General features: G+C 36.4%; 4 protein-coding genes across 6 annotated transcripts; 3 read left to right on the top strand and 1 right to left on the bottom strand.

Moving 5' to 3' along the window:
• The first annotated feature begins 17,540 nt into the window (after positions 1–17,540).
• On the top strand, positions 17,541–33,143 carry LOC125248819. The gene is made up of 7 exons (XM_048160948.1): positions 17,541–18,478; positions 18,556–18,695; positions 18,826–19,036; positions 21,721–21,877; positions 21,964–22,024; positions 28,796–28,873; positions 32,486–33,143. The coding sequence occupies exons 1-7, from the start codon at positions 18,445–18,447 to the stop codon at positions 32,594–32,596; spliced, it is 792 nt and encodes a 263-aa protein (XP_048016905.1). The 5' UTR covers positions 17,541–18,444; the 3' UTR covers positions 32,597–33,143.
• A 627-nt stretch (positions 33,144–33,770) lies between these two features.
• Positions 33,771–49,173, top strand: scn2b (sodium channel, voltage-gated, type II, beta). 2 transcript variants are annotated; one of them, XR_007180390.1, is made up of 6 exons: positions 33,771–34,004; positions 43,135–43,301; positions 43,428–43,638; positions 44,378–44,573; positions 44,659–44,726; positions 46,826–49,173. XR_007180390.1 is itself a non-coding variant. In XM_048160949.1 (5 exons), exons 1-5 carry the CDS (start codon positions 33,923–33,925, stop codon positions 46,854–46,856), a joined length of 687 nt encoding a protein of 228 aa, XP_048016906.1. In that variant the 5' UTR covers positions 33,771–33,922; the 3' UTR covers positions 46,857–49,173. The 2 variants fall into 2 exon arrangements, 1 of the variants encoding a protein (XP_048016906.1); XM_048160949.1 differs by lacking the exon at positions 44,659–44,726.
• An 11,634-nt stretch (positions 49,174–60,807) lies between these two features.
• scn4ba (sodium channel, voltage-gated, type IV, beta a) lies at positions 60,808–94,971 on the top strand. Its single transcript, XM_048160908.1, has 6 exons — positions 60,808–61,099; positions 61,244–61,417; positions 83,632–83,795; positions 86,429–86,648; positions 90,346–90,475; positions 93,779–94,971. Exons 2-6 carry the CDS (start codon positions 61,327–61,329, stop codon positions 93,870–93,872), a joined length of 699 nt encoding a protein of 232 aa, XP_048016865.1. The 5' UTR covers positions 60,808–61,099; positions 61,244–61,326; the 3' UTR covers positions 93,873–94,971.
• Positions 94,972–101,933: 6,962 nt separating this feature from the next.
• Positions 101,934–117,756, bottom strand: tmprss4a (transmembrane serine protease 4a). Of its 2 annotated transcripts, none has more exons than XM_048161365.1 (13): positions 117,664–117,756; positions 111,256–111,310; positions 110,971–111,108; positions 110,304–110,456; positions 109,802–109,931; positions 108,216–108,329; positions 108,074–108,117; positions 107,019–107,184; positions 105,303–105,472; positions 103,685–103,780; positions 103,425–103,567; positions 103,185–103,334; positions 101,934–103,102 (listed from the first exon to the last, which is right to left on the bottom strand). In XM_048161365.1, the coding sequence occupies exons 3-13, from the start codon at positions 111,077–111,079 to the stop codon at positions 103,091–103,093; spliced, it is 1,287 nt and encodes a 428-aa protein (XP_048017322.1). In that variant the 5' UTR covers positions 111,080–111,108; positions 111,256–111,310; positions 117,664–117,756; the 3' UTR covers positions 101,934–103,090. The 2 variants fall into 2 exon arrangements, with proteins under 2 accessions (XP_048017322.1, XP_048017321.1); XM_048161364.1 differs by lacking the exon at positions 117,664–117,756 and adding an exon at positions 117,301–117,642.
• Positions 117,757–126,761: the final 9,005 nt, after the last annotated feature.

The following is a 126,761-nucleotide window of genomic DNA, read 5'->3' on the forward strand; positions in this document are numbered from 1 at the left end:
GTGCAAGAAGGGCTGCTGTGAGTTTGACATATTCAAAACTGCTGAAAGCAATAAAGAGCTTTAGGTGAATTTAAGGTGACTTGTGTAATTTAGATGCTGAAATACTTTCTTATATCCCATGTGCGTTTAATGTGTAGAGACAACTAAGGAAGTTATTCATAGGTTGACTTCCAAAACAGAGTAAACACTGTCAGTCCTGTGACACTTCAAAATCTCTGTTTTTGTTTAAACATTTCGACGTGCCAATTTCTCACCAGTGGTGCGGGTTTCGGGTGGGACATCCTTTTTTAAAGCTTTAAGAACATCATCATTCACTGTCATTATATGGACGAGCAAGATATTATTGTTCTTTTTGTGTTCCAAAAAGAAAAGAGAAATTCATACAGTTTACAAAAAAACACCAAGGTAAGTAAACCCTTATGAAGAAGAAGTACACTTAGCATACTTCTAAAATTAATACATTTTACAGAGATAATATATTTTAAAATAATATGCTTAAAGGGTTAGTTCACCCAAAAATGAAAATTCTGTCATTTATTACTCACCCTCATGCCGTTCCACACCCGCAAGACCTTCGTTAATCTTTGGAACGCAAATTGAGATATTTTAGTTGAAATCCGATAGCTCAGTGAGGCTTCCATAGCCAGCAATGACATTTTCTCTCTCAAGATCCATTAATGTACTAAAAACATATCTAAATCAGTTCATGTGAGTACAGTGGTTCAATATTTATATTATAAAGTGACGAGAATATTTTTGGTGCGCCAAAAAAACCCCAAAATAACGACTTATTTAGTGATGGCCGATTTCAAAACACTGCTTTAGGAAGCATCGGAGCATAATGAATCAGCGTATCGAATCATGATTCGGATCACGTATCAAACTGGCAAACTGCTGAAATCATGTTCAATATTGAACCACTGTACTTACATGAACTGATTTAGATGTGTTTTTAGTACCTTTATGGATCTTGAGGCCTCAGGCCTCACTTGAGCCATCGGATTTCAACTAAAATATCTTAATTTGTGTTCCGAAGATGAACGAAGGTCTTACGGGTGTGGAACGGCATGAGGGTAAGTAATAAATGACAGAATTTTAATTTCTGGGTGAACTAACCCTTTAAGTGCAAACTGAATGTAATGTTTTCAAACACTTTCATTTAATCTTATTTGCAAATTATATAAGACCAGTATTTTTTTTTAAAAACTATGGTTTATAAGTACATGACAAGTGACCATTTAAACCAACTAAGCACATTTCTTTTATACAAGGGAATAATTACTGAAGGTTTTTTTTTTTTTTTCTAACTTAAGCAACGTGGACCTCAAGCAACGTGGATTGTGTGCCTCTCCTCTCTTCCTCCAGACTCTGGGACCCTGATTTCCAAAGGAAAAGCTGGTTATGATTCTCAAACAGAGCTATGTTTAGTGTCACAGTGTATTTGCATTCTGTGATGTATAGAAAAAAAAATGACAATTGAGTTTATAAGAAACATTGAAGGCAACTGTTATTAACTGCTGTTTCCCCTACATTTTAACTGACAAGGTCAACCTCAAATTTAGTTGATTATTCCATCAAGTCATTCAAATCTTCAGCCAAAAAATTATTTCTCCAGATGGTCAGGCTTCTCAAGTGCTCACTCACAATTCAACAACCTCTTTGAGCTGTATCAATATTAATTCATTCTGCTTCCTGACCTTACCAGGGGCTCATTACTGGACAAGCGGGGTCAGTCTGCGTTTGGCAAGTCGTGTCACGGAGTGGTCGGCTTCTAATGAACTGGACACGGCTCAAGCCCTTCTGTGCCACACCACCTCATTATCACTCTGCCAATGGCATTAACAGAAGAGTTTGTCGCATACAGAGCTGTTCTCTTCTGATTGGAATAGCATAAATGTCACTTGATATAAAATGCTATTGATCACTCACATGTTGTGAGATAAAAAAACTGAGCTGCATCAAAGACAGTTAAAGTACAATGACAAACTGTGAATCTGCTAGAAGAAAATATACACGCATGAGTGGCATGCATGAGTGGCATACAGTAGTCTTACTGACATGACCTAAATACCACTTAATTTAAATTGGCTGCCACGAGCAACTGCATTATTGGATGCTTTTCAGATTTTAATGGAAGTGTCCTCAAAGAAGTAACAGAATTTTTAAGCAATCTAGTCCTGAAAATGAGGGTGCGGTTTTTTGTGTTGCTCAACTTAATATGGGCTCTCATCTGAAATCTCTGGGCAAATTCATGATCAGAGACTTCTGATATGGCTTTATCCACACGACCATAGTACTGAATTTGGAGCCTTGGAGTCTCTGATACTTAAAGGTCGAATTTGTTTTTCCTGATGACCTTTGTAATTTTATTTTTAGCCCTTTGCCTATTTTATTTATTAGAACAGACATCTTCAACCATTTTTAGGCGAAGGACCGTTTGGTGAATGGAAACATAGGCCAAATATGGGACAGACAATGAAACATTTAGCTGAACTTTAGTGTTTCACAACTAACCTTTATTTTTGAAATGTATTTTTTGTCTTGGTTTCTATTTCTGTCACGTCACAGCTAGGAACAAGAACTTACAAATTTTATGTTCAATGAAAGTGATAATCTACTGATTATTACTGACTTTAATAGCCATAATGAAAGCGACAATAGATAAATTTACTTAAATACTGAAAGGAAACATAAACTTTGAAACAGGCAACTCAGTTTGTGACAAACAAGTGTATTCCAGGAGAAAGACTGCATCAGTCATTGAGTATGTACTTAATTTTTATTCATTTGATGGACTTCTCTTTTGGAAAAAACAGCATATGCTAGTTAGGTATGTTTTGAAGCATGGCAGCTGGTTAGAGCTGGTCCTTAGTTTGCCATGAGTTGGTTTAAGCTGATCCTGAGCTGGTTATAAGCTAGTCCTGAGCTGGAGCTAGTTGCTTAGCACCAGCACTTGAACAGCTTAAACCAGCACATGACCAGCTAAGAACCAACTTAAACCAGCACAAACCAGCTGTCATGCTATAAAACATACCTAACCAGCATATGTTTGTTTTTTCAACAGGGTTGTCCCTTTTGTTGGCAAGTGCAGTGAATTTACAGAACCCATCCACATGCTATTCTGACTGGCTGAGATTTGTAATCAATTTTTTCCTGTCTTGTAGTCGTGTCGTGTCTGGTGTGGACAGATTGCTGAAATCGTATTGCGTTGCATTTATTTAGGACATGCCTTAAGGCAGAAATGGACATAAATTAACATTTTAATAAACCAAGCAAAATTCCAAGTGAGTTGATGATAGAATTTTCAGGTGAAAGTTGAAAAAAAAAATACATGGTAACCCTTTATATTTTTTCAAGGACCTTAAAGAATGGCTCTTGTTCATTAGCCCAACAGGCTGGTAATGAGAATCACAGGCCAAAATCGAGTAGATCGCGTTCTTTTTAAAGGTCATCCATGCCCTAAAATGCTGGGCTGGATGTGAACATGTTCTGCTTCAAATCTATTCGCTCTCTTCCTTCCTCCCTCTTTACAGCACTGTACTCTCCAGTGGATGTCAGATGTCTTTCAAATAGCCAATTTCTGACACAAGGCCAGCATGCCGCAGGAAGCAGCTTTCAAAGTGATGGGCCCCGGGCGCCACTGGCCTGATTCAGCCCTACAAAGACAGGCAGACAGGGAGGAGAGATGAGAGCTAATCCTCAAATTAATGTTTGCTTTGTTTCAAAAGAGAGACCTCACATGACTCATATTTCCTCACATAAGATTGTATTTGCCAAATGAATCTGTGAGAGTTAGAAGCATTGGTTTTGAGTTTTGTAAAGTCTGTGGAGTAGATGCCAGTTGGAAGCGGGAAAAAAGAAAATCACAAATGGGATCTCCATGTTTTTTTTTCTCCTAGACAGAGAAATGCAGAGCAAGCCTTAACTAGGCATCTCAGATCCCAGTAATCTCATATGTGTTTCCTTTTAGAACAGACTTCAACAATGTCACACTCTAAACTCAAATTCTTCCAAGACTTTGATTCTCCATTATTTGTAATCTGCTATTCACATTTATTTTATAGCTGTACTCTCTAACTATGGGCTAACAATTGTCTCATATTTTCCTATTTTTATATTTCCTAAGAATTTTTAGAAGAAACAGAACTGATACTGGAAATGAAATGAAAACTGAGCTGGTCATCACATCCACAAAGTCTAATGATGGCGGTGTCGGTAATGATGATAGTAGTAGTGAAGATGATGGTGGTGGTGATTATGACAGTGATGATTATGATGACAATGGTGGTGTTGATTATAGTATTGATGATAATGACGATAGTGATGATGAAAATTATGGTAATGATAATGGTGGTGGTGATTATGATAATGTTGTGGTGATAACAAAACTGATGGTAATGATAACAGTGGTGGTGATGATGAGATGACGATAGTGATGATGAAAATTATGGTAATGATGGTAATGATAATGGTGGTGATGATTATGATAATGTTGTGGTGATAACAAAAATGATGGTAATGATAACAGTGGTGTTGATGATGAGATGAAGATGGTGCAAAGGATGAAAATTATGGTAATGATACTAATGACAACAGTGACAACAGTGATGATTTATGAAGATGATGGAAATGATGAAATTTATGGTAATGATGATGATGATGACAATAGTGATAATGAAAATTATGGTAATGATGGTAATGATAATGGTGGTGATGATTATAATAATGTTGTGGTGATAACAAAATCAGTGGTGATGATGATGAGATGAAGATGGTGGAAAGGATGAAAATTATGGTAATGATACTAATGACAACAGAGAGAGTGGTGATGATTTATGACGAGATGAAGATGATGGTAATGATGTAATTTATGGTAATGATGATGAAAATTACGGTAATGATGGTAATGATAATGGTGGTGATGATTATGATAATGTGGTGATAACAAAAATGATGGTAATGATAACAGTGGTGTTAATGAGATGAAGATGGTGGAAAGGATGAAAATTATGGTAATGATACTAATGACAACAGTGACTGGTGATGATTTATGAAGATGATGGTAATGATGAAATTTATGGTAATGATGATGATGATGATGACAATAGTGATAATGAAAATTATGGTAATGATGGTAATGATAATGGTGGTGATGATTATAATAACAATGTTGTGGTGATAACAAAATCAGTGGTGATGATGATGAGATGAAGATGGTGGAAAGGATGAAAATTATGGTAATGATATAGTAATGACAACAGTGGAGGTGATGATGATGTTTATGATGATGGTGGTGGAATGATGAAATATGGTATCAATGTTAATGATAAAAGTGAGGTGATAATGACAATGATAATGGTGTTAATGAAAAAAAATATGAGAATGATGGTAATGATAACAGCAGTGGTGATGATGATTGTGATGATAGTAATGACGATAATAATCCCGATATAATAATTATTTTTCTTTGCCATCTATTGCCATTTTTCTTACTATTCCTTTGCAATCCCCGTTTTTTTTAGGTTTTCAGCAAAGCTATAACATGTTTTTAACTTGTTCATGTAGCACCACAAACTTAACTGGTTAACTTCTATCGACTTTTGGCTGGTGCTTTCAAGTGGTATATTGACAGCAGCTTTACTGTGAGAGAGAGAGAGTTCAGAGAGGACAGCTGATACATCATCTGTCTACAGACCGCCATTTGTGCCTTTGCATAATTGATCAGCCCTGCATTTACATATCTCGAATGAGGCATATTCTCTACTCCCAATGTTGACCGGTGGTTTTCTCCTCCTGATCCCAGACCTGCACTTACTGACAAAACAAAGATTTTGTGGATCCGCTGTGGGGTTAAAGATATCATTAACTCTGCGGGGTTCATACAAAAATTCCTACCATAAGGGATGATAGGCACCTCTCAAAACATGCTCTATTGCTGGAGATGAGTCAGTTTGAGAATATTGCTTTATTTTACGGCTTGTGCTTGGCTGCATTGATGCACTTCCACAAAAGATGTATTTTTCTTTGAAAATGAATGAGTAGTGGTTCGGTATGTGTAGTCCAGGAAATGAAGCGAAGACAATCAAAGACATGGGAAAACACACACACATGGTAAACAAAGACAAGCACACTCACACACTGGAACGCACTTACACACTGAAACATAGGCTTTGTTCCAAAGCCTAGTGAGCTGCCTCCTGTCTACATAGACAGCTACTAGAAACTGAATCTCATGAGTAACTAATCTGGATCTACATAAACTTTCTAGTGTCAAATGCATGTGTATGCACACTCTATCAAATGGAGTATACATAAAGAGATTGCAATTCTGGATGTATGCACATGCTAAGCATTTGCGTATTATTATTATTATTATTATTATTATTATACTTTAAATGTTCAGGGGCTTAAGTAGACAGTTAGGTTTTAGAAGCAAAAGAAATATCTATAAAAACAGCACGTTTTGAAAGAAATTCTGCAAACACCATCAGCTATGACAAAATAACAAACATGAATCACATTTGTTCTTGTTTTTCCCAGAATCATTTCATTCTTGCCAAACTTCAGATCAATACAGCACTAAAACCTTCTTTCAGAGATATCAAAAGCATAGCCCTTGTATGCCACAGTCTTTCAGTGAAAAACAATTGCTATAGACAATTGCAGAAAAGCGTGACCATCTCAACAGCCTCCTCAAAACATCTTAATGCCGTTCACAGATGATTGTTTGGTCTGACTGGCAAAAAGCAAGTAGCAAAGCATTGTTTTGGCTGTGATATGCAAGATCCTATCCCACCGCACAATCCCATCTCCATTCCACAATGTCTGGTCAAAAACATTAGTGCGTCATCATAATATAATTTTCTATATAATCAAACAAGCTTTTCTTAAGCAGTTAGCGCTATGCTACGCTAATGGCTAAGCTTTCAGCTTGCAAAACAAAGGCTAACAGAAAATAAATAAAAGGATTTGATGATTTAATCTTAATATAATGTGATATGCAATTTCATAGACACTAATTATCATATGTTCATGATTTAGAATAAATAAGACATAAACCAGTTTTCTATCATTACTAATCAGGCACAGAATAGATAAAAAACAAAAATTCTCAACCAACGGAAAGGCTATGCTGCTGGAGTATTCAATAGGAAGTTTCAATAGGAAATATCATTAGGAACTATCTTCGTTATGTGTTAGATATCAAAATGAAATGCAGTGATTGGTGAAAGGGAGTATGTTGTCATTACCTACCCTTTATTAACCTTTATTGATGAAGACTAAATATAGTTTACCTGAGTAGTGCCTAACAGGTTATACTCAAAAAACAAACAAAACAAAACAAAACAAAACAAAACAAAACAAAAAAACACAGATGTTATTTTCATTAAAGATGATGCTTAAACAACTGTGAAGAGAGTGTCCATGTTATACAAATATTTGACTGATAATCTGTTTGTTTGCTGTCAACAATCCCTTAATCCCATCCTCTCTATATGTGTGTGAAAGCTGGATACATTAACAGAGAAAAAGAGTATGAGAGCAGAGAGAGTTCAAAAGCATCGACAGGATGCCAGATTGTCAGAGATAAACTTGGGATGAGAAAATGAAGAATAAGAGTAAGCAACTGTGGATTGTTTCCCATTTTAGAGATTAGCCACAATACCAACACAAGCCGATCTGCCACATTGCATGAATAATTTTTTAGCTGTGTCAAGTAGGGACTAAATAAATTAGATTGTTATTCAGTGTTATTTGCTTGTTGTTTTCTTTTCTCTTTTTAATTTCCGTTTTTATTTATTTCCATCCACTACATGGTTTATTTTAAGAATTAGTTTGTGTGTATATGTATATATGTAGGCTGTGTGTGTGTGTGTGTGTGTGTGTGTATATATATATATATATATATATATATATATATATATATATATATACACACACATACAACAGTTCGTTCTGGTTCTCGAATCTGATTGGATGAGAGGTCTTTCCAGCCATGCGATATTCTACCAGTATGGCCACGGGAACCGGTTTGAATCACTCCGCTTTCAGCATTCTCACAGCGAGTGTCATGGCAGATGAGCAAACCCCCCGTATTTTTATACTACTGTTATTTTGTAACAGAACATAGTTTTAAGAGTTTTTTTAGGCAAGAATAGTTGTTTAGACCTCAGATATGCAATTAATATGTAAACATATAGCGCCTATTTGAAAATTTGTTTAGACGTTTTGGAGATGCGAGCTCCAGGCCGTCAGCTACTGTTCAGCACTCATGTACCCGCCAAGAACAGCTTTATCTTGGCCAGTCCTTAGGGAATTTGCCGCTGGCTCTTATGTAGATAGTGTTTAAACATGAGGTATAATTTGTTTTGGATATAACAAACGGGAAATCTTTGGTCTAATTATTATTACTTGTTCCAGAGCTAATAGATTTGGCTTAATGGCTATATTAAGTTTCATAACTTTATATTTACATTGAAATTAAATCCTGTACTAACTAGAGCGCTGCTTTTGAACGTTTGACTGCACTATTTGCTTGTGTTTATTTCCTATTTTACTTCTTATACTGTTATAATGGCTATTGTAGTTAACTTAAATATTACTGTTCAATAAATAATATTTTATATAAATAACATGCTGTATTTTTTGGTATTGAGAAAGAGTCTGGTGTCAATTTCATTGAAAGTTACGCAATTAGATGGCAGCAAAGACTGTCTTTATGAGTGAGTCAGTCAGTCGCAAAGACTTTTATATTGAAATGGACTGAAACAAGGAAACAAGGACGTTGTTTTTACTTTAAACAACATCTTACAAGACGCAGCTGACAAATGCAATGACTAGCGCTGTCATGGGAATGTCGTAAATGTTAAAAGGACAAAGACAAAGATAACGCTCTCCTCAGCGGACATTCAAACTGATTTTGTGATTATGAATATAAAATTGACCTGAAGAATATAAGCTAAAAATTAATGCACTCGCTTAGTTGATCTCTCTCATAATACCCTACTACATATTATAATGAGCTTCAATGACGTGACTCAACGTTCCTTCGTTACTAGTTCTAAAGTGATGTTGTAGAATTAAAAAGGTTGAGATTTGAATCCATGGTGGAAGGAAGTAGTTCCTCACAAAAGAGGGTTTTTGAAGACAATCTGTGGTTGTTTATTTTTTTTTTATATATATATATATAATTTTTTTCAGACATTTAAACATTTAAGACACCACATTTTTATATAAATGTTTGTTTATATTTTTGTTATTAATTAATCAGCATATCATCTGATTATTTCACTTGGCCACAGGCCACCTCACCATTTTTCTGTCTACAGCACAATACCCTATTTCCTATTGATAAAGTAATAATTTTCTATACTAAAAAATCTCCACTTCATCTCCAGTTTATTTACTGGCTGTGGTTTACGATCTCTCACACTAATCTCCCGGTGAGATAATCACAGGCCCCTCATTTGATCTGGCCCTCCCGGGTGAGGTCTGGCCAAAGTCTCCCATCAGCAATTTCCTGTTGTCATTGATTTTGCTGTTGTTCACCAGTACACAAGAGACCTGATGCTCGTTTCAGCTGGCCCACGACCAGTTTACCTGGCCTCATGCGCTGCACATACTAATGCAGCTGAGCTCCAAAGCGCTGACTGGACTTGAGCATCCAGGACATTGCAGAAAAAAGGTCTCCTGATCTTGTACACAGGGACGTGTGCTATTGCTAAACCCATTTAAAACTCTTCAACACTGTGAACGGCCGGGTGGAATATTCATGAGGTAATTAGAGGAATACTAATTAATTCCTCATAAATTATTAACAAATTGCCATCACAGATGCTAACATCTGTTTGGTTTGGGGTTTACAGGAAGGCTTGTGTGTTGAGTGGTACCACACTGCATTCTAGTGGTTGGTGAAGGTATTACATCACATCCATTAATTGAATAATCCAGGTTAAATGCAAATTAAGCTCTCATCTAAGACATGCTATTGATTACTTATATTATTAATCATATCTCAGTCTGTAAACAAAATGACAAAACAAACTGTAGGTAAATTATATAACACCCCCCCCCCCCCCCCCATACTTAGCAAAGCAGCAAAAGCATAACAATAGTGGTTATTGATACAAAATCTAGTCTATGTAGTCATCTATATAGAAGATCATATTGTATGTATGGAGAAGCTTTGAGATCAGAAGGGGGTAAGTGTTCATCACAGAGGAACTATTGAGATGCCGGCTTGATGAATGGTGTTTAGGTTAAACTGGGGAACAAATCAATGGAGGGCAATCGATGGGGGGTCAGCTTAGATGGACTTTGCATTACACACAAAGATGTAGCTCTTGAGTGCATGTACACTAGGGGATAGACTAGACAATGGCTATTGACAGCAAGGTTACCATATAGCAAAACAAGGTTCTGTAAACAAAAAAGATATTTCAGCAGTTGTTAGATATTAGCTACTGTATTTGTATGTTATTAGAGGCTTTTATCCTGTGATGTACATATACAGGTGTTTCTTCAACTATGTGTTTTGGGGGTTTTTTGGCCCTGAGTGCAGACTAAAAATACAGAGAAATAGATAGGAAAACAAATAGTTTGCCTAAAATGTACTCAACGACATGTTGCTCAAAAGCCGTGTGACTTTTTCAACCATGAAACTCAAGGGTGTGAGAGAGGGAGGTGATTGCAAGCTCCAAAAAGCACATAAAGTATCATAACAGTATATATCCTTCTTGTGCATTATACCATTTAATTTGATTGTTTTATGTTGAAAAATGCCGAAATTTAAATCACCAATCACTCAAAATTATTCCAGCCTGTGTTCGAATATGGTGTGTATACTCAAAACAGTTTGTTTACATAAGCACAACACTTTGAGGTAGCTCAACACCATATATGGAAAAGAAGGCGGAGCAGAAGTTCATTGGTTCTGGCATATTGTCATTTGCATCTTTTTTTTTTTTCAAGAGAGAGAGAGGGTTCAGCGAAAAATCAGCAAAATATTTACCCTCTTTTCTAATGTACAGTATTTAATGTGTTTTGTTATTGTATTACCATGGAAATAAAAAAAAAAAAAATCAAAAACCACGGTGGTATCGCCGGCGATACCTTCAGACCTCAGAGTGTTAAAATTAATTAAAGTAAAAAAAAAAGAAGGATATTTGAGAACTAAGGAAGTCTCCCTCTACATTACCTCTGCTTCCCCACTAGGGTGCTTGCCCCAAGTGTTAATCTAAGGTTACGTTCACACGACAACAATATAGTTAAACCAGAGAAGTTTTTCCTTTGAGTTTTCCACGTACAGACGACACCATTGTCAAAACTATCCCCATTCATACGAATCTGTGAAAATGACTAAAAACGCTGTATTCTGCTGGCAGGCCATTAAATGGCAATGAAAAACTAAAGACTGAACATGTAATGCGCATGTGCATGACGTCATCGTTTTCACAGATTTGCATTTTTGTTGTTTACACAGAGACCGTTTTCAAAAACTTGCACTTTTAAACCTGTTTTCAAAAGTTTGCATTTTCAGGCCACCAAAACGCCATAGTCGTGTAAATGAATGGCCAAAACGCATACAAAGTTTTCCGTTTTTAGTTGAAAACGGTGTCATGTAAATGGCCCCTAAGTGTGCCTCACACTAAATGAAAATTGATGCCAAAACATTTTGATCGCCCCCTGGTGGCTGGCTGCAGTATGCAGTATAAGTCATAAACCCAGCCTTTTCCATTTAATCGAATGGGACGCCAGCCAAACAAACATAACGTCTTTTTTTTTTTTCTTTCAAAGATGGTTTTTGTCATTTTAGGTAGCCTATTTCTTACCACGCAGACGTAGCCTATGTTTGTTTTTCCAGTAAGTTTGTTGTCAGTTAGTTATTTGATGCTAAAAATGGGGAGTAACATCATTGACAGCTACTCCACTCGAGCTCCAAATGACTTAATCAGCAATGAGTGTTTCTGGGATATTTTGGCCTCATTTTACAACAGCAGAAGGAAGTGGAGGTTTTTTACAGTCAAGTTACTCCAGTGCACTCAACAAAGTCAGTGAAACATTTCTTCTAAAATGAACTTTCTCAAAGAAAATGTATCTTTCAATCTTTCTATGCATATCTATGGGATTATACAGACACTTCCTCTACGATTAGCTATAAATCCTCAGTAGAACATCTCACAAGTGTTGTTCCTGTGCGAGAGCCAGTTGCTGAGCAACAGCCTTCCCCAGTATCTTGGAGATAAAAGACATATGTGATATAGACTGATAATTAAACCAATCACAAGGATCTGTTTTCTTAATGAAGTGTTTAATGTCAGCTGTTTTAATGAATTCTTGCATGTGACTTAGCAAAAGCATCAGGTTATTTTTACTTAGTCACATGCCACATGTTGTTTTCAACCACTGTATGGAAAAGGAACCTATTTATATTCTTAAAGGTGCCCTAGATTATGTTTTTAAAAGATGTAATATAAGTCTAAGGTGTCCCCTGAATGTGTCAGTGAAGTTTCAGCTCAAAATACCCCATAGATTTTTTTTTATTAATTTTTTTAACTGCCTATTTTGGGGCATCATTATAAACGCACCGATTTATGCTGTGGCCCCTTTAAATCCCGTGCTCTCCACCCTCAGAGCTCGCGCTTGCCTTAAATAGTGCCGTAACAAAGTTCACACAGCTAATATAACCCTCAAAATGGATCTTTACAAAGTGTTCGTCATGCATGCGGCATGCATGCGTCGGATTATGTGAGTATTGTATACTGTTATATTGTTTACATTGATTCTGAATGAGTTTGAGGCTATGCTGCGTGGCTAAAGCTAACATTACACACTGTTGGAGAGATTTATAAAGAATGAAGTTGTGTTTATGCATTATACAGACTGCAAGTGTTTAAAAATGAAAATAGCGACGGCTCTTGTCTCCGTGAATACAATAAGAAACGATGGTAACTTTAACCACATTTAACAGTACATTAGCAACATGCTAACGAAACATTTAGAAAGACAATTTACAAATATCACTAAAAATATCATGTTATCATGGATCATGTCAGTTATTATTGCTCCATCTGCCATTTTTCGCTGTTGTTCTTGCTTGCTTACCTAGTCTGTTGATTCGGCTATGCACATCCAGACGTTTTGCCCTTGTCTAATGCCTTTCATAATGATAATGTTGGAACTGTTGGCTGGCATATGCAAATATTGGGGCGTACATATTAATGATCCCGACTGTTACGTAACAGTCGGTGTTATGTTGAGATTCGCCTGTTCTTCGGAGGTCTTTTAAACTAATGAGATTTATATAAGAAGGAGGAAACAATGGAGTTTGAGACTCACTGTATGTCATTTCCATGTACTGAACTCTTGTTATTTAACTATGGCAAGATAAATTCAATTTTTCATTCGAGGGCACCTTTAAAGGACTCATATAATTGATTTGTGTTTATTTTTCTTTGACTTTTTGAATTTAAAGAGCTTGATGTAGTATAAAGACACTGTAACTCTCAGAACTCAATAGTTCCTCCAATGCGCAAAAAGATGCTTTTTTTTTTTTTAAATTACATTGTAAAAAAGTTATCTCTGGTGTAAGACAGATGAAGATATTAACATATGACCACCAGCATTTACGTGTCAGAAATATTCTGTGTTCATTAACTAGGCATCTAACAATTATAACATAAACTTGGCAACAGTCAAAGACAAGAACTATTCTAACTGGTACAGCAACTAACAGTAACGGTATAACTAACCAATGGATTTGGAAAAAGAGGCTGTAAATGAGTTTATTTTTAACCCGTTTTGGGGAACGTTACTTTTAAACAACATTGCGTTACTCCCTAAAAAAGTAACTAATTGCGTTACATAGTTATGTATTACTTTTATGATACTTGACATTGTTTAAATTTTCATTTTGTATAAACTATCCCATTCAATGTTCAATAAAGAGTTGTTTAATTTTCTCAGAGAGAAGTTGAAAGTTTTTTTTTTTTTTTTTTTTTTTTTTTTTTTTTTTATACATGTACAGGTGTAACATGTCCTAGCAATTATGCAGGAGAGTCTTGTTAATCTTAATTATGAATCATGAGTTAGATATTCTTATTGTCACATTCTTACTTTATCATCACACAGTTCATTAACCACTGAGAAGAGTCACACTGCATATAAATGTTATTCTGAATCTTCAGTCTTTGCAATTTGCATTTATGACAGCCGCTAGATGCTGCAGCTGGCTCACATTTGCAAACTGATATATAAATCCGATGAATACTGCAACTGTTGTATCTTGAACCATATAAATGGTCTGATTAGAAAATGCATATAAAAGTTAGCTTGTTCAGTTGAGTTCAAACATCTGGCAATTGCATGTGTTCAGTAACAAATAAGTGATTATACTCTTATTGTGAATAGGCTCATTGATCTAATGAATAATTCAATGCTTCAGTCACAACCCTGCTAGGAATTTTACTTTCCCAGAACATTCTCAAAACGTCCCCACTGGTGTTAAGGACATTGCTTAGTAATGTTCCCAGTACGTTCAGAGACGGTCACAATGTGGAGTTCTATTAAGGGTTGGGGTACGTTATTTGGCAGACCTTCAGGGAACATTCAGTACATTCTCTGAATGTCACCATTGTTGAGGTTCATATGCCGATTCATAACAAGCGTGTTGTGGAAACAAAGTCAAAACAGACAGAGAAAATCTAATTTTAAAATGTCAAGAATCAAGATAACAGTGACTTAAAGCTTTATTATTTTCTATAAAACACCCACGTGGAAGGTGACGTTCTCATGACCTTGCGCAACATTCCCTAAAATTTCTCTAAAGGTGATGAAAATCTTTACAGAACATTCAAGACTTTCCTAAAACGCCCTCTTTTGGTAATGAAAGTGCTGCAGTTCAAGGTTCCTTATATGACTTTAGGGTGACATTCCATTTTGGTTATTCTATGGTCACATAAGAATGTAACAAAGATGATATTTGGGACATTAATAGAACAGAAAAGAAAAGGAAAAAAAGAGAAAAGAAACGAATCCCCATCAGAGAGATCAGCATCTGATTAAGTTGGGCTCTTGACCCTTGACTTTGTATGTTAGTATTTATTTGCAACAATGCATATGTTGTTGTAAACACAGTGAAGTCAGTGCTTTACAGTGAGCAGGTATCAGCTGTTGTTATATGATTATATAGTCATTGTGAGCTTGCCTGGTTGCATCCAAAGCAACTGATCATATGTTTTGTCATTTATACATTTTGGTTTTGCATTACCAACCTGTGAATCTACAGCATAAGAAGAAAGTGTTGCAGCAAACAGATATAATCATTTTTAAACCATGTGCATAAAAATGTTGAACTACTGCATCACTTTGACACACACAGACATCAAGAATCAGCATATGAATCTCAAACAATGGTGATTAAAAAAAAAAAAAACGCTGCAATGCATGCTGGGTATCACCATAGGACAAAACTCCCATCATGCACTGCAGTATTAATAATTATTGACACCACTGTTGAGGATTGTATGCTAGTTATTAATTTTTAACACTGAAGTATTACAGTGGCATTTGTTTAATGGATTTTTTTTTTTTTTTTTTTTTTTTGCAATTGCCAAATCTCAGTCAGAAAACCAAAAAGATAGAGCCTTTTTTGTGATGTTCATTTGAAAGGAATTTTAAGCAGTAAATTCAAACAGATATGCTCATTCAGTCTTTTGATTCTGCAATGTACAAGTGTTTGTTGTGAAACACTCTTGCAATTGTTCAAGCACAAACTATTTTATAGACTTAAAAGGGTCAAGAGCCCAACTAAAAGAAACCCTGAACACCATGATGGTGGCATAATTTTTTGACCAATAAAACACCAACATCTAAACCACAGTTAATTCTCAATAAGAACTTATTTAGACATCTGACAGAAATAAAGTCAATCTAGTTAGTAATAAGTGAATCAGATCTTTATAGATTTATCGTCTTTTATCTTTAGTTGATTTCATCTAAGGCTGTGGCTGAAGTCAGTTGTAGTTCTTATGTTTCTCGTTTCTTCAGTGATTCTGCTTGTTAACAGCAGGTGTTCATCATTAATGTTCAATCATCACTTAAGCAGAGGTGGGAAGTCCAGGGGTCAGAGAGTAAAAGTCCTGCCATATTTTTATTTCACCCACTGAAGCATTAATGAAAAAAATAAGTGTTTAATTGAGTGATGATTGACCAATATTGAAGACACCTGATGATAACAAGCAGAATCACAGAAGGAGAAAATCACTATTTTTAAGTTACCATCATCGAGGTCAGGGTTTGTTTTAGTTGAGCTCTTGACCCTTGACTTTTTAATATTAGATTTTGTTTAGGCAGTTTTAACTGCATTAAAACCAACCAAACAAAGCAATGTTAAAAGATGATCAGGTCATTATTTGATCTGAATCACTTAAAGCCCAATCTTAGTTAGATTTACATTATTGATTGCAGCAGCACTGTGATTCTACAGTAGAAGATCAGCTTTATCAATACAAAGGTTTTTTTTTTTTTTTAAAGTTGTCCTTATCACAAAAAAAGACTTATTTTAGGCACACACAGACATCAAGAATCAGCGTATGAATCTCAACAACGGTGACAAAACATATTCTGATAAACAGATCAACTCTGAACATTAGAAAACAAGCTACTAAAAAGCCACAGAAAAACAGCAAAATTTAAATAGTAAGAATAAAGAAAATTACTAAGACAATTCAGCTCATAATTTATTCATGCAGCAATGCATGATGGGAGGCATGGATGAATTTTGATTGGTGACACCCAGAATGCACTGTAACATCCTTTATTACTCTCACCACTGTTGAAATTCACAGACTAATGAAACTTTTTTTTTAATCAGAACTTTAAAAAATATATATTTTTGTATTGTAAAAGTTGATCTTCTGCTGTAGAATCACAGTGCTGCTGTAATCAACAATGTAAATCTAAGATTGGGCTCTAAATGAGTTCAGTGATTCAGATCAAATAACGATTATGTGTAAACATAACCAACACCATCTAATCATCTTTTTAACTTTGTTTTAATGCAGTTAAAACTGCCCAAACAAAATCTAATATTAAAAAGTCAAGGGTCAAGAGCTCAACTAAAACAAACCCTGACCTCGATGATGGTAACTTAAAAATAGTGATTTTCTCCTTTGGTGATTCTGCTTGTTATCATCAGGTGTCTTCAATAATGGTCAATCATCACTCAATTAAACACTTATTTATCTCATTAATGCTTCAGTGGGTGGAATAAAAATATGGCAGGACTTTTACTCTCTGACCCCTGGACTTCCTACCTCTGTCTGCTGTAACATTTCTAGCATGAGGCATAAGGAACCTTGAACTGCACTTTCATTACCAAAAGAGGACATTCTAGGAACATCCCTAATGTTCTATAAAGGTTCGGAATTTTCGTCACCTATACAGAACTTTTAGGGAACATTGCGCAAGGTCCTGAGAACGTCGCCTTCTATGTGGAGAGAGATTCAGACTGCTGGTAGGTCTATAAGCATTATTTAAACCTGATAACAACAACATAAAAATTTCTGTATTGCAGCATAATGCTAATGTTTTATTCATGAATAATACATTTTACAATTCTAATGACATTTCTGACCCATGCAATGATTCTATTCTTCTCAAAAATCATGTCCCGTTTGCATTTCATCAAATGGCAAAGTGTTTTGTGAAAGCTACAGGTGCTGAATCGAAAAGAATGAATCAATCAATTTGATAAATGTCTTTGGTTATTGCCTCAGGTGATGTACCTATACCCGAAAACTTCATTTAACTCATTGATGTCTCTTTTCTCTTGAGGAAAATACCTTCAATCTAATAAAGCTAACATCAAATGGCACACTAGAGGGCAAAAGAGATCCTTTTTATGTTGACCTCCGTTCCTTAAAGGGATGATTCACCAAATAATAATAATGTCGTTCCAAACCTGTATGACTTTCTTTCTTCTGTGGAACACAAAATTAGACATTTACTTTAAACATTGTGAATAATGTCCTTGTCACTATTTTAAGGATTAGATGGACATGAATCTACTGAACTGATCAAAGGAAACCCAGTGTTGTCTTAACGCTGCTTTGCAGTGTTGATAAACTCTAATCTTTAGGCACAAGAACTATGCTAATTTTTGTTCCTGATGTATACAAGAGAGAAACATCTGCCGCAGTTTTTTATCATGTGTTCAGGCCACAGAGGATGTGGTAAATGAACGTTTCAGATGCTGATAACCACCACAGAAAGTGTCAGGAAACAGCACAGCGCTTCCCTGGAAGCAAAGAGCTTCTGAGTTGTAAGAGTTCCAGAGAGAGTCCATAGTAGATTCTTCTTGATCTTGTAATTTCTACCTTTCTTGTACAGTATATATATATATATTTATGTGTATAGCTTTGCAGTGTCTTTGTATGCTCAGTGATGTGGTATTTGGTCATAGTTCTTATCTTCACAGGTAAGCAGAAAGTCATTATTTATTTAAGCATATGAAGCATTTTATGTGCTTTTTAAATATAATATGTATTATTTTAGTATATGGAACCTATGGCTGTGTGATAACAAGTCCAGACCAGAAGGTTAATGATGGTACAGATGTGTATTTGTCGTGTAATTTCTTCCAATGTCCTGGACATCTGGATGTCATGTCTCTCAGTGTGGAGTGGGAATTTCAGGTAGGCTTATTTTAAAAAATACAGACCAGCGCAAATATACTTAACACATTTATGCAATGAATACTTTTTTATTTGTAACTTTAAAACCTAAACTCATGCTTTAGTACTTATTCTGTTTTCTTTTAAACAGAATATCTCTCAGACAGAAATAATCCTGTACTACATCAGCAATAAAACTGTATCAACATTTCCCGGTGTAATGTTTTGCGGAGATGTCAAAATGGGGAGTTTTGATATACACCTCCCATCCGTGACCCGTGAGAACAATGGAACTTACTTGTGTAGATTGCGTCTCAGTGGCAGGTTCTTCAAGAATTATACACACCTTATTGTCCAATCAGGTAACAGATCTTTGTTTGTTTGTTTGTTTGTTTTTCAGAATTGAATTATTGTTTGTTTGGCTCACTATTGTTCACTCATTGTGGAGCAATTATGTTCATGTAACAGAAAAAAAAAAAATTAAACAGGACAAAGCGAACATAGTTTCTTATTTCTCTAATATGCTGTTTACATGAACACATACTGTTAAAAAGTTTGGAGTGAGTATGATTTAAAAAAATAAACGTTTATTCAGCAAGGACATTAAATTGATCAAAAGTGGCAGTTAAGAAATGCATAAAGTTATAAAATAATTCTATTTTAATTTAAATAAATGCTGTTCTTTTGAACTTTCTGTTCATCAAAGAATCCTGACTAAAATTCAACATAATTTCCACAAAAATATTAAACAGCACAACTGTTTTCAACATATTAATACTAATAAGTTTTTTTTGGAATAATGACTGCTGAATATGTAGCTTTGCCATCACAGGAATAAATTATATTTTAAAATATGTGACCCGATCTGGCGAAATGAGTCGGAAGTCGCAACGTTCTATTTTAAGATATGGGCCGATAATGTGGAAAAACAATGAAAAAAATCGATTTTTTTTAAGCTAATTTCAAAGAACAGACTTTCAAAAATAATCTCCCAAAGTTTCGTAGTCCAGATAATTGAGTAAAGGTATTTAAATGGCTATTAAATTTGACATGGTTTTACTAAATTCGCTGGAAATGAACTTCTCAACTCCTGTCACTTATGAGCATTTCCCAGTATCCCCTGAAACGTCATTATCTCTGCTCTACAAATATGGTGTTACACGTTGTATAGAACCAATCAAAAAGCTTAGAAATGTAAACACAGTGACCTAAACGCTGATTTTTAACAATGGGAAGCCCCGTTTCGACTGACAGGCACGCGATCGGTCCAGCCATCCTCCTGTCAGACTAGCGCGCCTTATAAAATAAAACTCCCATTTGCGTGTCTCTCTTTAAAAGCCAATAAAAATTGAATCCATATAGGTAGCACAAAAATTCTTTTTGCATACAAAACCAAAGACTTTAAACTTTCATATCAAGCCTCCAACATGCTTCTGTTGCGTTGTTTTCACCCTCTAATGAGTCTGAGAAATATGCGTTTACAACAAAAATAGCACAGCAGCTAACTGAATACAAGTATGTATTTCACGTGCTCATAACTTCATGAAAAATGCACATATCATAAAAATCGCACATCAATATTTAAAGCAGATTATCAAGATTAAAATGAATCCAAAATCAATATAATATATTGCGTTGATCACAAGATATTACTCACGAAATGATTTAACATACTTGGCTAAAAACATGTCTCTCATCTCTCCGGGATGCAGTGTGTATCCAATGTTCCCGGACCCATCCATGTTCGTTTTCCAACGTGGAATAACACAAAATAGATATCATTTTAAAGCTTAGAATCTCATCTTTTTAACCATTTTGAAAAACTCCTAACGAGTGCTGAGAAGCACCTCTAACCCGGAGTTTACCGTCCGTTGGCGCCACCTGGCTACGGAAAAAATGAACAACAATTTTTCAAACTATTCTTTATAATATCACCACGAAATTTGAACCAGATGCAGCTATAGGAGAGCATCACCAAAAAAGGATTTTTTAGCGATCATATTGTGTTCCTGAGTTATTCCATGTCAAATAAAAAAAGAAAAATTATTTAAAAATTATATATATTTTTTGTCTTTTATCAGCTGTTTCTTGGCAAGAAAATGTCCAAATGTAATGTAATTTGTATTTTTTTTAAAATTTAAAATGTTTTGTATCAAATGATACCTACCTTTTGACTCTCCTTGCTAGAGTTTTGGAGTTATGAGTCTTTACTTTTGTGAGTGTCGCTCAGAGAAAAAAAAAAAAAAAAAAAAAAAGAACTCTAAAAAAGCCTTCAGGTCTTAAAGGGTTAATTCAAATAAATACTTTAAAATAATTTGAGCTTCAGCCTGGTTTAATAGCATATATATATATATATATATATATATATATATATATATATATATATATATATATATATATATATATATAAATAAAAAATGTCTTTGGTCAAATTAAGCTGTAAAATATAGTTTATCCCTTTAAATGCAATAGATTTTGAAAGATATCAACAAAAAAATGGGCAAAAAACTTTAAAAGCGATTTTCTCAGGTTTTCAATTGGAAAAAGAGGGCAGACGACCATAATTCAAATGGGTATATCTTTAAAACCATTCAAGGTATGACTTTGACTAGGATATCATTTTAAAGCTTATTGTCTCATCTTTCCATTGATACCAAAATCTCAATTTTGAAATTTGGGTCACTGTGACTCATTTTGCTGGATCAGGTCATATATTCAAATAGAAAATAGTTATTTGAAATTGTAATAATAATAAATGTTTTTTATTGCACTTTTTATCAAATAAATGCCTTTCTTTTTCAAAAACATTAAAAAATCTTACCAACTGCATACTTGTGTTCAATATGCCAGACCAAATGCAGCAAAATTAAAATGTAATTAAAATGTTATAAGTTTTAAATCTTTGTGATCTGTGATATAGCATATGGTTGTAAACACCTGTCATAACACCGATTCATAACATATGAACATATTTAAAAGTTTCTTTAAGTGGATTAGTTTGTATAAAAGCTCCGAACTCAGTTCTTCTCCTCTTTATTTTCTTCAGCACAGAGCAGGAGAAACAGTCCAGGTGTGATTCATCCACAGGCTCATCCTCTCTGGTGGCTGACCCTGGTGTCAGTGGCTGCGTTTGTGTTACTAATTGGTAGTGTGTTTTTTGGAAGGAGGGCTTGCAGATCAATCCAGAAAGGTGATGATTCAAAGTAAGTCGATGTCAGTCAACAGAGAGATATAGCAGTTTGTAGGACATTTTTCTGCTTGACTTCATGTTGTGCTTTATATTCTATAGGCAAAATATGGAAGAGGTTAAAACCAGAACTGCCTCTGAAGACATGGGAATCACATACAAGGTAACACACTATCTTTGTAACTTCTGTGTTTCTAATCTCATTTCCTCTCTTTGCTTTCTGCATTCAGTAAAGTAAATTAATAAACCAAATTTTCATAGATTCCATGCTTTTTGTATTCTGTTTAAATCAACACAACAGTGTTTGAGGTTGAATTTTCTTGGGTTATTGCATGGGTTTTGAAGATGATTTTAAAGGTGCCCTAGAATTAAAAATTGAATTTACCTTGGCATAGTTGAATAACAAGAGTTCAGTACATGGAAATGACATACAGTGAGTCTCAAACTCCATTGTTTCCTCCTTCTTATATAAATCTCATTTGTTTAAAAGACCTCCGAAGAACTGGCGAATCTCAACATAACACCGACTGTTACGTAACAGTCGGGATCATTAATATGTATGACCCCAATATTTGCATATGCCAGCTCATGTTCAAGGCATTAGACAAGGGCAGCCAGTATTAACGTCTGGATCTGTGCACAGCTGAATCATCAGACTAGGTAAGCAAGCAAGAACAATAGCGAAAAATGGCAGATGGAGCAAAAATAACTGACATGATCCATGATAACATGATATTTTTAGTGATATTTGTAAACTGTCTTTCTAAATGTTTCGTTAGCATGTTGCTAATGTACTGTTAAATGTGGTTAAAGTTACCATCGTTTATTACTGTATTCACGGAGACAAGAGCCGTCGCTATTTTCATTATTAAACACTTGCAGTCTGTATAATTCATAAACACAACTTCATTCTTTATAAATCTCTCCAACAGTGTAGCATTAGCCGTTAGCCACCGAGCATAGCCAAACTCATTCAGAATCAAATGTAAACATCCAAATAAATACAATACTCAGATAATCCGATGTATGCATGCAGCATGCATGACGAACACTTTGTAAAGATCCATTTTGAGGGTTATATTAGCTGTGTGAACTTTGTTTATGCAATGATAGAGTCGAGAGCTCAGGAGGGGGCGGAGAGTGCGAGCAATTAAAGGGGCCGCAGCCTGAATTGGCGCATTTCTAATTATGCCCCAAAATAGGCAGTTAAAAAAATTAATTAAAAAAAATCTGTGGGGTATTTTAAGCTGAAACTTCACAGACACATTCAGGGGACACCTTAGACTTATATTACATCTTGTAAAAAAACGTTTGATGGCACCTTTAAGCCACTGTCTCTTTAAAGAGGACATAGCATGAAAATCTGACTTCTTCCGTGTTTATAATCGTGCTATAATCGTGTCTCCGGTGCATCTACCAACCCAGATTAACATGACGGCACATGCTAGTCGATGAGTTGAATCAACTCCACAGCAACTACATAAATTTATCCACTAACCATTCAGAAACATCCAGTTGCATTCTAAAAGTTGTAACTTCTTCCCGAGTCTCTCCATCAGTGTCGACTCCAGTTTGAACAATGTAAGGCTGAACACCTTTACTGACAATCCTCATTTTGGCTGCGTGAGATTCTCCAGTTTTGTTGTTGTTGAGCAACCGAAGCGTGAGCTGTTAAAGCTCCGCCCTCTTCTGGAAAGCAGGCCAGGAGCAGCAGCTCATTTGCATTTAAAGGGACACACACAAAAACGCCATATTTTTGTTCACACCCAAATGGGGGCAAATTTGACAAGCTATAATAAATTATCTGTGGGGTATTTTTAGGGGAAACTTCACAGACACATTCTGGGGACATCAGAGACTTGTATTACATCTTGTGAAAAGGGGCATAATAGGTCCCCTTTAAATGGATAGTTCACTCTAAAATGAAAATTATAATAAATTACTCAGCCTGGTGTTGCTCTAATGCCATATGCCCTTCTTTCTTTTATGGACCACAAAAGGAGAATATTTAAATTGCGCTCGTCCATATAATGGCAGTGAATAAGGGCCCAGCATCAAGCTTTTTAAAAAGATGGAAAAGTATCAAGATTAACAAAACTACGACACAAAATACAATCCATGTACCTTCTGTTACGGTAGCTGGTGTAGAGATGAGGCAGATACGGATTTCCACAATAATATACGGTACTTTAATAAACCAAGGCAGGGAACACCAAACATACACATAACACAACAGAGAACGGACGAGGAGTGAAGGGAGTGAGTGCAATATATGGGAGTGCAGACAATAGAGTCCAGGTGCAGGTGATGAGTGCTGATGAGGAACTGACGAGGGAAGTGAGTGCAGGTGTGGAGAACAGGAGGAACATGGGAATTGAAGTCCAGGGAAACAAGGGTTCTGTGACATTACCCCCCCTCCGGTAGGCGCGTCCTCGCGCCGTAGATGAAACAACCGGGAGGGGGGCGGGCGCCCTGGAGACCTCAAGCTGGTGCAGGGGGAGGAGCAAACTGGAGTGGAGGTCTCCAGGGCAGGTTCAAAAGCCATGGCAGGTCAGGGGCTGAAGGCAGCCATGGCGGGTCAGGGGCTGAAGGCAGCCATGGCGGGTCAGGGGCTGAAGGCAGCCATGGCGGGTCAGGGGCTGAAGGCAGCCATGGCGGGTCAGGTGCAGCGGGCAGCCATGGCGGGTCAGGTGCAGCGGGCAGCCATGCAGCGGGCATACATGGCGGGTCAGGTGCAGCGGGCAGCCATGGCGGGTCAGGTGCAGCGGGCAGCCGTGGCGGGTCAGGAGCCGAAGCCTTCGAGGCGTTGAGCCCAGGCGTCGCTGAAGGACTGGCGGGTGATGGCGGAACCGAAGGCTCCGCCGACCGAAGCGCAGCCGGGGCTCCAGAAGGCCGCAGTAGAACAAGGATGACAGACAACAAAGTGAACACCGGGGGAGTGAGGAGGCCAACTGGAACTGAGGGACGGAGGGACGGAGCGGAGACGGAGGAGTGCAGTCCAGAGGGGAAGGCAGGCAGACGAGGGACCAAGGTGTGAGCGGAGGCAGGATGGAGACTGGTGAGACTAGTGGCCTGATGGACAACGGTGGAGCAGAGGGAGGTTGGAGCCGGGGTGACGGTAATCGCCCAGAGGTCCGAGGTGGAGATCTGGGCGAGGGGGCTAGAGGTGAAGGTTCAGTGTATACATAAATGGGAGGAGGCGGGAGAGGGAGGCAGGGAGGGAAAACAGTCTTTACAAAGTTCATAATGAAGGGCTCGGCGGCGGAGACTGGCGCTGCTTGCTCGGCGGCGAAGACTGGCGCTGCTTGCTCGGCGGCGGAGACTGGCGCTGCTTGCTCGGCGGCGGAGACTGGCGCTGCTTGCTCGGCGGCGGAGACTGGCGCTGCTTGCTCGGCGGCGGAGACTGGCGCTGCTTGCCCGGCGGCGGAGACTGGCGCGGCTTGCTCGGCGGCGGAGACTGGCGCAGCTTGCTCGGCGGCGGCTGGAGCGGCTTGCTCGGCGGAGACTGGAGCGGCTTGCTCGGCGGAGACTGGAGCGGCTTGCTCGGCGGAGACTGGAGCGGCTTGCTCGGCGGAGACTGGAGCGGCTTGCTCGGCGGAGACTGGAGCGGCTTGCTCGGCGGAGACTGGAGCGGCTTGCTCGGCGGAGACTGGAGCGGCTTGCTCGGCGGAGACTGGAGCGGCTTGCTCGGCGGAGACTGGAGCGGCTTGCTCGGCGGAGACTGGAGCGGCTTGCTCGGCGGAGACTGGAGCGGCTTGCTCGGCGGAGACTGGAGCGGCTTGCTCGGCGGAGACTGGAGAGCTTGGCTCGGCGGAGACTGGAGAACTTGGCTCGGCGGAGACTGGAGAACTTGGCTCGGCGGAGACTGGAGAACTTGGCTCGGCGGAGACTGGAGAACTTGGCTCGGCGGAGACTGGAGAACTTGGCTCTGTCCAAAAGTCTATAAGCCAGGCCACCTCACTTGGTGGCTCGCACAGGGTTGGAGCTGCAGGCTCGGAAAGGGCTGGAGCGGGCTCGTTCATCCCCTCAAATACAATTAAAATCCCCACAGGCACTGGAGCTGGCTCTGTGGGGACTGGAGCGGGCTCTGGAGAGACTGGAGCGGGCTCTGGAGAGACTGGAGCGGGCTCTGGAGAGACTGGAGCGGGCTCTGGAGAGACTGGAGCGGGCTCTGGAGAGACTGGAGCGGGCTGTTTCCTCCTCCTCCGCTTTCGGGACCCAGTGGAGGAGTGTGGGTTCCGTGTGGGGCAGGTAGGGAGTTCGCTGGAGGGGTATGCGGAGGAAGACGGAGGTTGACTGACTGGCCCGGCCAGCCGTGTTTCTGGATGGACTGGAGACATACACTTATCCTGAACCTCATCCACGAAGAATTTGGAGCCATTTAACCACAAAATAAATTGATTGTTTCGCTTAAGGAGAAACGATAATCAGGTTCATCAAAACGGATAGTGTTGTCGTCCAGTCCATCCAGAAACAGGGAGATTAAACATGCTTCAGGCCAGTCAGACAAGAAAGCAAGCTCAACGAACTCCTCCACATACCTTTCCAGCGAACGACCCACCTGAAGAAGCCCGATGAGCCGATCGCCAGTTGCCAGATGGGAGAGAGGCCTTGGAGGAGCAGGAGCCAGGGAGCTGGTGGAAGTCTCCATTTTTTTTTTTTTTTTTTTTTGTGGAAAATCCAAACTGTATTGGTCCGTTCTTCTGTTACGGTAGCTGGTGTAGAGATGAGGCAGATACGGATTTCCACAATAATATACGGTACTTTAATAAACCAAGGCAGGGAACACCAAACATACACATAACACAACAGAGAACGGACGAGGAGTGAAGGGAGTGAGTGCAATATATGGGAGTGCAGACAATAGAGTCCAGGTGCAGGTGATGAGTGCTGATGAGGAACTGACGAGGGAAGTGAGTGCAGGTGTGGAGAACAGGAGGAACATGGGAATTGAAGTCCAGGGAAACAAGGGTTCTGTGACACCTTCTTCTTTGAGGTGAATATATCCATTGTGTTCTTCATAAGAATCTATCATGTTCACATTTGTCAACTCTCATTCGGACTGTCATCAGACAAACAGAGTTCCAGTCTGGAGATATTTAACTCAGTGAAGAAAGTACACGGATACTTTTTTGGGATCTCTAGGTGTTGTGTTTCGTGTCATGCTTTTGTTAATATTGATTTCACACTTGTGTGCTTTTTCTGGGTGAGACGGTGTAAACTGCAGCACTAGCAGAGTTGGAATATACAACACATGTTGCATGGGATCATTCTGAGATACTTTTGCATCTTTTTAAAAAACCTTAATGCTGGTCACTATTCACTGCCATTATATGGACGAGTGTGAGCAGGGGACTTTTTTTTTTTTTTCCTCCTTTTGTGGTCCATAATAGGCAGTTAAAAAAATTAATTAAAAAAAATCTGTGGGGTATTTTGAGCTGAAACTTCACAGACACATTCAGGGGACACCTTAGACTTATATTACATCTTGTAAAAAAAATTTTGATGGCACCTTTAAGCCACTGTCTCTTTAAAGGGGACATAGCATGAAAATCGGACTTCTTCCGTGTTTGAGTGCTATAATCGTGTCTCCTGTGCATCTACCAACCCAGATTAACCGAGACGGTGTAAACTGCAGCGCTAGCAGAGTTGGAATATACAACACATGTTGCATGGGATCATTCTGAGATACTTTTGCGTCTTTTTAAAAAAGCTTAATGCTGGTCACTATTCACTGCCATTATATGGACGAGTGCGAGCGGGGGACTTTTTTTTTTCTCCTTTTGTGGTCCATAAAAGTAAGAAGCGCATTAGACATTAGAACATCACCGGGGTGAGTAAATGACTTTATTTTCATTTTAGGGTGAACTATCCTTTTAAGGTAAGTCAGTTAATTTGGTGGGCATCTTTGAAATGCATCTGTCATGAAAGTGCAGTCAAATAGCATTAAAGGGCTAGTTCACCCAAAAATGAAAATTATGTAATTTATTACTCACCCTCATTTTGTTCTACACCGGTAAGACCTTTGTTCATCTTCGGAACACAAATTAAGATATTTTTGATGAAATCTGATTGCTCAATGTGACCTCTTTTGCCAGCAAGATAATTTACACTTTCAGATGCCCAGAAAGCTACTAAAAACTTATTTAAAACAGTTAATGTAAGTACAGTGGTTCAACATTAATGTTATGAAGCGACGAGAATACTTTTTGTGCGCCAAAAAAACTAAATAACAACTTTTCAACAATATCTAGTGATGGGCGATTTCAAAACACTGCTTCATGAAGCGTTACAAATCTTTTGTTTCGAATCGGTGGTTCGGAGCGCCAAAGTCACGTGATTTCAGTAAACAAGGCTTCGTTACTTCATAAGTGTTTCGAAATTTCAATAGTTCACGTGACTTTGGCAGTTTGATATGTGATCCAAACCACTGATTCGAAACAAAAGATTCGTAAAGCTTCGAAGCTTCATGAAGCAGTGTTTTGAAATCGGCCATCACTAGATATTGTTGAAAATTCATTATTTAGTTATTTTGGTGCACAAAAAGTATTCTTGTCGCTTCATAACATTAAGGTTGAAACATTCTAGTCACATGAACTGTTTTAAATATGTTTTCAGTACCTTTCTGGGCATTGAAAGTGTTAATTGTCTTGCTGGCAATGGAGGCCTCACTGAGCCATCGGATTTTATCAGAAATATGTGTATTCTGAAGACGAACAAAGGTCTTACAGGTGTAGAATGACATGATAACTTGATAACAGGATGCAGCAAAACTGCCGGAGCTTCTAACGGCAGCTGCAGTGACACAATGACTTATTCCGCCATATTGCACATTACACTTTCTCCAGTTCATAAGTAATATGAATGCACCGCCTTTGTATATCTAAAATCTTTGTTTAATCTTTGTTTAATCTTTGTTGGTTTTGTGCCTCAGGTGGGATTCAGCTCTATGCCTGTTCTGGCAGATGTGAGCAGTCCTCCCAACAGTCCAGACAACATCTATATTACCATGGTAAGCAAGAAATGAAATCAAGATAGTAAATAAATGAAATCATATGTGAATATATGAGTTAAAAAATTACTTGTTATACTGTTTATACATTATTACAATATTACTATACTGTAAACACTAAGATATTTTTTAAACAACTTGTTATGCCTATTTTACATGTGGTAGATACTTTATGTCTCGTTAACAAATCTTGTCAAACATGAAAAATCTAATTATGAATGCTAAGTTAGAGTGTATATATAAGTATATATTTAAAAAAAAAAAAAAAAAACTATACTTTAATAGTATTAATGAAATAAAAGGCCACTTAAATTTACTTAAACTTTCATGAGTTTTACACACTTAAGTACGCTTTTAAAAAAGTGCACTTTGTAATGTTAAATTAAGTTTTATTTAAAAGTAAATTTTAAATCAATATGTTTTAATAACTATTTTTAATAACTAAGTACACTTATTTTAAAGGGTTAGTTCACCCAAAAATGAAAATTATGTCATTAATGACTCACCCTCATGTCGTTCCAAACCCGTAAGACCTCCGTTCATCTTCGGAACGCAGTTTAAGATATTTTAGATTTAGTCCAAGAGCTTTCTGTCCCTCCATTGAAAATGTATGTACGGTATACTGTCCATGTCCAGAAAGGTAATAAAAACATCATCAAAGTAGTCCATGTGACATCAGTGGGTTAGTTAGAAGTTTTTGAAGCATCAAAAATACATTTTGGTCCAAAAATAACAAAAACTACGACTTTATTCAGCATTGTCTTCTCTTCCGGGTCTGTTGTATATCCAGAGGTGGAAAGTCCAGGGGTCAGAAAGTAAAAGTCCTGCCATATTTTTATTCCACCCACTGAAGCATTAATGAGATAAATAAGTGATTAATTGAGTGATGATACACCTGATGATACACCTGATGATAACAAGCAGAATCACCAAAGGAGAAAATCACAATTTTTAAGTTACCATCGTCGAGGTCAGGGTTTGTTTTAGTTGAGCTCTTGACCCTTGACTTTTTAATATAAGATTTTGTTTGGATAGTTTTAGCTGCATTAAAACCAACCAAACAAGTAAAGTTAAAAGATGATCAGGTGGTGTTGGTGATGTTTTAACGTAATCATTATTTGATCTGAATTGCTGAATTCATTTAGAGCCCAATCTCTAAGTTAGATTTACATTATTGATTACAGCAGCACTGTGATTCTACAGCACAAGATCCAGTTTTTCACAACAATCCAAAGGTTTTATCAAAAGTTGTTCTAAAGCAAAAATGGCCCTCACTTAGACACAAGAATCAGTCTGTGAATCTCAACAGTAGTGACTGTGAAAAAGAATGTTGCAATGCATTCTGGTAGCCACCAATCAAAATTCATCCACGGCTCCCATCATGCATTGCTGCATGAATAAATTATGAGCTGAATTGTCTTAGTAATTTTCTTTATTCTCACTATTTTATTTTTTTTCTGTTTTTATGTGACTTTTTAGTAGCTTGTTTTCTAATGTTCAGTTGATCTGTTGATCAGAATATGTTGCTTGTCACCGTCGTTGAGATTCACAGGCTGATTCTTGATGTCTATGTGTGCCTAAAAGAATGACTTTTTTCTTTTGATCAGAACAACTTTTGATAAAACCTTTGGATTGTTGTGAAAAACTGGATCTTGTGCTGTAGAATCACAGTGCTGCTGTAATCAATAATGTAAATCTAACTCAGAGATTGGGCTCTAAATGAATTCAGTGATTCAGATCAAATAATGATTATGTTAAAACATCACCAACACCACCTGATCATCTTTTAACTTTGCTTGTTTGGTTGGTTTTAATGCAGCTAAAACTATCCAAACAAAATCTTATATTAAAATATCAAGGGTCAAGAGCTCAACTAAAACAAACCCTGACCTTGACGATGGTAACTTAAAAATTGTGATTTTCTCCTTTGGTGATTCTGCTTGTTATCATCAGGTGTCTTCAATAATGATCAATCATCACTCAATTAAACACTTATTTATCTCATTAATGCTTCAGTGGGTGGAATAAAAATATGGCAGGACTTTTACTTTCTGACCCCTGGACTTTCCACCTCTGCTAACCCACTGATGTCACATGGACTACTTTGATGATGTTTTTATTACCTTTCTGGACATGGACAGTATACCGTACATACATTTTCAATGGAGGGACAGAAAGCTCTTGGACTAAATCTAAAATATCTTAAACTGTGTTCCGAAGATGAACGGAGGTCTTATGGGTGTGGAACGACATGAGGGTGAGTCATTAATGACATAATTTTCATTTTTGGGTGAACTAACCCTTTAATGTGCTGACTTACACACTGCCAGAGGGCCGTTGTTGTTGTTGTTTTTCATCATTACAAATATATTTAAATACATGACATGTTTCAATAGAAATTACTATTAAAGTATATTTTAGTTAAGCTTAAAGTGTTAGTTCACCCAAAAATGAAAATTCTGACATTAATCACCCTCATATCATTCCAAACCCATAAGCCCTTTTTCATCTTCGGAACACAAATGAAGATCTTTTTGATCAAATTTGAGAGCTTTCTGTCCCTCCATAGGCAGCTATGCAACTGATACTTTGACAATTAAAAAAGTTCATAAAGAGATTGTAAAACTAATCCATATGAATCGAGTGGTTTTGTGCAAATTTTCTGAAGAGACACAATCGCTTAATGACTTTATATGATGAATTTGGCTTTTATTCACATTTTATCATTCATCAACTCACACATCAGTTGTGGTAAATTGAAGCTCAAGCATTTTTGCTTGACATGCGAGAACCAATGAGGTTCATTCTCGTGTGTTATGCAGCACATTTGAGTTTCCGCAAGAGGTTTGTTCTCGAGTATCAAGCGGTTGAGCTTCTGTTTATGTTCACTGATGTTTATATGAATAAAAGCCTAATTGAAATAGTTCATTATATAAAGTGATCAAGTCTCTTCACGAAATATGGACTAAACCACTCAATTCATATGGATTAGATTTACGATCTCTTTGTGAACTTTTTGAAGTGTCAAAGTGTCAGTTGTGTAGCTGTCTAAGGAGGGACAGGAAGCTCTCAAATTTCATCAAAAAGATCTTCATTTGTTTTCTGAAGATGAACAAAAGACTTACAGGTTTGAAACTACATGAGGATGAGTAATTAATGAATTAATTTTCATTGTTAGGTAAACCATCTCTTTAAATGCTTGTCAGTACATTGTACACTTTAACCAAGGACAATGGAATTATGAAATTACATATAAAGATAAGTCCTAAAACTCTCTTTAAATATTTATTAAAATATTAATGCACAATCAAATAAAACATTTTAATAGAAAAAGTATATATTTAATTTTCATTTGATTTATTTAATCTTGCAAAATAATAACAGCAGATTTAATACACCATCAAATGTTATGTTGACACTAATTATACACATATGAATTAATTTCTTAATGACTTGCATATTCATTACTGTAAATGAAATAATGTGTAAATGTAAATGCATACATCCCTTCATATGTAATTTGGATATTACAAACAATTTACTACAGAGAGAATGTATTCACCGGATGTAATATGGTTTTTGTTTGTGTGTATTCTCAATTGCTGGAAGCAGCACAGTTTCCCATTCACACCAGACGCTCCTGTCACAGCGGGACACAACAGACGTCTTCCCTCTGATTGGCAGCCGGAGAATGAAGAACCTGTATATGCCCAATGCCACTAAGATACATGAAGTTAGATCATGCCGCTTGGTGCAAAACGCATAAAAGATGAGTCACAAACAGAATAATTAATTTTAATTCATTTAAATGGATGAGCGTAAAAGTAATTTGTATTGTCACATAGTAAAATGTGCTTGAGGCGTTAGTCCCCGTCATTCTATTTTAGGTAAAGGTACACTATGTTGTGTTTAAAAAAACTGCATGCATTTTTTGGGAGAACATTGTTTTCGTTGTGCTTTGGCTCTGCATCTAAAATATAAATATAAAATATGCATGTCAATAATTGGTTTATTTTGTAATACTGCCCAGCTGACTGTACATTATCCCTCATAATAAATCTGTATTCATCTGTCTGAAATATGCGTGCGATTCATTCAATGCCATTTTCATTATTTAGCTTTCCTTTTGTCCTCATGCACCTCTTCCATCATCTGCAGGTGTCAACAGTGTGCAATATAGTTGCACTTCATTGTCTGAGCTTCAGTCACTTGACTTTTCCTCTTTATATTCTCAATGACTTCTCATCAGCATGAAATTGCCACTTCTTATAACAGACCCACTGTCTCTGTCTCTGAAGAGGCAGCCAAACAAAATTTACCAAGTAGAGTCTGTAGCCAATAAGTATTGCAGACTCAAATATTCATGCTCACTCTGTCCTTTGAGAGTTGAGGAACCACAGACCAGGAGTGTTATTAACACAATGAAACTAGTGGCTAAAACCATTATCGGCATCAAGGCACTCCTTTGGTTTTTTGCTGCCTTAGTGGATGCCTATGTAGAAAATAAATCTTGAATAAGCAGCAGCATCATTGTATTTTTTTCAGCACCATTCTCACCCCACATGTGTATTTCCACCTCCAGCTCATATTCTGTGCACTTTGATCTACATTAGTGAGGAGATGAGGAGAGGTGGTTCTACTGCAAGCTAGTGCGTCATTTTTTGGTTTGGCGTCAACGGCCGCGTGGATTTTCTTCGACTGATTTCTGATATTGCACTGACTCGAGGACGGACATGTAGGCTAATATATAGATGCATCCTGATTTTTATCATCTTATAAAATTAGTTATATACCATTTTACGCATGGCTAATATCGTATTTTAATATTAGCTACAACGTTGCAACGTGGTTCGTTTAAAACCTGAATTAAGACAAATGGCAAACCACAACCATAATATCAACCAGTGCTCCTGCTACAGACACTGCCAGCCATATCATAGCACAAAATAAAAACATTCCCGTGTTTTTTATATGATTGAAACGGAGAAATAGATCTCAAACGCATTTTTAATACCTATTTTCCGTTAAGTTATATTGTCAGCGACCAAAATGTCCATTTTATTGCATTCTGGGAAAACGCAGTGGGCGTCCGCTTTGAAATTATCCTGTGTTGCATTGGTGATATTTTTGGGTAAGTAAAAAAAGCTTCTGCTATGGAAATAATAAAGCCCATTGTTAAAATGATCATTTAGCAATTAAATGATTTCAATGTAGCAGCCAAACAGATGTGATTACAGTCAGGTTTCCCTGCCTATATTATTAATAGGCTAATATGCGTTATAAGAAAGAATGCAAATAAAATCAGGTGTATATGTTATTACATCATAGCGTTTGACGGTGATTATTATTGCAGATCATCTGTCAATCACACTGAGGTATTCAAATTCCCATTATCGTGATGCCATTGTGAGCGCATTTAGATCAGATTAAGTATGAAACGCAAAGCAGGTCATAAATTATGGCTAAATTATTATTTGTTTCCCCCCATTCATGTTTAACAATGGGAAACAGCACTTCTGGGTTTTTCAGACGCAGCTTTGATGACATTGAGCATTTCTGCGTTTTAAATGACCTATTAAGCATTATATAGCCTACTATTAGTTCGGTTCATTGATGATATACAGTCCAATACTATTTGTATCACTCCGTTTGTTTATTTTTTCAGCAACTCAGGTTACCTATTTGAACCAGTAGGTGGCGACAAGTGAATGTGTTTATGAGTGAGTCATGGAATCTTTAACTCATGCTTCAATAAACGCTGACTCGAAGACAAAACTAGTTCCGCTTTGGCTTCATTCGGCACCATTTTCGTTGACGGAGCAAAAAATAACCTGCAATATTGTGTCTAAAATGTAAGTTAATGAACTTCATTGTGCTTCCCATTGGCTGTTGAATGCAGATGCAGGCTATATAAAGGAGAAAACAGAAAAAAAGGGAAAAAATACAGTAATTTGAGAGCGGGAAAGAAAGTGTGACACATTTGATTTTGTCCTTAACATTAACATTTGAAGACATACAGAGGAGCAGCTCTTTTACATAATAATAACAATAATAGGCTAATGACAGTTAAATAGGGAAAATATTGAGACAATACTGCTGGTTGAGGAAAGGGGGGCTTAACGGAGTTAATCAATATTTCATGTTTACATGTTATACAAAGTGCTTCAGAGCAAACCAATTCAGTAATGAAATGAAAAAAAAAAAAAAAAAAAAAATGAAAATCATAAATAATCATAAACAACCATGTTCTGGTTATTTTGTGAATAGGTTTACTGCTACAGCTGTGGCCTCATGAGACTGCTGCAGTTGAAAGTTACATGAGGATTATTTATTTCAACAGCAGGCAGATGGCCTACTTTTTTGTGCTTAATCCATGTGGTATAGTCCACAAATTTTAATTAATTAAAAGATTTTTACTGAACTACGGTTCATTGTACTGGCTTAACATAAAGAAAAAGGAGCTGCACACACCAAAAGAATTTTCTTAAAACATATGACTGAGGAAGTTGCATTGAAGTTCATGTGAATACCATTCAGTTCTTCTAGAAAGCCACTAGAGTGCGTAAAACGCAGCATTTCAGTGACAGTAGATGAACATGAGCTAGAATTATAATAAAACATAGTTTAGTGGAACTGTCTCCAAAATGATCCTACTTCCAGTCTTTCAATGATTTAATGTGGTTAAAAATTATTAGACATTTTCTAAATATACACTACAAATCTCCATAAAAAGACAATTTAAATATTAGTTTAAAATATCAGTTGGTTTGATGTTTTGTTATTTATTGCAATAGCATTCATAAATGTGGCTTAAGTGTCCAGATATATTTTGGGCTATTGTATGTATGAATTTTAATGCAGGATATTCTCAGCTTTCATCCTCTAATCTAGAGAACTTTGCCTCACTGACTTCCCTTGGCAAAATTATTTGCACATCAATACCACATTCAGGTATACAGATGAATGCTATGAATTGTAGGAATATTTGTGCGGTATCCTATTCTTCAGGAGATTGAAGTTAATAATGCATTTCAGTCAGCTTTCTGAAAAAAACACTGAATTATTCCACTTGTCCCAAAAGCTATTGAACTCAATTTCACTATTGAAACCTCTTCTTTTTCTTTTATATAAAGGTACACTACAGTTCAAAAGTAGAATTTTTTTAAGGTATTAATTAGGGGTGTGACGAGACCAGTATCTCACGAGACGAGATGAGACTCGAGATTGAGTTCACGAGACGAGACAAGATGGCGAAATACATGACTAGAAAAAATATTCTGGTGTATTTGAAATGTTTTAACTAATCATTTTGTAATGAATGTCATTTCAGTTCTACTTTCTGAGACTGAATTATCATATGCAGTAAAAGACAACAATACTCAAGTAATGTAAAAGGTTTTGCCACTAACTCAACTGACTGACTTCTCTTCTGTATGATTTCAGTCTCTTCAGATCTTACTGTACATGATTTATGAGCTTCTACAGCTTTAGACCTCCTAACTGAACTCCTCTCCACAATCTGATCACAGAAATAAAAACAGTATAAATAAAAATGGTAACACTTTACAATAAGGTCTCATTTATTAACATTAATGTATTAACCAACATCAACTAACAACGAGCAATATATTTGCTACAGTATTTATTAATCTTTGTTAGTTGATAAAAATAGTCATTCATTGTTAGTTCATGATAGTTCACAGTGCATTAACTAATGTTAACAAATGAAACCTTATTGTTTGTACTAGTAAATAATAAGAAGAGAAAACTGTTATTCATTTTTATGGTAACACTTTACAATAAGTGCAACCATAATCGCACTCTCTCAATATTCAAAGATCAAATAAGACCAAATTTTTCTTTGATACAGAGCTGAGAGATGGTTACAACTACACTGCCCAGCCTAAAATAGCTTTCATATTGAGAAATATCTGTATTCATCAGTGAGCCGCTTTCAAAATGCGTCGTATTGAAATCACGTTTGAATGCGCGCGCGCGTTTACTTTCACTTTCAACGGTCGCGCGTACTCTGTAAATATGGAGCGGCGGCGACCGTTATCCAACTGAATTAAATGTTTTTTTTATTTAAATACAAAGCAAAACGACAGTGGAGGCATAATGTAAACGTAGCGGTGGCATATTCTTTCCTAATCATCCTAACACTCTGTCATGGCAACATCACGAGACTACTTTTCGCCTCGACGAGAAATCTCGTCACAGTTTAGTCTCGCGAGATCTCGTGCCACGAGATCTCGTCACACCCCTAGTATTAATATTTTTATGCATTAAATTGATATAAATTGCATAAAATTACAAATGTTACAAAAAAAAAAGCTATTTCAAATAAACATTCTATTCATCAAAGAATAGAAAAAAAAAAAGTATCACGGTTCCCAAAAAATAAGAAGCAGCACAACTTTTTTCAACATAGATAATAATAATAAATGTTTCTGGAGCAGCAAATCAGCATATTAGAATCATTTCTGAAGGATCATGTGACACTGAAGACTGGAGTAATGATGCTTTGCATCACTGCAATAAATTACATTTTAAAATATATTCAGATAGAAAAGTGTTGATTTAAACTGTATTAAATAAATATTACTTGTTACTGTATTTTGGTCAAATTACAAAATCCTTGTTGAGCATAAGATACTTATTTCAAAAACATAAAAATGTACAAATCCCAACCTTTTACACGGTGTCAGTGTATACAAACTTAAAAAAAAGATAAACTATAGCAAATATAAAACGTCTTCACAACTGATGGAGTTAATCTACCTATAAGAATAATATTAGTTACTCATTACATCATTTTAGATTGCATAAATGTTGATGTTTCTATGTTTTATTTACTACAGTGTTGTTAGCCTTAATTTAAAGGCACAATTCACCCAAAAATAAAAAAGCATTTACTCAAACTCATTTCATTTCAAAACTATAGGATGTTCTTTCTTCCATGAAATATTGTATGGACTCCCTTCATGCAATGAAAGTAAATGGTACCAAGAGCTGTCAAGCTCCAAAAAGAAAAAAAAAAAAGCAACATAAAAGGTTTTTTGTGAGGAACAGACTAAAATTTAAGATGTTATTCACTGATGATTTTGCTTGAGAGTTATGGTCACCATTCACTTTCTTTGTATGGAAAATAGCCCTTTTACTAAATGCCTCCCTTTTGTGGTCTATGAAATAAAAAAGCTAATTATACGGTTTTATAAAGACATGAGGGTGAGTAAATTATGACCGAATATTCATTTTTGGGTGAAAAGTCCCTGAAAATAAAAGTAACAGTTGTCTGTAAGCCGAGTATGACATATGGTAGATTATGTGAAAACAATTGCGGTTAACAGCTTTGTGAAGATCTGCTTCTCACTGAAATACAGATGTCTTCTCATTTAGTGTGCAGACATACCTTGTTTAAAGTTTTGCCCACAACATTTCAGTCATTAGACAGAAACAAAAATGTGGTGCATTCAAACTGTCTGAACAGATTTGTTGCCATAATATTGCTTTTAACAACCCTATACTGTTTACATGTGAAATAAAAGAGAGGCTTTCTGTGACTGTAAGAAATATCATGAGTGAGTGCAGAGAGATACAAATAATGAAATGTCCCAGTGCTGTTAGACTGTATATCAGCACACTTAAAACGTATATATGTTACAGAAATATCTGTTATATGAGTCAAAATCTGCTAAGGGGTAATTAAATGTATCAAATCATGTAATAACTTATAATCTTTTATTGGAAAATTAAACAACATTTTATCAAACTTTGATAATTGCCTTTATTTTTTAAACAACCGAGAAGATAACTACATTTTCTAAAAACCACCTGTCAATTTTTAATATAAATTTCATCAGCATATGAGAGTCAAATTGGACGATTACAGGGACTCATCTCAAGATCACACATTTAACAGTTCATCTATTGCCAAAATGATGATTAAAAAAAAAAAAATCAGTCAAGAATAGAAAATTATTTCACTAAGCCGGTGATTGTATTGGTGTTTATTTTCTTTAGCATGCAGTGAGAAGTATCAGTTCCCTGATCATTCTGATTAAGTTTTAGCAAATGAAGAACAAATTTATACTCACGTGCGTTATGTATTATGTACGTTATGATCTCTGACAGACAGCATGTAGAAGCCTCTTAGGCCGCCATTTTTTCCCTTTTCTCGGAAAGTAATAACGTAGTCAAAACATCCGGTAGTGTGGGTTTTCTAGGAAATGCGTGACTCGCTGAACCTCTGCTTCTCTACCGTGTATTGTGCACGTTATTTTTTGACAGACACCAATGTTGTGATATTCAAATTATGTGAATTTGAAAACAGATGGATCGTAAGGTAATAGAGTTGTCAAAAGTACGGACTTCGGTACCAAGTTGGTACTGAAATTTAAAAAATGTGACGCTGTTGAGCGGATTCGTAAAAACTTCTGATTGTGTTTACGAATTCGAATCCATTGTGTTTACACGTTCATCGGATATGTCTGTGATTGGCTAGAATGATCAACGCACGGGAGCGTTTTAAAGCACGTAGAAGTCCAACTTGGTAACGAAGTCAGTACTTTTGACAACTCTATAAGGTAATATTTATTTGTGTCTTAGCCGGCAAGTATTCAGTGAAGTGATTGAGGCCCATGAGTGTGTTATGTCCATGTTTTTACTTCTAATATTCCAACCGACAGACAGTTTTTGACGGACATGATAACGTGCGTAAGGGGTGAACTGTGTTTGATTTTTGGGTAATTATAAAGCATGCTGGAGACCTTCAAAATGCTTTTCGTGAAGTTCATTATACTTATGGAGTGAAATTTATTTTGAGGCTTAAACAAATGTGTCCTTGTATTTTTTGGTCATTTGTTTTTTGATTTAATATTGAAATCGGAAAATTAATAAATGGCACCTTTTTCATTTTTCATTCAGGGGTAGAAAATGAATAAACAACTTGAATATTTGATCAATACATGTGGGCGGGAATGAAACACCCCTTTCCGGTGATTGGTCAACCAAACATTACTGTGCCGTCATCAGTTCTTCCGCAGTTCAGCGCAGCAGAATAATAGTCCTTCGCTGCAATGGATTTAACACGTTTATTGCAACTACATTTAATCTCTTTCTCATCAAACAGCCAGACTAACGAATGGCTTGACACAAACCACCGAGGCAGAGCCTAGACAAGGCTTTCTTCTGTGTGTCCATAAATTCGGCAACCTACGCATGTTTATAAACAACTTGAATATTTGATCTCAACATGTGGGGGGGGAATGAAACACCCCTTTCCTATGATTGGTCAACCAAACACTAAAAGGTGCCGTCATCAGTTTTTCCGCAGTTCAGCTCAGCAGAATCAAAAAACGAATGACCAAAAGATACACAGACCCAAATGGCATGTTACTCAGAGACTGACATGTTTGGCTTGTCAGAAATGTTACATTCAGCTCTCGCAAATTTGTTGACTTGAAAATCAAGTTCATTTTTTTGGTTTTGATGCACAAAGTTGTTTTTATTGTCTCTTATAACAAAAATCTTTTATGAAAATCCAAATCATTTGTAAATAATAGTGAAAAAAATCACTTTTTAAAACTGATGTTCCATTATTGTTCCAATTTTATATATATATATATATATATATATATATATATATATATATATATATATATATATATATATATATATATATATATATATATATATATATACAGTGTACAGTACACACACATATATATATATATATTGTTATCATTATTATTGTTTGTTTGTTTGTTTGTTTGTTTGTGCATTCATATACAGCTCCAAAATGTACCTTGTCCACATTTCTCCTTTAACCATAACCTTGAGAGCAGGAAAAAGAGGACACAGACAGCACAGGGAGGGTGTAGTGATGGGGTTTGTCAGGGACTGTGAGAGAGAGAGAGCTACACTGCAGTATTTTATGCCTACAGCACTCTGAACCAGTGAATATTGATACATAAGCATCAAATCAGTTCCCCAAGAGTGGGCTGAAGACATCAGCAGTAGTCAGATCCCTTATTTTCATGCTCATATAAACCCAAACAGTCATGCAAGAGAGTTTACAGATACTCAGGATTCATTGTAGCTTTCTAACTATACAAAAATTAGACTATTATTCAGTGATTTGTCAAGAAAGTGCATGAATTCAGTGATTAAATTTGCATGGGGTATGCGAAGGAGTTTTAAAGCGTCTCTGCTGTAGCACAGAGCGCAGAGAGAAACCGACTAAATATACATGAAAGTAAAAGGGTGGGTGGGGACGACATTGACGTAGTGCCGGTATTGAGTAACACGGCCGGCCGAGTGCTGACTCTGCGTGTGTGTGTGTGTGTATTTATGCTGAACATGCGTGTGTCTCTGTGTGTGCATATTACTGCCCGCGCTGAAGGCATAAATAGGATACTGTGACATGATGCAGTGCTGCATCATTTGTAGCAGAAAAACGCTATGTATATAATGAATCCTTGTATAGTTCAAATGTTGCCTTGTAGGCACTCTTAAATTAACGCATTATAAATCATAATAGTTACTGAAGCTAGTATAGATGAGGTTTGTGTGTGTATGTGTTCTTCCGAACACAGCTGCTGTAGTTCTTGCTCTCTATCCGTGAGGACACCTGATTTTTCTAGAGGGAGGGGGGCGGACTAAACTGCAGCACTTTGAGGGGGGTGGGGATAGGATGGGATGGGATGGGATGGGAGGGTGTGACGAAGTTGCTGCTACTACTGCAGAGAGCCGGGCCGATAAAGCATAACTGCTGCAGCAGTGGGAACTTGTCCAGAAACACAAAACTCCTGACTGCAGAGGGATGAAATGGTGCAGAGGTGGAGAAAATTAACCTTCCTGATAGACATTATGCGATACAATACAAATAATATCACTTAAAGAGGAAGCTTAATACAGATGGAAATAAAGAAGTAAAAACCACATCAATTTGCCACGTTTTCTACACGTGTAATCACATGTGCCGCTTTTCCATCTTTGGGCCAAAACATTCTCATTGCTTAACCGTTCCATTCCGTGCCATGGTTCAATTTTCCACTCTGGGACTGATTATAGCTCTTTGGAATGTAATACAAATGGGTCAGTCATTGCTTTGGTTTTTTTTTTATTTCATTGTTACTTGTGTTAACTTCGCTCAAATTATGTGCTTGGCCAGCTACAAAGAAACCGGCAGCCAGGCAACAGACGAGAGACCAATCCTGAATGCCGACGTCACTACACGCATTCTGCCAGTTCAGTTCCACACAGTTAGCTGAGAATTCTGGTCCGAGAACGGTTTGTAATCATGCCGTGCCAAACCAAGCTCAAGTGGATACTGTAACAGTTCCTTACATTCTTAGAACCATTCTGCCCAACGATGGAAAGGCGTCTATGAATTTCGCATGGGAACTGTTCCAAAACCACGTTTCCATTGTGCAAAGTGTTTCACATGTGACCACAAGTGGTTTTGCACATGTGAAATTCATGTGGTTTTATCTGACATTTAACTTGCCAACATTAGAAAAATATTCTTTTAAAGATTTGTAAACAGATATTTCCCAGAGTGGAATAACGTGGATATTAATATAAATATTAAAACATTTTACATTTACCGGGCTTCAAAAGTATGAGACAAGTCCAAATTTTAAAATTGAATACATTTTTCTGTGTGAAAATATCAATTTCTGAATATCTTTTTCAATTATTTTTTAATGTGGCTTCGGGTTCTTGGACTCCACTGTAATATTTAAAACATTTACATAAAATAAAAAAATAAAAAACTTTTTGCAGTTATATAGTTTTTGTTTTTGAAAGATATTTTATTCATCAAGGATACATTAAATGAAACATTTCAATTTAACTTTAAAAATTACATTGTTACAAAAATATATTTCAATTAAAAACTGTTCTTTTGAACTATCTATTCATCCTGAAAAATCATTCTGTTTTTACTGTAGTTTTGATTCGTTGGTGAGCCACCCACTTACCGTTTTGAGTCAAAAATAGACATTTTATGAAATGTGTTAGAAAAACATTTTTCCGTGAACAGGAGTTATATAAGACTACTATGCAAATCATTTTGTAAGTTTAAAAAACAGCTTTTTCATTGGTTGGCAATAACATTTTAACTTATACTTAAATGAATTACTAATTCTAATTTTTATGTTTTTTATGACTTTATGTTTTAAAAAAAATGCACCAATCAGATGGCAGGAAAATCAGATGGCTAGAATTATACATGTGTGTATTTACATGTCTCGTAGCTTGTCCAGTGACTTCCATGGATGTGCTGGTGCCACAACAGATCAACGCTCTCAATGGCACTAATGTCAGAATCCCTTGTGCGTTCACCTCATGCTACAAGCTGGACCCCAGCAAGTTTGCCATGAACTGGACCTATCAGGAGACACTCAACAGCACAGAGGAGATGGTGAGAGAACTTAAAATGTTAAATATCATCAAAATATTGTAATTTCAATGCCTTACATGTAACACAATTCTTTAGTTTCATCACTTTTCTCAATGTACCTTCATCCAAAATTTCTTCTTTTCCAAGTTCATGACTTATAAGAACAGGATAACTCCCCTGAAGTCAACCCGATTTGGAGATCGGGTCGTGTTTTCTGGAAACCTGGAAAAGAACGACCTCAGCATCACTATCTCAGATGTGCAGTTGACAGATGATGGAATCTACAATTGCTATGTGCGCAACCCTCCAGATCGCATTCAGGGTCACGGCACCATCCAGTTCAACGTCCTGACTGAATGTAAGACTTCAGCTTGAGCTAAGAAGCTGTACGACAGAAGTTTTGGGTCTTCAACCAGGGTTACTTCAGGACAGGCAATGATGAATTAGGTTTCCTTATTGCAGGTGTTGTTAAGTCTAGAATAGAGTACTGCAGTGATGATGTATTTTTGTAGACCAGCCCAGAAGTTTGCATTTTTCCTTTGGCTTTTGGATTATTGCAGAAAATAAGCTCCTTGACCAACAAAAGTTTGTGATTCTTACACATTATGTACATCATGATAATTTTCACAAATGAACACAACTTTATAATAATTTTGAAGCCTAAATACAAAAATCTTGAGCTTGTGTTTACCACAGACCTTATTTCAGGCATTTAACTAAAAACCCATTGACTTTATTGACAAAAAATATGTCATCCCTGCAGCACTCAGAAAGATTTAAACTCTTGCTCCACTAAGACAGTAGTCAACCTGAAAGAGAAAACTATAGAATACGTTAATAACTGCTGTCTGCTCTAGCACCCCTAATGGCAACATTGAGAATGCAACCTGTACTAAGATTTTGGCTGATTGGCATAGGCCAGTTAGCCACTGGAGGTAGAAGCTGTAACTACTCAATTTTGGCCCAGAAAGCAACATATTACAATATATTTTACACACATTTTTTTCAGAATACACTTTTTCATTGAAGAAATATGCTGCTACTTGGTGAAGTTTGTTGTTAGAATCTCTAATTTTTTTTTGTCTTCCTCTGCCCAGTGCCACCACCAAGGGATTCGACCATTGCTGTCGCCATCGGGGCATCTGTGGGGGGCATTCTTGCTTTGCTCATTCTGTCCATGGTAGTGGTGAAGTGTATTCGTAGACATAAGAACCAGGAGCTGATCTCAGACGAGCAGAAGATGGAGGAAGAGGGCAAAGTCGATGGAGAAGGAGGAACAGAAGAAGCAACAAAGTAAGAATTTAGTTCTTTTTTTCTTTCCCAGTATTTGAGTGTTTCTTCTCAGTAAACAAACTGCTTACTTTGAATCCTGAAACAGACAGCCCTAACACGCCATCTTAGCCCTGGAGGCCTAACCGATGGTGGAGCTCAATCCTTCATGTTCTGGTAAAACTGATTGCTAGCTAGTGTGTCTTGGTGGTCATGTGACTGTGGTTGACAGTGGCCCTTTCAAGTTCTCTTTCCATCTTTGTTTCATCAGTCTGTCCTTCTAGTTTTTGAGTTGAATTCTGAATTCTCTGGATGTTATTCTCTATCAGTCTGTTTGTAGTATTACTTTATCTGGTTGGGTTCTGTTGTGTCTGTTTAGTGGTGGTTGTTTTATGTATGTCATTGTTTTTCAGCTCAATATTAATGTATTTCTTTTAAAATTACTTAAAATGGTTATTGTTCTTGATCAGACTCATCAGTTTGACCAAAGTTAATTCAATCTACTGCAACAATCTAATGAAAAATAGGAAATGTTTTACAATAATTTCCAATGATTCATCACTAAGTGTGACTATATATATGAAGACTTCAGATGCAAAAGCCTCTAAGTGCTCGTATGTTTATGTTCAGTTATTTCACACTGTAAAACCCAATAAGTTCAGAATATTCAAAACATTTGAGGAAACTTATTACCTCAAAACAAATTTTTAAATTTTTCAAAAAAAAATTTTAAAGTTGGTAGAACTTAAAAATTTTGTGACAAGTAGGGTGGGGCTGAGAGCCATGGAAGCGGATCAAGGCCAGTGTGTCTCTCACTAACAATCCCGTCACCAGCATCCCTTGCCCAACTCATCATAATGTTAATTACATACAGTTAATTTACATAAACATCACATTCAGATCTTGGTTAAATGTTACATAGCAAATAACACATGCTATTATAACTATCAGAGAGACTGTCATTACATACTTGCATATATGTAATCAAACAACATATGTGGTCTTAAATGTTTTGCAGCTCATCCTCAACCTAACCACAGGCTCTGCTCTTCACCACAGTGGTAACCCTACAAAACTAACATAACAGAACCCCCCTGAATCCCAACATAACACAACATTAAACATTAACTTATATCTCCATATGTTAATCTTGTGCAAAAACAAACAAAATAACACTTAATTTCAACAGTTATTTATATGGTCTGACGCAAAGCATGCTGGGAATTAGAAATCTGCTGCAGCTCAACTCAATCATATTAAGTTCAGCTTACTACAATGAAATTTTGAGTTCATGAGCTTGATAAAAATTATCATTTTAGAAGAAAATTTCAGATGGCACTTAGAGACTTTTGCATCTGAAGTTTTCATATATTCATATATATATATATATATATATATATATATATATATATATATATATATATATATATATATATGAGATTTTTGAGCAATTTTAAAAGTTATGAGGCAAGTGAATTACTGAATTACTGTATTTTGAACTGCTTCAACAAAGTGTTATGCAAAAGGATTCACAGAAATTACAAACTTATTGGAGGTTCTGGCAAATGAATCATTGAATCATGAATCTTTTAAAACCAATTAATTGAAACTATCAGCTAAATGGGATCTTTTTCTACAAAATAACCACAAGAAAAATGTTTAAATACACTGTTAATAGTATATTCTCAATCATATTAAGTTCAGCTGACTACAATGAAATTTTGAGTTCATGCAACTTTTTTCTATTAAGTACAATGAACTTTCATTATTATTTGAGTGAAACAAACTCATTTAATTTAATTAATTTCATTGTTCGGTTTTACAGTGCACTTTAATAGCAATGAAAAGGACCTATTAATTGCCATTAAAGTGAAATTACTGAACCTAAACATACGAGCTTGATAAAAATGATCATTTTAGAAAAAAATTTCAGACAGCACTTAGAGACTTCTGCATCTGAAGTCTTCATATATATATATATATATATATGAGATTTTTGAGCAATTTTAAAAGTTATGAGGCAAGTGAATTACTGAATCAGTATTTTGAACTGCTTCATTGAAACAAAGTGTTTTGCAAAAGGATTCACAGAAATTACAAACTTTATTGGAGGTTCTGGCAAATGAATCATTGAATCTCTCTTTTAAAACCAATTAATTGATAATATCAGCTAAATGGGATCTTTTTCTACAAAGTAACCACAAGAAAAATGATTAAATACACTGTTAATATTATATTCTCACATTTCTCTTCATTGTGTTTCTTTTACTTTTCAGAAATTTATGCCTCCTACCTGAAGATATGTAAAACTCGTTTGACTCTTCGTCCTGTAATGGTCTCATTCAACATTCCCCAGTTTTATCGTGTAGCGACCAAACATGTCATGTTAGGAAGATCCCTGCCACTGTGCCATGATGTCCAGTCACTGGTGAGAAATCACAAAGGGTTTTATACTGCCTCTTCCACTCATTATGGCAGGTTAAGGTGATAACAGCATCCTACAGAACTGTTTATTTGGTCCACCCTTTTTTCGAAGTCAGTAATGTCTTTTTTCTTCAACTACTGCCACTATTAGCACTATTAATATTAGCCATCCAATATTTCTGCTAAGAATTTTCTAAAGGTGAGAGTTTTAATTGATACAAAACTGCCAAAGTGTTTTTACCCTTACAGTGTTTATACGTTTTGACAGTTTCTTGAGAAATCACTGCCCTCAACGTCCTCTTTAAGTGGATGCAGAAACATGATGTGTGTGTGTTTGTGTGTGCCTTCTCTTTGTGCCAGTTTGCTCCAATTGGGTCTAAGGTTTGTGCTGTTCTTACAATCCAGTTTGTAGAAGAGCAGAATATTTAGCAGTGATACCTTGAACCTACCCAAATGGCAGGACCATGACTATCCATTAGTGTTAAAAATATATAATTTGCTAGTTTATAGTACACCTCCAAAACATGTACAATCATTGCATGACAATTTTCTTATACATTTTACACACAAATTGCACAAAACAAATCATCACTTTGCACAAGCATCTGGCACATTCCATGAATAGGTTATATATTGGTGTCCCATGACTTTTTAAAAGCATTTAGGCCCTGACACAAAAAGCCGATGGTCGGCCATCGGCCAACGTCGGGCGGCCCAGTTTTTGCAGTGTGTTCCACACCATCTGCACTAGTTGGACTTTGTCGGGGGGATTTTGGCCGATTGAGCATGTTAAATCAGTGTCCGTCAGCTTCTGCGCCATTGGTGAGAGAGAGAACTCTGATTGGCTGTTCAGTTTAGCGAACGAGAATAAAAACAAAAGATGGCTGTTCTAATTTAACGTCACCATTCCAATGCACAAATATTTTCATAACAACATGCGCCACCTGGAATGAAGAGAGCGATCAGCGTGATTGATATTTAAAATGGTATTCTATATCTGCAGCCCTAGTTTCGGTTTCCCTTTTTGGATGACGAATATAGACTATTGATACCTGTTGATATACACGGCCATTTTCTTACACGCTGACGCAGAACGCATGTGCTAGTTGACAGTCGCCTGTAGCCTTTGTGGTGTGTTCAAGCCCAGCCTTTTTTGCCGAAATGCAGCCGATGTGAGGCGATAACACAGTTGCCTTTCGTCGTTGCTATTTTTTTTTTTCACATCTGCTTGGTGGGTCACAGCCTTTAGAGGCACAAATCCCATATTATTTTTGTTATGAGATACACTGTATAAACCTGAATAAGTTGGCAAAACTTATAAAAAGTTTTAATTTTATTGAACTAATTTGTTTAATACAAGATTACCCTACTCAAAACAGTTAGTTATTTTGAGCATTATGGTTTACAGTGTATTAGAAACAGAAAACGAACTAAAATGGTAATTTTAGCCTGCTCCACTGCAAAGGACTTAACCTTAAAATCATAGAAGAGTGTCGTAATTTTAAAATATGGACATTGAAGATTTTAATATTCTGCTCATAGTAAAAATTTGTCTTAATTAAATTAATTCACTTATTTTCCCCATTACAAAAAAGTAAGATTCTTTGTGAGGCCCAAAAAGAAGTTAAATTGGACCCTTTCTACTAAAATTATGATTAGAATAAAAAAATTAAACAAATATGCAGCAACAGCTAAATCTATGGCAAATTTGCCATAAAAATACATTTTTGGAAATTCATTCACTTTTTTACCCTATTTATGGAAAATGCCGTTTACAAAACACTGCTTTCACACACAAACGTCATCATTTATCACGATACTTGTATTTATTGATAAAAACCAAAAACAAATTCGATTGTTGATATTATTGTGTTTGACATGTATGTTGTGGTGTGTTATTTGGAATGTGTGAAATAATTTTACATGATTATCTTCTTGAACATAGTTCAAGTACAATTTTTCTCAGTACTGAATTTATGAACACTTCATTTTTAACCTGATAATCAAATTTCACAGCTAATTTTATAATCTGAAAGAGGAATTGAAATTGAGAATTAAGCTTGTTCAAGAGTGCAAGTGAAACATACTGGATTAAGACTGAATGTGTCAAATATAAAAGAATATTAAACCTTTCATGGAAAGATAAAATTGTATATGACATATCACTGAATTGTATATGACATAAGTCACTGAACCGTTTCCCAAAAGAAAAAAAAAAAAAGAACAAAACCAAAAACAGATATTTAGTTCAGTTTCAAAAAAATCTCTTTCCATGTTGGGAATCCATTTTGATTGTGAACCACACAGTGATTGTGAACTCACTTTCAGTGGATTCGTAGTAGCAGACTGTGGACTGTGTAGTAGATTATGTAGGGAAGGGGCAGGTCCCCTACATACCATCTGCTAAAATTAACAATTTCTGCAAAGAATAGCCTCAACATTATAACAGTATGATTTTGTGTTGTGTTCAGAAAACGTGAGGAGTATGTTTTAAATAGTTCTATTCAATAAAAGTAAATATATCTTATATATATATATATATATATATGTATGTATATTGTAATTTTGAATGATGTTGAAAAGTCTGTATTTAAATTGAAACAGTTAATAGAGATGTAGGTTAGAACATTACATGCATAAACTCATTAATAAACAGTTCTTCTTTGTTCTGGCATAAAAAACTCATACAATATATACCGTACGGTATTTGCCTACAAACCATAACAGTTTAAACTATTGTAGTACTTATTTTACTTCACTATGTATAGTTACTCAGTTCGCATGCTGTAATACAACATTTATGCAGCACAGGCCGAAAGCCTGGAGCCACAGTGATTTTGAGCCCAGGATGGCTCACCCTTAGCAGGGCAAAGCCAACACATAAATTGGCTTATGTTTGGGCACTCTTTAACTCACTGAATGCCCTTCTGATTGGCTGAGGCTGCCTTTTTTCACTGATAAAGGCATTATTTTACACTTCCACATCATATTGTATTTTATGGATCATGTTATATTGCTTCACTAACAAAAATTTACCAAAAATACAATCCATGCTGTGGTACCACTACAATTTGCTCCATGATACCTCTAGAGTTTGTTGTAAGGGAATGTATTCTTTATTTTCCTTTTTATTTTTTATTATTTTTTTATTTTAATTTTAACATGTTTAAATCAGTTTAAATCACTAAAATAGGTTCTATTGAGATTTACATATTGTGTAATCATAACTGTTAACTGTTATTGCTATGTATTTAAATATAATTTAACACAAAATGACGCTTGGTTGCTTTGTTCATGTGCACATGTAGATTGTGTATTATACAGTTTTTTTTGTTTTTTTTACCACCCTGTGTTTTTGTGTAGATATCTGCATAATGTGAGCACCACAAAAATACTCCTAAAAGATAAAACAAAACCATTAAGCTCATAATTTGATTTGCTGCACAGCAGTTAACATTACACCAGCTTGTGAAATACAGACTGTGATTTTATGGCTGGTGCATTAATGGTTGCCATTCATAGGTTGAATTGCCTTCATCGCCAGGCAATACGACTCTAAACCCCTGATTATCTTCTATTAGAATTAGACAACAATGTCCTGGTTACTTGGTTACAAGTATTCAATATGTACTGATATAAATAAACATAATTTTGCACTGTCAGAAGCCTGATATTATACGAAAGGTAAATTATATCACAAATATGTAACCATGATATCATATTGTTGATTGTACTGCCTTGATGTTTTCTTTATTGCATTTGCCTATACATCAAGATCATACAAACCTAACATTTCTATGGATATAATCAATAACAGTAGTCCAGTGAGGCTAGATGGGATGGTTTGGGGACCCATTTTTGCCCATTTTTCCATCATGCATGCCTCTGTTTTAGTATCTCTCTGAAGGTCTAACCCTGGCCTACTTTAAATACATATGCTTGCGCTGCATCATAACTATGAGCTGCATCACTGATTGTTTTTTCAATAAAAACAAAGGGCAAAAAAGCATTTTGTTCCTGTTTCTTTGACTAAAAATATATGAATTTTCACTGAAAATGAAAAAATTATGAAAATTCCCATTTGGCTTTCTTTCCTCTGGGGAAAGCACATGAAGATGACCCATTCCTTTAAAAGAAACATCAAATTAAAATGATTGTAATTACTGTATTAAAATAGTGATTATTTTTTAGTTTATTACAGCCAACTGAGCTACTTTCAGCAAATGTTAGCGCTTGAAAATTTGCTTTACATGGAGATTTGGAGCAGGTAGGCAGGGCAGGTGTTTTTAAATAGGTTGTACATAGAGAAGCTGACAGAGAGGGTTGAGGGGGCAGCGGCTCTGCAGTGTGATCAACACTAGCTACTGCTGGAGAAAACTGCTGCACAGGCAAAAGTGAAGGTGACTCATGCACGCAAATATACATTGTAGATACTTATCAAAGTGGCAATTTCAGCCAGGCAACATCATGAGAACTTAAAATAAAATCTCATAATCTGACAACAAATTCAGTTCAACAGACCTGCCGTGTATTATTTGAGTTGTGCATCTGTTGATCAGTACTCCGGTCCAGATAAATAAAGTTCTTTTTTAAAAAAATATTTTATTTAAACAAATCACAACAAGACAGATGTAATGCCGCTACAGTGAGTCAGCAAGACAGATGTAATTTTTAAACATCTGATGTAATAACCCTTCAGCAACTTGATCTTGCTGCAATTAGTCAGCTTTTGGGTATAGACACATGTGCTTGTTTCTCATTTTCTTAGTAATTATTTGTATAATTCTGTACTCGAATAACTATTTATTTTAATCCAGAATTGCCAACTCAAAGACCAATCTTACATGGCGTGTAACTTAATCTGACTCTTATGAGTTATATTTGGAAAATGGAAAATATTATGTGCGTACAGATTTTGGCAGCACTTTATTTTACAGTCCCATGTACTTATTATAGTAATAACTGGGTAATAACTTGGTAATAACCCTGTATCTATTCCTAAACCTAACCTTAACCTATGTAGTTACTTTGTTTTACCCAGTACTTTCCAAGGTAAGTACACTGTAAGTACATGAAAGTACACGTATTGTAAAATAAAGTGCAACCCAGATTTTGGTATTTTCATGTTTCTTTTCTCACCAACTTCCCATTGTATCTATCATTTTCATAAGGGTTACTCTTTCCAACTTCTCATCGACATGTCTCCAGTCACACAAGAGTAAATTTAGAAATGTTTCAAGAACACTTGGATCTGTGCTGGTGATATTTAAGAACTAATGTCGTTTTATCGATTTATTTCGAAGTAGTTTTATCCGATTTCTCTTTTTGTCCCTTTCAGTTAGTTTTTAATTAATCAAGATGCATGAAGTTAATTAATCAAGATCAGAAATAAGTATAAGAACACCATTTAAGGCTTTTCTATATCAAACTTAAACTGTAGCAAATTCTGTTTGACACATTTTTTTTTTATTATTATTTATTTTATTTATTTATTGCACAGCAAATCCTGCAAATAATTTGTACTTTCAGTAAATATGAGTTTGACACATTTTCACTTTGGTTATGAACAAATCGCAATACCAAATTACATTTTTAAATAAACGAAATGAATAATAATATCAACTGAATCTCTTATTTGATGAGAGTTTTAATATGCAAAATAATGTTGTACACTGATATTTTGCAAGACAAGCTTTGTCACATCAAATTCTGACCTTCAACTTTCAGTACAAGTGTAATTGTTTGTATATTAATAATTTATACCATAATATAACCATGCTAAATTTCCCCATTAATTGTAAGAGTTACTCTTTGTACGTGTAAAGAATGGTAAAGGTGCTGTCAGGATGTGCTTCATACGGTAACATCTAAATTAACTGATTTGTATTTATTTAATGCCACTGAAGTTACACCAACAAAAGTCATTTTTAAATTTCAGATCAAATAGTTCCTTAAGGAAACAAATTCACAACTTTCTATAGCACTGCATTAAATAATAACGTCAAATACACTGAAATAACACATTCACACAGACATTTGTATCAGTGAAGAGAGTTTGATGCATGTATTCACAGTACAGCAAGATAAAATGACTTTAACTTACCCGGTTACGAACCATCAAACAAGAAGTCTTCGCTCTTAAATTTGAAAGTGTAATTTGTCCTGCCCACAAGTCCAAACTTCTCCTCCGCACTCAGGCCTCATAGTCACTGTTTATCTTCCACACATCATAAAGTTGTAGAAAAGGAAGGAGGAAGAGAGAAACAGAGGTAGGGAGGGCTGCATCCTCCTGCAGACGTTCTTGTAGTTGTTCCCGGGATGCTAAAGGTCTGAAGAAATGCAGCATTGTACTTTAATGCAGAGAGAGTGAGAAAGAGAGACAGACTGAGAGCGAAACACATTGAGGGAGATTCTAAGGTCACTGTTAAGCACTTGAAATGCAGAGACTCTCTTACTCGCTACCTCTCCGGCTCCTTTACTCCCTCCTCCTGCTGTCCTCCACACCTCTCCTCCTCCACCCCTCCCTATTCCTCTCTGCCTTTCCCGTCTGGCGAAGTTTTGCAACATCATGCTCCCCTCACTGGTTCAGTCCAGGGAGTCCAGCATCTTCGCTATTGCGTTTATTTTTCATTGACAACGTTTCATCTCCAGGATGCTTTCCAGTACTTGCATAGCATTAGTTTGATAGGACAGTTCGACGTGTGACGTCCCGTATGTGACTTCCAGGTGAAACCCATGCATCCATATTAACGTCACATTAATAAAACATTTTTCTATTGAATGGCTGTTCTCAATCCGAAGCCAATGATAGTGTTTCTTGCTCCAAAGTGTCACCAAACTCCATCTTGTTAATGCCTTCCTCCATTCTTCAACTATGAGTGGGTCTCTCTTGTCCAATCTTTCTCTCTTTCACTCTCTTACTGGTTCTATACAGTAAATTGCAATATGGGAATTGCTCTCTCTCTCTCTCTCTCTCTCTCTCTCTCTCTCTCTCTCTCTCTGAAACTCCACCCTCACACAAGCACACACACATATGCTGTGATATGGACTCCCAAGGTCACATTGTCCTAAGTGTGTGTGCGCACACAAGTGTGTTACCACAGGGGGTTGATATCAAGTGCTATCCTATAAATCACAACGGCCCACACAGGACGACATTCTGTCAGTCAGATATCTGTGTGTGTGTGTGTGTGTGTGTGTGTGTGTGTAAACGTCTCTGTTTAGATCAGATGTCTGTGAAACAGCTGCTGTCTCTTTGTGGTCACATCTGCATCGAGCAACGGCGCTGTTCATCCTCAAATGTTCCTGATCAGACCTAAAGATTCACAGTCACAGTCATCAAAACTAGAAAAAAACACTAAAATGTATTAAAAAAATATAAAATATATGAAATTGATCTTTTCCAGATATTATTATAAACCAACCTACACTCAGAAGATGTACTCTTACCTACTATGCATATAACAGTATGTCAAATATGCAGTGGTAGGTGAGAAATAGCTGGATGACCTACTGTCATTCCATTAGATAACCAAAATGGCAAAAACAGGGGGGAAAAAAAAAGAAGAAGAAGAAAAACTGCACACTATAAGAGTGAAAGAAGAGGAAAACTCCAAAGCAAATGTTTCGGGAACAGCATGACCTTTTTTAGTGCCTAATTCTTTCCATTTTGTACTGTGGCCTACATAATATCCTGTTTGGTGCAGTGAGTTTTTGGTGATTTATAATTCCATTAGATATAAAATATCAAAGCAAGAGGTATTTATTTTAAAGGGGACTGACCTATTATGCCCCTTTTAATAAGAAATATAAGTCTCAGGTGTCCCCAGAATGTCTGTGAAGTTTTTGAGTGGAAGGAAAAACATGCTGTTTTCGTGCATGTGTCTTTAAATGCAAATGAGCTGCTGCTCCTCACCCCACTTTCCTGACGAGGGCGGAGCCTGTACAACTCGTGCCCCTGATACTCTGCCAAAAACGAACAAAACATCTGTTTGGTTTTCATTATCAGCTCTATCGCGGCCATGCTCACGTGACATTGCAATTCTTTGCCATCATGAAAGTTATTTATTTGCATGCGTTTTAAAGCCATAACAGTTTAAACTTCTGATATATGGTTTTCTGAGCACACACATCCAAAGCATGTGCACAGAAAACTGTCCTGTGAGTATTAAACTGATTTCTCTTATGCTGCGTTCACACCAGACGCGACTTGCGCAAATAAATCGCGCTATTCGCGTGTAGTTGGACGCTTGAACATTTTGAGTTTACTCGCTTCATTCGCGCGTGAAAATCCCTTCACAACAGACGCTAATTCGCGTCATGAGAGGGGCTCTCCCGCTCCTTTATGTGTCCCAGACTCTCCCACTGCTTTCTGCACACTTCCTCTGAATAAACACAACTTGTCAGTGGGGAAATAATTGTAAATTACAGCAAATAAGCTCAATTGGTCGTCTTTAGTTGGCTTGTAGTCTTAATATATATATATATATATATATATATATATATATATATATATATATATATATATATATATAGTCCAAAAGTTTGGAACCACTAAGATTTTTAATGTTTTTAAAAGAAGTTTCATCTGCTCACCAAGGCTACATTTATTTAATTAAAAATACAGTAAAAACAGTAATATTGTGAAATATTATTACAATTTAAAATAACTGTTTTCTATTTGAATATATTTCACAAAGTAATTTATTCCTGTAATGTCAAAGCTGAATTTTCAGCATCATTACTCCAGTCTTCAGTGTCACATGATCCTTCAGAAATCATTCTAATATGCTGATCTGCTGCTCAAGAAACATTTAATGTGTACAATTGCACAAAATATTTGTGTACAATATTTTTTTTTTCAGGATTATTTGATGAATAGAAAGTTCAAAAGAACAGTGTTTATCTGAAATCGAATCTTTTGTAAGATTATAAATGTCTTTACTGCCACTTTTGATTGATTTAATGCATCCTTGCTGAATAAAAGTATTCATTTCTTTAATTTCTTTTCAAAAAAATAAAAATAAAAATTCTTACTGACCCCAAACTTTTGAACGGTAGTGTATAATGCTACAGAAGCTTTGTATTTCAGATAAATGCTGTTCTTTTGAACTTTCTATTCATCAAGGAATCCTGAAAAAAAAGTACACAACTGTTTTCAACATTGAAAATAATCATAAATGTTTATTGAGCAGCAAATCAGCATATTAGAATGATTTCTGAAGGATCATGTGACACTAAAGACTGGAGTAACGATGCTGAAAATTCAGCTTTGCATCACAGGAATAAATTACTTGTCAAATATATTTAAATAGTACACAGTTATTTTAAATTGTAATAATATTTCACAATATTACTGTTTTTTACTGTATTTTTAATTAAATAAATGTAGCCTTGGTGAGCAGACGAAACTTCTTTTAAAAACATTAAAAATCTTAGTGGTTCCAAACTTTTGGACTGTACTGTATATATATATATATATATATATATATATATATATATATATATATATATATATATATAGCTCAAATTGAGTAAAGACCGTTTTTTACAACTTATCAGATTGTCCGACCTCCTCACTCACTTTCTTTCAAACACGATCCTTTTTATTTCTGTTTCTATAAATGTATGAAGATCTACAGTGACAATGATTTTGTCCTCCATTGTTGTTTCGAATTTCTTTCTCAGCTCGCTACGTCACGTCACTACTAGAGCAAGCTCCTGATTGGTTAACGCGGCGCGGAAATTCGCCAAAGTTCAGATTTTTCAACTTGCGCGATTCGTGCGAATCACGCGTTAAGCGCGTCAAACGCCCGAATCGTTCAATCGCGCCGCGTCATTCACGCGAATCGCGCCGCAGGATGTCAATTCGCGTCTTTGCATTGACTTAACATGTAAATCACTCGTGCTTACCGCTTCATTCGCGTCCGGTGTGAACGCACCATTAGACATCTTATTGCACTTAAATAGGGCTGCACAACGATTAATTGCGATTAATCGTTTGCAAAATAAAAGTCTGTGTTTACGTAATATATGTGTGTGTTCTGTATATAATAATTATGTATATATAAATACACACATATACATGTATAAATAAATATATATATTTATATATTTTATATTACATATAAATATAAATATTTTATATATAAATCTAACATTTTTCTTAAATATATACATGTCTGTGTCTGTGTCTGTATTTATATATACATAATTCTTATACACAGAACACGCTCATATATTACGTAAACACAGACTTTAATCGTTGTGCAGCCCTACACTTAAACTGTCAAATACATACAAGGTTATGTCAAAAACACACAAAGTCGGTTATGTATAGCCGCTTTTCCACCGTCGGGCTGAACTGTTCTTAGAATGGTAAGAAACGGTTTCAGGTGTGTTTCCACTCGAGCCTGGTACGGTACGGCACGGCACGATTACAAACCGTTGTCAGTCCGAAATCGTGCTGGTAGAATCCGTGAAGTGACGTCGGCACACAGGATTGGTCACTTGTCTGTTGCCTGGCTACCAGTTTCTCCATAGCTGGCTAAGTGCTCTATTTGAGTGACGTAAACACAAATTAATTCTAAAATTAAAAGAAATATCTGATCATCCTCCATAACGCGGTCATTATTTACATCTCATATCATCAGTAAACCGTTGCGTTACCAAGTATTACATTGTGTTACATTCCAAAGAGCGGCCGTTATCAGCCCCATAGTGGAAAATGAAACCGTAACTGTACCAGCTAGCCACAGAATGGAACGGTTACGCAGTAAGAACCGTTCGGCCCAATGGTGGAAAAGCGGCTTATGTCTGTGTATTAAAGTGACAGCAGCGTAATATACAGTTCCTACTGCTGTATATGCTGTTGAACCAAATAACAAAAGAAAAACAGAAAATCACTCACTGCTTTGATTAAATAACTTTAGTAGCTTCAATAAGAATACATCTTTTACTTGAATGCTGCTGTTAAATGCTCTGGTGAGGAGATAAATATGGCGGATTGTGTACAACTCACTCAGGGGAGGATCTAAGCTAATAGGGCAGATTCTGTTGCCAGTCATGGGCGGGGCTTATCTGGAACCACTCATTGGTGAAAAATGTTGGCAACTCCTACCAAATGTGGACCGGATCTGGGCCGACACTATGTTGCTGTCTGGATTGTATGGAATACAGATAATAAATACAATTTGAGGCTGTCGTATACCTTACTAGTTTGGCAGGTGAGTCATAACTTATATGTTGTTGCCCTTTTAGACCACAACTCTAAGCCACATATGCCTTTAATGAACAAAGCAATTGACTAGTCAAATGTCATAGTCCATTAAACTCTGACCACAAGGGCCCAAGACCATTCCCCATGTATTAAGCTTTCCATTTTAACAGCTGCACTGCTGGCAATTGTTACAATTCTGGGGAGACAAGACTCAAATAATCAAATAATCTATGGGATAGCGCATTTCAGATTGCTTAGACTCACAGAGACAGGATTTTTATTGGAATAAACTGTGCTCCACTTTGCAGATGATATTCTAGACAAGAACCAACAATTCAGACATGTGGATGACATGTAAATCAACCAATCACAAAATTAACGATACCACAACAACAAACAACTTTTTTTTTTAAAAATGGTAGCTAATTGAACAGAGATTAAAAAATCCATTTACACTAATGTAATAAGTGGGCTACTTAATATTTCACTCAAAATAATGCACAATATACAGTTTTGCTCATGGATATCTACTTAGTGCTTTATGTTGAAATAATTGATGGCACCATCATCACAAACTTTAAAGTATGTTTAAAACACTATGTGCACCCTGACTCAGGACAGAATTTGTGTAGCATTCAGCCAATCAGAGCTAGTGATTTCAGCTAGCTTTCGCCATGTTGTGTACAAAATGCATGAGACGGTCAATGAAAAGACTGTGGTCTGTGGGTGTGTTGTACAAAGCTGAGGCTACAGAATGCTTAGCTCGACATTTTCTTAAGCTAAGAATATCTAGTATGTAGCCTGTGATATGCTTTAAAAAAGGTCTTACTAATCATAAAAGTTAATATGCAATAACATTTATGAATGCAATCTAAATCAATATTTTGGGGGCCAGGATATAAATAGTGTCATAGAGGAAAGATCTGAACAAACAGCCAGTCAAGTGTTTACAAGCCTTAAATAGCCACTGTGGAAAACAAAACTGTTTAGATGCATTACTACAGAGATTAAAACGGCATCATAAATTATGCACATAATATATTTGATATCCTGAATGAGCGCAGCTGGGATACTACAGGACTCACAAGTGTCCGTTACGTCATTTATCATGCATGTTTAGTCTTTCGGTCAAGCTAGGCAGTGTTCGATCTAGCTTCTCTTCCTGGGACTTTAATCATTGATACAGTCCTGCATTGTAGGGTGGTTTGTGGTTGGTTTTACTCCAGACCTGGCAATGCTCCAAAGAGAGAATCAGACTGAAAGAGGTAAACATCCATAGTAGGGAGTAAAAATCATTAAGGAAATCTTTTTAATATCTTAATTGCATTTCCTAGATATCAATGAGATTAAATGGAGACTTTTGTTCATCTTATACTTTCTCTCATGAGAAAAACACCCTAGCATGCTTATCTTATGTGTCTCCTTCAGAGTTTCAGAGGAGGCTTCAACAATATCTCAAGCTATGCTCAGATTTTCCAAGATATAAAAGTCTGCAATCAAACTCAGAATGAAATCAAACTTTTCTCAATACCAAATTGTCTGGGCTATTCCATCCCTGTTAATTTGCTAGCTCTATACTATTACTGTATAACGACAATTGTCTCATATGAGCATTTTAATTTCTCTAATGTAATTTTAGGAGAAACATCAGAGGCAAACTCTCCTGAGCATATTCATAAATTAACCTCAGAATGAGGGACAACATTTTCCCACTGGAACCACACACTGACACCACTGCTGACCCAAATTGCTCACTTGTTCAATCAATCACTATTCAGTAAATGCCACAGAGTACACTACATGGGGAGTAAGGACCAATCTCAGAAGTAGCTGCTCTCTACATGCCCTAAATTGACAGATACCTAATAAAATACTGGGTAATATAAAGTAACTATGGGTTAAGGTTAGGTATAAGGATAGGTTCAGGGTAAGTATTACCCAGTTATTGTAATTCCTATAATAAGTACATAGTATGTACATGGGTAACAGGACTGTCAAATAAAGTGCTATCATAATAATAATGAATACACTGTATTTTAGTCTTTTTAGTCTAGTGTCAAAATGGTTTTAAAAATACTTGCATTTGCTGTAAATTTGAGATGCCTGCACTTTACCACAACTATATAGGCTTAGAATACTCATTGAAACTGAAAACTGGAATATATCAAATGATATATAACAGATAAATAAAAGGGAATTAATTACAGGGACATTTTTGACCCATATCGGGACCATTTTTGTCACTTTTAATGGAAGTTTTGCCCAGAAATGGTTCATTTCTGACCTTGCTCGTGAGATGTGAAAGAGCAACCTCTGAGCAATAAAATATTCTTGTGGGCAATGCAACAAGCTCAGATATTAAAAGTAAGGAAGATGAAATACGGAAGTGGCAGTAAATTAACAACGTAGCGTACGCAGATATGAAAACAGGAAGGGGCAGAAAGAAAGATTCCTATAGATGTGATCACAGGCACGGGCTGTAACAGGACACACTGAAGGTTTTATGATCTCCACATATGTGATTAGTCTAAAAGACAACCCCCCCACAACACACACGCATCTCCACCTCATACACTCTCCCGCCCTCCCTTATTTCTCTCCTTCCTTCTCTCTCTCCCTCTTGCTCGTCCCATACCTCTGCAGTGGCTTATTCTTTCCTGCGCTGGCTACAGACACACACCGCCCCCCTCTACCCCTCCTCTGGCCACTCATCCCAGCATGCGGCGCGTATTCAGGGGTAGGACCGACAGTCTTTTCCCCAGACTGAAAGTGGAGCTCTGTGCTGCAGCTGCTGCTGAATGAATGCAGCATTTCATGCGTCTACAACCACTCTGAGTGAGACAGAGTGTCAGCGAGACACTGCCGGCAACTGAAAGCCACTGATCTGAAGATCAGAACAACGGATCAGGTGCTGCCTTCGTATTTTTTGCTCTCTAGTTCTTTCTCCCTCCCTCACCGGGACATACTGCAAAGGGGGATTGAAGACAGGAAGGTACTCTGCAAGCCTTCCCCAGCTGAAAGTCTTTCTGTTTTGATTTTGGGTCTCCCTCAGACCTAGAGTATCCCGCCCAAGACACACAGCGGAAGACTTGACCAGGGACAGACAGACAGGCACAAGTGGGCAGACGGTCTGACATGGAGTTGCAACAAGGTAGATCAATCCTGCACAGGTGTGCGAGGTCCGGCGATGTAGTCCATGCAGGTCTGGTCGTCACACTTCTGATTGGTAAGTCCCTTGCAGTCATTCCCTACTATCCCACCCTTGTACCCCTCTTTAGCTGTTTACTCATACGCTTTCCAAGTGGGGCGGCTGCCAAAATGCTGCAGTTTTTGCGTGGCTTGCACAACTCGAGACTTTCAAACAAGGCGGGTTACTTGTTGCTGTTTGTGGAGCTTGATTTCTTGAAAGATCTCAGGTTTCGATGTCTCGAGAGGCTACAGTCTGGGAGGACTAGGTTCCCTCTCATTCCTCTGGTCAAAGAGAGGGATAGAGGGTGAAACAAATCACGTAAAAGCATGCATGTCACTATCGGTACTTGGTACATATCAAGAGGCATAATCAAGTTGGCATTAAACCTCTTAAATCAGTCGATATTGATGGTGATCATCAGTCCCACTTGTGCGTTTTGGTCTATCGAAGTTCATTCTTAAACGCCTTCACCTCCAGTGCAGAAAAGCCATCTCATTAAGTTACTAAAATAATCAGGTGACTTTCCCCTTTTTTTTCAATCACCCTTCTAGCTATATCCATTGTTCTCAGGGTCGTAACCCTGTAGAGTTTAAGGGAGGATACGTCTTCCCCAATATTTAAATTAGTGACCAGCCAATGTGGGTTTTTCAATGACTGATCCTGGAACTTTTACATTTGGTACCCCAAATCTTGAACATTTGTTTGCATTTTTACTATGAAAGACCTTCTTCATATTTTCTTTTTTTTTCTGCAAATACTTTTACTTCTGTAAAAAGCATTCACTTTACCTCAGCAGTAGGATGTTTGTGGGACGTGTGGCTTCTTGCTTGGAGTGTCTTTATGATGTATTGCGCTGTGCGAGTCTTGAATCACACTGCACAACAGTATGCTGAGCTCACCGAATTTCGCCACTGAATTACATTAATTCTTTTTGAGCAGGTGGGCCTGATACTTCCAAGCAAGCCCCCCTTTCCTTTTACTGCTTGTGAAGGTGAATTAGAGGCCGTTAAACTAGGTCATTTTCACTCTCTCCTTCATAGTATGAACTCACACGGTAATATGGATCCTCTGCAGAGTTCCCGGTGGACTCGGGGAGGTATGATGTATTGTTAGATGTTCACGGCACATCCGTCAGGTTATGAGAAGGTGCACCACTTAGGGGCAAATCATCATTTTGACAAACGACACAGTTTTGCTGATGGTTTGATTACAATTTATTCTGTTGGTGTGCCTGCAACTGATAGAATGTGAGGTTAATTGCAATATGAACGATTCTCATTCATGTATTATCAGAGTTCATCAGATCTGCCAGTAAGGAAAAAGAATAGATTGGACATTCTGTTCTGTGAAGGAGAAAAGGTCAACTTTTGTTTACTACTACAAGCACATACACCATAGTATTTAACTCTTAATACTTTCATAACCAAAGAATTGATACTCCATCAGGCCTACGAAAGAAGAGGATTTACTTACTTATCAGGGGAAATGATTCAGCTTTAACAATGATTATGGGTTGAGACTTTTTGGTGACACAGACAGAGAAGTTAAATAGTGAAAATGCTTCTTAAAACAGTTCTGGTCTTAAAAAAAATGTCCAATGCAGTTTTCTTAAAATTCCAAATGGGCATTACATGCTCCTGCATATTATTAATTAAATTAAAAGTGCAAACAGTATCTCCTGTGCATGAATGGATAAGATTAGGGATCTATTAATAGTCCAGGAGCACATGTGTGTAATGTCATATGGCATGCAGAGCATGTGAAGAGCAGTATCTCCTCTACTGTCACTAGTCCCTCACAAATACGATTAGTAAATCACACGTGAACCCCTGAACAGAATGGTTAGCATCATTGAAAATTAGCAACATTATTAAATGACTATATATATGACTCACCTGTCAACACCAACTATCGCAGAAAGTCTACTGTAATGTATGTGTCTATTACATTTACATTTGCATAATAAATCATCTGCTAGCTACAGCCATGGTAGGTCTCTGACTAAATACTGATACCTTGTGGTCAAAAGCAATAGCAAAAGTAATAGGTCAGTATTATTAAATTGCAGAAAAAGATTTTGGATAGCTAGGTTGGCTTGTATGTTTGGTGTGGAATGGGTGCGGTAGGGGGCACAACCTCATATTATTTCATAGGGCCCCGCCTCTGCACCTGAATACAGGGAGAATATGTTCAATTATTTGTGGTTGCTGTCAGTGATGCCAACTAAAGCTGGGTTCATAATGTACGATTTTGGCCATCTGAAACTAATTTTGTGAATCCTAAAATATTCCTCGGATCCTAGGCCAAAATCGGAAGTCTTGGTTCGTTAGTTTGACATGTTAAACCAACAGCCATTGACCACTGAGATCCAATTTTACCTCAGATAAAATTCTGGCATTGTCAGAAGATTTGATGAACAGTCCTCCAGTATGGCTTCAAATCAAAAACCAATAGGAGCATCGAATCTGATGATGCAATTAGTTAGACAACAACAAACCACAGCTTGCTCCAAACACACATCTTGCTTCCCCCCTTTTATTCCAGTTTTCTTTTCAAGAGAAGCCATTATCAAAATTAACGCTACAGATTGTTTTTGTTTGCTGGCCACCATTTCTATCCTGCATGTAAATGCAGCCACATCACTGAATATGTCACAGATTGATGACGTAAAACTTTGGACGAGTCTTCTTGCGTGCATCCATTTTTAACGTGTCTTGAGTGCCATATAGTTTGAAATTAAGAACAAAGATCCCACAGTGTGACATGACTTACAGCGGGGATCATGTTTGTATGGTCAGTCATAAAGGACTATTATAAATCATATAGTGTGCACCCGCCTGTAGTAGAACTATGTTTTTGGACAAACCTTAGCTATTGTCAATAGAAGAGACTATCGTATGAAGACTGTGTACAATTAAAAAAAAAAAAATCAAATCAAAATAATTACTCTTGAATGGCTGTTATTATTTTGATTATGATGTAGTTACAGCATCTACCAGCAGGGGCTAAATGCCAAAAGTAACCATCTAAACCTTGCCACCCTTGCAATGCTAAATATGCTGTGTACATTTTTGTGTTTCAGTTTAAACAATCAAACAGGTACTGCATTGAAAATGACCCCGCTCTACTTGCATGACTGCAAAATAGAAGCCCTATGGCCACCAAGTGACAGGCCTTTAAGGGACTTTGGTTTAATCCAACAGTAAGAACTGTCAGCTCTGAAGTTTGTGCATGATACTCTGATATCAGAGGCTGTTCTGAGCAAGACATGGAGTCCTGTTACATAGAGCAGATATTGTTATACATCACTCTCCTCTCTCTCTTTCACTCAACTTCTCTCTTTCTTTCTCCCTCTACTCCCCATTTGTCCTATTAAGTAGCAATATGAACCTCATACCAGTACACATTAGTGTTTGTGGTGTGTATTATGGGCATCGATTATCTCCTACATGGATGGTGGGGTAGAGAAATTTCTAATGGTGCACTATTTTTAAAAGCTTATTTGGTTACATCTAATAAAATGAGGTAAAGTTTTTGAAATGCTATTTTTACATTTGGCTGGGTAAAATTATCCTTAAACTCCAGCAATCAATCTTTACACTTTCTTAAATTTTATTTATTCATTTACTTTTTAAGAGAAAATACACTTAAGGCCCCAGTATACTTCAAGAACAATATCAGGCCAAAAAAATGTTCTTTTTGGGAGTTCGAAACAGCTTGCCAAAGCTAACTTTCCGGAAAAGTTTGCTAGGGCTGGTAAACACCTTTGTAATTCCGTGGTGATCCATGACGATTACGTAATAGGTAGGTGTGTGCGGAGGCTCCGCCTTCTTTCACATGGAAATCTTTTCGTTCATTTCTCCTGTTCAGTCCATCAAGGTCAGATGTTTGCAAGTAAAAAAAGAAAAAAAATTGGGCCTTACATTTGCCACCCAAAACCACTGAGGCCATTTGAGCAGTCTCAAATTTGTAGTTTGCTTAAAGCAAAAGTATTAATGGACATAAAGCCACATATAAATAGACATGAACATGGAAGTAAGTGAGTACTGATTATATTAAAAAAAAAATTAAAACAAAAACAATTCTTAAGTTGTGATTAAAATATTTATAGGGTAAAAAGGGGTAATAAATTAGTCAGGCAATGTCTTAATAAATGATTTCTTATAAATATTGCAAATAAAATATACAGTGATTTTTCCAGAAAGGATTCTGGTGTACCTTGTCTCTCATTTCTACTCAGTTGTTTCATTATGCTCCCACTAAATCTTTGTTTCCTTCATACTGTAGGTGATTTTTATTTAATTAATCTCTGTTTTTAGGTCTGGGAACCTACAACTTCATTACCTTCATATAATAAATCAACATGATGTTTGGCATCTTATAACTGAATTTAAGACATTTGATTATCTGTCGAGCACCTCACTGTTCAAATAAATTAACAGCACACATATACTTTACACACACAATTGATCTGGCTTTAATTAATAGGAGCACTAGATGTAAACACATTCATTTTAAATGAAATACAGAATCACAAGTGGGTCTCATGGCTGCTACATACCTGCATTTGTCAAAAACATATATTTTTTTTTTTTTCAAGGTATAACACATTTTGACTCTTTATCTTTATCTCTTTATTGACTCAATATCATAGTGCACCGATGTAACATATTAGAGAAAATTACACAAAATCTGCTCACAACTGTTACATTATTCGCTGTCAGTCCCTGACATTGCAATGAGGAATTTTAACTTATAGTCAAGGGAATGGCTTGTCAGGGATAGAGATAATGAGATATGATAGCTGACTGAAAATTGATGGCCTGAATAAGGGAAAGAGAAAGATGCTTATGAGGGGCAGAGTAATGTGAGAAAGGGGGATTGTTTGCTTTAATTAGTTTTGTTCTCTAGAGTGATAGTCAGTAGAATGGTGGGTGTAGTTGTAATGGGAAGTTATTATGTGAATTAGATCTCTGACAGAGTAAGAATAAAATTTTCTCTTTGAAACTTTAGGTATTTTATTTTATAATATCTAAGATTTGATTTGATTTTATTGTTTTTATTTTATTTCCTCTTAAATGTAGAATGTAATTTTTTGGCCATTAAATAGCCCTCTGAGTGTGTCTCATGCCTGGGTCGCTCCAGCTGCCCACATTCCAGCTGCAAGGCGGGATTCCGCATAATCAACTACCTCGATGATTTGCTGCTTCTAGCCCAGTCAAGGCATGAGTTATGTGCTCGAAGGTTCCCTGCTCCTCAGTCACCTGAGCGACTTAGGGTTCAGAGTCAACTTTGGCAAGAGCTCGCTGTGCCCCAGTCAACAGATTTCGTATCTGGGGGAGGTCTTAGACTCTGCATAGAAGCTAGCTTGGCTCTCTCAGGAGTGCACACTGAAAATCAGGAACATGGCAGCCTCTTCTCAGCCTCTTGGGACTCTTCTTCCCCTCAAGAATTTTCAGAAGCTGCTGGCCCTGATGGCAGAAACTTCCTCAGTAATTCCGCTGGGCCTGCTCCATATGGGACCACTTCAGCAATGGTTGAAAGGCCATGTTCCACCTCACGGGTGGCCCATGGGGCAGCACCTTCTCAGAGGGACCCACGGCTGTCTGGAGGCCTTGGTCCACTTGAAATCGCCCTGGTTTTATTCGAACAGGATAATGCTGGGCTCTGTTTCCAGAAGGAAAGTGGTCGTAATGGCCTCTCAAGATGAGTTGGGGCACCCTGTGCGACAGTAGAATACCCTTTGGCTCATGGCAACTCCCTTGATAAATTGGCACATCAACAGCCAAGAAATGAAGGCCTTCACTGAGTTCTGGACAGAACTCATGGGTCATCATGTCCTGGTCTGCTTGGACAGCAGGACAACAGAATGGTGGTTGCTTTTATAAACCACCAAGGAGGTGTCAGTTCTCGCCCTCTTCACAGACTGTCGAGCCACCTTCTCCAATGGGCACAGAGGAACCTCTGCTCACTGAGGCCGGTTCATGTGCCAGGCTCCTTGAATATAGGAGCAGACATACTGTCCCGTGGAGGGCCACCACTGAGGGAGTGGAGACTCCACCCCCAGAAGGTGAATGCAATATGACTCTCCTTCGGTCGAGCAGACGTGGATCTCTTTACGAAGGAAGGCTGGCCCAGGAATGGCCTTGTCTGTGCCTTTATGCCTTCCCTCCTGTCTGCCTTAATCAGATCAGGGAAAGTCTTGATTCCCAGAACTGATGCAGCTGCTGTCAGGACCTCCACGGCCCATACCGCATGTATGGCCCCTCGACTGGAGCCATCAGGCTTCCCCCAAGGGGTCATGAGAACAATCTCAGAGGCAAGGGCCCCCTCCATGAGGCGCCCAGAAATGGTCTAATTTCTCTAGCTGGTGTTCAGCTCTGAATTTAGACCCCACCAGTTGTGAGATCGTATCAATTCTCAAGTTTCTGCAGGAACTGCTGGATAGTGGGCAGTCCCCCTCCACACTCAAAGTGTATGTGGCAGCCATTGCAGCAAATCACACTCTTATGGCTGGCCAATCAATTGGAAAACATGACCTGGTCGTTAAGTTTCTCAGAGGGGATAGGAGGTTGAATCCTTCCTGTCTATGCTCGGTTCTATCATGGGACCTCTCCACCATGCTCATGGTTCTTCATGGTCCTCCCTTTGAGCCGCTCAATGAACAGGCACCCCATCCACTCTGTCCTCTCAGAGTGCATATTGAGCTCTCTAGCCAGTGTCAGCAATCTGAGCAGCTGTTTGTCAGCTTCGGAGGCCGCACTTAGGGACTGACAGTTTCAAAGCAAAGACTTTCCAGATGGATCGTGGATGCGATAGCACTGGCTTACAAGTTGGTGGACGTTACTGCTCTTCAAGCACGGGTGTTGTCAGTCTAATCCAGGGGTGCCAATCCTGCTCCTGGAGGGCCACCTTCCTGCAGAGTTTAGCTCCAACCCCAATTAAACACACCTGAACCAGCTAATCAAGCTCTTATTAGTCATACTAGAAACTTCCAGGCAGGTGTGTTGAGGCAAGTTGGAGCCAAACTCTGCAGGACAGTGGCCCTCCAGGACCGAGTTTGGACACCCCTGGTCTAATACTTCCTTGTTTTGTGTAGCGGGCTCCGACCACAGTCTGAGCTCTTCTCCAAGCAGCTGTTCGAGGGGCCTTCGTTTCGAGTGACTCTAAGCTGTTGGCTCGCAGAGCGATTCCATACTGTGCTTGTATCATGGCGTGTTGCAATGTATTCCCCACAGCATCAGCTGACTGATGCAATGCGAGTTAACCGTATCGAAAGAAAATGCGCTGGTTACTCACATAACTCTGGTTCACTTTCAGAACCAGGGTTATGTGAGTACCCAGAGCATTTTTCAGCTATTAGTTATATTTTCCTTTTTTACAGGTAGCTCTGCCTTCAAATATCTATCAGGTGAGGGTATCTAAGGAAACAGAAAGTGAAGCTAACATTGGATTCGGATGTGCCTTGATGCCTTCTTATTTTGGAACGCATCCTCCGAAGGCAGCATTTTTCAGTTTTAGGACACAGCCACTGTCCTGCAGAGTTCAGTTCCAACCCTAATCAACACAGCTGAACAAGCTGAAGCAGGTTTGAAATAAACTTTGCAAGACAGTGGGTCCCCAGGAGCAGGATTGAAGAAGATTTATCTGATGATAAATGTTTAATTTCTTATTGAAATCTTTGATTTATGACTTCAAACTGCCATTTGGCAAATCTGAGCAGTTTAAGACAATGAGACACTAAAACTCTAGAGGAGACATATGTGAGATTACTGAGGTCTTTTTCACAGGTGAACAATATGGGAGGCTGAAACAAAATAAGATTCTAGAAGAGAGTCTAGTAGATGTCCATAAAGACATCTCATTTGTCATTTTTCTTTCCTGTGGGAATCTATGACTAACAGACTGCCCATCCAAAAAAAAAAAAAAAAAAAAAACGTTAAACAACCTGGACCATCTGCTTGCAGGTCATCCATCAATAAAAAACAGAAACCACTTGACAAAGTGGCTTGTGGTAAAATTATCAGAACGATGTGCTTCCCGTCTCAGCGCAATGCCGCAGTCTGTACATTAAGTGAGAAAGCATTACTGTAAGCTGGAGCCCCTCCCTCTTTTCCTGTAGACTGCACTCAGAGTCTCTCAGGGGGAATTAGGGGCAATGGAAGGAGAAGGGGTGAATGGAGGTACAAAGAGAAGATGGACGGATGAAGAATGAGTGAGGAGGAAAGACCAGCAGCAATGGTGATATTTGCTTAACATGTACATGCATATACATGCTTTCTTTTTTTTTTTTTTTGGCAGCACAGTTTTTTTACCAAAAGTTTAACAGGATTTTCACAGTGCAGAAAAAGCATAAAGTGAAAGAGAAATGGCTGGATATGAAGTGAGTTTGGAGGAAATCTGGCAAGAAGAAAGAAGGAGAAAGAGGATGTTATGGCTTTGAGAAATGTGGGGCACTTTTAAGTAGATGTGGATGGTGGAAAGCCACCACTCAGAATTTCAGACAGTTTAAAGACCTGCCATATAAGGCAAAAATAAAAGGCAAATCAGAGAGTTCCCCAGATGCTGACCTCACCTGAAGGTAAAAGCAAACTCGTTCCCCAAACAGTCCCCTCAGCAAAAAAGAGGTCTGAGTTGAGAAGATGAATTATTTACTGATGTTCAGCTTTGCAACAGTATAAAGAGGGACAACTAAAACTACACTTAAATGAATTTCTATCCATTTCAGTTCTATTTAATTTCAAACTAGACATTTTTTTGGCATTTTAAGAGGCATTCAGTTTTGTTTTGAAAGTTACACAACCTCACTAAGGTAATTAAATAATAAGTGGCCATCCAAAGTAGAAATTCATGTTACTATCAATTGTATAAATAGCATATCCTTTTGGCTGAATGATTAAATATTGACATTGTCAGGTTATGAAACAAATATTCACTCAAAAGACACTGTCTTTGGAAGAGAAGCATGTGTGTGTTTGTATTAATCTTGACTGGCACAGCAGCACATGTTGGTCTCAATGGGACATCTGTTCCACAGTCAGAGAGCATCTAGGTCTTTCTCCTCCATCTGTAGCCACCCAAACTCACCCTGTCAGAAGGCAAAAAGTGTAAACAGTGAATTAAGTGAATATAATCCAAAATAATCCCTTCACATTCCCATTAGTCCCATTTCCTACCCACAGGTGACTGTGAATGTTCCCCTCTGGGAAATTTTGTATTTGCATTTGCAGGTCAGGTTGACACGTGCTCTTATTTAATGTGAGTTTAAGAGATCTGAGGCAAGGAATTATGGGAACAGAACAGTTAATGGACCTTTATGGGCAAGGTGAAGGTTAGAGACATTAAAGTCTGCATTAAATGAAATTTCACCCCATTTATTTTCTAAATGAATGTTATTGGTCTTACTGTGAACACTTCATCCTTGCATAAGTTTAATTTTTCTACCTCATATTTTTAATCAAAATGTCATGACTAAATCGTTCAGTGACAGATTTCCCTCTGGTGATGTACTGTATGCCAGGCTTCTCCATCAAATAATCACATTAAACCCCATCCCTTTGGATAGAACCAAGTCTCCACCCTTTATTCAAATGTACATAACAGTATGGTTAAAAACTACCATACTACCGTTTCATCGCAACTTTAAGAAGAGATGATGATTTGGGGATAATGGTATGAATCTTTGGTTAGACAGCAAATCACTTTGAGTCATAGATGTTTAATTCAACAAAAAAAGAGAGAGTTTTGCAAGTTCAACTTTTAAAAACGAGTCTCTTAGACTTTGCGTTTATCGCATTTTTAACACTGCTCTACATGGATCAGTGGTTTTTAACCGCTCCAACACATTCTGTGAATGGCCGCTAACTGATTGAAAATTTAAGCAGACGGTTGCCTCATACATTCAGTTTAACAGCGTTAACAGCAAGGCAATGAGTGCAAGGTTTCAACTAAACTATGCATTTTATACACTATGCATTATGTTCTTGCTCTGTCCATGCAATAAATGCATAAGCCAGTCCCTTCAGGATTTCGCGATTCTGCGATTGCTGAATTTATTGCAAAATCAAGTAAACTCTGCAGTAATTGTAGGATCTTGCTTTTTTTTTTTTCTTAATTGCCACAGATTTTGGGCTTAGACATGTCCCGTGACGTCATCGCAACATGCATGTTTGAGCTGCACAGCACGGACCAATAGAGTATCTCAGAGATTACGTGTTTTTGTATGCAAAACCCGGAAGCGGGTCAGCATTTTAGGACTTCCAGTTCCATCGCCCTAAAGTCTATGGGTTTTTTGAATGGGTTTTTGCTAAATCGCCTGAAATAAGGTCTGTGGTTAACAAAGCCTCTAAATATTTTCACATTTCACACATATTTTTACTAAATATATTCATATTTTACAGCATTTCTCATGAAAAAGTGGATAAGTATTCACATACCGTAGATCATAATCAGCGAGCAAGTTTTTAAATAAAGTTGTTTTTTAAATAAGGTTTGAGGAAGCTTGGCGGTGGTGACGTTGATCCGCGACCATGGTGTGCTGTAGTCCGTTTATAGCCTACTGTTAGCTTTTTATATCTGACAACTTTATTTAGGCTTCAAAATGTATAAATGTTGTGTTAACTTGTAAAGATTATCTTGATAGACAAAAACGTGTAAGTGTTAAACACAGAGCTTATTTTCTGCGATTTTCCAAAAGTCTATGGGAAAAATGCATAGGCTTTCGATCGAGGGAACCCGTGCGCTGAAATTAAAATATTTTTGATCAAATCTGATGGCTCAGTGAGGCGTCCATTGACAGCAAGTTTCAAATGCCCAGAAAGCTACTAAAGACATATTTTAAACAGTTCATGTGACTACAGCGGTTCAACCTTAATGTTATGAAGCAATGAGAATACTTTTCGTGCGCCAAAGAAAACAAAATATTGACTTTATTCAACAATATCTAGTGATGGGCGATTTCAAAACACTGCTTCATGAAGCTTCGAAGCTTTCCGAATCTTTGGTTTCGAATCAGTGGTTTGGAGCGTGTATCAAACTGCCAAAGTCACGTGATTTCAGTAAATGAGGCTTCGTTTCAATTTCACTGTTTCACCACTGGGGGCGATGATCTCTGTGAAACTATGAAAACATGCTGTAAATATTGCTGCAAATTTTGAGAAAAGCTGCCACAAATTCAGCCATTTTAGGCCACAAAAATCAGAAAAAATTCCCGCAAAATCCTGGAAGGACTGCTAAGGCTTTCTAATGAACTGCATATGTAATTATAATGGTATGACCCATTTTAGAGGCAGCCAAACACTTTAACATCAGTCCTATAGAAATGTATATTCATATTTACATGTAAAAATAAACATATATATATTCATGAAGATATATTAAACTCCTAGCAATTTGCACCATGATAGCGCTCAAATATTTCTGCCCTTTTTCGCTTGTGATTGTCTGCTTTTCCGCTACAGCCGTCTCGTGAGTGTATAACGTGATGCACCATTTGCAGCTAATAAAAGAAAAATGTTCTGCAATTTCTGGTGTTATTTTTTTATTGGTTGGGGCATTGTATTATAGAAGCTTGTTTCCACCACTGAATAAAAAATAAAAAAGGTAATTGTGACTTTTTATCTCACAATTCTTACTTTTTTTTTTTTTCTCAGAATAGACCCTTATCACATTTCCGGATTTCTCAGAAGTGGAAGTCGTCATTAAATATATTTTTTTGTGTTTCCATTTGCACTAATAGCAAAAGAAAAACTCAACAATAGTGTTTTCATAACTTTCAAAAAGAGGGGAAAATAGAGAGCAATTGATAATGGCAGTCAGAGGAGAAAAATATGTAATTTTTACCATCACTCCCATAGCCGCTGTATTAGAAACACCAGCAGAATTTTTTTTTATTTTTTATTTTTTATTTGATGCAAAGGTAATATAATACTAAGTATAGTTTTAGAAATGAATATACATTAAAAAAAAAATGAAAATATAAAAAACTGCAGGATTTATGATATTGATGACCGTTAAAATGCATCATCACAGTCTTTGAAAAGGGTCTATTGCATAATATAAACTTGCAATTGCGAGTTATAAAGTCAGAATTGCATGATATAAAGTCAGAATTGTGTGATAAAAGTCAGAATTGCGTAAAATAAACTCACAATTGCGTAATATAAAGTCAGATATAAAGTCAGAATTGCGTAATATAAACTCGCAAGTGCATGTTATAAAGTCAGAATTGCATGATATAAAGTCAGAATTGTGTGATATAAAGTCAGAATTGCGTAATATAAACTCGCAAGTGCATGTTATAAAGTCAGAATTGCATGATATAAAGTCAGAATTGTGTGATATAAAGTCAGAATTGCGTAATATGAACTCGTAATTGTGTGTTATAAAGTTAGAATTGCATGATATAAAGTCAGAATTGTGTGATATAAAGTCAGAATTGCGAGTTTATATTTTTTCATTATAACACGCAATTGCGAGTTTATATCCCGCAATTCTGACTTTATAACTCGCAATTGCGAGTTTATATGTAGCAATTATGAGAAGAAAAAAAATCTGAATTGTGAGATGTAAACTCGCAATTGTGAGAAAAAAAGTCAGAATTGTGAGATAAGAAGTCTTTTATCTTTTAAATGTTTTTATTCCATGGTGGAAACAAGTGTACATATTTAGCCTTCATCATCATCAACCTTCTCAACACACAGACCGCAACCGTTTCTTTTTAATAAATGCACAAATCGTAAAAAAAAAAAAAAAACAGATTAACACTATCTGTGTCTCAATTCTGATTGGGTGTGCAAGACAGACGTTTGGGCCCATGCCTAGATCTGGCCCCGTTCAAAGGGCAATGACATTATTCTATAAAAATGAAGACTAGCCTATCTTTTTTTTGACATCCAAAGGCACAAAAAGCCTTTTTTTTTTTTCTCTTATTCCATGGATTTTTCTTCCACTTGATTTGTTACCCCTGTTTTTCTTCACCACAATGTGTGTGCAGCAGCAAGTGGCATAACTGTGACATCTGCTCCCAAATGGTCCAATTTTCGAAAATGATGCATGAATCGGCAGAATTTGATGTCAATACATCGAGAGAGAAAAAACAGTTGGCGCACTAAAGGCCTGTTCGCTCCAAGAAGGATAACTATAAAGATAATGATAACATACTAAACAAATAAACATTTTATTTTAGGTAGCTTCCAAGGCAACATTTCTCATTTTCATTTAGGCTAGTTTAACTGGTTTCACAGACCAGGCTTAAGCCTAGTCCCAGACTAAAGTGCATGTTTGAGCTGTGAAAGTTCAGTGACCATGAACTTTCTCATTCTGCTTTGGTGTTGATAATGCCATCATGGCACACAGAATGGCATGTCACCCACGCTAAATGGGTTAGAGTGAATATACAGGGTGCCTCGATCCACTCTATAAATAACATAGCACCCCAAGGACAGCTGTGACCAACTGCCGGCAGACAAAGGCAATAAATAACATGGGCCGCTGAAAATTTACTGTTCAACAAATCAGAGAGATAGAGAGGGAGGGAGATGGGGTTCATGTAGGGCTATTGCTAAAATGAGATTGGGTTTTAATTAAATTCCACTGTGACTGAATGAAAACATTGTAGGATTTAATAATTAAGTTGAGGAATTTATCCAAACACAATGGCAGTGAAAATGCTGAAATGGAATGGAGACTGTGGGGATGAAGGTTAGCGTTTAATTAAACCAGCTTGTAGATTAGACACACCAAGTCATATGATGGACACACACAAGTAATCCGCTGATTTAGTCATCATTTCTTTCCCAGAGGTTTAACGTTATATATAAAAGTAAATATGCAGAGCTAGAACAGCACAGTTTGGCAGACTTTCCCTTAATTATCATTACGTCTTGTGGTGTTTGGAAAAATAACATCGATTCTGCTTCCTTACCATGATTGGGTGGGCAGAGTTTTGTTGAGGTGTAAATATAAGCGGTTGCAAATGGATCCACACTGCTGAAGCGGAGCAGCAGTGAGAGGTCTTGTTCAGCACTTGTTCCCAATTGCTGTGGTTAGATTAATTACCAAAACTACTGGGCTGTTAAGTCATTAATTGTTTTCTTTAACAGAGTGATGAAAAGCAATAAAACGATTTCCCAGACTGCAGAGGAATAGACATGTTCCTGCTTTCCACTTTCTTCTGCTCTGTCTCAGGATAGAATGTGTCACGATCACCAGTGAGAGTGCCCATCATTGCCATCAGAGAGCATTCCAACCCAGACTACTATTATTGACTCCATTACCCATAACACACTGCCTGGTCTATCTGCCATGATTGTTCACAGCTGTTTCTCATTATTCTCATTAGTCCTGTCTTTATAAGCCAATTTCACCTTGTTACTCAGGTTTCAATCTTACTCAAGATTTCTTGCCTGTCTTTTGGATTACTCTTTTGCCTGTGTTCCCTGATTTGTTGCTTGTTTGGATTGCCTACCTGGATATTGACCTGTTGCCTGTTATTTTGGCTTACGTGTCTGGATTTCCCTCTAATAAAAGTTGCATGTGGATCTCCAACCTTTGAGTCTCGGAGCAGTTTGTGACAGAATGTTTGCAAACACTTGCCATATGTGCTTGTTTCTCATTTTTCGTGTTTTCTGCACAAGTAATATAATAGCAGACCTAATCATTTATTTGGTGTGAATTATGTTGGCTTGTGGCTACGGGGAACCACACTGAGCAGATCCACCAAAGAGCTTGCTGAGGATGCGGAGAAAGCAAGCCACTGGCTCTGGCTGAAACAATGAGACAAGGCTTGGGGAGTAACATCTAATTAGGTTTTGCTGCAGGGGGTGACAGGGAGACGTCCCTGTTCACTGCCTCGCCACCAGGAGACGTTCTGGGTTTAGGGGCGAAACGTTAATGAGCGGTGGTCCCCAGCTGAAGACCCTGCAGCAAATCCATGTGGTATGCGGTCAGGTTTAGGCCTGCCTCCATGAAGAGGACGCCCCTGCCATGCATAGTCCACCATGGGCACCGTAGGAGGTGCAGCAGGCCTAAGGCCCAGCAGAAAGACCACCTCGCTGTAATGAATAATGCATTTCTGGAGACAGTGGCTACTGTGAATAGAGCAGATAGAGTCCAGGGAAGACTGGAGGACAAACTAGGAGAGACTGGTGGCAGAAGGAGAGACTGCTCTGGGAGAGGCGGGTTGGTAACCCCATCCTCGAGTTTTCCAAGAGGAAAGCTTACTATGAAGAAGAAACAAAGAAAACAACCCGAAGGCCCTCCGAGAGGCAGGATGAAAGAAGGGCCAAAGAAGAACTGCAGGAGCACATCCGCACTCAGTAAAGTGACCCAGCAAGGAACAAACCCCTAGACTCACCAGGGTATGTGCCTAGACCTTCAGAACCATCAGCCCTGTTTGATGCATCACCACCAAAGTTCAGTGAAATCAGACAGGTGATCCTGCGGGCAAGATCTGCTTCAGCACCAGGCCCGAACAGAATACCGTACAAGTTGTATAAGAACTGCCCAGGAGTGCTGAAGCTGTTATGGACCCTGATGAGAATCACCTGGACTAAGCAGACCATACCATCTGAGTGGCAGAGGTCAGTGGTAGTCGCTATTCCCAAACAACAGAATGCCAAGACCATCGAGCAGTTCAGAAGCATAGCTCTACTGAATGTGGAGGGGAAAATCTTCTTCTCCATGATGGCAAGAAGAATGACCACCTACCTCACAGAGAACAATTACATCAATACCAGTTGTTGTGTAGAGCATGCTTCCATGATTTGGGAACAGATCCAGACCACTAAGAGGGAGAAGAAAGACATGCACATCATATGGCTAGATCAAGCTAATGCCTATGGGTCAGTGCCACACCTGCTTATAGCCTACACTTTGGAATTCTTCTATATCCCAGACAACATCAGGACCATGATCATGAACTACTACCAGGAAATGCACATGTGTTTTGCACTGAAGCAAGTCACCACTGGCTGGCAACAACTGGAAGTAGGGATTGCAATGGGATGCTCCATTTCTCCCATCCTCTTCGTGGCAGCGTTTGAGGTCATCCTGATTGGGGGGGTTCGGCTGCCTGCAGGTCAGAGGCTCCCGCCCTTAAAGAGCTATATGGACGACATCACCTGCCTGCTACGAACCACCCCATGTACAGTCAGGCTGCTTAAGAGGCTGGATGAGCTGATCACCTGGGCCAGAATGAAGTTCAAGCCGTAAAAGTCAAGGAGCCTCATCAGCAGTAAGCTGGATGGAGGCAAAAGCCAATTCCTTCATCTGAAAATGCCTCGGCCTACCACGGTGCTTTTCAGCTGCTGGTCTGTATGGATGGAATGCACTCCAGCTACCCCTAAAATCCATTACCATGGGCTATAGGCAGGAGAAGGCAAGGCTGGTGATGGAATTAAGGGACTCCTCCGACAGGGCAGTGGCTGATGCAAATGCCAGAGTTGAGACTGGAAAGAAATGGAGGGCTAAGGAGGAGGTGCAGAAGGTGATGGGAAGATTGCAACATCAACAAATTGTGGCCATGGTCCAGACAGGGCAGGCAGGCCTTGGATGGAGCAAGCCACCCATCCTATGGTCCAAGGCAAGTAGGAAGGAGAGGAAGGACCTAGTTGTGGAAGAGGTCACCAGGATTGAGCAGGAGAAGCTCAGAGTAAGGTCCGTGGCACAGGGGCAGCAGGGGCGATGGACAACTTGGGAGGGTGTCGCGAGCAATCAGCTGGGCAGAGCTCTGGAAACTGCCACAGGCTCGGCTCAGTTTTCTCATTAGGGCAACATACGACACCCTCCCGAGCCCAAAAAAACTCCACCAATGGCTTGGAACAGAGCAATCCTGTGACCTCTGCAGGACCATCAATGCCTCACTCCAGCATGTTCTGTCAGGCTGTAAAACAGCACTGACACAGGGGCGGCTCAGATGGTGCATGACCAAGTGCTCTGGAAGCTGGCAGAGGTGCTGGAGAAAAGTCAGCAGTAGGCAAACAATCAGAGTCCATTAGAGAGCCGATTCAGGATCCACTTCCTCAGGCAGGGGGAACCCGCAATGCGTACCAGCAAGAGACCACCCACCAAGCTATTAACATCAGGGGCTGGGTGGAAGATGGAAGTAGATCTTTGAAGGCAGCTCCAGTTCCCACAGGAGATATGCAGCACCACATTAAGACCAGATGTGGTGCTGTGGTCTGCAGCTGTGAAGTCAGTGATACTGTTCGAGCTGACAGTGCCATGGGAGGAGGGACTGGAAGCTGCATATGAGAGAAAGAAGGCGAAGTATGCAGACTTGGTCATGGAGTGCAGAGAAAGTGGATGGAGTGTGGGGCTGTACCCGGTGGAGGTGGGAGCCAGAGGCTTTGTGGGCAGATCAATATCATGCCTGCTCAAGGACCTGCGGCTACAGGGAGCCACACTGAGCAGATCCACCAAAGAGCTTGCTGAGGAAGCGGATAAAGCAAGCCACTGGCTCTGGCTGAAACAATGAGACAAGGCTTGGGGAGTAACATCTAATTAGGTTTTGCTGCAGGGGGTGTCAGGGAGACGTCCCTTTTCAGTGTTCACGCCCCTGCCATGCATAATCCACCATGGGCACCGTAGGAGGTGCGACAGGCCTAAGGCCCAGCAGAATGACCACCTCGCTATAATGAATAATTGAACTTTCAAAAGGAACTTTCCCATAATGTTTGCAAAATGATAAAATGTAATGTTTGCTTAAAGGGTTAGTTCACCCAAAAATGAAAATTATCCCATGATTTACTCACCCTCAAGCCATCTTAAGTGTATATGACTATCTTCTTTCAGATGAACACAATCAGAGGTATATTCAAAAATATCCTTGCTCTCCAAAGATTTATAATGATAGTGAACCATTTGTTGAACCTGTTGGCATGTTTTGAAGCCCAAAATAAATGCATTCATCCATCATAAAAATTAATCCATATGGCTCCCGGGGGTTAATAAAGGCCTTCTGTAGTGAAGCGATGCGCTTTTTTTTTTTGGTATGAAAAATATCCATGTTTAAAACATTATAAAGAAAACATTTAGAAATAAAGTTTTTATAACTTAATTGACCATTCGCAAAGACCCGCCCCCTTTAGTTACTGTTGCTATGTTCGACAAGCCATGCTGCTCTCACCCCAAACATTATGTTCTCACACAGTGAAAAATACATTGCAGATCAAAGAGGACACTGACAACATGTCGACAGACAAGACAGAGCAGGTTACTTTTGATATGAAACATAGTCCCGGATAACTGAAAATGGGCAAAGAGGCGGAACGCGGTTGGAACTGAGGTGCGGAACGCGGTTGGAACTGAGGTGCCTGGTTGCTGAAACCATGCCCGCCTAGCTCGACATGATCATGTTAATAGGTAAAGGAGCTATCTATCTTAGATACTATCTAAAATATTATTAAAGATAACAAGTTATATCATTAGAAAGTTCTAAAGGTTTACTCTTAATATACCATGTACTTTTTATGATATAGATGCTCCAGTACCAGTAATTGTAATTTGTGTCGGGTGTGCAAATGACACCACAAAAAAATCAAACGGGACTTCATACCTTTATAATGAAATAGTGATTACAAGATTAATCCAATCCGTGGCACTTGGGTAAAATGTCCATGAGTGTCCATAGAAAAACAAAAATCAGTACTTTTTGTCCACAAAAGTGTTAAATCCATGAAATATTGATATATTATCCATTGTTTGCATCACATTTCTTCTGAATGATCTGCTCTCCATAATCGTTCTTCACGAAATTATGCAATCTGAGCAGCGTTTATGTTGTAAAACTGTATATGATCGTATATATCTCGTACAAACAAAAGAGCCTGCGTCCAAAGTATAATTTTTAAAAATGCAGCAGTTTTAGTTATAATATTCAAGCAGTGCTGTCAAGTTTTATATCCTCCCGCCATTGTCATTGTAGTAAATCTCACGAACAAAACTTTTAGCCAATGCCACGATCCAACAACATGTGTTCTGTTTATCTTCCACATGCACATCTACACAGAAGCAAATCTGTCTCGAGTCTCGATCGTTAACGCAGCAAGCCATTATTTTAAAATTATATAAAATAATCCCAAAAAAAGCACAAACATGGCAGAGATGCCATATTCAACAGCTGGAATTAGCTGAGGTAAAGTGATGGCTCACAGTCAGACAGCAGAGGCAATTGACCTGTCACTCAAGTGACCATGCCCTTAATTATGCAGAACTTTAAGGCTTAATATAATTTGAATGGATGAGTTATAAAAAAAATTAACCCCCCTCAGAATTGTCATGAAGGGCTAAATTAGCAGTATACACCAAAACTACAATTTGTACCAGCTGTAAACATGTTTTTTTTTTTTTTCTGTTGTAAAGTTGAGCATTTTAACATGGGATTTTGCTCTCTTTTGGAGCCTGTCCTAGCGGCCAGTTGATAAATTGCAGTTTAAGTCACTTCCGTATTGGCTTCAAGAGAAACTGGGGGAGGATACCGCTTGGTTAATCTACTAACTCTACTAAATCTACTAACATTTCTAGAACATATTTTTGTTAGCTTGGATTGTTAGCAATGTGCTAAAAACATGCTAGAAACATGTTAGTAACATTTTAGAACATTTTAGCAATGTGTTGGAACATGAATATGTTGATTAGCAACATGTCAAAGATGCTAGGAACAAGTTATGTTAAAACATGTTAAAATTGTGTTTAAACATACTATTAATGCCTAGCAATGTATTATCAGCATGTTAAAACATGCTAGAAACAAGTTAGCACAATGCTAAAACATGGTAGAAACTTGCTAATATGTTTTTGGGGTTTTCAGCCGTTTTTCTGCTAATATTGGTTTTTCTGCCATCATCTGACCTTCCTTCTGTCTGTCTGACAGTAAAACCTTCAGCCTCAAGCTTTTAAAACTACTTTCAGGCCAGGCTTTGCCAAGCAAATGTCAAAATTTGTAGTCAAACATCAATCTTTATAACATTCTTTTGTTTTGTTAATATTTCAGTTATGATACATTTATTTGTATGGCTACTGTTTTGGGCAAAAAAAAAAAAAAAATGTTAGTAGCATTATAAATTGACCTCTTTATTGTAGCCTATAACGCTTTTAATGGAGACCATAACAAATTAGTTGATTGAAGGAGAGAAAGTGATTAAAAACAACAGAAAAAAAAATCTCCAAAAGGAGGAGAATGATCACATCAGCTGTCCTTTTGACAGCATCTTCGATTTGCGCATCTGTTCTGAGTGCAGTATCTGTGTATGTCAGTGTGATGACAGGCTCAGAAATGAACTCTCTGAGCTTTAGAGTGGCCTCGTCGATGAATAAGTGCACTATAATGGCTGGCCATCCATCTATGAGCAAAGATCAATAGACAGAAAGCAGCAGACAGGAGGCAGGCATATGATCTTGTTGAAGAGGCTGTTATCTTCCTTGAACCCTGGATCTTACAAACCAGCGTCATCAAAAGTGCCGCACAAGGCTATTTGATCTGAACCGGCTTACCTTAAGTTTGACTATGTCTGTACTGCCTTCCTAAGGGCCTGTTCACACCAAGAATGATAACTATAAAGATAACTATAACGATAACTATATCTGCATCCACACTAACGAACGATAGCGTTCTGTTTATTTTAAGCTCACACGCTGCGGTTTTAAGGTGTGTACTACATGTTTTTGCTGTTCTTAATACATTTACATGGCTTTAACCAGCAGATGTCCTCAGCATGCTATGTTTTGAGTGAATATAGCTAGTGTAATCAATCAAACAGTGAATTTATCTGATGAAGTCAATATAAAAAAAACAACAACGCCTAGTCAAGACAATGTTGTCGAAACTAGTGCTGGATACCTGAGGTAATTTAATGTTACACTGTTTGCTAGCCTGGCATAATGATCTCATTGTTAATACTTCTCACCATTTATTCCAAGGGTATGACCGATTGTTTTCCATATATCTATTTTCTTTAAAGTATATAAAACACGTTTTGGAAGAAGGATGGATGATGTATCGAGTCATTATTTAAAATTCTGTAATTTTTGGGTTCCATAGCATACCCTTAATAAATAAATAATACATTAAAAATATATAAATAAATATGGATAGTTAAAATATGTTTAAGATTTTAGTTTAAAATGTACATGTATTTATCATTGAAAGTGCATGTCTTCCTGAAGTTACTTAAAGTTTCTTCTCTCAAAGATCTGTTTCTCTCCAAATGATCCTGGTTTCTAAATTGTTCATTTTTAAAAGAACAAATATTAATTTTATTATTGTATTCTTACGAGATCATAAAAACTGCACATATAAAACTATAGAAGAATTGGGAAATGTTTAATATAAATTCTAGCATGTTACACCACAGGACAACCACTTGAAATTTCAAGTCAACTACACTTATACAGTACAAAAAAAAAAAAAAAGTATTGATATGAAATAGTTCCATCTCCAAAAATGTGTAGGACTAATTCCACCCCATAACATTTTGTGTTTTTCTGCTTAGAGTATCAAAATGATAACCTAGCTACATGCTAACACCAGAGTCATGCTTGTGAAATTAAACACTGATGAAAGCATTTAAAAATAGTCCTTCCCGCAATAGCTCTCAGACACATGCTACAAATACCAGAGCTGGGTCAGAAAATAACTCTGCATGTCATACCGAATGGCTCTTTTTCTCACTGGGAATACAAGATGTTTATGAACTGTTATGCCTCTTGTTGACCCATTAGCACATAGGTTAAGACACAAATGTCCTTCTCCTTGTTTCTGTCATAACTGCTCTCTTGATATCTACAGGTCAGCAAAATAAGCCGGTCACACACAGATCCTGTTTTAAGGATAATTTTGTCACTTCCTTTGTAAAAGAAAGCTAAATAGCAGCTGATAAGACACTTAGAGATGCAACAAGAGCTTGTAGGTCACCAGTTACTACCCCTCTTTATCACTCTCTCTAGATTTATAACCATTACTGTGTTTTTACTAGGCAAAGGATTACAATGAATTAAATCTGAAACAATAGAGAGAGAAAAAAAAACCAATATTATCAAAAGTGATGGTAAAACATGTCTAATAACATGTAAATACATAATATAAAAGAACAAGACATATATTTGGGATGTGCTGGAGTATACTTTACAAAGTGCTCGACTCTTGCAATATCTTGACCAAAAATCGATGCACCTTTAAATCACTGGTAACTGTTTGTATTAGGATGAAGAGTCTTGATAATCAATGTTCCTCTCTCCTCTGTGTCTCTCAGGAGTGTGGTACGCTCAGGCTTTGGAGGTGAATACAGGGAAGGTCCATTTTGTAGAAGTGATGAATGGAAGTTCAGTGCTCTTACCCTGCACTTACAGCAGCTGCATCGGCATTAAAAACCTTTACTTCAACTGGCAGTTCAAGGACAATGGGACAATGGTTAAGGTGAGACATTCAGACGCCTCTCAATTGTTTTTTGTTTTTTTGTTTGTTTGTTTTTTGTTTTTTTTACAATTGCTAAAACCTATTTCTCAATACTTAGGCCACTTTTTCTTCACACAGTACTCCTAACCAACTTTCAGCTTTCACTTTCAAAATACACTAAAACTACCAAAACACTTAATACATGACTCAAACATGACTCATATATGATTCAAAACACTAGCAAAAGTTTTCACCAAACAAGCACAGTTTGTCACTCATTAAGCAATGATCTAAAATCACTAATAACAGTTACCATTACAAAATATTTTATTTTTGTTATATTTCTTTACCAAACAAGAATGACAGCTCTTTACTGTTTAGAATTTCCACAGTAGCCTATTTAATACATGGTCCATGTTTATATTACAGTACAAAAAAAGTTGTTTTTTTTTCTCTCTCTCTCTCTCTTTTGTATAGATGGTAATGACAGAAAGACTAAACACGTTTAGTTACATCTAATCGTGTTTTGATAGCATTTCTTTTTTTTTTAGACTTGGAATATATTTCAATATGGTTTTACTGTACACAGTAAAATCCCCAGAGTTGGTCCCTCTCTAAATAGTGTTTAAGTAACACTGAAGCAGAGTTAAAGTTAATGAGATAATTAAGCAATTAATAAGGCTGTGACTGAAGTCAGTTGTAGTTCTTGTGTTTCTCTTTTCTTCAGTGATTCTGCTTGTTAACAGCAGGTGTTCATCACTAATGCACAATCATCACTTAATTAATTGTTTAATTATCTCATTAACTTTAACTCTGCTTCAGTGTTATTTTAACACTATTCAGAGACGGACCAAATGTACTCTGAGCAGAGTTGATTTAACTCTGGAGATTTTGCTGTGTAGAAATATAGAAAATTAATGTCTTGTTCAGTTTTGTATTACGTTAGGTTTTGAAAGCAAGTTTAACCGTTTTGAAAAGAGCATATAAACATGGCCTAGGTACATACACTGAACAAAACTATAAACGCAACACTTTGTTTTTGCCCCCATTTTTCATGAGCTGAACTCAAAGATCTAAGACTTTTTCTACGTGCACAAAAGGCCTATTTCTCTCAAATATTCTTCACAAATCTGTCTAAATCTGTGTTAGTGAGCACTTCTCCTTTGCCGAGATAATCCATCCACCTCACAGGTGTGGCATATCAAGATGCTGATTAGACACCATGATTATTGCACAAGTGTGCCTTAGGCTGGCCACAATAAAAGGCCACTCTAAAATGTGCAGTTTTATCACACAGCACAATGCCACAGATGTCGCAAGTTTTGAGGGAGTGTGCAATTGGCATGTTGACTGCAGGAATGTCCACCAGAGCTGATGCCTGTGAATTGAATGTTCATTTCTCTACCATAAGCCGTCTCCAAAGGTTTTTCAGAGAATTTGCCAGTACACATCCACAGACCACGTGTAACCACACCAGCCCAGGACCTCCACATCCAACATCTTTACCTCCAAGATCGTCTGAGACCAGCCACCCGGACAGCTGCTGAAACAATCGGTTTGCATAACCAAAGAATTTCTGCACAAACTGTCAGAAACCATCTCAGGGAAGCTCATCTGCATGCTCGTCGTCCTCATCGGGGTCTCGACCTGACTGTAGTTCGTCGTCGTAACCAACTTGAGTGGGCAAATGCTCACATTCAATGGCGTCTGGCACTTTGGAGAGGTGTTCTCTTCATGGATGAATCCCGGTTTTCACTGTACAGGTCAGATGGCAAACAGCATGTATGGCGTCGTGTGGGTGAGCGGTTTGCTGATGTCAACGTTGTGGATCGAGTGGCCCATGGTGTCGGTGGGGTTATGGTATGGGCAGGCATATGTTATGGACAACAAACACAGGTGTATTTTATTGATGCCATTTTGAATGCACAGAGATACCATGACGATATCCTGAGGCCCATTGTTGTGCCATTCATCCACGATCATCCCCTAATGTTGCAGCATGATAATGCACGGCCCCATGTTGCAAGGATTTGTACACAATTCTTGGGAGCTGAAAACATCCCAGTTCTTTCATGGCCAGCATACTCACCGGACATGTCACCCATTGAGCATGTGTGGGATGCTCTGGATCAGCGTATACCACAGAGTGTTCCAGTTCCTGCCAATATCCAGCAACTTTGCACAGCCATTTAAGAGGAGTGGACCAACATTCCACAGGCCACAATAAACAACCTGATCAACTCTATGCAAAGGAGATGTGTTGCACTGCGTGAGGCAAATGGTGGTAAATTAAACATTTTCACACTTGAAATAGTTAACCCTGGGTCATTCTAAACCCCAGGTAAACTGAATCCTATCATGCTTCACGTTTCACACTGCTCATAATTTACTTGAGGTTAACAATTAATCATGGGTATTCATAAGCTGACGTTTCATAATGTACATCCCTTAACCCTTAAATCTGTAAACAAATGATTATTTCATCACATGAACTATGAAAATGAACGCTTGACAAACACAAGATGGCACACGTTTAGTCTTAGGCTAATTTAAAATAGGCTATCTTGAAAACTGAATTCAAGCAAAAAATAAATACATGGCACTTAGTTTGATGTTTTTGACATTCATTTATTTCCTGTGATCTATTCCCTCAGCTTTGTGAGGCCACTATCCCAGCAGAAGGAGTAGAACCTAACGTGAAAATCTATCATGAGCGGGTGGAGTTTGTCGGTTCCAGCAAGCACAGTAACATCTCCATCTTACTGCATAACGTCACCTTCGAGGACCAGGGAGAGTACATCTGCTTCGCCCGCAACCCTAAGGAAAAGGAACGCAACCATAGTGCAATTTTCACTCTTTATGTGGTGGACGAATGTGAGTTTCAAAAGGCCTCAAGTATTATGTATTTTAAACAATATTATGATTCTTCCCATTGTGTTACACCAAAGTCCCTTTAAGACAAGTCATTTCACTCGGCGGCCATCTTTGAAACACCTCTCGGGCAAGCAAATGTAGCTCCTATCTCTTTGAATGGGGAAACATCTAATTCTCTAAAGCTGTTTGTCAAGCTTTAGATTAAATTTAATATTTGAAATCACCAATGAAATCTGACAACAACTGTCTCATTTTGCTTGTGAACGCTTGAATCATGACCAAAAAAAGGCATTTTTTTCAGGCTAGATCAAGCTAATGTGCATGTGCAGTCCTAACTGTGCATCTCTATAGGAAGCACGCGTCTGACTGTTTCTATAGGAACCGGAGCTTCTAACGCCCGCTGCAGTGACGCAATGATTTTACCAATCTGCGATTGGCTATTATTTAGAAGGCGGGACTTATTCCGCCATATTGCGCGTTGCACTTTCTCCCATTCAAAACAATACGAGTTACACTTGTGTTATTTTATAGTCTTTGGTTATACCCAAGGCTCGATTTGAGGGGGGATGTGGAGGGATGGCAATGGCATCCCCCTTGTTGAAAAAATGACAAAAAGCATCCCCTCTGTAAAGCCACCACCCGCCTTACCATCCACTTTAGATTAACAGTATTATGTATTATGTAAAACTTATCATGAAAACGAAATTAAAATTCTCTGTATGATAATTAACAAACTATAAATAACAGCAATTGACCAATCAGAACTCAGTATAGTAACGCGCTCTGTACAGTCACGCCAGAGCTCTGATTCAAGCAAGCTTTAGTTATTTTTCGTGCTTGTTTAAAAGAATCAGGAGAACGGTTTAAGCGCATCTTTTGACATTATTTAAAAGGAAGAGAAGAGAAGGTATGATATTAATTTGATTCGTGTTTTAAGAACATTTCCCTGACACATTAGAACGAATAACGAACATAGCTAAAGTGCACTCAAAAATAAGTGTCATTTGGAACTCATTTATAGTTATTTTTATTAAAAATCACTGTGAAATGTAATTAATTGAATTTACTTAGAAAGCTTAATCAAACTGATGGGTTTACATTTAAAAAAAAAAAAAAAAACTTAAGGAAACCTTAATTTAGCAAGTAAATTAGCTCATCATTTTGAATTGATAAAACATACTACCACATAGTAGAGAGTACTTAGTTCAATCAACATAAAGATTTAAGTACACTAAACTCAAAGAAAAAGTTTACTTAAAAATCTGGTTCACATTATGTGGAAACTGCCTTAAATTTCTCAAGCATGTTTTACTCAAAGTACAAAAAGTGTTGGAACAACAATGGACAACACATTTATTTGCTCTGCTTAAAGTACTTGATAAACCACTATGCAGTTATTGCCTTTTAAATAAACCAACACGTAGCATATTACACTGAATCAGCGTATAAATCTCAACAACTGTGACATGCTTCATGCTGCAATGCATACTGGGTGCCATGAATGAGTTTTTTACTATGATGGCTCCCAGCATGCATTGCAGCATGAAGCATGTCACAGTTGTTGAGATTTATACGCTGATTCAGTAATATGTTTAAATATGCCAAATATGTTTAAAAAAAAAATATATATATATATATATATGATCTCAACAGGGTTCAGTCTCCTGCTATAGTTTTAGTGGTTATAAAATAATACAAAACCAATCATAAGTTGCACAGGTGTATTTATAGCAATAGCCAAGGTTGTATGGGTCAAAATGATTGATTTTTCTTTTATGCCAAAAATTTATTAGGACATTAAGTAACGATCTTGTTCCATTAAGATATTTTGTAAATTTTCTACTGTAAATATATCAAAAATGTATTTTTGTGAGTGGATATGCATTGTACCCTCAGATTCCAGATTTTCAAATAGTTGTATCTCAGCCAAATATTGTCCTAACAAACCGTACATCAATGGAAAGCTTATTTATTCAGATGATGTATAAATCTAAATTTTTTTTTAAAAAATTGACCCTTATGACTGGTTTTGTGGTCCAGGGTCAAATATGTTTAAAAAAAAAAAAAAAGATCTCAACAAGGCTCATCCTTCTGTTATAGTTTCAGCGTTTATAAAACAATATTTAACTGAGTTTGATGATAAACCATACTTCTGATGAAATCTGTGGATATTTGATTATGATATCATCAGTACAGATCCAATAGATCATTCCTTATGTTTCTCTTGGCTTCTTTTACCACAACAGCTGTGTCTTATAAACACTAAGATACAGCAGTCAGAGAAACAATATCATTAAAAGTCAAGGTCATGAGCCCAACTAGAGCAAACACTGTTCACCATGATGGTGACATCAAACCCTAACCCTAACTTTATTATTTCCAACAAATCATTCATATACATCTGTTAATTCTCAGTAACATTTTTTGTGCACTTATGAAAATGATCTGGTTAGTAATAAGGGAAGCTGGTAATGCTTTTTCTGTTGTTTAATCCTCATCTGCTGAGATCTTGAGGGATCTGTTAGTGTTTGATGTTCTGTTGGGATTTAAAAGGTTTCTGTAGAGTTTTGTTGGTCACCATTGTGTTAAAGAGTAGAGCCTGTGCTTCAGTCCAGAAGAAGACCTACAAAAATACTGCATTACTTTATGTAAAAGGAAGTAACTGTATTACAGTGATATTTTTTAGTACGTTATTTGTTTTTGTTTTTTTAAATTCAGCTAAATTTCAAATATTTATGAAGTATTTGAACAGTATCTGCAGTATAATAAATACAAATACAAATAAATTCATGGTCCAACACATTTGTATGTCTTTGTATAAACAACTTACAATTTTAAGTACAACATGCTTGAGAAATTTAAGGCAATCAAGCAAGCAGAAGCTTGTTAGGAAAAATCTTTTGGTTTACTTAAAAAAAGACCTTTGTTAATCTTCGGAAAGCAAATTAAGATATTTTTGTTGAAATCCGATGGCTCAGTGAGGCCTCCATAGCCAGCAATGACATTTCCTCTTTCAAGATCCATTAATGTACTAAAAACATTCTTAAATCAATTCATGTGAGTACAGTGGTTCAATATTAATATATATAAATATTATTTTTTGTGCGCCAAAAAAAACTAAATAATGACTTATATAGTGATGGCCAATTTCAAAATACTGCTTCATGAAGCTTCAGAGCGTTATGAATCTTTTGTGTTGAATCAGCGGTTCGGAGTGCCAAAGTCACGTGATTTCAGCAGTTTGGTGGTTTGGCATGCGATCCGAATCATGATTCGACACGAAAGATTCATAATGCTCCAAAGTGTCATGAAGCAGTGTTTTGAAATTGGCCATCACTATATTATATAAGTCATTATTTTGTTTTTTTTGGTGCTTTATAATATTAATATTGAACCACTGTACTCACATGGACTGATTTAAATATGTTTTTAGTACATTCATGGATCTTGAGAGAGGAAATGTCATTGCTGGCTAAATTTAAGGCAGTTGGTTTCCTCAAGTCTGGTGGTCACTCATCCAGTCCTACAATGATATAACTAATTTAATGAATAATGCTTATTTTTCTACTTTTTAAACCAATAAATAAAATTGTTTAAGGTACAGTAGCCACAACCCCCAATGACCACACCATCCCCTTTGATATTTTTTACAAATTGATACCACTCAAAGCATCTCGACACATGTTTTTCTTTGCAGTGAAAGTTGTGGACAACACATTGACCTTAATCATTGTATCCGTGCTCGGAGGGGTCATAGGCCTGATCATTCTCATAATGGTGGTGAAAGCTGTAGTCATTGCTGTTCTAAACAAGGTCCAGGAGAAGAAGTAAGTCAGTTTTATCAAAATCTTGTCAAAAACTCTACAGTAATGAAACTTCCATTACTTTTTATGTTTTTTTTTTTTAAAAACATAATCAATGAATTTTAACCTGCCCTTGTTTTTTCACTTGGTTGTGTGTTACATACATCCCTTACCAAAAATAAGTATACTTCAAGTTCATTTAATCAAGTACACTCAAATAAAGTTGAAGTATTCTGTCTGGCCAAAAAGAAAAAAAAGTCACTGTTTGTATTTAAATAAGAAAAATAAATAAAAAATTGGCCTGGTATATATGGGTGATAACTTCATTGAGGTTTGTTATTTATATTTATATCACTTTTGCACTTTAAGTATATAACTATGTTCCTATTTAGGTATTAATTTTTATTCTTGAAATATGCCTCTAACTGTACTTTAACTCTTTCCCCGCCAGCGTTTTTGAAAAAGTTGCCAGCCAGCGCCAGCATTTTTGATCGTTTTCACAAAAATTTCCTGGCTCCAAGAATATTTTGGGTAACACTTTATTAATAGTAAACACATATAAACTATGACTTTTCCTTCAATAAACTCATAATTTACTGCTTATTAATAGTTAGTAAGGAAGTTGTTAAGTTTAGGTATTGAGTAGGATTAAGAATGTAGAATAGAATAAGAATGCAGAATAAGGTGCTTAATAAGTACTAATAAATAGCCAATATTCTAGTAATATGCATGCTAATAAGCAACTAGTTAAATGACCTTAAAATAAAGTGTTACCATATTTTGTTGTATGAATATCTGAACATTCAGTTTATCAAAAGAATACGGAAGAGGATTAGGGCCTAGCAATAATAAAAAAATAAAACCATCTCGAGATTAAAGTTGTTAAATTACGAGAAAAAAGTTGTTAAATTATGAGAACAAATTAATTAAATTATGAGAAAAATGTTGTTAAATTTCAAGAAAAAAGTTGAGATAAAATGTTGAGAATAAACTCGTTAAGTTATGAGAAAAAACTCGTTAAATTTCGAGAATAAAATAAAGTTGAGAATGTTAAAGTCATTAAATTACGAGAAAAAAGTCATTAAATTACGAGAAAAAAGTCGAGATAAAATGTTGAGAATAAACTCATTAAATTACGAGAAAAAACTCGTTAAATTTCTAGAAAAAAGTCGAGATAAAATGTTGAGAATAAAGTCATTAAATTCCGAGAAAAAAGTCATTAAATTACGAGAAAAAAGTCGAGATAAAATGTTGAGAATAAAGTCATTAAATTACGAGAAAAAGTCATTAAATTACGAGAACAAATTCATTAAATTATGAGAAAAATGTTGTTAAATTTCGAGAAAAAAGTTGAGATAAAATGTTGAGAATAAATCAGTTAAATTATGAGAAAAAAATCGAGATAAAATGTTAAGAATAAATTCGTTAAATTGTGAGAAAAAAACTTGTTAAATTTCGAGAAAAAAGTCGAGATAAAATGTTGAGAATAAAGTCATTAAATTACGAGAAAAAAGTTGTTAAATTATGAGAACAAATTCATTAAATTATGAGAAAAATGTTGTTAAATTTCAAGAAAATTTGAGATAAAATGTTGAGAATAAATTTGTTAAATTATGAGAAAATGTTGTTAAATTTCGAGAAAAAAGTCGAGATAAAATGTTGAGAATAAAGTCATGAAATTACGAGAAAAAAGTTGTTAAATTACGAGAACAAATTCATTAAATTATGAGAAAAATTTTGTTACATTTTGAGAAAAAAGTCGAGATAAAATGTTGAGAATAAAGTCGTTAAATGATGAGAATAAAGTCATTAAATTACGAGAAAAAAGTTGTTAAATTATGAGAACAAATTCGTAATTTAACGAATGAGTTTATTCTCAACATTTTATCTCAACCTTTTTCTCGAAATTTAACGAGTTTTTTCTCGTAATTTAACGAGTTTATTCTCAACATTTTATTTCGACTTTTTTCTCTAAATTTAACGAGATTTTTCTCGAAATTTAACAACATTAATCTCGAGATGGTTTTATTTTTTTATTATTGCTTGACCCTAATCCTCTTCTGTAAAAGAAAGAACAGAGCGTCTGCTTAAAAAAAAAAAAAAAAAGCTGAGAAAATCACTTTTTTTCCAAAGACTAGGTCCAGATGGGATTTAGAATGATGATCAAAGCATAGACATAGTATCACTTCCATCTACACCCCATAGCTTGAAGAGTCCTGTACCTCTTCCTGGGTCGACATTTCATTCGGTAATGTTAGGCAGTTTTAATTTATATGCTGTTGAATGTCTGATGATCGCGTTAGATTACATCCTTCTTCGCCTGTGTTTTGATCGGGAGGTTCTGTACTTTCAGAAGATGCAAAATAGCGCCCCCTACAGTATAACAGTGAAAACATGGATTGCTGGAAAATTTCATCAATGGCGGGAAAAGAGTTAAGTAGATTTGAAGTAAATTGTTATGAACACTACCAGTGGACTAGCCAACACAAAAATTCATATACTCAGAATTAGGAACATATTGGTTTTCTTTATAAATCAATATAACAATGTAAGTTTATAAGATGGTATGTAAAACTATGTGAAAAACTATTTATTTTACTTCATAACTTGTTAAATATGGATTTTTTTTTTACACAAACGCATCGCTTTGCTAGATAGATAGATAGATAGATAGATAGATAGATAGATAGATACTGTAGATGCAGAGTCATCCTCCCTGCTGTTCTCTGTAAATGGTGGCACGTGTGTTGCACACTAACAGAAGCGACCCACTAGGGTCCAGTGCCCATCTGGTGACTTTGACATGGTGACTGTTATAAAACCCCCTGTGAGACCAGAGCAAATGTCAATAAATATCATCTTGTCATTTTGAGTAAATGTCAATAAAAAGGCATTCTGGGCAATGGCGATAGGAGTCATCCCTCTGAAATAAAATTATTTAAAATCCTGAATCACACTTAAGAACAAATTCACATTAAAAGAGTAAAATTCTTGAAAAGAAAACTTCATTAAGTAGTTTAAATTTTTAAAACATAAATTGTCTATTGTCAGCAGTGTAGTGAGCATGAAGCACTTCCACGTGATCAGCTTGAACCAGTTGTGAAATTACATAGGGAAATCTTTTGTCCTCGTGTAAAATTCCCAATCTCATGTTTTCCTAATGACTATTGAAATTCTCAGAACACCAGTAAATGTGACCACACCTTAAAACAGTATTAGATAAATTGACGTTTTTATGTCAAGGCAAAGTTAGTTTCCTTTTCTTTGTCATGGACCCTCTTAATTGTCAATGCCTGTGTCTTTTTTTTTTCTCTCTCTTTCTTATAGTAAAGAGTGCCTTGTGAGCTCTTCAGGGAACGACAATACAGAAAATGGCCTCCCGGGATCCAAAGCAGACAGCAAACCAACACCAAAGGCATGAAAACAGCATGTATGTGTACATATATGAGCATATGTATACATGCATAATCATAACAGATTGAAAGAAAGTCATAACAATGGACAGTTTTATTATTTATCTCATGAGAAAAAATGCTATATATAAATATGTGAAAATATATATGAAATATATTTTAGACTGTGCTTGAGGAAATATACGAAGTGCTGCAGGCTGGATCACACCCTTTGCTGGACAGAAACGGCATAAAACATTATCGTACTGCTAACAGAAAGGAAACGCTTTGGTGTGCTTGCATTCTGCTCTGTCTTGTCTGTGAGAAACAGCACACGCACACTGCCTTCTTCACAAACTGCCATATCCGTTCAATGCTCGACAGCACAAGACCCACATAATAAACTTTTCCAGTGCAACTTTACACATCTTCACACTGCATTCCAAATGATCCTGAGGTGGAATCACTCACAAGTCAGTAACAAAGCAAACACAAACAGCCTTTATGGACAAATATAAAACAATTTACACATAAAACCATGGGTGCCTCTTGAAATTGGAATATGTTTACCACCAATTCAAGCAGCTAACCGATTCTGATTATTAACCACTCCCGCTAATTTCACAAGTGATTATGAGTCATAAAGAGCAGGATGTGAGTGCACTTGAAGGCCAGAAATACACTCTACACAATAGCACCCCTTGTGGCAATGCTGATAATACAACACAAACTTGCAGTTCATTATACATTGTATTCTGACACGCTTTGTGTGTGAAAATGAGGTTGCGTAGAGTATTTTTCATGTCTAAAAGCGTTGTTTAAAGGGTCAGAAGGGGGAAAAAAGGACTTACCAGAGATGCAGATAAGGGGTGTATATCCAGGATCCAGCGAAGCACAGTTTATTCTATTCATTTCTTTTCATTTTGTCTGCTTTAGATAAAACACAGGTGCCTGTAAACGCTTCAAGCTCCACATGCTTCCTGGGAGCCTTCAAATGCTATATAAATAAATTAATGCTCACATAAAAAAAAAAAAAAAAAAAAAAACACCTTAAAGACAATCCCCAGAAACTAACTCCCTGTAGGAAATGAATGATCTTCTGATGCTGCTTTCAACAAAAATAACCAATAACTTTTCCTAATGCATGTGAACGTTTTATACAGTACATCTAGTGTACTATGTATCCATTTCTCCGAATCGTGTTTTCCTGTCTTTCCTCACGTGATCTGAACATGACTGTTCAATCTGTGCTTGTCGTATGCAACATTACTAGTTCATCTTGTATGTATCCGACATACAGGCATGACTGTAGTTAAGCTTATCATACCATCCAAACTCCACAGGACATGATACCGCCATTGCTAACTGCTAATGTTGACTTCTGCCATCTGAACTAGCAAGCTAGCAACTTCTGTGCGTTAAACTGCACCAATCCTCACAGATGCTACGCTAAGAACACTGTTTTCATATCATCATAGTATACAGAAACAAGTGAAACACTTTTGTGACAAAATATAATGCATTGTAATACCTCACATGCCTCTCGATGGCTACTTACAGTTAACATGTGACTAGCATTAGTGTGAACCTCTCAAATCTTCTTATAGATCCGATTAGCTTGATGCTAATTCAAGAAAACACAAAATTGGCAGAAAATACTTGTTCAGTTAGATGTTAAAGTGAATTCTGTTGATCAAAACAAGCCAACTTTCCAAATGTTTCAGGAGTTATTTAAAGGATTAGTGCACTTTTAAATACACTTTTCCTGATAAATTTACTCACCCCCATGTCATCCAAGATGTTCATGTCTTTCTTTCGTCAGTCGAAAAGAAATGAAGGTTTAAACGATACCAGATGAGTAATAAGGGTCTTATCTAGCGAATCGATCGGTCATTTTCGAAAAAAATACAACCGTTTATGCTTTATAAACAAAATATCGCCTTGAGCGTACTTTCCGCTTCCGCATTCTTCATAACGCTTACGCTGAATGTTCTACGCCTTCCCTATTCAAGTTACGGAAAAAACAAAACTGGCGCCGCGTTCGTTCCTTAAGTAGAATAGGGAAGGCGTAGAACATTCAGCGTAAGCGTTATGAAGAATGCGGAAGCGGAAAGTACGTTCAAGGCGATATTTTGTTTATAAAGCATAAACGGTTGTATTTTTTTTGAAAACGACCGATCGATTCGCTAGATAAGACCCTTATTACTCATCTGGTATCGTTTAAAGCCCTTGAAGCTGCACTGAAAGTGTAATTTTGACCTTCAATCTGTTGGTAGCCATTGAAATCCACTGTAAGGAGAATAATCCTGGAATGTTTGCATCAAAAACCTTCATTTCTTTTCGACTGACGAAAGAAAGACATAAACATCTTGGATGACATGGGGGTGAGTAAATTTATCAGGAAAAGTGTATTTAAAAGTGGACTAATCCTTTAAGATTCAAGTGCCAAATCAGAACTGCTAGTGGAACGGTGGGTGATTTACTGTTGCTTCCATCTTGTTTTGTTTGTCATCCTCTATCCTTTTGTAGTGGAAACCCCATAAATGCACAATTCTCGCTCATATCCATATCTGGTTTAAATATGTATGTTATGACGAATTCATAACATGTGATGAATGTCACTTTGCGATTACTGCGCAAAAATGCAATGAAACCCTCACTAGTCTTCCGCCATAACCCAAAGATGAATGTACGCAGTGGTTGTAGTTATGGCAAAGTTCAGAGGGGTTGTTTTGGGCACTTTATTCATAAAGACATAGGCTATACGTGTTTTGAATGCGCATTGTATATGTAGAGTGACGATGTAGTTGCAGTGGTGATATTAAGAATAGCGGAACAGGAATAATTTGTCTCTTTGAATGGTTGTATCTCTTATATGTGCACATATTAGCAGTCTTCCAAATCACTTGACTCTCCTTTAGAAATCAGGGGCTTTGGCAATCTCAACTGTTTGGGATGCTTTTGACAGAGCGGTATGAAATCCAAGTATTTATTGTCAGTTTTCATTTAAGTCCTTTGAACTGTGTCCATAAATGTGTGTCAAAATCAGCCATGATTTGGAGAAAGGGTTTGGTGCCGCTCTGTCTGTCAGATGCACTGTACAGTCATGTGATTAGCGTGTCCTAACTGTTGTTGAACTGTTCACATGGCCTCTTTGATTCATTTATGGCTAACATGTTATGCTTCTTACAGCTTGTTGCCTTTTGTCATTTTCAGCTAGTGTGGATTAAACGATCACATAAAAACAAGGAGATTACGTAGATCAGCAATACTGTAAAAAAAAAAAAAGAAAGTAAAATTTAAAAAAAAAAGAAAAGAAAAAGAAAACATGATTGTATAGACTCCCAAGAATGGACTGTTGTATGCAAATGAGCAACTTGAACTTTTAGTAGAGCTTCATTTTTATTATTTGGCTATTTTAAGCTATTATGTTAACCCAATTCCTGTTCTGTTCATTTTTTGTGACTTTGTATATGTATCTTTTATCATAACTATTTTGCATTTATTTCAATCAGATACTTATTGGTCGGTTTAGTATGGTGGTTCTCAACTGGTTTTCCTTTTCATTGGACATCATGCAGCATAAGAAATAATGCGTATTGTACAAAAGTAAACTTCAGAATCATATTGCCATGAACTGCAAAAATCCAAATGCAGTATTTAATGTAGTTTTGTTCATGATTTTTGAGGTTGCATAACCTGTCGGTGTTAGAATCTGTCTAATTTGACTAGCTTCTACCAAGTGGCAGGTAAAGATGTGTCAAAATACCACAAAATTATTTTTCTTTTCTTCCTAATTTTAACCTAACCTCATTATTTGGCTATTTTGTTGCCATTTTGCATTTATATAGAATAGTATCCATTTAGCTCAATTTGATTCGTTTGGCAGACAGTTGAGAGCCACTGATAGAGTGCATAGTTGTATAGATACACAGATAGTGTATGTAGGCTCTTGGTTTGGCTGCTTATGTCTGCTGAAATGGTTGGCTCAGCTCAGCCAAATCTGGGTTTGGTTAGTAATGTCTGAGCAGGCTGCATTGCTGCAGTGTTTCAGTGCAGCACTGAGCCATGAATCTGCACACGTCATGCAAGCTGCGTTTCTCTCTGGATCTGAAGGGCTGTAGCGGGGAAAACTGAAGGGAAATGTCTGATTTATATCATAAAATAGGCACACATCCACACAGGCCAAAATATTATGTGTTATCAAGTTCTTTACACTGAAAAGCTATATAGATTTAACTAGAATGCATGTCACATACTTACAGCTGAGGTAAATATACATTTTCAGGCAGGCTGCTTGATCTTGATAGAAAGAAAATATGGGATTTGGAATATAAAATGTGCTTTATATGCACAATGTTTCCTCTGTATTTTGCAGTGAGAATTTGTTCTACTTACTGTATGTGGGATGTCCAAAACCACTTGCACTGTTTTAAAATTCTTGTACTTATATTCATTTGAGAGTTTGCCGCTCTTCGATCTGATCCTATTCGGGAACAGGTTGTCATTTTGTAAAGTAGACTTACAAAATAATGGATTTCCAAAAACAAAAAAACAACAACTGGATTTCACTGCCTGGGTGACTCGCTCTCACTGCCAAGCCAAGAGAGTGTGAGGACTGCTATGTGCTCCAACACATTCCAAGACGCTCTGTCTCCCTCTAGTGGATTTTAAGACTTCCAACATTTTTAAATGAATCAATATTAGTCACACTGGCTATGTTTGGAATGGCAAATAAGCAGTGTTGGGGGTAACACAAGTTCGAATCAGATTACCTTTTTCAAGTAACTAATAAAGTAACGCATTACTTTTAAATTTACAACAAAATATCAGAGTTACTTTTTCAAATAAGTAATGCAAGTTACTTTGTTTTCCCATGTATTGACTGCCAACTCTCCTGTCCCCATGTTGAGAGAAGTCGGGAAAACAGACAGCAGCATAGTGTGGCCCAGATCCGGCCCACATCAGGCACATGTGGATTACACGCGGACCAGATGTGGGCCGGATCTGGCCCAACACTAATGTTGCTGTCAGGGGAGGCTTATTCATTTCACTTTTGGCTGAAAGGGCTTTTACAGTTGCCAAAAATAGAACATTTGAGGGTTTTTTAATTAAAAAACAAACAAGCCAGCCCAGACCAGACCGGGTGAGAAAAAGTAACGCAAAAGTAACGTAATGTAATGTTTCCATAAAAAGTAACTAAGTAATGCAATTAGTTGTTTTTTTAGGGAGTAACGCAATATTGTAATGCATTACATTTTAAAGTAACTTTCCCCAACACTGCAAATAAGTTTACTGCTTACTGCATACTGTGCAGTATATACTGAATACTGTATGCTTTTTTAAAAATAGTATGCAAAACAGTATGCATTATGCTTCAGTTGTCATATATTTGTCATCCAGTTATCTATATTTTTCATTTTTAAATCAAATTTTGTGCAACAATGAATAGAAATAAATCCAGGAAAAGATGTTAAAATCAGTCGCACTGGAAATGGAAGGTCATGTTGGGTGCAGTGCGTTGTGTAGTAATAGTACACTATTATTATATTTATTAAAATAAAATTTGAATTCATTTAATTTTCAAATTTTCATTTTGATTTGAGATTTTAGTAATGTTGTCATTTTTATTATTTAAAAAACATTAGCTTGATAATTTTTAGTAATTTTAGTACTTCAGTTTACTGTAAATTAATTTAAGTTATTTGCCAAATCAACATTACTGTTTTTAAGTTTTTCATATAATATTTATATTTTATTTTATTTTAGTTTCAATTGATGAAAATGATTTTTAATAGTTTTAACAATAACAACATATGCATACTGAAAATGTAATCAAATGTTGTCGGAATTACATGCATTTTGAGAACCACATATTGCATACTGTAAAAAATAGTACTAGTAGTAAGCTAGCATGCTAATCCAAACCTAGCCATTGTATAAGGATATATGTAGAGTTTTAAAGTTTATATTTTACCGATGTGCACAAGTATAATTTGTGCACTAAATAGACTAGACAAATTTAAGATATTTTATTCCTATACGTAAACAAAGACAACAGCCTAAATGATACAACTTTCAAAGATACTTAAACACAAGCCCTGCTGTACCACCCATCAGCGCACCCAGGAGAATGTTCCTTTCATTTGAACTCTCTCTTCTGTATGTTTATAAAGGAACTGGCTAAACAAAAGGTAAAAAGGTCCGAATTAATAGCATTTGAACAATAGTTTTGTGATTACTGGCTCTGATTGAGCACTTTAAACGCTTACAGACACACTTCATGTACTCAGAAAAAAGAGAACATTTTAAAGAAATATATGTATGTACAGCTTTTGTCTCTAAATTTCCCTTTGTACAAACATCTGTCATATTCCCGTATCATAACTATGCACCTCAGTAGATTCTCTTGATTGTAAAGAATAATCTAATAAACTAATAAATATATATATATATATCACTATGCGAAATAAAGGTTTGCAAAAAATATATATTACTAGTTGTGTTTGTTTGCTGGGGTTTTTTGCTTGGATGATCACATTTGTTTTGTTGAGTCATTGACGAAACCAAAGTCCCTTGAAAGGGATAGTTCTGTCATCGTTTACTCATGTTGTTCTAAATGTGTAAGAGTTTCATTGTTGTGTTGAACACAAAAGAAGATATTTTGAAGAAACAGCTGATAGTCACCATTAGGGTCTTTTGCACCAGAGGGACCTTTTCATAGTTCCTAGAACTATTGGAGGAAGTACCCAGATTTCACTGCGTTAGGTACGATTTTAGTTCTAGGAACTCCTTTTGGGGGAACTAAATTAGCTCCTACTTCAGAGTAAGGTCTAAACCAGCACTATAGGAACTGTCAGTGACATAAGTGTACGTTGATTGGTCAAACACGTCAAACACTGCATTTTTTAAAATATGTGTAAACATATTTACTTCACGAACATGGAAAACAGTGATAACGGGATATACCTGTTGTCTGCAGGGTTGTGTTCTTTTCTCCGTCTTGATGAAATGTAATACTGAAAGTTGTCATAGGAGATTTCGTCTCTTAGCCTCGCATTTTGGTTTACATCCATCTTTTTGGTTTACATCCATCTCCGTTATCACGAATCCCACGACACACAACAAATACCAAAGCTCCGATCACAGCATCCTCCATCCACCGGTTTTTAGCATTTGTAAATACTGCGCTTAAAGGATTAGTTCACTTTCAAATAAAATTTTCCTGATAATTTACTCACCCCCATGTCATCCAAGATGTTCATGTCTTTCTTTCTTCAGTCGAAAAGAAATAAAGGTTTTTGATGAAAACATTCCAGGATTATTCTCCTTATAATGGACTTCAATGGACTCCAAACGGTTGAAGGTCAAAATTACAGTTTCAGTGCAGCTTCAAAGGGCTTTAAACGATACCAGACGAGGAATAAGGATCTTATCTAGAGAAACGATTGGTCATTTTCGAAAAAAAAAAAAAAAAAATACAACTGTACATGCTTTATAAACACAAGCGATCGCCTTCCAAGTGGTTCCGCCAAAACCGCATTTTCGTATTCTTCAAAAAGCTTACGCTGTATGTCCTACGCCTTCCCTATATGTTTTCAGCAAAAACCTTAATTTTATTTTCAACTGAAGAAAGAAGGACATGGATGTATTGGATGACATGGGGGTGGGTAAATTATCAGGAAAATTTTATTTGAAAGAGAACTAATCCCTTAAAGATGACGTTGTCGGCCGCTTCAGAGTTCCTATTTCCGGTGCGAATGCAACCAGGAACATGGCCCGAGGGAGAAATTAGTTCTTGGGGGAACTATTCTAGTGGCTAGTTCCTATAACTGAGTTTGAACTATTCGGTGCGAAAGCCTCTATTGACTTCCTCAGTATGGAGAAAAAAAATACTATGGAAGTCAGTGGGTTCCATCAACTGTTTGGTTACCCATATTCTTCAAAATATCTTCTTTTGTGTTAATTAAGCAGAAAGAAATTCATACAAGTTTGGAACAACTTGTGGGTGATTAAAAGATGACAGAATATTCATTTTTGGGTGAACAATCCCTTTATCTCTTTGAATGAGGAAACATCAAATTCTTCAAAACTGTTGACCACAATTCACTTTATTATACTAAATTTGACATTACAAACACAAAACTGTACAATATTTACAAAGAAATATCCTTTACTTTCACAAGTAGGGTGAATTCATGTAAAACAGGCTACATTTTGACACTGAAATGACTCTCAACAGTCCTAATAACATGATTCCACCCTAAATAAAAAAAAAAATACCAACATCCATAAGTTAACAGCAAGTGAAAAACAAGTTTGAATGACATAATTTTAGCGTTGCGTGCAGTTTAAATGAGCACATTTTTTTCTGAACAAATATCAAAAGTCAAATGAGTTTCACAACTCAATAAGAATTGAATACTAACCCACAAAGGGAAATTGTGTGATGTCCACGTACACACAGAAGTTAAATATGGGTGTCACTCTTCTTTTGAGCACTTAATCCTAGTCTGTACAAAAAGAGATGGCCTCTATAAATGATGCCATAACTTGTCATTCCATTTCTAATATTACATGTCCATTAAGATTGGTTAAACATTTTCAAGGCACCAACAGTATTTTGGCATAATAAATGAGTACTGTTAAATTCAAGATTATAACCCGGTATAAAAGTCCTCAGATCTCCAACAACAAAATACAAGTCCTCAGACGTCCAACAGTAAAAGTACAGACAACTTAAGAGAGAGAAAAAATAGCACCCTCTTGTGGCTACTGTCTCAAAGTGATGTCACTTTGAATTAAAGGGACAGCTCTTCCAAAAAAAAAAAAAAAAAAAAAAAAAAAAAAAAAATCACCCTCATGAGGATTTTCACCATCTTCAAAACATCTCCTTTTGCTTTCCAAAGATGAAATAAATTACTACAAGTTTGGAATGGCATGTTGTTTAGTAAATTGTCATTTTTTAATGAACTGTTCCTTTAATATTGCATTGCTGTGTCCCAAAAAAGTGGTCGACATTCACTTGTCTTCTCATTATATACATACAATATATATTTAAATGTGCAAAATTTTTCTTGTGGCACCTTTAAAACCCTGAGTATGCAGACCAAAAACTCCCATAGAGACTCCTCCACAAATTTGCGTAACTCAATATATCTCCATAACTATATCCTCTTTTTGTGCACTGAAGACTTTGTGAATTCATACTATGGGTTTGCTGGTTCTCCTGTTCTCCATCCCAGACTCACGGAAACTCCTGAAGACGACAAGCAACCATGAGTATTCCAATCTTAGTAGATGTACACAAACACAGTTTTTCCTAAAAAATATGTTCATACCTTCATAACTGAATGGACCCAGTCAAGCATCTGATCCATATTGGTGTAGACACCAGGACGACCTTGTCTGGCACAACCCACACCCCAGCTGACCACACCCACCAACATCCAGCGGCCAGATGAATACACCAAAGGACCACCGCTATCACCCTTAGAGAGACAAAAAATACAAATGGTTATTCTAATAACATTATCACACTTGTATGAACTAATGTTTCTTGTAAAAACCAGGAAATGTACCTGGCACGCATCTACTTTTCCCTCCATAAAGCCTGCACAGATCATGTTGGTAGTGATCGAAGAGCCGTACACTGCTGGACTTGAGCACTGGGCTCTGTCTATCACTTGGATTTGTGCCTTTTGTAACTTTGGAGACAAATTCCCTGCAGGAAAAACAGCCAGATAATGTTAAAGACTGAGAGAGGCCTTGATGGTGATTGAATTTGAATCCGTCAAGGAGGAAACAAATGGAGGACATAAAAAAAAAATAAAACAGGAACCTTTTTCCAGCGTATGGCCCCAGCCGGTTACAACTACGTTATCTCCTCCTGTGAGGCCAAGATCTTGAGGTGGCAGGCACACCGGCCTACGGGATTCTGAATGTGATGAACATAATGAGGTTAGTACCATTTTGCATGGTCAAAAGATTAACACAAAACACTGAAGGATTGACAGAACATGGTGAAGGAATGCACTGATATTAAAATGATGTTTGATTGTTAAAATTCTATTTTGTCTAAACTAAATTATTCTATTTTATCTTAATTAAAACCAAAAGTGGATTAATCAATAACATTATAATATACAGAATAAAAATGACAAAGTGATATTTAACCTCGCGTGGCGGTCAAAAATGGCATTTCAATTAAATTCATGTACTGTATTTAAGTTTGATAATGTTTTTTTATTTAATATTTTGTATTTTTATGGTACTAAATGATATTGATGAAGTAGTTATAATCTGTTAATTTAAACTGTCATAAATCATGAATGCTTTGGACCACAGAGTTAAGTTTGGTCTCTTTTTTAAAGAAGACATTTGGCAGATTATTGCTAAAAAAAAAAAAAAAAATGGGAACTTAAGTGAAAATTTATAGAAGTTTGTATATTGTTATGAATACGCACAAATGCATATAAATCTAAACAAGTTGTGTTCGGAATTTGAGGTTGATATTTCAAAAGATTCGCTTTCAGTAAGATTTTGTTCGGGCGCAGTATCAAACGTTTCCACTAGATGAAATTCATTTCCAAAGGAGCATTTTTGAAATAAAATTGACAATTGTTTTTCACATAGCAAGTGCCAAAACCTTTACCAAGTTTCATACTATTCCGATAAAGCAAAAAATTCTTAAAAAAAAAAAAAAACAACGTAACATTTTTCGAGCACCAGAGGGATATTATATATTGTTCCGTTTTCTTAAGGAACTCAATGCATTTTAATAGGAAATGTAGCAGCCTTTATACAGGTATACTGTAAAGTCAAATTTTAGCACTTTAAAAAATATTTTTTATAGTGATTAACCCTAAATAAATATTCATTTAAATAATTAATAAATTAAATAAATATGTATATTACTTAATTATTTTATATTAAATTAAAAATTTGATTACATTTTAATATACTATCATTATAGAATTTAATAATTAAATTATATATTATAAATTAAAATATATTATTATATATAACTAGTTTAGACCATAATTAAGTTGTAATTTGTTTAATAATAAGTAATATTAAATAAACCTGTAATTAGCTTAATAATAAATTATTATTTCACACATTTAATTAATATGTAAGATTTTAATATGTAGGATTCCTAGGTTGAGGCATGCCATTCCCTTGGTCTTTTCACCTGTTCGACAACACCCTGACGGCCCATTTTCGGCCGGCCTAACATATATATTTTATTATCTAACATATATATATATTATATATTGTTGGCGAATATATATATATATATATATATATATATATATATATATATATGTATGTATATATGTATATAATATTCGCCAACACCATGACGGCCCATTTTCGGCCAGTCTGACCAAGGGAATGGTGTGTGTGTGTGTGTGTGTGTGTGTGCATGCATGCATGTGCGTGTTTGTCTGAATTACCTCCCACAGTGATGGGAGACGTGAGTCTTATCATGGCAATATCATTGTTGTTCTGTGGTGGCCTGTAATCCTTGTTGACGATGACCTTGTCCACAGAAGAAGCTCCAGACGAGCCCAGATATGTGTTTCCAGAGACTACAGTCCATCTGATCAGTGCCTTCTTACCGTCCCTAAAGAACAGAGGAGCAATGTGACCTTCTTAAATCTTTTTAACGTACACCCTGTATTTAGTACTTTTTACAAAGCTTCAATTTATGTGTTAGGTAAGATATGAACAATTCACAGTTGTGCGTTTCTCTTTTTCAAGTTGAATGATGATGTACAGCAGTTTCTAAACCAAATGAACTTGTTAGGGCTGTGTATGATTTTCAGAAATGAAAGGTGTTTATGAACAAATCTTTGAAGTAAGTGATAAAAACGTTTATTTCCATGACTCATATTTTCCCCATGTCACAGACAGACGTAACTAGTTGCAAGCTGCAAAAGAGCACATCGATGGTTGTGTGGTACCACCTTATGTCAAGTGTCTTCTTTACTATGTACTAACATTTAAATTAATCAATTGATGCAATGCACTTATTGTGTGTGTACATACATGTTTTTATGTCGTACTTAAATTTTAGAAATACATGCATATAATTACAGCTGTAATTATTTTCTGTAATTACACCCTTAAACCTGTCAAACCGCACCCGTATCCCACCTCAATAGCAGCAAATGTGTTTTGCAATACAATATGAACACAATAAGTACACCATACCAGTAACACTTTATAATAAGTATACAGTAATAAAGTACTTACAAATCATTTGAAAACTATTAGTTTATAGTTAATTCATAGTTTAAATATTTTAGACTCTACATTGTTAATATATTAATAGCCTATATGCAAATAGTGATTTATTCATTCATTGTCACTGTAATTTACAAATTACTGTTGTTTAATTAGCTCATATGTGAATAGTTAGATAATGTTTCTTATGCTGGAGTATTTGTATGTACTTTTCTACCACACATACATTTACATTACATTTGCATAGACTTACAGTATTGACGACTGCATTATGGTTTTTTTTTTTTTGTGGTCATGTTGTTATGTTTAGCATTGAGGATAGGGTTAAGGGATTTTATATATATGTATATATATATATATTTTCAGATTTTCTGTGACAATCAAGAGTGAGAACTATTTACAGTTAATAAGTTATTAAAAACAGTATCTAACTCTCTACTTTGTAAGTATTTTATCACTGTAAACTTATTATAAATGGTTACCATTGTGACTAACAATTATATACAGTCAAACCAAAAATGATTCAGACATTTTCGATATATTTTTACTAGTGGGTGCAGGACATTATAGTTCATTTATGTAAATGAGGATAGCAAAATAAAGTAAACTGTGACATATTATACCCAAACATTCTTCATACAGTGGACTACCAGTAAAATTGATAAAAATGTTGAACCAAAATTATTCAGATACTTTGACCTGACCATGTTTTGCTTAAGTGTTACCTGACATAATTAAGATTTTTTTTTTCTGACACAGTTTAACTCTAAGATCTTGTCATATTTTATTACCATTTTTTTTTTAAATATAGAGACTTCTTTCAAAAACATAAAAACTAATGTTTGTAATGTTATATATGAAATATGAAATGTCTGTGAGGGTTAAATGTGCATTTTCTTTGTCTAAGTGTTTTATAAACCCACCCATTGAAGCAGTGGGCCGCAGTGACCACCCAGTTTGGAGACACCAGTGACCCTCCACAGGTGTGCTGGCCGCTGTTCTGCAAGCTGACTTGCCAGGGCCAGTTCTCAATGATAGCGTCCTGTCCACCTACAATCCGTTCCTGGTTTCTGGACAAACCACAGTCTTCTACAAAATAAAACAGACAATAATAATTCAAAACATACATCCAAATAAAAAGACACAAAATGCATTTCTGAAATATATTATGCAAGTATGTTTCATGTCTATATTAAAATAAAATTGGAAAATATAATATAAATATGTTATCTGTTATTTCAAACATTGAAGGGACAGTTCAACCAAATATGAAGCTGCACGTCTGCAGTTCTTTAAAACATGTTTTGTCATGATGAATTGCCCAGTCCAGGTGATTGACTGACTGACTCAGTCAATGAACATGCCTCGGGGTTGTTTTATGTTGTTCTTGTTTAAAGGCACACTATGTAACGTTTGGCTCTCTAGCTGTTAATAAACAAAACTGCAAAACTTGCAGAAGAACACTGTAGCCAGAGCTACTTCTCTCTGTTTATGTATATGACGAGTCACACAGGTACTGTAACGTGTAGTTCTATGTCTGTTTAATTTCATTGTATTTTGGTTCTGTTTCTGGTAGTTAATTAGTTCCTGCACCTGTTCTGTTTTAACTTAATAACCCCCGTATGTATTTAAGCCCTCAGTTTCCTTTGTACATTGTCTTTGTTTTATGTGGCTGTTAATTTGCTTCTGCGATCTCCTGTATGTTCCTTTTTTGGATTAATAAGAAAGTGTTTGCTTGGATTCTCCTGCGTTGTGCGATTACAACAGCCATTACTCGTGACAGGTACTGGGCTACTCTGCAGTATATCTAAACTAGTCAGAATATTTGTAGTGATTAGACAAAAACACGGTTTGGACGATGGATTCATGACGTACTCACTCATATAAAATGTTATAAAAAGTTTTATAGTGTACCTTTAAATGAACAGTTTGTTTGGTTATTGACTAACTGGTTGTTGGATTAGGATTTCATAGTTACCTGAGCATTTTAACGTGACGACTGTTCCCTGAGTGCACACCTTACTGAAAAAGAGGGAGAAAACATGAGAGAGTGAGAAAATGTTAACAACCTAAAATAATAATATTAATGTCTACAGCAACCTCAAAGTATATATACTAACCGATCTGATGTGGTGGACTGGAAAGTCTGGGGTTTAGATGAGCCCACCATACAGAAAGACATCTTCAGATCAGAGGGCAAAGGACTCACTGGAACTGTGCTGAAAGACGGTTTACTGAGAAGACAAAATACAAGAAAATGAAATTCAAACATCACAGATTATATGATGAGCTATTTTATTATGCATTTATTTAGCACCGTTTACAGAAGTCATTAATCCAAGACTTGTTATTCTGATAATAATCTTAGTTTTGCAGACTTTCAGTATTGATGTATTTCCTGATGAAACAGTAATTTGGGGTGGGCCTGAGTTTTCACACTCTTTCTCTTGATGTTAAAGGGTTAGTTCACTCAATTTTAACAACTGTCATTAATTACTCACCTTCCTGTTGTTCCAAACCCACAAGACTTTCGTTTATTTTCGAAAGTCAAACTAAGAGAGACTTGGAGGCCTCCATTGCCAGCAAGACAATTAACACTTTCAATGCCCAGAAAGCTACTAAAGACATATTTAAAACAGTTCATGTGACTACAGTGGTTCAACCTTAATGTTATGAAGCGACAAGAATACTTTTTGTGCGCCAAAATAACGACTTTATTCAACAATATCTTCGGAGCGTGTATCAAACTGCCAAAGTTACGCCCCCCAGTGGTGAACCATTGAAATTTAGAAACACATATGGCATAACGAAGCCTCGTTTACTGAAATCACGTGACTTTGGCAGTTTGATACATGCTCCGAAACACTGAAAGATTCATAAAGCTTCGAAGCTTCATGAAGCAGTGTTTTGAAATCGCCCATCACTAGCTATTGTTGAATAAAGTCGTTATTTAGTTTTTTTTTGGCACATAAAAAGTATTCTCGTCATTTCGTAACATTAAGGTTGAACCACTGTAGTCACATGAACTGTTTTAAATATGTCTTTAGTAGCTTTCTGGGCATTGAAAATGATAATTGTCTTGATGGCAATGAAGGCCTCACTGAGCCATCGGATTTTATCAAAAATATCTTAATTTGTGTTCCGAAGATGAACGAAGGTCTTACGGGTGTGAAACAACATAAGGGTGAGTAATAAATGACAGAATTTTCATTTTTGGGTGAACTAACCCTTTAACATTGATCAGCAAACATACACAGAAGCTCAACCGTACTTGTTTGACAGGCGAGAACAAACCTCTTGAGAAAGCTCAAACATGCTGCGTAACACATGAGAATGAACTTCATTGGCACATCAAGCAAGCTTGAGCTTCAGTTTATCATATCTGTTTGAGTTGATGAATGTTTATATGTAAATAAAAGCCTAAATTCAATCTGTTCATCATAAAGGGTATAGTTTTACAATTTCTTTATGAACTCAAAAGTGTCAGTTGGGTAGCTGTCAATAGAGGGACAGAAATCTCTTACATTTATATAAAATACCTTCATTTGTGTTTCGAAGATGAATGAAAGTCTTACAGGTTTGGAACAACATGGGGGTGAGTAATAATGACTTCTTTTTATTCTGTTGTTTTTTTGTTTGGTTTTTTATTTGGTCAACTATCCCTTTAAGAGTGTAATGACACCATGATCTATGGGCCGATACTCACACTGAATACCCCAGCAGTTGGCACACAGTCTCTGCATGTTGTTGGGTGAAACTTTCTGCACATACACTTTTCCATTTATTCTCATCGGAGTTGAATACCTGAAGCACATTTTGGGTTGAGATCAGCCGTACTGTGTGGAAAGAAAAACAGTTTTAAAATTCATATCTCACCCACCCAAATAATTAATGATGAATCTTCATTATATGAAGAAATATAAATCTAGTTCAGTCATAAAACTCTAGATGGTTTTGTTCACTGATTTACTCTGAACCCCTCCACCTCCCCCAGCACCACCTGCCTAGATCTGCTGCAGGATTTAAAGAACGAAGGGGAATAAAGAATATTGACATTGACGTCTAGGAAATATCAGACAGAAAAGAGGGTGAGGTTGAGGGATCTGTCTTGTTTATCCTGAAACAGGACACACAGGTTATATCTGTGCTGACTGCATGCATGTCTGTGAGCAGGTATGTGGGCGTTGGTGTATGTGTGTGTGACTTACGGGGGAAGGTAGAGTTGGCTCCGAACTTCATTACGCAGGATGACTCATCCTCGGCTCCACTGCAGTCCTCCTTCCCATCACAGGCCTTCTCCAGCGGAATAAACTTAACCGACTTGGAGCAAAAATAATATTTGCTTTCGATCAACTGCTTGACTGTGTCATGAGGAAGAGGAATAAAAACAGCATTTGTTAATAAAGTAATTGGCAGTGAGGTTAAATGAATCAGCCTGTTTCTTGAGTCACAAAAGTTAAAGGAGTGGCTAAATAACTGTCGCTGATGAGAAAGAAAATATTATATGACTCATTGTTATTGTTAAAAGTAAATATGTGAAAGGTTATGACCAGAAATCAGTAGGTCAGTTTCCTTGGCCCACTACTGGATAGAAAACAAATATTAAATGTGAAGGAGAGCGGGGCTAGCTGTTACAGAAATTGTTTTATAATTGTTTACATTTTTATAAATTGTAATAAGCCGTCGTTTAATGGCAGGTTCCAGTGTGACAACTTACCCCACATGGTGTAACAACTCTACATGCAACATCTACATTTAACTTTCAGTAATAGTGAAAATGTCCAAACACTTTAGACTTCAGAGTACGTTTTTGACTTTCAGACATATTCACTGAAGTGAAAGCATGACATAATCACAAAATGACCAAGAACTTACTAAAGAAAGCAGCCACTGCCAGAATGGCCAGTATCACCACCACCATCAAGACCGTAATGATGATCTTTTTCGTGTTTGGACTCTTCTTCTGAGTTTTTGGAGTCGTCATGAGTCTTCTGTGTTTTCCGGGCTGAGGAACTAGAAGAGAATATGAAAATGTTGAAAATCAATGCAGTGTGGTTTCTTTCTCGTAAGACGCCCCCTTGAATCATGAGCATTACAAAGGAGGGTATTGATAAGTCGGATGAATCAGAGAGTGATATGTTAGGTAATACATTACTGTACCTGGTTGAGATGGGTTTAAGGGTCTAGTATTCTCTTCAGGAACCTGAACTTTAGTCTGAGAATGAGAATGAGGAAGAGAGAAGAGGAAAGAGAAAGTGAGAGGTCATTTTGTTATTTCTTTAACACATGTACCCCTAAGGCTTCATGACTCAGCTGTAGTTTTCGATATCACTTTCAATGTGTCACAAGGGATTTTTTTCAAAATCTTTCTTGAAATCTCAAACACTTCCTTGTAAACCATCCTACTCAGCAAGAATATGTAGGCCGCAATGTATCTGCAGCAACAAACAGTAGCTGCGTTTATATACGCTCTAAGACCGCAAAGAATGTGAGGTAGATGAGGTAGATTAAACACTGAAACCTGGACTTTGAGAAAGAAAGAAAAAAAGTATGTATTCATTAGTTCTATCATTTTCCTTGCATGTTTTTGGTTATAGAACACATTTTTCACATCTCATCTTCGATTTTACAAATGTTGATCTTGGCTGGTTATTTCAGTCACTGATATGGAAAATGGCATTGTTGTTATGCTTAGAGACCAATACTCTTATGTGCGAAGCAGGAACACTTTCCTTGTGTACTTAAGCAAATTGAATTCTGATTGTATCAGATCAGATATGACTCCTGACATCGCTAACGCAGCTCGATGTAGACCTTAATAGATAGACCCATTGTATTTTATCAAAGTAAGGTGCCGGAAAACTTTTTATGCATTTTGGCCGTTCAGTTACACAACAACTGCATTTTGGGGGAAAGTTCAACTCAACCATTATTGACTTATTATCATACCATTTTAGTTTATGAGTGTTGTTGATGTACATTGAGGTAAGAAAATAATCAGCTGGCATGAATAATATAGCGTTTTAGTCGTTCTCACGGATCTGTGTGAACAGGGATTGTTTTGACAATGTTGTCATCGGAAAAAACTTTTCCATTTTTAGTACATTGTTTGTTGTCGCATAAACCAGATTTGTCAAGTCCGAGAATGTGAAGTGAAGTCTGTTAGTCAAAACAGTGACTAACACTTAGTATCAGTATAACGGATGATTCCAGACAGCTCTGTTATTGGAAAAAAAAAAAAAAAAAACATAAAATAACAACCAGAACAGTCTCCAAAACACCCAGTCTCAAGAATAACATATGCGGTGAGCTGTGCAGATTTGTTTCTTCTCGTGTTGTCTCCAAATTAACAGCTATTAGATTACTTTGGAAGAAGATCGTCATCTATCCAGTCTGAATGAATAAACCTTTATTTAGATTATTTTACATTATTTTTTAATTGAAATAATGTTTGTAATTATTAATTAATTAACAGAAATGAATGTATGTATATTTTATGAATTCTTGTATCATATAAAATTGTTACTACAGTATTGATTATAGAGCAAAATAAAGATTTAGCGTAGATTAGTGTTGAAATTTCACTGTATGCATCGAGACTAAAAGTTTATGAGGGATTTGAGAACATTTTAGAATATCAGAAAGAATATTTAAGACAATTTTATTAAAATTTTGGATTACTTATAAATGTTGCCTAACAAAATAAAAACATTCCCAAATTTAAGTTTTCAAGATATTTTACATTAAATACATTTACTATTTACTTCAATGTTTTTTCATGAATTCTGGGTACAACTTGCACAGTACAAAACAACAAATGACTCAGTTTCTATTTCATCATCATAGAATGTACAAATTTCAACATATTTAGAAACCAAGGAGTTGACAGGATAGACATGTATAGATATGTCAAATCTTCAGTTGGAACATACTTTGGCAACAATAAAATTCCTCTTTTTTTAATTTGGACTGAAATTTTTTTATACTTTGAATGGTAAATTGGAAATAATGGCATAACTGAAATGTTCATATTATCTTCTAATCGAGTCACAAACTGATTAGCCACAGGTCAGTTTCACTAGTAATACCTGTAACTACAACTATGAACTGAGGTCAAGAAAGTGGTATGGCAGGCTCTGAATTTCTATTGTCTTGTGGTCCTTGTATCTGTGTGTGTGTACAATAAGCTACAGCTGACTGATTGACTTCTCGCATGATGGAAGTTGTACTGAAACAAAGCAATGCAGCACCCCCAGCGTTTTCAATAAGGACTTGGGTGTGTTCTTCTTAGTTTATGAACTACAAAGAGATAACACACCTTAAACCTACATTTGTCTTTTTAAATCAAAAGAGATTTGATAATGGTTTTTCCATAAAGCATTTTTTAAACAATATCCTCAACTCCTTTGAGTGTCTTTAAACCACAACCATATAGGAGAGGCAAACATGGAAAAATAAGTTTTGTAAGCAAAACTTTAAATTAAATTGTGAATTACATAACACAATCACAATCATTTGAATCTACAACATATTCCTGGCTGATAGTTGTCTTGCTTTCAAAGACATTTTTTACATTACAATTATAAATTAAATTAATTACAACTAAACTTTATATACTTGTGAAGTAGGAGAATTGTGCTGTATGATTACAATGATTATTCGCATCTGCATAATCTCTTGTATATTTACACATGGCGAAACTGCAGCATCGTAAGCATTGTGCTGATTACATTCCCAGTATGAACAATGGCATTAGGCAAATAAGTTATGTATATTTACTATACACTATACACATATATACATATTTATTTTTTTATTTAAGGTTTTGTATGCTGAGTTTTGATACTGTATCTGTGCATGCCTAGTTGACAACTCATAGTTTACCAGAGATGATAACAACTCTTCTCACCGAAGTGATAAAAATGATATTATGTAATTTAAACATTCACCATATTGCCATATAAAACCTCTTCACTGAAGGGTTAATTACCTAGTTACCTAGAAAATTACATAGTCTGCTTTGGTTTCACAGTAAAATTCAGAATACATCTTCTTATTGTTAAAAAAAAAATACTGTTAAATTGTGTTATATTGTGGTTATATTATATTGTTATATTGTCTTATATCGGTGATATTTTACAGTGCAAGTAAAGTTCAAATTGAAAGGTTCACATTGGAGCTTGAATCCCCCTTTCAACAAATACCAAAACCACAGAAAGTTCTTTTAGAAACAGAGACTGAAAGTGGAATTGGGGCATTATCATATAAAGAGATCTGGGCAGAGAGAAACCAGTATGCAAATGGTGAGATTAGTTTGAAAAGGTGTTCACTAATAAGCTTAACTGTAAAATGTACAATAGCAAGGATGACAGTTGACTAGAAACTATGAAATTATAACAAACAATGCATAATGTCAGGTTAGAATATAATGGATAGCATTGATGTTTTGTTTATTATTTTTCCACCCCATCCAGTATATCTGGATATACAAAAAAAAAAAAAAAAAGGATCTGTACTAACTCTAAATTTCAATATAAATATAACTTATAAAAAAAATATTTTGGTTGTTATATATATATAGTTTGGTCTGGTTGCTTTGTGAGAGTTCTAGCCACACATCAGTGTAACTCAACCATTATTGACTTATCACACCATTTTAAGTGTTGTTGATGTAGGCTACATTCAGGTAAAAAAATAATCTGCTTTCAGGCCCCTTGAGGAGACCAGAAGAAGGCTAAATCTGACAGGCCCAAATCTAAAGAGATTTCTCAGGTGAGAAGTATCAAAGCCAACTCCTGCCAAAGCGGATTAGTTACACATGCCAACCCAACAGCTCCTTTTAAACTGCAGCAAATTACGGTCTCAGTTTTAGCAGCTAAACCTTCAGGCACACTGATCTCACATACACCTTTTATCAAGAACCAGACCTATTCAAATGACTGAAATGCAAAGTAGGATAAGCACATGAGAATCACGTTTTTACAATATAAAGCAATAGTATCACACTCATAAGACTTAAGTTATTACTGTATACGGCTGCAATTTTTGCTGCTTTCTTGTGCCACAGATTCAGAATCTATCATTGCAGTTTCAAAAAATGCATCCAAGTCTTCATTACTAATGCAAATGCATCCTCGTTAGAACTAGAAATAATAATGTTTCTAAGAAGTCATGTGGTAGGCAGCATGATTGTGTGATATTGCTTTCATATAACAGTTGAATAAACAAGAAGTTAATATTGAGTAATTTACATTTTTGTTTTTTTATTTTTGTTTTGTTTTTTTTATCCCCCAGTGAAAATAGATCCAAACAAAGCCAAAGCAGAATCTCAACATACTTCAGTGGTATTTCGTTCCTGAATGATTCTGGTCTTTGAATATATTGGTTGAGTCAATTATTCAATGACTCATTAAAAGTCATTTGTTTTCGTTCCGGAATAATTCATTTTTGAATGAAATGAATCATTTGTATTAATTATTCAATGACTCACTTGATAAGATTTTCACGTTTCATTCTTGAATGAATCTGCGTTGTTCAAGGAATAGATTGAAGGAATAATTAAGACTTGCCAGCACTTACTGGCCTAATAATGTAACCTGCCGAACGAGTTGCTCAAAAATCCCACCACTAATGCACAAAATGGCAGTCTGCATACGAATACGTATATTTCCCGACTATAGTTGGTGAAAAACAGTAAGTGAAAAGAGTAGTATTGTCCAAATTCACAGTTTTCATAAAACTGCAGGCAAAAAGTACCTGGAGGATCTACTACTGAAGATCTAAAATTATGAAGTGTGCATCCATTAAACACTTTACTATCCCATAAGGCCATGGGAGAGGATTTGGGAATGACAACTGATACTGACAATGACAACATGATGAAAGTAGTCTGAATTACATTCATACTACTTTTTAAAGGTCGCGGAGTAATTAGCTATTAATCCAAAAAAAGTAACTACTCAGACAGAATGTGATTCCGGACGCAGCCAACTTTTCACAAACAGTGAGGGTAAGAAAAACAGGTTTACACAAACAGTGAAAAGTCCAGGACTTTTTCTGTTGGACTTTTATCAGTACTCTAGGAACAGCAAACAAACAAATTCAAGGAAGGCAACTGTTGTATAAATATATAGGCTTCTATACTTTAATGAACCATTGACATTTTGATAATAACTCCTTTTAATAATAAATCTGCTGTTCAACTTAATTTAGTATGACATGAATGTGAGTAGATGATGAGAGAACTGTCAGCGTTGAAGCAAATCACAGCAACTATAGCAAATGTGTGTAACAAAATTTCTACCAACAATAAGTGTTTTTTTTTTTTTCCAGATGTTGCTTTTTAAAATCTATTTGACTCGAAAATCTGAGGGCTCATGATTCTCAACACATCCACGTAACACTTGTAACAACATATCGTGTCACAATATATCACAATACAAAAATATATACATATATAAATATGCATTGTGTATAGTTCACCCAAAATGAAAATTACTGTGAGAAAAAATTCAAGTTTACATAGTTTTAATGTCAATACTACATCAAACTACTATATATAATGTTGAATATGACATATAATAATGCAATAGGGACATATTTATGGGTCCGGATAATGCCAAATGTCTTACCAGTAAAAAGTGACCTACATTATATCTAGTGCAAGCATACTTATTTAAAATAATTCTGTATTTTCAGCTTCAGAATCATGAATATTTTTATTCTGTTGTCACCATTGTCCTGTGCATTGGGTTACCACCACCAAGTCCAAGCCTATTAATTTGTACCCCAAAAAATAATACCAAATTTAGCATTTTACCGTTTGCCATATGTCTTGGAGTATAGCAATAATATCGTATCGTGATATGTATCGAATCGTGACATGAGGGTATCGTTACACCCATTTTTTTATATAGGCTATTACACAATAAAATGAACACAGGCTACACCTGTCAACCTAGCGATCTACAGCACAGTAAATGTCCTGTTTATCTCTGTTCTGAGCACTTAGTAAAAATGTTTTGTCAGGTAACATAAAAACGAAAATATTTTTTTTTTTTTACTGAATCAACCCAAATACATTAGTTTGCATTGCAACTATAAACGTCATTTTAAGTGTCTATCAGGTATAGTAATAAGTACTTAGGCTATCAACTGCACAGTGAAACTTTCTTCTTCGAGTAGAAAGAATCAGTTCACACTCACCCTCATGGTTCTATCAGTGCTGTCGACGCTTTCCTGCAATCTGCCGGCCGTACAGACCAGAGCAGACTGGGCAGTGGAGACAACAGAGGCCGCTATCAGCAAGAATACCTCTTTCTGCAATCTTCCTTTCCTAAGTGCACTATGCTTCTCTTTTTTTGTAAGTTCTTCCTCGTCTTGTCTTTCACTCAACAATTACTGCTACCTGATCTGTCCAAATGCTGCTTCAAACTCGCTGTGTTGCAAGTCTTTTGAACGTTTTCGTCCAGTCTGTCTCTGTCCTATGCAGATTTGTTTTGAATTGGAGTTTCCCTGCCCCCGACCAAAACCCTCACCTATGTAACACGACACCTCCGCCCATCTCACCTAGATATGTCGCTCCTCCTCGCTGCATTCACTTCCTCGTTGAGACGAGGCCAAATCCTGTGCGTGGTAGAGAATTGTTATCTGACTTCTGGGATGCTGTCTGCACGGTTTAAAAGCTGTTTTTTGATCAGGAAGTGGCCCTCAATTTCCTGTTTTTTTTTTTTCGAACAGGTTTTGGTGGATATGAGTATTAGTTTATCATCATAATTATGGTGTATTTTAAGTCTTTTAATGATGACAGCTCATAAAATCAGTTATAGGCTAATGTAGATCGGGAATCTACCGGTTGTCACGCTGAAATAACTGACTGAATCATTCATTGTTTCTGTATCATTGCTCGTGTGAGAATGCGTAGGCCTAATAACTTTTCAACTGCTGTGACCTCTTTCTATTCTCTTCTTAAAAAGATTTAAAATTTTACATTCAGAAATTAATTTTCATTCATGTTAAAGGGTTAGTTCACCCAAAAATGAAATTTCTGTCATTTATTACTTACCCTCATGCCGTTCCACACCCGTAAGACATTCGTTAATTTTCGGAACACAAATTAAGATATTATTTCAAAACAATGCTTCAGGGAGCTTCGGAGCACAATGAATCAGTGTATCGAATCTGCTGTTCGGAGCGCCAAAGTCACGTGATTTCAGCCGTTGGCGGTTTGACACGCGATCTGAATCGTGATTCGATACACTGATTCATTATGCTCTGAAGCTTCCTGAAGCAGTGTTTTGAAATCGGCCATCACTAAATAAGTCGTTATTTTGTTTTTTGTGGCGCACCAAAAATATTCTTGTCGCTTTATAATATTAATATTGAACCACTGTACTCACATGAACAGATTTAAATATGTTTTTAGTACATTAATGGATATTGAAAGAGGAAATGTCCTTGCTCCCTATGGAGGCTTCACAGAGCCATCGGATTTCAACTAAAATATCTTAATTTGTGTTACGAAGATTAACGAAGGTCTTACGTGTGTGGAACAGCATGAGGGTGAGTAATAAATTACATTATTTTCATTTTTGGGTGAACTAACCCTTTAAGGTTATGAAAACCTCCTCGTGGAGTGGAGAACTGTTTTCACATTTGGTTTGATTTGTTAAGGTCTGATTCACTTCATTTAACTTCACTCACACTTTACAGTAGCCTACTTCTGTTAACTTCACTGTACTTTAATTCACTTAAAGTCATTCATTCATTTCACTTTACTTTACTTCACTTCTAAAAATTCTAACTGTCAGAGTAAAGTTTGACTGTGAAACCATTTTCACATTTGAATTAATTTAATTTGATTCAGTCTGAGGGTATGTTGACGCGACAACGATATGCTTAAAATGGAGTTTTAACGGAAGTTTTTCCTTTGAGTTTTCTGCGTACAGATGACGATCCCCATTCATGCGAATCCGTGAAACTATAGACTGAATATGTAGGGCCTTATTTTAACAATCTAAGCACATGGTCTAAAGCGTACGACGCAGGTTGTCCGAATCCTCTTTTGCTAGTTTAACGATGGGAAAAATGGTTGGCGTGCCCAGCGCATGGTCTAAAAGGGTTGTCCCTATTCTCTTAATGAGTAATGGGTGTGTTTTGGGCGTAACGTGCAATAAACCAATCAGAGTCTCATCTCCCATTCCCTTTAAAAGCCAGTTGTGCTCGCGCCACGGCAAATTTGATATTTACATGGCGGTATTTGCAAGCAGAAAAACTGAACACTTCAATAAACGGATCTGCTAGTGCACAAGGTTAAAGCGCGTGAGCAGACCATCTATTGTACTATTTTCACTGTTTCGCGTTTTTGTTGTTTACACGGATCATTTTCAAAAACTTGCAACTTGAAACCCATTTTCAAAAGTTAGCGTTTTCAGGTCACCAAAACGCCATTGTTGTGTAAATAAACGGCTAAAACGCATAAAAAGCTTTCCATTTTTAGTTGAAAACAGTGTCGGGCCCCTGATTCGGTTCAATTCAGTTTGACTCATTTCAGTTTGGTTTGGTTTTGTTTTTGTATGGTTCTCTTCACTTTTTTGAATTCAGTTCAATTCAGTTTGACTCACTTCGTTTTGGTTTTGTTTGGTTCTCTTCACTTTTCTGAAGTGAAAAAAAAAACACTACCTGCCTAAAAGTTATTACCTGTGTACCTGATTAAAGTTCATGAGTGTGTAACCATATTCACATTTGACTCGATTCATTTAAATTTGGTTGAATTTGCTTTGATTTGATTAAATTAAATTAGATTAGATTAATTTCACTTCACTTTAATGCTACCTGACAGAGTAAAGTTTATGTCTGTGAAACCAGACACATTTAATTTGGTTTTATTCAAATGAATTAGGTTTAGTTTGATTTGATTCAAATTCGATTTACTTCACTTGTGTGCCTTTTATCATTGCTGACAACAGATGCAAATAATGTAATCCTGTTAGGGCTGGTGCTGCTGCTCAAACTTCTTTTGAGTCTTATACTATTTCCATTTGGGAGCAAAATTACTCAATAAGGCTATCCAAAGAATTAGCAATATATTCATATTTTACCTCAATATGCTATAAACTCACATCATATACATCATGTATTTAACTTTCTCTTTTATAGTGTCTCTAAATAGAAAAATCTCTCACATGCTTTTTTAAACTCAGTGCTCAAATCAGTAAACTTTGCTGTAGTTCAAAGGTAAACAAACAAACCATTTATATAACCAAGTGAACCAGATCAATGATCATTTGACCCTGGTGCTCTGTTATCACATTTATTTATTTCTTTAAAGAGAGAGAGGACTCTGAACACTGAGTGACATGTAGAGAAAAGGTTCTCTGTGAAAGTTCAGTGGGAAAGTGATCATGTTTCTATTAAGGGTCAGGTCAGTGTGACCTCTCCTTGATCAGTATGACCCCATGATGCATCTCAGTTTTGTGTAATGAATTCCATGCCTATGTTTAAGACAAACTGACTCTCCACAGAGCCATGAACAGAGATGTTTACCTCGTTAAACATGTTGTTGACACTGGCATCATTACAAAGCAAGCTGCTCTGCCACTGTTATGATGTAGCGATACTAAGGTGACACATGACTCACTGACTCACTCTGTTTTTCTACTTCAAATTATTCTTTAAAATTGAGCAAGAATGTGAAAAACAAAGCCAGTGAGAACATGAAAAAGAATGTTGCTCAGATGCTAGAATATAAAATAGGAATTAAAACAGGGCTCTGTTTGTAAAGCTAACACCAAACAGCAGTGTTGGCCCAAGGTTAAAACAATGTAAACACTATAGTGGATAGAAAATAGAACCTTTGTATTTAGCAGATCGAGTTGAAATTTGAAGTAACAGCTCATATCCTGATATCTGATCCAGGAAAATGTGCTCATATTACTTAACATGACTGGAATATTGTACAGTGTCAGTGTGGAAGGAAGTGAATGTCTATAGATGTGTTGCATCATTAGTTAAACCAAATTAAAACAGGTTATGAATCTTTACTTATTTCATATAAATAATTATACAGATGGACACACCTGAGTGTTTGGATAAATGTTTTAATTAAATACTGGATTGGATATAAGATAAGACAATCATACATTGTCACTGATAATCTGCTACTAAAATTATTCTAATACTAAAATTATTCTAATACTAAAATTATTCTAATAATTATAATATATATAAATAAATAAGTATAGTCTATCTATGTGGATGTAAACTATACCCTGACATAATATCAAAGCAGCAGTCTAGATATTTAAAATGTAAAAAAAAAAAAAAAAAAAAAAAAAAAAAAAAAAATCAGTAACACTTTATTTTAAGGGTCCAGAATAATATTGTCCAGAACACACCAAGCCGACACACCAAACCAACGCTGGACAGCCGACGGCCAAGTAGCACGTCAGTTTTGGAGTCATAATATTGGCAGTTTTGCGCCTGCGTGAGATGAAATGCCTTTCCGAACCAGCAGGCGGCAGTATCTGAACAGTCAATCAGAATGATCGGATGGCCCGACGGACGGACGAGCTCCGACGCCGATTCAACATTTCGAATTGGCCGAAAAAAAGCCGACGAGAACCAACTTCAGCCGACGGTGCAGAACACACTGAGAAAACTTAGTCGGCCGACGAACAAAAACTGCCAGACGGCCGACCGTCGGCTTGGTGTGTTCCTGCCTTGCTTATTCTGGTCAATAAACTTGAATATCACTCAATAAGTGCCATAATTAATGTGGATGTACCTTTCACTTTATAATAAGGGGGTCAAATTGTCTTTATTACACTATTTTAGCAATTTATTACTTTAAATCCAGCACTAATTAAACATAAGTACTAGCTTCATATTTTTTTCAGTTAACTTAATAGATTTAGGCTATATAACTAAAAATATAACTAAATACATTACTACACAAAAATAATATATGGCTTGTTAGTTTGTGAATAATGGCTAAAAGGCGTTTACTGTACATTCAGTTAAACATTAATTACTCGCTTATTTTTGCATATTTATCGCATGAATGTGGATCCATCAATTGCTAATATGCCCTTACTATATGTTAAGTTAATGAAATACTTGTGCGTTCGTGCTTAACTAATGCATAATTTTGTTCCCTTAAAATAAAGTGTTCCCAAAAAATTAGTCAAAACATAGTTGACAATGACAGTAACATAGTTGACAATTTCAACATTTGCCTCAAAGGCAGACCATTGTCTGGCCATCCAAATGTTATTTAAATTAGGCTATATTAAATTAATATAGTTCTTGATCAGAACAAATTACATCACATGATGCTGGTCAATTGGTTTTGGGATAAGCCTTTTTTTAAAGGGATGTTTGGCAAGTAATATTAGTTGAGAGAATTTTCATATTTATTAATTTGAAAGAAAATAAAATTTAAACTCAGTCTATTTTTCTATGGTGTTTAGATTGTAGAAATAAATTTAATATAGATAATCTTGACTTTCACTTTATTCATTATTTTAAACTCAAGACCCCACTCATTTCAAAAAAAGCATTTTCAAAAAGCAGACATATTATATGCAAAAGCCTAAAAATAAGTGCCATCTAAAATTGTCTTCAAAAATGAGCATTTTTATCAGTTTCCTATGTTTAGGAACATTTTTTTTTGTTGTTGTTTTGTTTAATATTTCACTTTAATGACAACCAATAAGTCATTTTCATTGCCATTAAAGTGAAATAACTGAACAGAGACATAGGAGCCTAATAAAAACGATCATTGTAGAAGAATTTATTTATATATATATATATATATATATATATATATATATATATATATATATATATATATATATATATATATATATATATACTGCAAAATTCTATTTTCATACTTGCTGTTCTGTTAAGCACTGCAGGTAAAGCGGAACATTATACACACATCCTGCTTAATGCAAATACACTTACTTGCTAAAGGAACTCTGAAGTAAACATACCTTAATTCTTTAATTATTCTGATGCTATTAATCACAACCCATAGAACCATTAGAAGTACAATTCCCTTAAAGATCTTACATCTTTAGAGATACTTGATGTTTTAAATATCAAGCGCTCTTATAAAAGATAACATTTATAAATATAAATGAACAAAAATCAACTAACAGAAAAAATAAGCAGACCTTACTGTTTCTGTATTCCAAAAGGATCTGATGTGGATGAAAACTGTTAGATCCTATTTTCCGCTCCTTCTCTCACGTCTCCTATGGTCATGGAAATGAGTCTTCACAAGTCAAACCAGTTTCAGAGAAAACACATATTTTAGAATCAAGCCCCTTTATAACCAACCCTTGCCTGTCTCTCCCTTTTCCCCTGAACTTCTTTGTCCATATATTCCTGTCATCTTTTTGTTGTCTTATTTTATGTGGAATGAGAAGGAAGGAAGGAAGTGTTCATGGTCATTTTCTCTTTTGTGATGCTTTCGGTCAAATTAGAGCTCTCAACTCATCCTGATATCTGATATACAGGAAAATGTGCTCACATCTTCATTACCATTACCAGAATATTATACATTGTCAGTGTGGAAGGGAGGAAGCAAATATCAGTAAAATAGGTAATAGGTTGTGTAAAAGTAGGTTGTGAAACTCTACTTATTCCAACATAAATAATGAAGAACAAAGTTCCAACAAAGTGTTGGAATAAATGTTTCAATCAAATAAGGCATAAATTGTCATTTATAATCTGATATTATATTATATTATATTATATTATATTATATTATATTATATTATATTATATTATATTATATTACATTATATTACATTATATTATATTACAAAGAGAAACATTTACAGTGGGATAGTGCATAGTGCATTGTACTGTGCACTATCCTCCTTTTTATACCATAGCTGAACATGGCCAGTTATGAACTCCACATATCTTGCAAAAGTCATTTTAATACCCTCCATCTCACTTCCCAGTATTCCAGCCCAAATCATTACCCACCAGCTCCTTGCTGACGTCGCAGTCTTGTTGGAATGTGGTGGCCATTCACCAACCATCCAGAAATCCATCCATTAAGACCATCTATTGTAGTACGGCATTAGTCAGTGAATAAAACTATTTAAAAATGAGTCTTCTGTTTCTAAACTGTAAATGTTTCTCTTTGTGAGGTTTGGTTTGGAGTGGCTAAAATGTATCTTTACGCACAACTGCCAGCCTGCATGGAGAGCTTCTTGAGACTCCAGAGGCACCAGAAGCTTCAAATACCTGTTTGCTGCTCAACACTGGCATTTTTATAGCTGCCCTTTTAATACAATTAATTTTTTTGACAGGAACTTTCATTAATAAGCCTTTATCTGACCGAGTTCTGCTGTGCTCTAAATCACTCACAAATCATATGATAATTCGATAATCTCCATTCAGTTTTCACACAATATTGGTTGTTTTCATGCCTTTTGCACATCATTGCACCATTTCATGCTTTTCATCTTCAAAAAGATCTTTCTTCCTCCCCATATTGCATAAGAACTGTGACTTGCTTAATAATGTGGAACAACCTCTAAGTAGGGTTTCCATAGATCTGGCAAATTATTTTGTCTGAGATTGATACCAGTTATCTAAAAAGACATGGATAAATAAACAAACAAACATTTTCTTAGAAAAACTAAAATCTGAATATTTATTGTACAGAAATCTTACTGATTTGTCTCTTGCATAATAATTTGGAACGCGGTGTATTATATTATATTATATTATATTATATTATATTATATTATATTATATTATATTATATTATATTATATTATATATTCAAAAATATAATACAATACCTTGTCTGGCCATCCAAATATTATTTACATTATATTAAATTAATATAGTTCTTGATCAGAACAAATGACATCACATGATGCTGGTCAATTGGTTTTGGGATAAGCCTTTTTTTAAAGGGATGTTTGGCAAGTAATATTAGTTGAGAGAATTTTCATATTTACTTATTTTAATAGGATCTAAATATAGATCCTATTTTCCGCTCCTTCTCTCACGTCTCCTATGGTCATGGAAATGAGTCTTCACAAGTCAAACCAGTTTCAGAGAAAACACATATTTTAGAATCAAGCCCCTTTATAACCAACCCTTGCCTGTCTCTCCCTTTTCCCCTGAACTTCTTTGTCCATATATTCCTGTCATCTTTTTGTTGTCTTATTTTATGTGGAATGAGAAGAAAGGAAGGAAGTGTTCATGGTCATTTTCTCTTTTGTGATGCTTTCGGTCAAATTAGAGCTCTCAACTCATCCTGATATCTGATATACAGGAAAATGTGCTCACATCTTCATTACCATTACCAGAATATTATACATTGTCAGTGTGGAAGGGAGGAAGCAAATATCAGTAAAATAGGTAATAGGTTGTGTAAAAGTAGGTTGTGAAACTCTACTTATTCTAACATAAATAATGAAGAACAAAGTTCCAACAAAGTGTTGGAATAAATGTTTCAATCTAATAAGGCATAAATTGTCATTTATAATCTGATATTATATTATATTATATTATATTATATTATATTATATTATATATATATTATATTATATTATATTATATTACCTCACAAAGAGAAACATTTACAGTGGGATAGTGCACTATCCTCCTTTTTATACCATAGCTGAACATGGCCAGTTATGAACTCCACATATCTTGCAAAAGTCATTTTAATACCCTCCATCTCACTTCCCAGTATTCCAGCCCAAATCATTACCCACCAGCTCCTTGCTGACGTCGCAGTCTTGTTGGAATGTGGTGGCCATTTACCAACCATCCAGAAATCCATCCATTTAGACCATCTATTGTAGTACGGCATTAGTCACTGAATAAAACTATTTAAAAATGAGTCTTCTATTTCTAAACCCACTGTAATTGTTTCTCTTTGTGAGGTTTGGTTTGGAGTGGCTAAAATGTATCTTTACGCACAACTGCCAGCCTGCATGGAGAGCTTCTTGAGACTCCAGAGGCACCAGAAGCTTCAAATACCTGTTTGCTGCTCAACACTGGCTTTTTTTTTATAGCTGCCCTTTTAATACAATTAATTTTTTTGACAGGAACTTTCATTAATAAGCCTTTATCTGACCGAGTTCTGCTGTGCTCTAAATCACTCACAAATCTTATGATAATTCGATAATCTCCATTCAGTTTTCACACAATATTGGTTGTTTTCATGCCTTTTGCACATCATTGCACCATTTCATGCTTTTCATCTTCAAAAAGATCTTTCTTCCTCCCCATATTGCATAAGAACTGTGACTTGCTTAATAATGTGGAACAACCTCTAAGTAGGGTTTCCATAGATCTGGCAAATTATTTTGTCTGAGATTGATACCAGTTATCTAAAAAGACATGGATAAATAAACAAACAAACATTTTCTTAGAAAAACTAAAATCTGAATATTTATTGTACAGAAATCTTACTGATTTGTCTCTTGCATAATAATTTGGAACGCGGTGTATTATATTATATTATATTATATTATATATTCAAAAATATAATACAAAGACAAAGACGTTAGACACAATAAATGAAAAAAAAAACCTTGTTTACATCTTCATATCATATTTTTGTGGATATTTAAAAAAATATATTATAATATTTAGCATGTGCACTGTTTGTACAAAGG

The sequence above is a fragment of the Megalobrama amblycephala genome, linkage group LG16 (assembly GCF_018812025.1).
Source record: "Megalobrama amblycephala isolate DHTTF-2021 linkage group LG16, ASM1881202v1, whole genome shotgun sequence".
Taxonomy (NCBI): Eukaryota; Metazoa; Chordata; class Actinopteri; order Cypriniformes; family Xenocyprididae; genus Megalobrama; species Megalobrama amblycephala.

Excerpts from the sequence above, each read along its gene's own strand:
- LOC125248819 (XM_048160948.1), top strand. The coding sequence starts at position 18,445 with ATGTGGTATTTGGTCATAGTTCTTATCTTCACAG. Across the intron at positions 19,037-21,720 it reads ACACCTTATTGTCCAATCAG|CACAGAGCAGGAGAAACAGT; the intron begins GTAACAGATCTT and ends TATTTTCTTCAG. Across the intron at positions 22,025-28,795 it reads ACATGGGAATCACATACAAG|GTGGGATTCAGCTCTATGCC; the intron begins GTAACACACTAT and ends TTTGTGCCTCAG.
- scn2b (XM_048160949.1), top strand. The coding sequence starts at position 33,923 with ATGTCCATTTTATTGCATTCTGGGAAAACGCAGTGGGCGTCCGCTTTG. Across the intron at positions 34,005-43,134 it reads TGCATTGGTGATATTTTTGG|CTTGTCCAGTGACTTCCATG; the intron begins GTAAGTAAAAAA and ends CATGTCTCGTAG. Across the intron at positions 43,639-44,377 it reads GTTCAACGTCCTGACTGAAT|TGCCACCACCAAGGGATTCG; the intron begins GTAAGACTTCAG and ends TCCTCTGCCCAG.
- scn4ba (XM_048160908.1), top strand. The coding sequence starts at position 61,327 with ATGGAGTTGCAACAAGGTAGATCAATCCTGCACAGGTGTGCGAGGTCC. Across the intron at positions 83,796-86,428 it reads ACAATGGGACAATGGTTAAG|CTTTGTGAGGCCACTATCCC; the intron begins GTGAGACATTCA and ends CTATTCCCTCAG. Across the intron at positions 90,476-93,778 it reads AACAAGGTCCAGGAGAAGAA|TAAAGAGTGCCTTGTGAGCT; the intron begins GTAAGTCAGTTT and ends TCTTTCTTATAG.
- tmprss4a (XM_048161364.1), bottom strand. Across the intron at positions 111,109-111,255 it reads CTTAAACCCATCTCAACCAG|TTCCTCAGCCCGGAAAACAC; the intron begins GTACAGTAATGT and ends ATTCTCTTCTAG. Across the intron at positions 103,568-103,684 it reads GGGCCATACGCTGGAAAAAG|GGAATTTGTCTCCAAAGTTA; the intron begins GTTCCTGTTTTA and ends TTTTTCCTGCAG.